This window comes from Stenella coeruleoalba, assembly GCF_951394435.1.
Source record: "Stenella coeruleoalba genome assembly, chromosome: 11".
Lineage (NCBI taxonomy): Eukaryota > Metazoa > Chordata > Mammalia > Artiodactyla > Delphinidae > Stenella > Stenella coeruleoalba.
Window position 1 is genome coordinate 95,519,715 of NC_137157.1, and position 117,456 is coordinate 95,637,170.

Sequence of the window (117,456 nt, forward strand, 5' to 3'; positions counted from 1 at the left end):
AGTAGTGATATCAAGTTAGTGGATCCTGATGAGCAATTTTTTTAATGAATTAAAATAGAAAATATAAGAGAACACATCACATACACACGCTGCACACATGCGTGTACATATTAGTTGCGTAGTGTATGAGCATGTGTGTATACTGGATAGCAATGTGTTTCCTACAATAGACCCCAGTTAATTAAAACAAACAAACAAACAAAAAATCCGTTTGGAGTTACAGCCCTAGAGAAACTTTCACCGTTGCTTAAAGGAGAATGTCCACAGCAGCCATGTTTGTAATAAAAGAAATACATGAATAGTAAGTGATCCAAGTATTCCTCAACATAATCATGAAAAATAATTGTGGTATAATCAAACAGTGCAATGTTACTTCACAGTTAAAACGACTGTATTACAGCTACATGTAGAAACATGAATGTCTCAATAAAGATGTTAAGCATAAAAACAAGTTGCAAAATGATACATTCACTGTAACCATAAATATAAACTTTAAAAGCATGCAAAACTATATTATAATTGTTTCTGGATATATACAGAGTGTAAAGTATAAAAATAGGCATGGGGTTGATAAGTACCAAAGTCAGAAAGGAGGTGACCTCTGAGAAGGAAAGGAGGGAAATGCCCTGTGGAAGGGATACACCAGTCTCTTCAGCTGTACATGTGATGTTTGTTTCTTAATCTGGGGGATGTTATATTATTCTTGACTTCTCTGATTTTTTTTTAAATTTTGTCCCCCAAAAAAGAGGAGGGAGGTGAAATTTAAGGTTTCAATTCTGTCGCTGCCCCTTACTAGGGAAGGAACTTAGCGAGTTCCTTAATTTCTCCAAGCCTCTGTGTCTGTAAGAGGACATCGTAATAATAAATATCCTGTTTCATAATCAATTAAGCGAAATAATATGGGTATCAGAGCTGCATAAAGCGCGAAGTGCTATAGAAGTATTAGCTGTAATTGTACAAGAATGCTCCACGAATTCCAGTGGTTACTGGAAACTCTTAGTGTTCCTTTGTTAAGTATTCTCACGGAACCTTGTTCCTTTCTCTTGCAATTACACACTTTATATGACCGTGCGCCATCCCCACTCCACAGCTCTGGGCTCAGAGCCCAGCACAGGCCCTGGTACATTTTCGTTAGCCTAATCTGAACAGTGGAAGTAAGAATGGGAAGCAAGGTGGGAAGAAAGGACTTTTATTTTGTCTTCAGTCTCTATCCTCTTTGCACTTTGATCTTGAACCTGTATTACCTGAATAGTGACAAACTAGTTTAATTTTTAATTAAAATCATAAGGACTAAATCAGCATATCTTAACTGCATCGCCTCTCGGGGGTAGGTAGTTTTAATACAGGAAGTTACATGAAATCAAAGGAGCAGGCAAAGAGTGCTGGGGGCGCCGGGCTCTCCCCACCCTCGGGGAGGGAAGGCGGCGTGCCTAACGGTTCAAAAACGGCCGAGGCGCCGTTAGAGGGCGCTCGCGAGCCCGCGGCAGGAATTCCCGCCCTCCCGTTACATGCCCCAGTAACCCCGGCGCGCCGGCGACCGAGAGTAACCTCGCGATCGGGTGACGGCCCCCCCGCCCTGACTCTCGCCTGCTCCGTCTCAGCCAATGGGGAGGCAGCGCTCGAGCCGGCCGGACTCTCGCCCGCCCCGACTCCTCCCCCGAGCTGTTAGAACTGAGTTGTACAGTCGCCGCGCCGTCGGCTTCTGACTTTTCCAATCAAGGGTCTAGTTCCCGATTCCGAGCCCCGCCCCCTGCCGGCCCCGCGTTCATTCTCGGCCCGAGTCACCTTTGCCTTACAAACGTTCGTCCCCGCCCCCTGCCTACCTTGCGGCGTGAGGCCCCGCCCCCTGCCCGGGCCGACCAATGATCGGCTGATCCCGGAGCCGCTGGGCGGTCCTGCAGCCAATGCGCACGCCGTGGGCGGGCTCCGGGCCGGAATTGGGGGTGAAGCTCCAGCGTTGTGCCCACATTTGGGGCGCGCGGAGCTGAGGGGTCCCCGGGGGGCGCCCGGAGCTAAGATGGCGTCCGCAGCCGAGGGGGACGTGGGAGCGGCGGCGGAGCTGGCGACGGTGCTGCGGGGCGGTTTCCAGAACCTGAGCCTTAACAAGTTGGCGACGTCCCTGGGCGCGTCAGAACAGGCGCTGCGGCTCATCATCTCCATCTTCCTAGGTAAGGACCCCTCGCGGAGTCCCCAAGGAACGGGGAAGTGACCGCCCCCTCTTCCCGGAGCCACCTGGAGGGCTTTGTGGGGTGCAGATGTGAATTCTAGAACACACCAACCAGCTGTGGAGAGGAAGACGAGTCTAGTCCCGAGTCTGGGGGCGCCGTGCCCTCTGAACCTCTTCACCTTTCCCTTCGACCCCTGCTGTACCCTTCTGGCCCCTCATTAGGCGCCACCACCCTCTCATCCTGCCATGCTCTACCCTGTGTCCCGGCGACCCGTCCTTATTTGTCTCTCTCTGGAGTTCTCTCTGTCCATGTGTACTGCTGTTATTAATATCAACCGTCACACACGTGCGCTTCTTATTGGCAGTTATAGGCCCCCTAACTTAGATATTTTAGTCCCATGGGCCCCCTCAGCCCCATACTCCATACTTGCATATTCTGAGTGTCTCTTGTGCATTTCCAGCTTGTATTACACCTTCATCTTTTTGTCCCGCTTCTAATATTTTCCTCTTATACCATATTGCTTTTTCTTTTCCTCAGCCATACACCTGTCATTTACCCTGGAATATCGCTTTAATACTGGGCTTGGGAAACAAGAGTGGCAACTTCTTAAAAACTACCCATGCTACCCCAAGCGTTTATTGCACACGTGGTTCAAAGGATGTTTTGTATCTGCATTTTTGTCACAACAGACTGTATTATAACTGGTTTATAGGCTTTTTTACTGCATCCTTTCTCCGTGGTTTTTTAATACACGGAAGCAGCATGGCACAATGAGAGAAAAAAAAAAGTGTGTGGACTTGGAAAACAAATCAGACCCAGCCCTGCTGCTGCTTACAAACTGTGGGACCCTGGGCAAACCACTTAACCTCTCTGAGCCTCAGTTTTCTTATTTATGAAATGAGGACGATAATGCCTATCTGATAGGACTGCTGTAAAGTCTTGTAGGAATTCAAAGGTGAAGAGCTGATACATAAATATTTGAGTAGCTGGAAGGTTTTAGGAAGGTTATGGGACATTAGCTAGGAGAGTAGGGGTGGGGAAGAACTAAGCACACAAGACTGGGGGCAAGAGTGGGTCTGAACCACAAGAAATTTGAGATAACTTGGGCAGATGTGGAAAGCCTTAAATGCCGGGAAAGAAATTTGGAAGTTATCCAGTAGTCAGTAGAGACACTCACATATATCACCTAACCCGATCTAGATAATGGGAGAGGCATTAATTCATATTTAAACAACCTTGGGTAATGTCATTGTCACTTGCCTATTACACACCAAACCAATATAATCTTCCTTTCTTCCAGATGAAGGTCACCTTTTCCTCCCTTGTAGAACTGTAAAATTTTAGAGGCGGACAGAACGTTTGGTTGTGTGACTTGCTTCATGTCACGTCACCCAGATCTAACCCAAATTTATCAGTACCTCAATCTAAGTTTCTCTGCACCATACCAACTTTGAACTTCCTACTTCTTCATCCTTGTCTCTGGCCCAGTTATTTGTTGGTATTCTAATTGGCAATTAAGAGTGTTTACATTTCATTCCTTAGGAAGCTCACTGTTGATGTCTCAACTATAAATTGAGAATGTAACACAAGAAGCAACAAATTATAAGGGGCAACCTGTTAAATGGAGCTGGGGCTGGAATTAGGACTTGGAATCTGTCCTTTTAGTGCTGACATAATCAAATACAGCCCGTACACTCCTGGTGGACTACTATATACTATCATGGTGCATACAGCTGTCTAGAAAATTGTTTTCTCCGTATCCCACCCCTCTAACCTCATCCTCTCATTACCACCAAGCATCAAAGTAATAAACACTTGGCATAATACATCTACCACACTCCTGAGCCCCCTTGTCCATTGTACCATTTCCCACATCCCCCCTTCCTATCCCACATGCGCTATTGCCTTCAGTACCTCACAGTATATCTCACATTTAGATCAACTTGGGGTTCACGTTACCTCAGATCAGGCATAGGTCTTGCACGTGGATGTATAGGACTGTATTTTCTAGGTTTATGTTAAATAAATACATAGAAACATAAATTGATAAGCTTTTTGACAAGTGTGTGGAAGAAAGGGTGCATTCTGGTTGTAAATATGTTTCTCTTACAAAGGTATTATCACTTCTGTGTATTGTAACCTAGAAACCAGTAGCTTTTCAGCAATGGAGTTCCTGAACCAGCTCTCTTGGGGAGCTGGGATACTGGAGGAAATCCTTGCTTGAGGTACCAAGAAGGCCTGTAGTCCGAAATGATTTCTGACTCACTTTCTTCACTTTCTACTAATGAGATTAATGTGGGTTAAAAGCACCTAAATGCAGGTACCCAGAGGGAAGGGTTAGGTATTATATATTGATATCAGACATTTACATTTTAAAGGGATAGTCTCATTACTTTTTTTTAAATTGTACTCGACATTTTTTAAGGGAGCTTTATTTTTTTAATTTTTATTTATTTTTGGCTGTGTTGAGTCTTCATTGCTGCGCCCAGTCTTTCTCTAGTTGCGGCGAGCAGGGGGCTACTCTTTGTTGCAGTATTCAGGCTTCTTGCGGTGGCTTCTCTTGATGCGGAGCACGGGCTCTAGGCGCTCAGGCTTCAGTAGTTGCAGCACACGGGCCCAGTCGTTGTGGCTTGCGGGCTCTGGAGCGCAGGCTGAGTAGTTGTGGTGCACAGGCTTAGTTGCTCCGCGGCATGTGGGATCTTCCCGGACCAGGGCTCGAACCCACGTCCCCTGCGTTGGCAGGCGGATCCTTAACCACTGTGCCACCAGGGAAGTCCCAATACCTAAACTTTTTGAAACATCATTGTATCCTATGAATTTTGGAATAAACAAAATGCTCTCAGTTTCTTTATGGCTTAGTTTTCCCCATTTGCTAACATCTCTTGTTATTCTCCAAATATTATTATCGTTACTGAATCATATGATTACCCCCTCATTACTATTTTAATTAGATAGTCTCATTACTTTTTCCTTAACATCTTACTCTCCCTACTTGAGTTCTGTGTGCCAATCTTGAGGTGGGCCACCCAGCCTTTAAACCTTTTTAACTGAGACCCATGATAAGAAATATGTCTTACGTCATGACCCATTATACACATAGGTGAATGCTTGCATTGGAAGCAAAAGTTTCAGGAAACATTACTCATCCTGTGTATAGGCAGTGTGTTTGGCTATTTTCTATTTTATTTTTTAGTATTGTTGATGACCTGCTAAATTGATTTCATGACCCATTAATGGGTTACAACAAGCAGTTTGAAATATCCTGAGTTAGAGGCTGTGATTTTTAATATTCCGTACTTCGCGGAAAGGGTAAGCTTACGAGCACTGCTGCACTGGAGTATTTTGAGCAGGCAGAGGACTGTTGTGGGAGGCATGGTTTGTGTTGCATATGATTTGCCAGGAGTTTTGGTGGAAGATAAATTCTGCTGTGAGCTCTGGTGCTGCCAGATGCTACTGGAAAACATCTCGGCCTCAAAAACTTGGGTCTCAGCGTCCCTTAGCATAATTAATAACATGAATTGTCCCAAGCGAATTCAGTAAAATGTACCTACTGTGGGTGAAGCCCTGTACTTGACCCTGGTGAGGGCAAGGGCGGTGGTGCAGAATGAGTAATAGGGCCGGGCACCCGAAGGTATGACATACGGTCTGTTGGGGGCAGGGAATGGGCACAAGATAAGTACTGTCATAACCACAGTAACAGGCAGGAGTCTAAGTGCCATCAGAGAGTTACAGAGCTTTGTGAGATTTAAACACTGGCCCTTTAATGAACCTTGAAAGTCGTTGAATAAGGTTTCAGCAGACAGAGATGGTGAGACGGAGGAATAGGGTGAGCCGGGGGCACCGAGGCAGGGATGTGTGGTTACACATTCAGGGAACAGGAAGTGGTCCAGCTGGACCGAAGCAGAACCTAAGGAGAGAAGTGGTGGGAAATAAGACTGGAAACGTGGGTCGTGGAGCCTTGAAAGCCAAGGCAAGGAGTGTGTGCTTAAGCAGGTGATAGGGAGCCTTCCCAGATACCTGAAAGGGGAGCGATGTGGCTGGCACTGTACTGGGAGCTGATACAGCGGTAGAGGCTCTTTTGGAAGGTAGGTTCCGTGGCCACTTTCATCTACACAGCTGCTCGAGCCAGAAGCCTAAGAAGGGGCCTTGCCACCTCCCTTTCTCCCTCTCCCCTCACCCCCATCACCAAGTCCTATCAACACCACCTCCAAATTGTGTGCCAGATACACCACTTTCCTCCATCACCACGGCCACTGACCATCTGTCACCAGAACCACCTGAGCAGCCCCCAGATGGGTCTCTGATTTCTTCCTGCCCACCCAGTCCGTTCTCTGAGAGCAGCCAGGGTGGTCCGGCCCTGCGCCTCTCCTACTCAGACCCCTTCAGGGGCTCCCATACACCCCTGGGAATCTCCTGCTCCCGCCTTGACTCAAGCAGGTTCACAGCCTTGTAGCCACGTGGCCTTCCCCCAGTTCCTCAGAAAATGCATCAGGTCCTTTCCAACCTCGAGCCTTTGTACCTGCTGATCCCATTGCCAGCAACGCGCTGCACTCATTACCTACCTGACAGAGCCTTTCCGTCTTTCAGGCCTCAGTTCAAATGTTCACTTCCTCCAAGAGTTCTTTCCTGCCTCTCATTTTAAATTAAGTCCCCTGCTGTACTTTCTCCTACTGACTAAAATCTCTAAGTATATATGCCAATGTGTAATTATATATTTGCAGATGAGGGCAGAAATCATGTAAGTTGTGTTCGTCACTGTGTACCCAGAGTTTAATACAGTACCTAGCTTATGGAAAAGGCCCAATAAATAATTGTTGAATAAGTGAACGTGTGAATGAATGACTGGGCAACTGATTCCATGGAGGATAAAGAAGTAGTTGAAAAAAAAAACGAACTGAGTCTTTCTGCCAGCGTAGCTAGAAAGGTGACAGTGTCTTTCACAAATGAGAGGTCAAGAGGAGATGGTGCTCAGTGCCAGGGAATGATCTAGTTTTGGACTTGCTTTAGCTTCCAAGGGCACCTCCAGGTTGTATTGTGAAGCCTAGTGTTCAGTTCAGGAAGAAAGTTGGACTAAAGTTGTAGTTTTAGGGACTTCCCTGTGGCGCAGTGGTTAAGAATCCGCCTGCCAGTGCAGGGGACACGGGTTCGAGCCCTGGTCCGGGAAGATCCCACATGCCGTGGAGCAGCTAAGCCTGTGTGCCACAACTACTGAGTCTGTGCTCTAGAGCCCTCAAGCCACAACTACTGAAGCCCACGTGCCACAACTACTGAAGCCCACACGCCTGGAGCTCGTGCTCCGCAACAAGAGAAGCCACCGCAATGAGAAGCAACGAAGAGTAGCCCCCTTCTCGCCGCAACTAGAGAAAGCCTGCATGCAGCAACAAAGACCCAATACAGCCAAAAATAAATAAATAAATAAAGATATAGTTTTAGGAGTCAATAGTGATATCATAATTGAGTCAGGGAGGGACTGAAGCTTACACAGAAGAGAATCTAGAGTGTGTTGATGTTGCTGCCCTTTGCTGATAATGACAGTGGCTGACATTTATAAAGTGCTCAGCAATACCCCACCTAAGCTTGCCAATTACCCCTAAGATATTTACAGTACTCTTATCATCTCCTTTGTGTAGATAGGGAACTGGGACCTCCAAAGGTTGAATAGCTTTCCTAAGGTCACACCTGTTTCTGCCCACCTCTAAAATCCCTGCTCCACCACCTCGGGATTGGGGGGAGCATGCAGAGGTGGGAAAGGCAAAGGCCCTTGGCGTCCTTCACTGTTTTCATTCTACACGATTGAGCCAAGATGTCAGCAGCATGTGAGATACCTCTCTGAGGCCAAAGCTGGCGCCGGCCAAATGAAGCGGATGGCCACCCCGCCCAGCGCAAGCTTCCTCCCCAAGCTTGGCCGCAGCTGTGGCTTGGCTGGTGGACTCACCAATGGCACTTGGGGGTAAGGGCTCATTCCTCGGAGGTTCCAAATTAGCACCACTACGGTTAGCAACCTTTAAAATCAAAGGAGGTCCCGCAGTTAAGCTCCCTTTGGACCAAAGTCAGGTCTGGCCCTTCAGAACTAAATCATCATTCAGGGCAAAAAGCTTTCTTCGGGTAGCAATATGAAGAAAACCAAAGGTAAGCAAGATGAAAATTGCACTGCATTAACTAAACAAATGGGACTTCAGACCATAGTACAAAGCAGTTTCCAAAAATTCTATGATTGTGAAATAAGGGAGTTGTCCTAAATGACTTTCAAAGCCTCTTCTGATATCCTAAAAGGCTAGGTACGTTCTACATTTTAGACTTTATTCTAATTCATAGCCACAAATTTCATCATAACCTAAAGCTTCCTGTTGGAGATTTCTTTTAAATATATTTTTCCAACTACTTTTTTTTTTTTTTGAAAATAAATGCTCCAACAAACCAGTTTGACACATTCATGACTTTAAAGCAATTAATTAGAATTTTACTCATTTTCTTTTTTTTTTAACATCTTTATTGGAGTATAATTGCTTTACAATGGTGTGTTAGTTTCTGCTTTATAACAAAGTGAATCAGTTATACATATACATATGTCCCCATAGCCCTTCCCTCTTTCCAACTACTTTTTATCTACACTCCAATATCTTACATTGCACGAAACTTCATGTTTGAATGCCAGTATAACTTTAATGTCAAACAGAACCATTTCTTTGCAGAGGCGTGTGTAAATCAGGGCCCATGAGATTATACACACAGAGGAATTTAACAAAAGCAATTACATGCCCACTGACATTAAATCTGTCCAGGCAGCCATGGGAACTCACTGAAGGAGTTCCGTCCAGCAGCCTTTTAAAAATGGGGTTTGGTCTTCAAAAAGGAAATGGCATTTCAGCTGGATCTTAAGAGGTGTGGAAGATTCTAGTCAGGTGGAAATAAAAAGGGAGCTTTCCAGCGGCAAAGAATAATGAGCATGTATGTGGAGAGCAGGAAAAGTGAGAAAATTCTGAGGAACAGCAAGTAATCCAGTTTGGCCAGAACAACAGAGGCTCCATAAAGGAGGAGCAGAGAAGAGCCTGGTGGAGTGTTCAGGTGTGTGGGAGGTGCAGGTGGCCGAGTCGGTTGAGTAAGCTGGCAGGACGCGCATCATCTTCAGAGACCTGCGGGCCTACGTGCGCGTCTCTAAAACTAATTAAGATTAAATATGTACTGGGACTTCCCTGGCAGTCCAGTGCTTAAGACTCCGTGCCTGCCCTGCAGGGGGCACGGGTTTGATTCCTGGTCAGGGAACTAGGATCCCGCATGCTGCGCGGCACAGCCAAAAAAAAAAAAAAAAAGATTAAACATGTACTACTAGCTGTTTCACCATCGACCAATTACTAAACTTCAGCCATCCTCTTCCTCATGTTCCCAAAGGCCAACTTTACTAAAGAAATTGAGGTTAAGCAGTGTATCTGATAAATAATTCTTTAATTATGTTTAATTCATAACAAGCAGCAATATTTTGAAACAGAATACAAAATGTACCTGTACTTTAAAAGATAATATAGTCATCAAAGAGCTGTTTTATTTCTGGAGAACTGCCTAAGCGGATCCTTCGCATGTGTGCGTTCACTCTCGTTCTGCTCTGCAAAGCGTGAGAAGCATTGCTCCTTGGGAAGCTCTGAGGACTAAACGAGCTGAACTCTATAAACACCTGAGCAAGCCTGACCCAGGGTAGTTCTAAGTAACCGTTCTCTCCCTTCCCTCAATAGATCTTCATCTCCTTCCTTTCCCAGGAGACTCCAAGTGTGGTCTTGGGGCCAGCAGCATCAGTCTCCTAGGAACTTGTTAGACACGCAGATTCTCAGGTCCACCCCCAACCGACTGAATGAGGAACTGAGGACGGGGCCCAGTGGTCTGTGGTTTAACAAGCCCTCCAGGTTTTACCGGTTCCCCTGACGTTGGAGGATCAAGGGTTTAGCGTGTGGCTTCAAGTATCTGTTTTGTAATACTTGATGTCCTGATAGTACCTTAAACTTTTGGAAATGTCATTGTATCCTATGATCTTTGAAATAAACAAAATGCTCTCAGGTTCTTTATGGCTTAGTTTTCCCCGTTTGCTAACATCTCTTGTTATTCTCCAAATCTTATGATCATTCTTGAATCATATGATTAATGTCATTATAACAATGACGTTATTATATCATTATCATCTTTATTATCAGAACTATCATCATTACCCACACCGTCTGTTGTGACTTGGAGCTTTAACAAAAATTAGGTGCCCTCATTGCAGCTGCCGGGGAGAGATGTTCTAAGTGAACTGTCCTTCTCAAGCAGAGAGTTGTGGGTTTTTTTGTTTTTTTTTTTTTGCGGTACGCGGGCCTCTCACTGTTGTGGCCTCTCCCGTTGCGGAGCACAGGCTCCGGACGCGCAGGCTCAGCGGCCATGGCTCACGGGCCCAGCCACTCCGCAGCGTGTGGGATCCTCCCGGACCGGGGCATGAACCCGTGTCCCCCGCATCAGCAGGCAGACTCTCAACCACTGCGCCACCAGGGAAGCCCAAGCAGAGAGTTTTTAAGGTAGGGGTGTGTGTGTTGACATTTTCCCAGCAGTTGCTGAAGTCAAGGGTAAGGAGATTTAGGGCCCACTTGGAGTTCTCTTGATGAAGCAATAATAGCTTCCTAGAGACCTTAAAGCCTAAGATTTGTGTAGCCCAAGAGATGTTGCATGCATCTTTATTTACCTCTATTTTCAAGACAAGAAGGGGAAGCGGGGGGCGAGTAAGACACTAAAAATAAGGATAAGTAATTTCTGGATAAGAATTTCCTTTGGGTTTAAAATGGACTGCTTTTGAAATCTAAGTTCCTCCCTATTCAAGCAGTGGCTTTGAAGATAAGTGAGATTCATGAAACTCTGGACACCCTGAATGAAGGATTCTGTCTGAAAACCATGTGTACTATAATTGTTAGTAATAGAGGCGTCTGATGGAAGTGTCATTGCGTTCGAATTATAGAGACAGTTGGCCAGAAAGCGGGTAGAAGGTCAGGCCAGAAATGATCAGATTCAGGTTTTGTTCTTGATTCACGTGAAGTCAAGTAGATGGTTTAAATGCCTCACGCTAACCATAGGCTAAGTTTAAATTAAAAAGCTTTGTCAATTAAAGATACTTTTCAGTATCAAGTAGCTATCATGTTGCTACGGCATTTTGATAAGAAAAGTATACATAGTCAGACATGAATAAAGACACAGATGCAGAGAATGGACTTGAGGACACGGGGAGAGGGAAGGGTAAGCTGGGACGAAGTGAGAGAGTAACACTGACATGTATACACTACCAAATATAAAATAGATAGCTAGTGGGAAGCAGCCGCATAGCACAGGGAGATCAGCTCGGTGCTTTGTGACCACCTAGAGGGGTGGGATAGGGAGGGTGGGAGGGAGACGCAAGAGGGAGGGGATATGGGGATATATGTATACGTATAGCTGATTCACCTTGTTATACAGCAGAAACTAACACAACATTGTAAAGCAATTATACTCCAATAAAGATGTTAAAAAAAAAAGTATACATAGTCATACCTGCTACATGAAATTATAAGTGGTGAGATAGTAATTTTGCAGGCAATTAAGAATTCACTATAAACAAAAAATAGAGGACTCGTGTGCATATGTTGTATGCACATCTGAGGAGGATATGAGAGCCCAGGAGGCTAAGTTCTGGTCACTGTATATTTGTATGTGCTCTGATGAGAAGTGGCTTCCATGTAGACGTGCTGAATGGCTTATAGCTCTTGAGGTTTCCAGTTTCTGCTGTGATAGCAATTCTAAACTCAGATGGACACCACTCTGGATTACTGTCCATAAATATAAAACCTCTGTTTGCAAGCCAGCAAGCAGAGGCCAACTGGAACGGTACCCTTTAAGGCTCCTATGGCTTATACCTCAGACAAAAGTAGAACAGACTGATTACAGTTGGAGGACAGCATACAGGGCCCTGGTTAAAAATATTGACCCATAAGAGCTACTAGAAATCCTCTTTTTTTTTTTTTTTTTTTTTTGCGGTACAGGCGCCTCTCACTGTTGTGGCCTCTCCCTTTGTGGAGCACAGGCTCCGGACGCGCAGGCTCAGCGGCCACGGCTCACGGGCCCAGCCGCTCCGCGGCATGTGGGATCTTCCCGGACCGGGGCACGAACCTGTGTCCCCTGCATCGGCAGGTGGACTCTCAACCACTGCGCCACCAGGGAAGCCCCGTAAATATCTTTTAAGTGGCCTCAAGGAAGTACATGTATAATGCTTTTACAGATATTTTCTCTTTTAATCTACACACCAGCCTGCAAGATGGCTAATATTTTCCCTGTCAGCTGAAAGAAAAACGCACAACCTAAAAGTTGCAAGTTAAGTTTCATTCGGGGACCTTACTGAGGACTATAGTCCTGGAAACAGCCTCTCAGATAGCTCTGAGGAACTGCCCCGAAGAGGCAAGGGAGGAGCCAGGATATATAGGAATTTTTTGCTGGGAAAAAACATGTAGTTGAGCATCAAAAGATTACTGCTAATCACAAAGAGCAGACATCTCAAATTAATGATTGTAGTGCTTTTCTCTGTATGGGAAGATGCAAGAATCTGGGCTGATTGAAACTATTCTTTAGATATACATCTTAACTATCCAGGGCCCGTATCCGAAGCCCAGAATCCTTCCAGTTTTTCTCCATCCTGAATTCCCCTCTGGGTGCATTGTCGGTGGGTGACTGCAGTGCCTGATGGCTTGGTCCCTGTAGAACTGGAATGGGGGGGCAACATTCTTTTCTTTACATCCCTATTTCAGAGATGAAGCAATTAAGGTACAAAGAATCTAAGTGATTCGCCCAAGTGGCAGAGCTGAATTTCTAAACCAGTTTACTCTGATTCCTGAGTCCGGGGATATTCTAGCTAGAATCAGATAATCTGGCTAGAAGTTGCCACCATGTGGTTCGCTAACTTGCAAAGAATTAAAATGTGATAAAATGCACTGAATATAAGCAACAGGAGTGCCCTTTATCTTTGCTAGAAAAGGCATTTCGGTGTCTTAAAGTGCGTCAAAGTCAGTCAACATCCGTTGTCCCCGTTCCACTAAAGGGAAGAACTGCTAGTCAACAGCCTTAGCATTCTTTTCGGTCTACAAATTTTTGTCATAACAAAATAACTACGTGACCGTTTGAACAATCTGTAGTAGTACAGAAAAGACTGTAATCCAGATGTTCACAGATGAGGACGGTGTTCCGAGCATCCCTTTTGCCATCTGATCAGGCTTGAGATACCCCTGAGGGCTGGCCACTGCCAGGTGACTGACTTTTCCTGGGCTCAGAAGCCAGTGAGCGCCTGTGAGTGTCTGCTCCCCATAGGGTCACACAGAGGGGATTGGCGGCTTCAGGGCTGGTCTGTTGTAGTGTTACAACTTCTCAGCTTTGGCAGCAGGTTCCACCAGCCCGCCGGCATGTGTGTCATTGACACTAAGCTTAAGAAGTCCTTGCTTATTAACTACCAAGAGCACGTGGTTTGAGTGAAGCAGTTAAAGACTGACTTTTGGTGGGACTTCGGGGCACTTCAGGTTTAGGTTGTTTATTTGGGCCAAGTGACTAAAAAAACTAATATTTCTTAATCTTCATAAGAACACTTTTCCTTTCTTTCTCACAAGTAACAGCCGTTTACTAGTTTACCCTTAAAATGTCCCCTCTGTTCTTCATTTTTTCCCAGGACATTTTGATCATTTCTCCCAGTTTCCCTGAATCCTGTACTACAGTTGTCAAAACGTTTGAGATACTCAGCTGGAGGTCACTTTCAGAAATGAACTGCACAGGGAATTCCCTGGTGGTCCAGGGGTTAGGACCTGGCGCCTGCACCACTGTGGGCCTGGGTTCGATCCCTGGTCGGGGAACTAAGATTCTGCAAGCCACGTGGCATGGCCAAAAAATTGGAGGAAAAAAAAAGAAACCAGGGCTTCTCTGGTGGCGCAGTGGTTGGGGGTCCGCTTGCCAATGCAGGGGACACGGGTTCGTGCCCCGATCCGGGAAGATCCCACATGCCACAGAGCAGCTGGGCCCGTGGGCCATGGCCGCTGAGCCTGCGCGTCCAGAGCCTGTGCTCCGCAGTGGGAGGGGCCGCAGCAGTGGGAGGCCCGCATGCCACAAAAAAAAAAAACAAGAAATGAACTGCACAGTACGAGGGTAGGGACAGGGAGTCCCCAAGAATTGATGAAGAAAGAAAGTAGGGAAGAGCACCTAAATTTAGCACTGAAATGAAGTTTCTGAATCGTTTTAGATAGGAAGATAAGCAGACGTAAACATGGGCCTGTATGCGTAGGTGAACAGAGAATCAGAGAATAATACAGCTGTAGCTTTAAACGCACACAGCTGGTTGTTAGAGACGCACTCACAGGCCACTGCCAGGTGTCAAGGCATGCGGCAAAGTTTCAACATGGAAGTCAAGGGATGTGGGTTCTAATTGCAGCTCTGCTCTGTAACCTGAGGCGTGCCAGTTACCCCCTTTGGGCCTTAATTTCTTTTTTTTTTTTTTTTTTTTTTTTTTTTGCGGTACGCGGGCCTCTCACTGTTGTGGCCTCTCCTGTTGTGGAGCACAGGCTCCGGACGCACAGGCCCAGCAGCCATGGCCCATGGGCCCAGCCACTCCGCGGCATGCGGGATCTTCCCAGACCGGGGCACGAACCCACGTCCCCTGCATCGGCAGGCGGACTCTCAACCACTGCGCCACCAGGGAAGCCCCTTTGGGCCTTAATTTCTTATCTAATGAAGGGTTTGGAGTCAGTGATTCCTAAGGTTTCTTGGGTTCGAAGAATCTGGATCTTACGAATCACCATTCAGCATATGATTCAGCCCGAGCCGTACAGACTGTCGGAGTGGGGAAGGTGTGTTGGCACCTAATCTGCAGAAGAGAAACAGGGCCATCGTGAGCAGCTTCCAAAGGCGAGCTTCATCCCCACCTCGGTGTCCATAACCTCCCCGTGTTCTTCCGGCCGGCAGAGTGATCAGGAACTCAGCTCGAAGCGTTCAGTGCCTCGTCAGTTACCTGTCCCCGAGAAGAGACGGTGTCACGCAGGGCCTCACTGTCTTCCCTGTTTCTACTTGTCTTCCTTTTCTCTGTATAGTTCTTCAGCGCAAGGAATTTCCACTTTGGTGAAAGAAAAGAAAAGGAATTTGAGTGGCAGATCTTCACAGTAGAAATAAGAATGATAAAATTATCATGTGAAAATATTTGGTAAAAATAATCCACCAATAAGCCATATTCAGAAGCAGTCCTGTTTCGTATTCTAGTCTGTGATGCTTGGGGAAATTGAACTGAAATTCGATCCTGAAAGTGGCTTTCCAGTTGCCCAAAGCAAAATGCCCATTATCTACGGGAACATTACATAGTCTAGGAAACTGCTAACGTCCAGATGACGCAAGGCTGAAACAGGTTTTTCCAACCACCTCCTTTAACCAGAAACTGCAGAGTCACCATAACCGTGTCAGTAAGCAAGCCCTAAGAGCAGTGATGGGCAGACATAGCCTTCTTTTGAGATCCTCTGTCCCCCATCCCTTTACCTCTGACCATAAGCATGAATTTTGAGTTTGAGATGACTTTTCGTCACTTCACTCCAAGGAGCCCATTGACACTCTGAACCAGATCTTCTCACAGGAGGTGAGGGCAAGTGGCCCTGGGCTGGGGGTATGTTACCACGTTCCCGCAGGCCGAGGAAGAAATGGGTAGACAGGAAACAGAGGCGATGAGCTAGACCACAACTCTAGGAGGTTGACTGCAAAAGGGCAGTAGCTGGAAGGAGCAGCACAGGGCCGAGGAGCCGGGGCTAGAGGGGTGGGGCTGTGCCTTTGGAAGGGGGCGGAGGGAATGTGCGGAGCGACCGAGTCATGTGTGGATCCAGCTTCATCAGTCACGAGCAGTCAGTACAGGTTAGATAACTGCTTTGATGTGTTTGATGTCACTGTATTCGTAAAATGCAGACCATAAATGATTACTTACCTCATACAGTTGTTGTGAGGACTCACTGGGGTAATGTGCCTAGCTTTCGTGTAAAACTCAATACACGCCACATGGTAAGCCCTTGATGGAGGTTAGTTGCCAGTATTGATGGTAATACTTGTTATTATCGGGAAGAAAAGACTGAGGAAGCTGGCAAGAAAGATCACAGACGAAGTTCCCACCTAAGAGTGGTTGGGGTAGATAGAATTCAGAGGATTGGAACCAAAGGGAAGGAGGGGAGGGTGTTTAAAGAGAAGGGAGGGACATCTTCCTCTGAGTCTGGAGAGAAGGAGAAAAGCTTGGATTTCAAGCAGAGCTTCTTCAGTTTTCCCGCGGACAGCTCCCTGAAGGCCAGGGTGGAAAACTAAACAAAGGTATCCTCTCCGGGGCTCAGGGACTCAGCCTAAAGCAGCTGTTGAAAGACAGAAGTGTCATTGAAGGCTCGTGTTGTATCTTTAAAATACAGGACAACTTGGCATTCCATTTTGTATAATGGATTTGTTTTACCAGTTAAATTACTTGAGAATTTTTCCTGCAGAACTTCTAGGAAAGTGGGCATGCCACACCTGTCTCCCAGCTCCTATCAGTTGCTTACGTTTAGACAATGAGACACGGACATTGGCGGCGATGTTCTAAATCAGAACTTGGGAGCTCTCTGCCATGCTCCTACGCAGTCCCAGCTTCTGAAGAAAGAAGCGTGTTCCACAGCTGAGGAATTGCCCACTCCTGTTTTCGATAACCTTTCCAAAGAGAATCAGTCGGGTTGACTGATTCCCTGGGCGTGGGCTGGGGTCCCTGCAGCCCTCTGTCTCATCCAGCTCCTCCTACACGGCCGTTCTTCCCGAGGGACAGCCCTCACCACCCATCTCACTGAGGAGAGAAAGGTTCTTTTCCTGAACTTGCTCACCCGCCTCCCAGGTTTCTCTGCCAGTCTCCTTGCCTCGCCCTCCAGTCTCAGGGGAAGGGCCAGGGCTTCTTCCCTCTTTCTGCGGTAAACGCTTGTTGCTCTCCCACAGATACTGTCCTCGCCCACTATACTGCTTGTCTTCTTCCATAAAATACATATGGGAATGTCCCTGGTGGCACAGTGGTTAAGAATCTGCCTGCCAATGTAGGGGACACGGGTTCGAGCCCTGGTCCGGGAAGATCCCACATGCCGCAGAGCAACTAAGCCCGTGCGCCACAACTACTGAGCCTGCACTCTAGAGCCCGTGAGCCACAATTACTGAGCCCGCGTGCCACAACTACTGCAGCCCGTGCGCCTAGAGCCCGTGCTCCACAGCGAGAGAAGCCACCGCATTGAGAAGCCTGCACACCACACGAAGAGTAGCCCCCGCTCGCCGCAACTAGAGAAAGCCCGCGCACAGCAACGAAGACCCAATGCAGCCAAAAATAAATAAATAAATTTATTTAAAAAAAAAAAAAAAAAAGCAGCATGCCATCTCCCAAGCATATACAAACAGAAAGAATCCAGAGACATCCCTCCCCAACAAAAAAAAAAACATATGGATAGAACATCTCTGTCTTAGAAATGCGTCCCTTCACTCAGTGGCCACGCTCTCTGGCCAGTCTTTTACTGCCTACTGCCTCGCCTCCACGTCCAGCCTGCATTTCCTCTTGGTCCAGCCCCCGCTTCTTAGCTGGCCCCCAGGTGCCAGCCCCCGTGTCCCTCGTGCTGCTCTGTTTCACGGTGACTAACGACCTCGTTGTGAACGTCTTCCTCACGCTCCTTAGACTTCCGGCACATTCGATGTTTTTAAACTCCTTTCCTACCGCAGAAGTCATCTTCCTTTCTCACATGGGTACTGTCCTCATTTACCTCTTGTTCTCTGTTTTATCTCCGTTTCTTTTGCTTGGCTCCCTTCAGTACAGGCATTTTCCAGGACTCAGCCCTGCCTTTGCGGCCTCTCCCTGTGAGAGTTTTATCTGGCTTCAGTTGTTGCCAGCAGAGCCAGCTGTCTCCTCTGATCTGTGTGTCTCTGTCAGTGGCACCACCTTCTGACATGGAAGCTTGAGGCCAGTGGTCTTCCCATTGCGGTCCATGTACCCTAGGGGTACATGAAGACTTTCCAGGGGATACATGGGCACAGATGAGGGAATCCACTTTCAGATTTTAAGCTTCCATATGTATTCTTTTCTAAAATTGACGTGCTTGAGACAGTGTCTGCTCTGAAAGTTCTCTTACAGTCACTCTTCACCAGCCTTTAGAAAGGAGACTTGCCCAGTGGTCCAGTGGTTTAGACTCTGTGCTTCCACTGCAGGGGATGCAGGTTCGATCCCCGGTCGGGGAAGTTCTGCATGCCGCACAGCGTGGCAAAAAAAAAAAAAGGGAGAAAGGCCCGGGGGTAAGGGGTGCCCCAGGGAAACATTTCACAGGAGCCACGAAAGTGAAGCAAAGAGGAGCAGCCCCTTATTTTATCCAGGAGACAAACTCATGCCAACCCTCTGCCTTATCGTTCCATCTTAGAAGTAGAATTCAGAGACAAGGTGGTTGTCATGAGGGAGAAGTATTAACTTGTTTATTTGAATTAAAAAATGAGGTTAGACCTCTTTTGACAGAAAGTGATCAAGCTGATTGGTTTGCCATTTAGATCACAAGGCAGACGTTTTCCATGTGTACTTAAAGCACACCTTCAATATACATGTTTAAAAACACATCATTTGCTGTTGTTTAAACTTACAGACACAGATGCAGAGAACGAACGTACAGATACCAAGGGGGAAGGTTGGGGGTGGGAGGAATTGGGAGATTGGGATTGACACGTATACGCTGTTGAGACCATGTATAAAGTAGACAACTAATGAGAACCTGCAGTACAGCACCGGGAACTCTACTCAGTGCTCTGTGGTGACCTAAATGGGAAGGAAATCCAAATAAGAGGGGGTATGTGTATATGTACTGCTGATTCACTTTGCTGTGCAATAGAAACTAACACAACATTGTAAAGCAACTGTACTCCAATAAAAATTAATTAAAAGCAAAACTTATAAACGTTAGATGGCAACTTACAAATGTGAGAAGGCATCTATATTTTTTCAGAATTCTTTCAGGGGCTATTCCATCAAAAAACTTGGAGCGGCTGGGCCCGTGAGCCGTGGCCGCTGAGCCTGCGCATCTGGGGCCTGTGCCCCGCAACGGGAGAGGCCACAACAGTGAGAGGCCTGCGTACCGCAAAAAAAAAAAAAAAAAGTTTGAAGACCATTGTAGGGGCTTAGCCACCTTTAATTTATCCCTTTCCATCATACCCCCCGTTCCAGTCATTCCTCCTGATTTTTTTTTCCTATTATATCAATTTCAGACTCTGCCTGGTTTTCCAAACCTTCCTGGCCCTTCTTATGGTCAAGCTGGTCTTGTGAAGTGACTGTTCCATGCTGTTTCCTACCACCGTGTCTTTAGTACATAATTCTCCTGCCCATTCCTTATTTCTTCTCTTTTCATCCTAACTGCTGTGTTCATTATTGACCTCTCCTCTAACCTCTACAACATTGGCTATTCCATGCAATTAGCATTTATAGAACATTGTTGCTTGATTTTCTTTTCTCTCTAAAAAGCTTAAGAGTCTAAAAGCATCTCTTACACTCTACCACATTCTCCTTTTGCCTAATGCATTGCTGACCACTTAATGGATGCTCTATAAATATTTTACTGACTGCCTAGAATACAGTATTTGTTCATTCATTCTTTTATTCTTTCCTCCATTCAACAAATGTTTTTGAGACCTTTTTTGTACCAGGAAAAGACCGTTTCTGTACCAGGAAAAGACCTTTTTTGTACAAGGTACTTGTGGTACAGCAGGGGAAAAAAAGAGACAAAAATCCTTGCCTTCAAAGACTGATAAATAAGTAGAATACATTGTATGTGAAAGAGTAATAAGTGTTGAGGGGAAATAGAAAAATGAAGTAAGAAAGAACAGGAAGTGTGTGTTGGTGGCATAGAGGGTGGGGTGAGTATGTGCAGTTTTGGATACTATGAAGGCCTCACTGATAAGGTGACATTTTAGTAAAAATCAGAAGGGCTGGAGGGACTTGAGCTTATCTGTGAAAGAGCATCCCAGGCAAGGAACCTATTAATGTGAAGTCTCTAAGGTTGCACCTGGCAGGCATTCCAGGAAGGGCAGCCGAGAGTAAGAGATGAGTCAGACAAAGGTGGGGGAGTGATGAACAGATCAGTCTGGTAGGTTCTGGTTGGACTTTGGCTTTTGCTGAGTGAGACTGAAGGCCTGTGGGGCGATTAGTCAGGAGGTGACTGTAATAGTACAGGCCAGAGGGACTTCCCTGGTGGCACAGTGGTTAAGAATCCACCTGCCAATGCAGGGTTCGAGCCCTGGTCCAGGAAGATCCCACATGCTGCAGAGCAACGAAGCCGTGCACCACAACTACTGAGCCTGCGCTCTAGAGCCCGTGAGCCACAACTACTGCAGCCCGAGCGCCTAGAGCCCGTGCTCCGCAACAAGAGAAACCACTGCAAGGAGAAGCCCACGCACCACGGTGAAGAGTAGCTCCCCGCTCGCCGCAACTAGAGAAAGCCTGCGTGCAGCAACAAAGACCCAACGCAGCCAAAAATAAATAAAAATTTCAGAAAATACTATAAAAAATTTTTTAAATGGTACAGGCCAGAGATGGCGTTGACCTGGACCAGGGGAAGAAGTGGTCAAATTCCAGGTTCACTTTGAAGGTAGAACAGAGTTTGCTGACAGACTGGTTGCAGGGGGAGGGTGGGGTTCAGGAAGGATGAGAAGGTCGCAGAGCTACAGCCTCGAGTGAGCAGAAAGGTGAGTTGGCGTTTGCTGAAATGAGGAAGCCAGGGGAGGAGCAGGCTTTGTGAGGGAGATGTGTCAGCAGTTCCGTTTGACACGTGTTAAATTTGAGATATCCGTTAGGCGTGCACCCAGTCCACGTTGTACACGAGTGTGAAGAACAAATTTGGGAGCCATCAGCAAACAGATGGTATTTAAAGCCATGTGGCTGGATGAGATCGCCGGGCACTTCTCTGTTAAAGCAGAGGTTGAAGCAGTCTCACAGTTATTGAGTATCTATTATGTACCAGGCTTAATATATGAACCCAAACCTAGATACTCATTTTACTGATGAAACTGAGGACCAAAGAAAATTATCTCATCAACCAGCCTGAGGGAGCAGCTAGTAAGTAGCAGAACCGGGATTCAAACTGAGATCTGTCTCAACTCCAGAGTTCGTGTTCTTCTAACCATACAGTGCCTTAATTTAATAGTACGTTGCATTTTAGAAAAAATGCTCTTGGCAAACCATAATCAGTATCCTTATAAAATAAATATGCTGTGACTCTTCTTTTGAAATGAAGATGGGAAGGAAATCCCTTAGTCATTTGTCACATGGAATGGAGATTAGATTCAGAAGCCCTGATACCCACTTTCACCAGAATTTCTCAGTTAAGGCCTGCTTTACAAACTCCCTGTAACTTTATGTGAATGTGTGTGTGTGTGTGTGTAATTTTTGTGACCACTTACAGTATTTTAGGCTGTGCTAACTACTTTATATGCATTATCTCCTTTAGTCCTTACAACAACTCATTGAGGCAGGTACTGTCCCCATTTTACAGATGAGGAAACTGACGCTCAACATCAAATGGCTATTAAGTGTCAATTACTGTTGGTCAACCAATCAAAAAATGAAGTACACAGGATAGTGTGCTGTGGGAGATCCAAAGGTAGAGGAGGACTTTAGGAAAAGAGATTGTGAACATGTGTTAATTTTAAGATAAAACGAGAATGTAAGGAATGGGAATTTGTTGTATACAATGATTTGCCAAATGAGAGTCTTCGCCCTAAGTGACACTTGAACTGGGTTTCCGAGAATGGGTAGGACTCCACTGGGTAGAGGAGTGGTTGGAGAAGGTGTCCCACCCAAAGGCATTGGCACAAGCGAAGGTCTAGAGATGAAAGACACAAGATATATTTGAGCAAAAACTAGCATATCAGTCACCTGGAGCAGGGAGATAGAGGCTTTAACCGGAAATGTAGTTTAGAAGATAGACCTTGAATCTTCGGCTTGGGAACTGGTACTGTGTTGAGTAGTCAGCTGGAGTCGTTGATGTTTTCTGAGCAGGGGTTACAGGAAGAGCCCTCTGGTGGAGGATTGTTGGAGGATGAGGCTGCAGGCAGAGGTGAGGTCACGGCAAGAGTTGAAGGGGGAGTGCTTGAGGGCCTTCCCTGCAGATGTAGCACAGGAAAGGAGGGGCTGTGACGGTGGCGAGAAACACTGGAAAGGAGGAATCAACAGGATTTGGTGGCTATAGGTATAGGGAACCAAGGAGAGGGAAGAGGCAAAGACAACTTCAAGCCTTTGAATGTAGTTGTGTGGCCTGGAGAACGGTAACACCATTAACAAACAAAAGAAGCCAAGAGAAGACTGATTCGGGGGAAAGTCCATGTTGTAGTCACACAGAGTTTGAGATGGTATGTGATATCAAACGGAAAATGCCCAGCCAGGAAGTAGGAAATGGGGAACTGAAACTTGAGAAGTCAGGATTAAAGATGTGGACCTGTCTTTGGCGTAAAGATCATATTAAGTTACATGAGAGTGGATGGAGTTTCCAGAGGACAGTATAGCAAGAATAGCAGGGCTTCCCTGGTGGCGCAGTGGTTGAGAGTCCGCCTGCCGATGCAGGGGACGCGGGATCGTGCCCCGGTCCGGGGAGATCCCACATGCCGCGGAGCGGCTGGGCCCGTGAGCCACGGCCACAGAACCTGCACGTCCGGAGCCTGTGCTCTGCAACGAGAGAGGCCACGGCAGTGAGAGGCCCACATGCGGCAAAAAAAAAAAAAGAATAGCAGAGGACCAGGGCTGACTCCTGGAGGTCAGCTGTATTCAGAAGCCAGAGAAAAGCCTTGGGTGAAAGAGACAAAGAAAGAGAGGTTGGCGCGATCTACTTGAATTGCGTCACCACGCTTGGCCAAGGCAAAGGTCAAAGCAAGCACAATGAATGAAAAGTAAACATTTAGGAACTTTTGTAGCCACTCCATAGTGCCACATCATCCAAGCCCATGACTTTGTATTTTACAAAAGTATTGGTCCACAACGCATGGGAAATTTTGAAAACTGGTCTATACCACTGACCAAGAAGGGCTAGTCAGAGGATAAAAGAGCCAAGAGGTCCACTCCTAAGTATATACCCGAGAGAACTGAAAACATACACCACACCAAAAGTTGTACAGGAATGTCCATAGCAGCCTTATTCTTAATACCCCAAAAGTGGAAACAACCCAGATGTCCATCAACTGATGACTGGGTAAATGAAGTATGGTCTGTCCAAACAAAAGAATATTATTCAGCCATAAAAAATAACGACATACTAGGGCTTCCCTGGTGGCGCAGTGGTTAAGAATCCGCCTACCAATGCAGGGAATGCGGGTTCAAGCCCTGGTCCGGGAAGATCCCACATGCCACGGAGCAACTAAGCCCGCGAGCCACAACTACTGAGCCCGCACACCACAACCACTGAAGCCCGCATGCCCCAACTACTGAAGCCCACGCACCTAGAGCCCGTGCTCTGCAACAAGAGAAGCCACCGCAATGAGAAGCCCGCGCACCGCAACGAAGAGTAGCCCCCGCTCGCCACAACTAGAGAAAGCCCGCGCACGGCAATGAAGACCCAACACAGCCAAAAATAAATTTAAAAAAAATGAAATTTAAAAAAAAAGAACACCAGCAAATCCTGGCACCAAGAAGATAAATGTTGATACACTGTTGTGTGAAAAAACTAGGATACATGAGTGCACAGGTTGTGATCATAAGTTTAAAAAAAAAGTTATGGGAAGAAAGACTAAAAGGACATAAGCTAATATATAACATGATTATCCATTTACTTATTCACTTAAATAATTGAGCACTTTATGTATGACACTCATCTAAGCCTTGCAGAGTTAACCAAACTCACAACTATATCGCCAGTGATAAACTAACTGCAACTTATGATTGAAAAGTAAGGGGAATTCCCAGGGGGTCCAGTGGTTAGGACTCCAGGCTTTCACTGCCGAGGGCACAGTTTCGATCCCTGGTCAGGGAACTAAGATTCCCGCAAGCCACGTGGCCAAAAAAAGAGAAAAAAAGTAAGAATTGCAGCAGCTGTAAACCATGACCAACTCAGAACACTGATTATGCAATGATAGACTGGGTAAAGTGTCCTTCCAAAAAACAGTAGGGATCCCAACTCCTCGCACACACGCTACTGCAGTAGGAAGGTTGCCAAGCACATCAGCCAGACTTCTTGATGGGACACTGAATGTGGGTCTGTAGTAAAACCAGGGAACATGCTAATTTTGGTTGAGGAATAACGAACGTTGTTGGCCCTTTTTAATTCAGTAAGCAACCCTTGGCCGTGCGTCATCAGTTCATGGCCCATCAGGAGATCCCCTGTAGGTCAGTCAAGCCCCGGGACCATACTCTAAATCACGGCTTGAGAAGACATTTTCCCAGTATACCTAGCTGGATTTATAACTTGGTCGATGCCCATTACGTAAGGAGTACCTACATGTGTCCTGTAACTGCTATGCAACTGTATAGGCCGTCAGCAACCCCAGTTTGTAGCCAGGAATAATTTATATTTATCCTCTTAACAATCTGACTGAGGGACTTCCCCAGTGGTCCAGTGGTTAGGACTCCACGCTTCCACTGCAGGGGGCGTGGGTTCGATCCCTGGTCAGGGAACTAAGATCCCACATGCCGGGCGGCCAAAAAAAAAAAAAAGAAAGAAAGAAAAAATAATCCGACTGATAATACTCTGCTAGTGATGAAATTATTATAGGTCATAAAGGTGTAAAATGGTGTTTCTGGGCACCCTGAATCCCTTGTATCATTTAAGGAAAATGCAAGAGAAAATTCCTAGCAATATTTAATAAGCCAAAAATGAAACCTAGTCTTCAGACCCAGTTTGTATTGCCTCAATATAAAATACCTTCAGTTTTAAATTGGTATTTACAAAGAGACTTCTTTTGATAATTGGGGATACTGTTATTGTCTTTGTAGACATCCACATAATGCCTATGTTTTCCTCTCTGGGCTGAGTTTCATGCCAGATCGACTTCCAAAACAAACCTGGGAGGACGCCAGGCACGAGTAACCCTCTCCTGCTCTTCTCCCCCTCCAGGTTACCCTTTGGCTTTGTTTTACCGGCATTACCTTTTCTACAAGGACAGCTACCTCATCCACCTCTTCCACGCCTTTACAGGCCTCTCGATTGCTTATTATAACTTCGGTGAGTGAACGGAGCACTGCGATTACAGGGAGCCTCGGAAGGAACAGACCTGAACAAAATTTCCTGGAGAGAATTTGATGGAGAGGGACGTTGTGATGCTCTGGTAGCAGAGGGTTTGTATGGGCAGGGACACAAGCTTAACTTCTCCCTTCACACACATTCCCCTCCCCGGTAAAAGCATGTTGAGAATGGGTGCCCTTACCAGACACCGTCAACAGAGAAGCACCAACAACAGAGAAGCACCAGTTTGTCTCTGCTGTGGCTGGAACTGGCCGACAGACCCAAGCAGTCCCCTCAGGAGCGTCCCGTAGGCCCGAAGTTCAGCAATACAGCAACTCCCTGGCGGTCCTTTCTATTTATACAGTTCATTTCCTTCCCTTCCTCCAAAACATGAGGCTATTAAAAAAGAAGAAAAATCCTAATACCAATATGTATACCCTTTGTGTTTAGAAGTCTCAGGAAGGGTGGGAATGCAGAAAAAAAAAACAGGCAAAACTTTGCTCTCTCCTCCGCATCCAGGAATCCAGCTCTACCACTCCCTGCTATGCGTCGTGCTTCAGTTCCTCATCCTCCGGCTGATGGGCCGCACCATCACTGCCGTCCTCACTACCTTTTGCTTCCAGATGGTAAACGTCTTTCCCTGGGCAGCTCAGGTCACAGCTGACAGCAGTTGGGGGCGGGGAGGATGGGGACTGTGGTGTAGAGGAAGCCGTGGACTGGGAGAGCCAGTTTCTAATCCTTTCTCCCCACGACACTTGGCAGTGTGGCTCTGGGTCACTTGCCAGAAGCCCCAGGTGTTTCATCTGCAGGCTGCAGTGACGATGCTTCACCCACCTCAAGGACGGGGTGCCGGCCGTCCTTTGTGCATAGGACTGTGCCACTGGGGTTCTTTGAGTCTGACCAGATTAGCCCAGTTGTCCATGAGGGGAGTCACTTAAAGGCAAGGCAGAAAATCCACGTAGAATGAGCCACAGAGTGTAAGCGTTGAGGATGTCTCTTCCCCTTTACAGGTTCAGTTTCTAGACCAGGAGAAAGGAAAAGTGAAAAGAATACATTGGATTTCAGAGCAGGGAGAAAATAAATCAGAGCAATGGTAGGATAAATATTTGCCGCTCTCCTAGGCCTACCTTCTTGCCGGATACTATTACACAGCCACTGGCAACTACGATATCAAGTGGACAATGCCACATTGTGTCCTGACCTTGAAGCTGATCGGTGAGTGATGGGGCCCTGCCTTCCCCGTTGACACCCAGGCTCCTCTCTTCAGACCTTAGGCTTACCCCGGGCCCTGCCCCGTGTGCTTCTGGCCATGTCCCGTGTCCCCTCCCTCCTCTCCACCCACACCTTCTCTCTCTGCTCAGGTCTCGTCATCGACTACTATGACGGAGGGAAAGATCAAGTAAGTACCCCTCCCTCCACAGAGACGTGAAGGAGTTTAACCAGAGGGAAGGAGGACGGCTGTTGTTATCCCCATGCCCTCATGCCCGCCCGTGTGGTCGCCGTTTCCGGCCGCACTGATCAAGGACCGACAAGTCTAATTGCCCGGGTCCAGCTCTAGCTCAGAGTCCAGAGATCAGGGCCAGCAAGGCATTGGGAAGAGCAGCAGCCGGCCTAGGCCGAGCTGCGCCTGCGCGTGCCCATTACCCCCGAAGCACTGACTCTTCTCCGTGCTGTCATCCCCTCAGAGAGGCTCTATTTGAAGAACCTGGATCACTGGGGACGAGGGTGGGGAGCCCTCAGACTGGCTCTTGGGTCCTGAACCATTCGTTCTCTTCTCGGCATAGAAATCCCTGTCCTCTGAGCAACAGAAATACGCCATACGGGGTGTCCCTTCCCTGCTGGAGGTTGCTGGCTTCTCCTACTTCTATGGGGCCTTCTTGGTGGGGCCCCAGTTCTCAATGAACCACTACATGAAGCTGGTGCAGGGACAGCTGACTGACCTACCAGGCAAGATACCAAACAGGTAACGGCCCCCTTCGGTCAGGGTGTCTGCGTAGGCGTCTCACCCGACAAAAAGCCACTTCTGAAGTGATTTACTGCAGGCCGGCCGGCTGCATTCTCTGGCCTGGGCCTGGCTCACGGCCTGTGACGGGCGCTCCGTGCCTGCTCGCTGCAGGAAGGGGGCCCTTTTCAGCTTGGGTCACTTCCCGCCATCCCTCCCGACCCTGTAGTACAAACAATAAAAATTCACTTTTATGCCATAGATTTTGCCTGAACCAGTCACGTCCCTGCCTTTAACACTCACTTTCCCAGTTTAAAAATACTGTTAAAAAAATAATAATAATACTGTTAAATATATCAAAATCTATATATATAAATATATCTCACAGTAGAAGATTGATAAGTTACCAGGAAAATCCCTTTGTGGAGAACTTGTCCAGCCTGCGTTTGAGCATTGATCCAGCCAGGACAGGAGGGAGCAGATCCAAAACCGGTCCTTCCCCGTCTCTGCATCGGGCTTTCAGTCCCGATGTAGCCCAAGCACATGGGGGAGCCTTCGAGGTCCACGGGACCCCGAGGGCGAGCACCCCAGATTCCCCAGCCCGCCCCCTCGTTGCCCCACCCCCACCCCAGAACTCGCAGGGTCTGCACACTCCATCCTCATGTCCGGCCCTAAGGCTGCGCTCACTCTGGGAAGCTGCTCCCTCGTGAAGGTCAGAGGGCGAAGGGAGGGGCCTCTGCCCGTGGTGACCCTGCTTGTTCCTTTCCAGCACCGTACCTGCTCTCAAGCGCCTGAGTCTGGGCCTTGTCTACCTAGTGGGCTACACCCTGCTCAGCCAGCACATCACAGAAGACTATCTCCTCACTGACGACTACGAAGTGAGTGCTTCCTGAACAGCAGCAGTGCGACTGCGCCAGAGATAGACAGTGGCCAGGCCAGGAGCCCGTAGATAGCCGAGAAGTGGGTAACACCACCTACAAACGCGTGTTGGTTTTGCTCTAGATCTGAGAGTTGGTGTCAATGCCAGCCGGGCCGGGACCCGTTCATCAGCCAGCACTGAACGACCTTCGCGGGCACAGGGCTGTGCCAGGTGCACTTCAGCACCCCTGACCTTCCCCCAGCGGCTCGAGCTCGCCCTCTTACAGCCAGGCGGCTCGAGCCCCGCTCCGGCCCAGGCAGACCAGGGCTCTAGGAGCTCAGGACCCAGGGAGGGGGAGTGCTGGCTCAGGCTCCGTCCCGGCTCTGGGGAGGTTGGTCTCCTTCAGCTGACGTCGAACGTGGATGTGAAAGTCCCCCAGCACTAGTGTCCCAGGTGCCCGGCTCTGTAGGAGAGGAGTTGAGGACAGCACTGTCTGAGGGCGTCTCCGAGGGGGCTCCCTGCTGGGTCCCCTTGGCCTCTTGCAAAGCAGTTAGGCAGATTGTCGGGGGGACACGGGGTAGTAGTCAGCCACACGTGTGAGGACGGGGAGCACGGGGGCCCCTCCTGGCCTGGCGGTGTCCCTAATGCTCGTGCCTTCTCTCCTGTCAAGAACCGCAGCTTCTGGTTCCGCTGCCTGTACATGCTGGTCTGGGGCAAGGTTGTGCTGTACAAATACGTCGCCTGTTGGCTGGTCACGGTAAGGAGAGAGGGCCCAGGGCCGCAGCGAGACGAGCTGCAGGCTGGGTGCGGCGCAGAGCGGCGGGGTCGCTTACGCCGTGGCTCCCTCAGGAAGGCGTGTGCATCCTGACGGGGCTGGGCTTCCACGGCCTTGACGAGCTCGGGAGGGCCAAGTGGGACACCTGCGCCAACATGAAGGTGTGGCTCTTTGAGACAGACCCCCGCTTCACGGGCACCATCGCCTCTTTCAACATCAACACCAACGCCTGGGTGGCCCGGTAAGCGCCCAGCCGGGGAGGTCGCACGTCACTTCCTCCAGCTTTCCCCACTTCAGGGGGCCCCCCCATCAGTCACTCTCACACCCCCAGCCACACCCACTTTTGTCCCCAACCCAACCCCCCCAAACCGTCCCTGTCTTTTTTTTTTTGGCTGCATTGGGTCTTCGTTGCTGCGCGGGCTTTCTCCAGTTGCGGCGAGCGGGGGCTACTCTTCGTTGTGGTGCGCGGGCTTCTCACTGCGGTGGCTTCTCCTGTTGCGGAGCACGGGCACTAGGCGCGCAGGCTTTGGTAGCTGTGACACCTGGGCTCAATAGTTGTGGCTCACGGGCTCTAGAGCTCAGGCTCAGTAGTTGTGGCGCATGGGCCTAGTTGCTCCGCAGCATGTGGGATCTTCCCGGACCAGGGCTGGAACCCGTGTCCCCTGCATTGGCAGGCGGATTCTTAACCACTGTACCACAGGGAAGTCCCATCCCTGTCATTTTTGAAAGACAGAAACAAGGCATACATGGCCTCAAGTGCTGGGTTTTCACCCCACTTCTGCCGCCAGCCTTATGTTCACAAACACTTCCTCAGTCCCACGCGTGGGGGCACTGTCAGCAGTGTGGGTGCAGGGCCTGCCCCGCTCACCGCTGCAGCCTCGGCACCAGGCGCCTGGCAGGCCCTCCGTCACTACCCGTCATACCAGGTGGGCCCCCAGCTGAGCCTTACGTCTATTTTCTGTCTAAACCGTGACTCGTCAGCTTCACTGCCTTTCATTCTAAAGTGATCGGAAGGGCTTCCCTGGTGGCGCAGTGGTTAAGAATCCGCCTGCCAATGCAGGGGACACGGGTTCCAGCCCTGGTCCGGGAAGATCCCACATGCCTCAGAGCAACTAAGCCCATGCACCACAACTACTGAGCCTGCGCTCTAGAGCCCGCGAGCCACAACTACTGAAGCCCGCGCGCCTAGAGCCCATGCTCCGCAAAAAGCCACTGCAGTGAGAAGCCCGCGCACCGCAAGTAAGAGTAGCCCCCGCTCGCCGCAACTAGAGAAAGCCCGTGCGGAGCAACGAAGACCCAGTGCAGCCATAAATAAATAAAGTGATCGGAGGGCACTGCCTCCCCTCCCCCAGGGGGCCCTGTGGGAGCAGCCGCCACCCCTGCACCCGTAAGGGCTCCAAGAACCCAGAGGCAGGATGGATCTGAGTCTCATCCTTTCTCACCCTTCTCTCTAGTTACTTCTTCAAACGACTCAAGTTCCTTGGAAATAAACAACTGTCCCAGGGCCTCTCACTGCTGTTCTTGTCCCTCTGGCACGGCCTCCACTCAGGGTACCTGGTCTGCTTTCAGATGGAATTCCTCATCGTTATTGTGGAAAGACAGGTAAACCTTAAGGGTGGTGGATGAAAGGGGCCTGAGAAGGGGTAAGGCGCTGAGCCCTCTCCCCTTCCTCCACAGGCTGCCAGCCTGATTCAAGACAGCCCAGCCCTGAGCAGCCTGGCCTCCGTCAGGGTCCTGCAGCCCCTCTACTATCTGGTGCAGCAGACCATCCACTGGCTCTTCATGGGTTACTCGATGACTGCCTTCTGCCTCTTCACGTGGGACAAATGGCTGAAGGTACACGAGGGCCTGCCTGCCAGGAGGGGAGGGAGCCACTGAAACCTCAGGCAGTGGGGCTGAATCCAGGCCCTCTGTCTACCGCGGTGGCCTGTATCCCTCCACAGGTGTATAAATCCGTCTATTTCCTTGGCCACGTCTTCTTCTTGAGTCTACTATTCACATTGCCTTATGTGCGCAAAGCACTGGTGCCGAGGAAAGAGAAGTTAAAGAAAATGGAATAATCTATTTCCCTGGTAAGATCCCTCCAGCTGAGCTGAAACTACCGGGTTACAGAAGAGAGCAACAGACTGGGGCAGGGGTAGTACTGGAGATGCGGGGGGAACCTCACGGGGCCTGCCTTCCAGGAAGCACAGCATGGGGCACTGACTGCCCTGAGGCGCGACCGGAGGGAGCTGGAAGGGCTGCAGACCGGGGACTAGGAGGCGAGACCAACCTGCCCGCCCGCCTTCTCCCCTTGCAGGTGGCCCAGAGCAGGACTGGTGCAGAAACGACTCGCCTCCCTTTCCACAGCACTCCTTCGTCCCAGAGCACAGAGAACCAGAAGCCAGGGTGCGGGAAGACGGGGCTCCCCCAGCTGTGCCTCTGCTGCCGGCCACGTCTCCATCTGGGGCCAAAGGGGAGACTCTCGTGGGAGGAGTAGAGGGGCCCGTTGTCTCCCCTCTGGGCTCCCCCATGCACGTTGCCTTATCTCTCCCCCTCTAGCCAGGAATCTGTTGTGGTTTTCTTCTGCCAATTTATTATGATGATTGTATATGTGCCGCTACCTCCGCCCCCCCCATGGGGGGAGGGGAGGGGCACAGCCCCACCTGCTCCACTTTTCTACCTAGGATTGTACCAGATAAAGTCACCTCAGTGTGTTGTTTTTCACTTCTAGCGCTCCTGACTGCCTTCTTTCAGACACAGCCCTCCACATCTGCCATGGCTGAAATCAGGGCTCCCTCCTTTAGGGCACAAAGCCCACCTGCGAAGCCCAGGGCCAAACTGCAGACACTGTAACCTCATATGTCTTCCTGAGTCTGAGGGGTTACGCCAGGTCACACCATCAGAGGCTGCTGAGCTTAGGAATCCCCAAAGCACAACTAGGTTTGCAAGAACAATGTTTATAAGATAAACGAATAGCAGGTGTACAGCCCGGACCCACGCAAACCCCGGTCTCGGTGCAGGAAGGGGGTCTTGCGGCAGTCAGCTGGGCACCGGGGCGGGGAAGCAATGTCCACAGTCTCTGTGTCAGGTTAGGGTGCTTCTGTCAGATGACGCCCCACGCTTCTTCAAAGGCTGTGGTGAGCTTTGCACAGGTGAGGGCAGCAGAGAGCGGGTAGTTGCTGATGGACACCATCTTCTCTGTGTACTCCACGTCCAGCTGGGGAGAGAGCAGTCAGTCAGCCGGCTCTGTCACTCCGTCACAGGCTCAGCCCTTGTCTAGGGCAGGAAAACTACCATTTCCCAGTGCTGTTTAATACCAGTGTGAGCAAAGGACGGAGACGGCCCTGGCTTTGACCATGCCACATATGCCAGCGTTCCTCAAACGATGCGCCCTGGGGGCAGGAAATGGAAGCTTCATCTGTCCCCAACTTATAAGGACAAGGATCATCAAAACACTAAGTGCTCCTGGGATTCTGTCCTGAGCTTCAGCTCCGGGAAGAATCTAAGAGCTGAGCCCAGGCCTTACCCTGCCGTGGGCAAAGGCCCCCACCACAAAGACAACAGGGTCGCCGCTGGGCACCAGCTCCCGCACATCGCCGACGACCGGGGCGGAAAAAGAAGTGCCGATTTTCATGCACCCAACCGGGAAGTGATGTGACACTGGATTCTTAATCACCTAAAGAAAGACAGAAAAATCAGCCCCAGACACACTCCCAGAGCACTACCTCCAACTAGTAGCTGTCAACACCTCACCTTCAAGAGCTTCTGGGGGCCATCAGCTGCTCGAACGCTGAGTTTGTGTAAAAGCTGAACTAGGGCAGAAAAAAGAGTTCAGAGCTAGCCAGAGAGCCTGCCTCTATGCCCAGTAACTTAACCAGGAAGAACCTCAGGTGAGGCGAGCTCCACACGCCCTGCGTGTCTACACGACTGAAACGTCATGGCCAAGCAGCTGTCGAGCACATCACTGGTTGTGTGGTGACAGGCCCCCTCCCTGCTCCTCAGCCAGGAACCCACGCGGGCTGTACCCACTGTGCGTGGGGAGAAAGCGCAGACCCCCTGTTCTGGAATCAGCCACATGTGCCCCTCCCCCACTTAAAAATGCCACACTTAATTTATCCCTTTGCCTCTCGCTTCATCACTACTGCCAAGTTTAAGTCCTAAGGCTTCTATCTCACCCATGAGGCCACAGAAGCGGTCAAAGGTTCTGGGAATTCGAGTCTGGGGGTTCACTTCAATCAGTACATTCTTCTGCGTGTGGATATAAACCTGTAGCAAGCCAGCCCGGTTCAGGGGACTGTCCATCAGCATCAGTAAACTCTGAGGGAGGCGGAGACCAAGGCACGGTTAAGACTGAAGAGAAGTCACACGCAGCTGCCTTACCTTCCATACAGAGGCACGGGGGCCTGAGCCCTGTCCCTGGAGTTACCTGGTGAGCTATGTCTGGTCTCACTTCCCCAGGGTCCCGTCCGTTCTTCAACAACATGGACTTGTGCTTGTCACAGTTGAGCAGCTCATACGTCTTCCCCACCTGACGAACAGGGAACAAGGTCAAGAGCAACATAAGCTTTTACCTGGAACAGCGGTTCTCAGGTGGTCCCCAACCAGCAACATCTGGAAACCTGTTAGACAGTCACATTCTCATGTCCACTCCAGACCTACTAAATCAGACACACGGTGTGCGGCCCTGAAAACCGTCCAGGGGATTACTGTGTGGCCACGTCCTCCCCCCACACCCCATCCCATAACTGGTCTTGGAGGGAAAAGGGAGGAAGAGTGCAGCCTGTGATTCCACAGGATCTAAACTGCATTGAATTTTTTAAAATTTATTTATTTTTGGCTGCGCTGGGTCTTTGTTGCTGCGCACAGGTGTTCTCTAGTTGCAGCGAGCGGGGGCTGCTCTTCATTGCGGTGTGCCGGCTTCTCACTGCGGCGGCTTCTCTTGTTGCGGAGCACAGGCTCTAGGCGCGTGGGCTTCAGTAGTTGTGGCTCGCGGGCTCTGGAGCGCAGGCTCAGTAGTTGTGGTGCACGGGCTTAGTTGCTCCGTGGCACATGGGATCTTCCCGGACCAGGACTCGAACCCGTGTCCCCTGCATTGGCAGGCAGATTCTTAACCACTGTGCCACCAGGGAAGTCCCTAAACTAGATTTAATTTTAAAACCTATGGGTATTAGGCAAAGCCAGTGAGGGATTCTGGAACCAGGCAGAAGTGAGGTTAATGAGCAAGACTGAATGCTTGTTTATCACAAAAGCATTATGTAGACACTGGGCAAAACATACACGGTCACTACCCTCAGGTTGCTTAAAACAAACATGCACAAAGAGCTGCAAGTCTGAGCAGGAAGAAATGTGAAAATTCTAATGAGGCAAGAGGTAGTTTAACCAAGGAACGTTCTCATAAGTAAAACAAAGAGGGGTGGTTCCAATTTTAAGGCATGTGAGCAACCGCTAAAAGAAACAACTGCAAATCAGAGCCCTGAGGAGCATTATAGGGTGGTGAATAAGAAGTTTAAAAACATACCAGTAGGGCTTCCCTGGTGGCGCAGTGGTTGAGAATCCTCCTGCTAATGCAGGCGACACAGGTTCGAGCCCTGGTCTGGGAGGATCCCACATGCCGCGGACCAACTGGGCCCGTGAGCCACAACTACTGAGCCTGCGGGTCTGGAGCCTGTGCTCTGCAACAAGAGGCCGCAACAGTGAGAGGCTCGTGCACCGCGATGAAGAGTGGCCCCCGCTCGCTGCAACTGGAGAAAGCCCTTGCACAGAAACGAAGACACAACACAGCCAAAGATAAATAAATAAATTTATTAAAAAAAAATACGTAGCTTTCCAAGTACTCTATTAAAAGACTTAAAAAAAATAAATTAAAAAAAATAAAAACATACCAGTAAGTACAAACACAGGTTTCGAAAAGGCCAAGTTTTTATGTATCAACACATTTGTATGTCCGGCAACATCTTGAGATATGACTCCAAAAAGTTTGGGGGAAGAGGCATATAGATTTTGAAATTAACTGAGTAACTGAAATAACAAGAATGTCACAGAGAGTAAAACAAAGGACCAAGAACTAAGTCCATGGGACACTCTTAGTTATAGAAGAAAAAGAACCTCTTGAATAGAAGAATCTAGTTTTGACCCATTAGTAAGTTATAACCAGGGTTTTCGTTCTCTTAATGGAACAGAATAGAAAACATCAGAGTACTTCAAGTATAGTCATGGTAAGTAAAGCCTTATGGAACTTTCGGCTTCGTATAATTAAGTGCACATACTGGCTCACGATGTAATTTTTTTTATTGTGGGCTGTGGTTAATAAGCTTGAAAACCACTAACTAGAATAATCAGAGAATGAATACCATGTGTAATTCTGTAATAGGCACTGGAGATACAAGAATTTTTAAAACCTTATTCTCTGTCCTCATTATAGCCTTCTAGTGGAAGAGACAAACTAAACAAGCACATGAGTACTTAATGCGAATTGTGATAAACATTACGAAGGAAAACTAAACGGTTCACTAAAGAATTATGAGGACCTGATTTATACCAGGAAGGGAGTCATTTCTATGGGAAAGTAACATTTAACCTAATAACTGAAAAATGAGTAGCCTAATAGGCTCAATAATTGTTAAATGAATCAACATTAAGTAGGAATTAATAAAGCAAAGAGTCGAGTAAAGGGTGCTTGCAGTTAAACAACATTATCTGCAATGACCTTAAGGTATAAGAGAACGTAGTGCTTTCAAAGAGCTTAAAGAAGGCCAGTGAGGTTGGAGTACAAAGAATAAATGGAGTGACTTCCCTGGTGGTGCAGTGGATAAGACCCTGTGCTCCCAACACAGGGTTCGATCCCTGGTCAGGGAACTAGATCCCACATGCATGCTGCAACTAAGAGTTCGCATGCCACAACTAAGGAGCCCTGGAGCCGCAACTAAGGAGCCCGCCTGCCCCAACTAAGACCCAGCACAACCAAATTAATTAATTTTTTAAAGGGGGGGATATACGTATACATATAGCTGATTCACTTCATTGTACAGCAGAAACTAACACAACATTGTAAAGCAATTACACTCTAATAAAAAATAAACAATTTTTAAAAATTGAAAAAGAATAAATGGAGAGTGCAGGCCCAGATGAGGCTTGCAGAAGCAAGAGGTATCAGCACAAGGAAGACAAAAGCTAACAGTATGGAAGATTTCAACCAGCTGTGGAGTCCATCACCCCTGGAGTACCATTAATGACTACTGGCCTAATTTATTCCGGAGCATGCTCTAGGAACTTTAATTTGCCCACAACCTTTTCAACTTCCTAATAAGTAACCTGAATCAAGAATAATAATAACAACTATTTCCAAGTGACAGAAATTATTCTAAACCCTTTCCACATCTTAACTCCTTTAATCCTTCCAACAGCCCAGTAAAATAGGTACTACTGTCATCCCCACAGATATGAAGAAATGAAGTGGTTAAGTGATGCTCAGAATTAATAGCCTGGGGAGACAGCGGCAATGAAGTGAGAGATGAATATATGAACCTATAATTAGGTTAGAAATATCAATTATAGAAGAAAATGAAAGGAAACCTGATGAGCTGCTCGTTTCAAAAAAGAAAACAGTTTTCTAAACTGCAAGCTTTATAAAGTGCCATAGTGGTTGAGGAAGAAAAGCTGGAACTGAATTGCACTCGGATTACTATGGCAAGGTACTATTAAAGCACTTTCATTACAGTCCCCCTGCAAAGTATTAACCCCCGCTTTACAAACTAAGGACAAACTTGTTTTCTCAAAATCACACACTTGAAATTAGTGTAAGAACCAAGATTAAAATCCGGGTCTGGCTTCTAAACCAGTGCTATTTCTTCTGGCCCTACTCACTGAACAAGTTTAGTTCTAAACAGTATGAGAAACAATATCATAAAGAATGAGAACACTGCACAAATTTTTAAGACGGGGAACTGCCGGATTTTTTCGGGAGAAGAGTCCAATGATAAGTAAAAATAAAGATGTGAAAGTATTAATGATAATCTGGTCCAGGCAGTGTTTTGAAATGTACAGATTATAAATCTATTATAATTATAATAATATAATTATATTTATAATATAAATTTATATAATTTATAATTATGATAATATAATTATATTTATAATATAAATTTATATGATTTATAATTATAATAATATAATTATATTTATAATATAAATTTATATAATATAAATTTATAATATAAATATAATATAAATTATAATTATAATATAAAGGAGAGTGACAGACACCTTTCAACGTATTAAGACATTAAGTCCTTACAAATAAAAGGGTGGGAAGACTGAGCTGCAGTAACTACCTTTCCCCTCTACCTAGTAAGCTTGTCTTGGGATAAAGCGGGACGACGCGATGGACGAAACCCCTTCCCCTTAGACGACTCGGGGGTTGGGGATGGGGTTAGGGTTACCATAGAATCCTAGTAAATCAATCGGAAGCAAGCATGTGACGGCTGCAATGGGATTCAAGGGCAAAGAAAACGAGCACTGCCGACCCGTGTTAAAGGAAGAGACAGTCGATTAGGCCACTCTTTCTCCAAAGCATGTTTCACCTGTCTCCGCTTTCTCCATCCACTTTGAGCCCATCACCCTCACCCAACCTGTTCCCATCCTATCGATCTACTACTAGCTCTTCACCCCCTAGTCCGAAACTACCTTGACTGTCTCCAGACTGGCCCCTTCCAGCACCACAATGAGCCTACGGCCTCCGATCTTGCTTCCCACCCCGAGTCGGGGCCGCTTGGGCGTCACAGCATCCCAGTCCTCTTCCTGCTCCGCGGCGCGCCGCTCACGAGGTTGGAATCCACCACCGGGCGCTGCCATCTTGCAACCGGACCGGAAATTGTGTAACGTCCTTAAACTAGGGCCTCGCTCTCGCCCCAAATGCAAGCTTCCTTCCGTCTGCCATTTTGAAAGTGGGCGCTCGGAAATGGCGACGGCTGGCTGCAGATGCTCCCGAAGCCGCTCTGGGAGGGCAGGGTTCCAGAAAGGGGAGGGAACTTCCAGAGGCGTGCTTCCTGTGCCGCAAGCTCGGGTCCGCCGTAGGCTGGGGGGAGAGTTTAGAAGGGAACGCACTTCCGGTGCCCTTTCTCCCGCGAGCACCTGGAGCCGGACCCTCGTGTGGAGAGTGCGATCCGTAAACTGGAGAGCTGTAGAGGCGGGCCGGCACCCCCTTCGGACCACTGGTGCCGCCGGCCTCAGGACCGAACATGGCCCAGAACTTGAAGGACTTAGCGGGACGGCTGCCCTCCGGGCCCCGGGGCATGGGCACGGCGCTGAAGCTGCTGCTGGGGGCCGGCGCCGTGGCCTACGGCGTCCGCGAGTCGGTGTTCACCGGTGAGCAACCTCAGCCTGCCCTCCGGACTCCGCCCGACCTTCCCGGACCCCTGCCCAGCCCCGCCAGGTCCCCGCGCTCACCCAGCCCCTCACCCCGCCCCACCAGAGGCTGGCACGTACTCTGAGCCCGGCCTGGGCTGACCCCTACTCCTCTCCCTGCAGTGGAAGGAGGGCACAGAGCCATTTTCTTTAATCGGATCGGAGGTGTGCAGCAGGACACCATTCTGGCCGAGGGCCTTCACTTCAGGTAATGGCGGGCAGAGCGGACTGACCCTGACCCTTCACCCTTGAACGCCGACCCACCTATGGCTGTGGGAGGACTTTCAGCGGGATTCCGCGCCGCTCTTTACTCTCCTCACCCCATCTCCCAGAACAGTGCGTGCTGGCCACATCTTCAGGAGCACATACTGTTGTTCTCCGGAGGGAAAAGAGAATTTCTTTTTGACCGTGGTCATTAAGAGGAGGAGCAGGCCAAGAAACACGTGGTGAAGGAAAACCGGACAAAACTAGGGAAACGGTAGTATCCTAATCCCTGTCCCTGTTCCCTCCCCTCCAGGATCCCCTGGTTCCAGTACCCCATCATCTATGACATTCGCGCCAGACCCCGAAAAATTTCCTCCCCCACAGGCTCCAAAGGTAGGTCTGGGCACTGGGGTGCCACTGGCAGTAAACAAGGGAGCCTAGCCAGAGACTAGGCAAGATGGGAGTGTCAGATCTCTTGGGCCTTCATTTCCACCTTTGCAAACAAGCTAAAATAAAGGTACCTGCTTCTGGAGTTCAAGGAGTACGTTCTGGACACGCTGTGTGTTTGTACATTTTTCAACTGTTCCTCCCCCTTAACGTGAACTCGGTGAGAGCATTGTTTGTCCTTTGTCTTAGTCACTGCCTAGAACAAAGCTTTGTTTTAAAACCTTTCTTTTAATTCTTTGACTCATTAATCTACTGGTACGCTCTGTCCTGGGGAAACTTGGCTGCACTTTTCACTGGTGCACCTGTTCCCTCCTAGACCATTCACAGAAGCTGTGCCTTTGAGATTCCCCAGACCAACCCTTACACACACACACACACACACACACACACACACACACACACACACACACACACACACACACACACACACACACACGTTCACAATGAGGCAAGTAGCTCACCTGTAACGTACTGTTCTGCACGACTTTTAGTGCAGGTTGCTTAATATTCCCGAAACCCTAGGCCCTAAGAAATCAAGGATTCACAAAACACCATCTCTGTTCTCAAGTCCTTACAGTCTAGTTCAGGATTATGGTACAGTGTAACAGAGCCTAAAGTAGAGTAGCGAAAAGAAAGGTCAGCTTTACTGGAGGAGGGTTGTGGGTAGAGAAGACTTGACAGTGGACAAGGACGCATTTGGTCTGTGCCGAATCACTCTTCTCCCCGCGGGGCAGTTCCGGACCACAGGGCATTGCCCTGGGTAAAGAGAGAAGCCAGAGGAGAAAATGCTTGGGGAGGGAGGCTTTGCTAGGAAGCCAGGTGAGGCCCCCGTGGCCTTGCCCAGCCACTGCTAACCTCACGCTTAGACCTGCAGATGGTGAACATCTCCCTGCGGGTGCTGTCCAGACCCAACGCCGCGGAGCTTCCCAGCATGTACCAGCGCCTGGGGCTGGATTACGAGGAGCGCGTGTTGCCATCCATCGTCAACGAGGTGCTCAAGAGCGTGGTGGCCAAGTTCAACGCCTCCCAGCTGATCACCCAGCGGGCCCAGGTCTGGCTCTGGCTCCCATCACCATCTGCGTAGCATCAGCATTTCCCTCCTAGGCCCAGCACACTGGGTGTTAGGAAAGGGTAGTGACCCGAGGTCCGTTGCCCCCAAAAAGCTGTGCAGATGGCCACCGTGGGAAACAAGGAGAGCCAAGATTGGAGCTCAATAGCAGTTAGTGTCGGGCTGCATGGGAGAAAAGTGGTCCAGGCGTGTGTGTGGGGTTGGTACAGCGTGGAGGAGTCAGCGTGACCCAAGTCCTTCCCAGCTCAACTGGCCTAACGAGGAACTAAGAAGGGGTTAGCGCACTTTCTGCAGTTCTCCGGAGATCTGGGATTCTGACGATCACAGAAGCACGCCTTCCTTTCAGTTCTCCAGTCCCCTCAACGCCCCTCTCTCCTCCCCCCGGCCACCAGGTGTCCTTGTTGATCCGACGGGAGCTGACAGAGAGGGCCAAGGACTTCAGCCTCATACTGGATGACGTAGCCATCACTGAGCTGAGCTTTAGCCGAGAATACACAGCTGCTGTAGAAGCTAAACAAGTGGGTGAGTCGCAAGGGGAGTCAGGCAGGGGTTTCTGAGGAAGCAGGAGGAGGGACGGGGTTCCTGACACCTTACCTCTGTGACCCCGGTTCTCTCCCGCTACAGCCCAGCAGGAGGCCCAGCGGGCCCAGTTCCTGGTGGAAAAAGCGAAGCAGGAACAGCGGCAGAAGATCGTGCAGGCCGAGGGTGAGGCTGAGGCCGCCAAGATGATATCCTTCTGCTGCAGAGCTCTCAGCCCAGCCCCTGGAACACTCTGCTTCCCACCCGGCCCCGTGGGCTGGCTGATGAGACTAAGGCGAATGCGAACCGTGCTCTCTGACCCCTGGGGGGTTGGGGTGCCGGGTGGGATCTGAAGTCTCAGTGGGGCACCTGAGGCCTGGCTCCTCGCTGTAAGGCAGATCAATAGCACTGCTGGCCTTGCCTCCATCTGTGCTGCTGCCTCCTGTTCCCGGCAGCTGCCTGCGGGGAGGCCTACAGGTAGGGGCAAAGTAGGGCTGGGCACGAGCCACCTGAGCGCAACCTTGGATCTGACAGCCCAGAGGACGGCTGAGTGAGCCGAGTCATAGGGTGCAGCCCCAGCTGAGATCTGGCCTTGTGTGAACCCTTAACCCCACCCTGCTCACCTGGGAGAAGCTCTGGGCAAGAACCCAGGCTACATCAAGCTGCGCAAGATTCGGGCAGCCCAGAACATCTCTAAGACGGTGAGTGTGAGCTCAAGGCCGCCTTGAGGGGGGAAGGTGTTTCTACACATTGAAATGAGGGAATTAGGGTCTTGCGTGTTCGGATTTCTATTCAAACTGGCTTCTCTGACACTCCTCCTCCCATCGAAAATGGTGTCCCCTGGGCGCCCCTGACCTTTTGTTCATGCCTCTTGTGGACCTAATGCACCACAGTTGCTCGCTGCTCTGGATCCTTGTGTGAGCGCAGAACCGTGGCTGTCACATCACCACTTCGCTGTTCGTAACCCACACGTGTTCCACCAGTGGTTACTGAATTGCAAGGGCAGGAATCAAGGTCTTTTTTGCTTGGTACAAACATCCATCTTACTTTCTGCCCTGTAGATCGCCACATCACAGAATCGTGTCTTTCTCACTGCTGACAACCTTGTGCTGAACCTACAGGATGAAAGTTTCACCCGGTGAGAGGCATGGCCTTCAGGTGGGGTGTTGACACAGAACAAGGGCTGGAGTCTGGCCACCTGGGCTCTGGCGCCCGTTACCAGCTTACTCGTGTGACCCTTGAAAACACCATGTCTCTGAACCGCTTAGAAAAGTGGGTGGTTGACAATTCCTAACTTGAATCTCACAGGATTGATTTTATGCGATCCAGTGGGATTATTCACGTAAAAAGCACTTTAATTGTAAAGTTTTTAAGTGAAAAGTGGTAAAAGATGATACTGGCTGTTCTTCCTCGGGAGCTGCTCTGGGGCACGGAAGGATGCTGGGAAAGCAGGGGTGAGAAATGGCAGTGGCCAGGGAGCAAGTCTTCTTCCCAGAGCCTGAGATTCCGGGCTTCCAGCGTACTTGTCTTTTTCCCTTGGGAGCGGAGGAGGGTTTAGAGTTGGGTGGGGCATGAAACTGTCAAGTCACATGTACCTTTCTCTTGTCGTTCTGTGTTTCCTGTTCATCTGGTGACCTGGCGTCCACAGGGGAAGGTAAGTTGATGGTGCATCCTTGTTTCTGTGGGGTCCTGCCTTTTCCCCACCACATCACCTTTCTCACCTCCCCACCCACACATTCAGGGAGGAGGGTAGTTGAGGAGGGAGTGGCCCGAGGTGCTCTGCCTCTCACAGGTACGTCCCCCCCAATAATGTCACCGTCTGTCTCATTTCCACAGTGACAGCCTCATCAAGGGTAAGAAATGAACTGCTGAACAAGAACTCCACCCTCAGGGAGGAAGTGGATCTTTTTCTTCCCCGGTTTTTGAGGAGCCAGCTTGGGGCCCTACCCCGCCCCCACCGTCAAGTGATGGTCCCTCTGCATCTGTCCTCCCAGCCCTTCTCGGGTGAACAAAGACTGACCATTTTCAGGGGAGTGACTTTCCTCCCTGTGTCGGCCAGAGGTGTTGGGACTGTGTGATTTCCTGCAGGGTTGGTTCCTCCCTCGTGGTCAGAAGCAACAACCACCACCCCAGAGATTCTCAATAAATGTTTATTACTTAATCCGAAGTCAAAGCCTCTGGTGTCTGAACTGGGCTGGGGAGGCACGCATGCGCACGCTCACACCGAGCACTCCTGGGTCCTCCTTCGTCTCTTCCAGCAGGGGGCGCGAGGACACCGGCCGGGGCAGGTAGGGAGAGCCGGGGCCTGCCGCTCTCACCCTGGAAGCCCTCAGAGCCGGATCCAGAACAGGACCCAGGGTGGGAACTGCGAGTCCTGGAGTCCGAGGCCAGCTGCACTCCCCACCCCACCCTCCTAAACCGCATCAGCCCTTTGCTTACCAACATCTCCTTTTTTAAAGGCTGGAGCAGCTGTGGCTTTGCTGAGCTAGACCAAAAATCTGATGACCCCAACAGGAGCTGCTTCCTTGGTACCAGGGCTCCATGCAGCTGTGGGGAGACCACTTGTGCTCATCAGGGGGTTTACGTGTTCAGACGGCTGGCAGACCGTGTCGCCTGCTGCAGGCTACCCACACTTCAGTCTCTCAGTCAGGGCTCGACCTCTGGAGGTGGGCTCTTCACTCCCACAGCCCTGGGCCCCCAACGGGACAGGCGCCTCGTCCCTTCCCGGCGCCGCCCTCACTGAGGGTCGTCGGGCGGTAGAGAAACGAGGCCGCTGGCTGTGCCCACGTGCCACCCCAGCCGTGCCGGGGCGAAAGTGTAGGTAGGAATCCTGGAATTCTTAGTGGTGGGGTTAGAGGGCAGAGGGCCTGGGTTCGCCTTCAGCTGCTTCGGCTTTTGAAGAAAGTAGATTAACTGTCCCCTGCTCTGCAGGTTGTCATGAAAGGGACGGGGAGACCAAGCAGATGTGGCCGCCCCAGCCCTGAGGAACTGGAAGCCCAAGGTGAGAGGTGAATGCGCAGAACGAGTCCGCCCAAGTCCCATCCGCATTTTATTTCCTTCGCATTCCCGAGGCAGGAGGAGGATGGAGGTGCCCAGAGAACCAACGTGTTCCCAAGTCCCGCTGCGTCTCCGAGGCAGCCATTTTGTCTCCTCCCATTGTTTACCTTTCCTAGAGACTTAACCCCCCCTCCCCAAGGGTAAAGGTCAGAGGTTGCTGGTCTGGAGGCCTCCGTGGTCTTCAGGGCTCCGTGAAGGTCATTGCCGAGGGCGCCGGCCGGGGGCCATCTTTACCAGACAGTGTTAGGAGCTTCAGCGTTAGACCATCCAACACTGTGCTGGAAGATGGACCCAGAGCCGGCCACAGGCGTCAGGGCTGAAGCCGGCCGTCGCTCCAAGGACCCTGGCCGCAGGCCAGCTGAGGTCTATTGAAAGTCTGCGAGCCAATCCCCAGCGCAGGGTCAAGCTGTGGGTTCTGGGTCCTCCAGATGACAAATCACACTGGGTTGGGGGAGGGGCTGGGGCCATTGTGTCCCTTCCGTGGGCAACCAGCCAACAGCCAACCGAGGGCCACCTCTTTCTCAGCACCCTCTGCTCAAGAGGAAGGGGCCTCCAGGGCTGGGGGAGGCTCGGGAGTGGGCGGCACGGCCAGCTGGGTGCTGGGGGCCCGGGGCGGTGGGCGTCGCTGGCACGGGGCAGGGGCCTCCATCATTACCCGGCAGTATTAGAGACTCTCAACCAGCACCCAAACACTGCTGGGTAAGACGGGGGCCCCCACCCCACCGCCCGGACGGGCCGGCAGTCCTCGCCCAGGCGCCCGGTGGAGCTGCGGAGCCCTGGCTCCCCTCCCCCACCGCCCGTGTCCCCGGGGACACTTCCGGGTGAGCCCGGCAGCCGTCACCAGGCCCATCCCGGGTTGCTGATCCACTGAGGCCGGGTCAAGGCTTCGGAAGCCCCCCGCCCATCTCTTCCCCGCCCTGAGCCCCCTCCCCGCCCCGCCAGCCTCTCCCTGCCCCCCAGGCACCAGCTCACCACCCTCAGCACCCCCCCCCCACCCCAGCAGTCCCTCACTCAGCCCCAGGACCCCTCTCCCGCCCGCCTTTACCTGCCACCAGGCCGCCTGCCCCCCAGGGGGCGAGGGCCGTGGAGAGGAGGAGGAATCGAGGCTCGGGAGTCAAGGCCTAGAAGCCGCCCTGGCCTCCACTCTTCCTCCTTCCTTCTCGCCTGCCGGGCAGCGCAGGCTCCTACCTGGGCCCCGCCCGCCGCCCCTGCGCACAGGTGTGTCCTCCAGCCATAGGCTGCACCCCCCGCTGCCTTAACCCCTTCCCTCCCAGCGCCAGCCGCAGGCGCCTCCTCTGAGGCCTGGTCACCCCGGCAGGCCCCGACCCTCGGGCCCTCAGCCGTGGTCTCTCCTCTCCTACCTGCCTCCTCTGCCCCGGGGCCCAGACCAGGGAGCCTGGTGTCGGAGGGACAGAGGGACGGGTTGTCTTCGCCCCCTTCGCCTTCCTCCTTGGCCTCGCCCCACGGCCACTCCCACCCCCGGCTAGCCCCTTCCCCCAGGCCCCTGCCCGAGAGCCTGAGGGCAGAGAGGGCTCAGCTCAGCAGGGACTGGGTTGTGCCCCTGCCTGGTGCCCACCTGTGTGGAGGGCAGGCGGGTCCCCCAGGGGCACCTCTCTGTCCTCACCTTTAGTATTGGGGTGCCCCCCCTCCTGCCAAGAGTCCCAAGCTGGCCAGGAGCGTCGGCACTGACCCGGCCGATTCAGGTTCTGAGCTGCTCTCCTGCAGCCCTGGCTCTGCTCTCCAGAGGGGCCGGGCACCCCGCCGGGCAGAGCTGCCCCTAGACCCACCTCACAGCCCTGGAGAGTCCAAGTCCCAGCCGCCGGGCAGTCAGCCCGAGGGCGGGTGAGAGGGGATGGGACCCGCCTTTCTTTTGTGTGGCTCAAGCTGGGATAGAAAGGGCGTTGCTGGGAGAGGGGCCCTGAGGCCCACAGGTGATGCTCCACCCACGCACCCCCTGGAGGGCGATAGCTCCTGGGAGCTGAGCTGTGTCGCCCAATCCCAGCTCTGCCTTCTCGCTCCCTAACACCCCCACACCTTTGTTTGCGTCCTTCTCAATTCTTGTCTGTACTTATTCTATGTTTGTGGACTGTTTCTGGGTCTGCCTTCCCACCAGGACAGGAACTGTCGGGTTCACCATCATGCCCCAGCACTGCTCCAGTGCCTGGGACACAGGGACGCTCAATAAACAAAGTGTATGCTGAGTGAATGACCACCCAGCCTCAGCTGGCCCAGCAGCAGGGAGCCGGGCCTTCCCCAGTCAGACTCTCTCAGGCTCAGCTCCCCAGGAGACTAGCATTATAATCAACATGAAGCCTTAACGCAAAGAAGGAATCATCGCTGTTGTCCACTGTGGACCCAGGGGAAGGAAGAGCAGACAAAAATAAAACTGAAACTCTGACCAAGGGCCTAAGGGCTCTTAGTAGCCCCAGAAAGGGAGGAGCGTGGCGCTCCTTTGCACACCAGGTGCCCGGGGGAGGGAGGTTGGCCCTGGGCCTGTGTTAACTGGCCGTTGTTATCCATCTTCTTAGCTTCTGGATGTAGAAGTCCGGGCCAGAGAATGTAGTTATGTCCCCCTCGGGGTGACCCTGGCTGCGTCTCCAGGAATGCAGGCTCTGAGGCCAGAAGGCCTGAGTTAAAATAAAATCTTAGGTTCACTGCTCAATAGTCCTGTGGCCTTGAGCAAGTTATTTAATCTCTCTGTGTCAGTTTCTCCCACTGTAAAATAGGAATGCTACAGGTACCTCGGTTCAATAACCACTTTTAGTCTTTTCAACAGCGCCTGACACACAGCAAGAGTGTAACGAATTTCATCATCCCTGATCTCAGTGATCTTCACGACCACCCTTGCAGGATCGTCCTCCACTTTAAAGGGACGAGACGGCGGAAGCTGACCCACGCTCACACTCGTGTGTCAGACTGTGAAGGCCCAGCCTTCTGTGTCCACATGTTGCACTCCCTGCCCGCCTCCCCCTCCCGCCCAGGCACACAGAGTTAGAGACCCACACACAGTGACCTAGAGGCTTTATTTACAAGAGAAGGGCCCGGCCCTGCCAGGGGCCTTGCTGGGCTATATACAGGGGCTGGGAGAGGGAGGCGGGGACATGGCCATTTAAATTACAATGGAATGGGGGCCAGGCTCCGAGGTTCAGGCTCTGGGTCTTCCACTGGAGGCCTCTGCAGGGACGGGGCTGAGGCTGCAGAGACAGGGAAGGAAGGGATAAGACGGGGTTGGACCTGGAGGGGGGACAAGACACAGGTCTGGTTGGGTTGGGAAGACACGGTGAGGCCGCAGCCGCCCCGTCCGTCCCAGGGAGAGCACCGAGCCTGGGGGCCCCTGAGGGCAGGCCAGGGAGGGGCCGTACCATGGCCGCCCCAGGACGGGCCCAGCTCACTTCCTCTTCAGGGAACCCTTGCTCTTCTCCTTGTCCGCCGACCGCTGCTTCTTCACCTTCTCGTCCTTCTTGTTCTTACTGTGCACGTTCTCATACACGTCCTCCTTGTGTCTGCAGGCCGGGCAGGTGGGTGCGGGCAGTCAGGACACAGGGCAGGGGTCTCCAGCACCAGCAGCCCCTCGGGGCCACCCCCATCTCACAGGTGAGCAGACTGAGGCCAGGAGAGCAAGGAGACCAGTCCTGACAGTGTCCTTACACTAGACTAGAAGCTGCTTTGGGGGCAGAGGCCCCATCTCACACATCAGTGCCTAGCACCGGCCCCACGTGGAGGGCACTCAGGAGACACTTGTGAACACAGCTTGTAAGAACCAAGCTTGAACTTTAACCCGAACCTCCCTGGAAAGGACGGGTCGGGCTGGGGAAGAGAAAGGGGCAGACACTGGGAGGTGGGAGGTGGGGCCACTCACTTGGAGGAGGTGCGGGCGGCCCTGGCATGGGCATTCTTCATGGCTGGGGGGTAGGTAATGTTCCCGTACTCCGACTCCCAGCCCTTCTGGGACTGTGGGAAGAAATGTGGTGGGAGGCCAGTGGTCCCAGCAGCACCGGGCAATGCCCACTGCCCCCCTCGGCCCCTCCAGGCCATGCTCTGCCCGCACCTGCATGACCTCCAGCTTCTTCTTGGTGGTTTCGATGAACTGGGCGATGGCCACGTAGATGAACTTGTACTGCGCCTCCGTCTGCACCATGCCCGAGCGCTGGGCCCGTACCATCTGGATCGTCTTCTGGATGTCGATGTCACAGTCCAGGCCTGGCAGGGAGGGCAGCTGGACGTCAGGCCCTGGGCAGAGGTGGTGGACACGGGGGGCCGCTCCCCCACCTGCCCCGCATCTCCCACAGGTCACCCTCACCCTTGGTGGAGATGCTCTCCATAAGCATGTCGATGACAATGATGGTGCCGGTGCGGCCAATGCCGGCGCTGCGGAGAGGAGGGGCACCATCAGAGGCCCAGCCTGCACTAGCCGGGAAGCGGCGGCAGGGCAGGGGGGGCCGGGGGCGGGGTGTCAGCACAGCACCGGCAGGGGCGGGGCTTAGGGAACCAGGCAGGGTCACTGGGAAGGTAGGCAGGGTGGAAGTCTGCCCAACTCTGCACCCGTGCTCATCACTCCAGCCAAGGGATCTGGGGGCAGAAGCTGGCTCTCAAGTGCTAAGACGCTGCTCCCCAGACACCCATCACTTTCCTTCCCAGCACCACACTCCACCGCCTGCTTCCACTCCTCACTCTGCCCCCCACCCCAGGAGGTCTGGGACCCCATTCCCCGACCACATCCTGCCTGCTCCCCTGGTACTCTGGGCCTCCCCGGCCCTCTCCCACAGCCTTGGCCCCAGCGAGGCTGCCCTCCTCGCCTCGGGAGCATCTTTCGGCAAGGCTCCATTTCCCTTTTTCTTCAGATCCTGATGGCAGGGCAAGGGCAGCGTCCAAGACAGCAGGCCTCGGGAGCCACCGGGCTCAGGCAACTTGGAGTAGCATCGCAGCAGGAAGTCTGCCTTCTCCCCACCCTCTGCTGCAACAGACCCCAGGAGCCTCAGGACCGCACACAGACCCCAGTGCCACCCCCTCGGCTAGGCCAGTCAGGCCAATGCCCTGAGTTGCACTGTCTAATTTCAAACCCAGATTGTCAAAAATAACACCCCCTCACCCACTTCCTTCCTGTAACGTCTAAATTAAGGCCATGGGGATTTCAAGAAGGGGGGGGGAACGGCCTGGAGGCAGAGTCCCTGAGGCAGCACGTGGGGGGCACCTCCAGACGCAGCCCCCCGGCCCTGCCCCAGGACGCACAATTGCTGGTGGGGCAGAAGGAGGAAGCCCCAGCCCTCACGGCCCCGGGGTCACGTGGAGGGAGCTGGAAGGGCAGAGGACAGAGCAGATTCCCATTTCCCCATTCCCTGCCTGACGTGAGTTATTAAAGCATTAACAATTCCCATTCTTGGGCATTTACTGTATTCCAGACACAGTGAGAGGGTCTCACACTCACAACAACCCTGTAAGACCCTGATTTTACGGACAAGAATCCAGGGGTCAGAGAAGGGAAGTCCTTTGCCCAAGATCGCACAGCTGGTGAGTGGAGGAGCTGGAATTTTGAGCAGCAAGTCTGCCCGGGACCCTGTGCCTGCTGCCTCCCATCCCCCTCAGGCCTGACGGGACACCTGCTCCTCCTGCTGACCCCTCAGCTTCCCCCCTTAGTAGGAATGGGGTCTCCTGATCGTGAACATGAGGGTCTCCAGTGCAGCCAGTGGTGCATAAGCCCAAGGGCTGAGTTGGGGGCACTGGCGGGAAGGGAGAGATAGGTCGCAGCAATGAAGAAGCCTCAGCCTGCCGCCAGGGCTGCAGACGGAAAAGAGAAGGGATGGGGAGCTACACCAACCCCAAGGAGAAAAACCAGAAACACCGGCTGGGTAGGCGCGTCTGAGAAAACAGGAGTGACCAGGACCTGGGTCTACCGTGAGCCCTGCTCCAGGCTCCCCCACTGACCAGCGGTGACCTGGCAAGAGGCTGGGCCTGTTTCCTCATCTGTATGTGGCAGGGTTGGACTAGATGCTACATCCAGGGAAGTCTCTGAGGAAGCCCACCCACCAGGCACAGGATCAAACAATGGGCTTGGTTCAAGCTTAAGCTCCACCCATGGGTGTGGAGTCATCAGGGAACCCAGGGACTTCCCTGGTGGTCCAGAGGTTAAGACTCCTCACTCCCAATGCAGGAGGCGCGGGTTCCATCCCTGGTGCGGGAACTGAGATCCCACACGCCACACGGCATGGCCAAAACAAAACAAAAAACAGCATCAGGGAACCCAGAAGAGGTAGAGGCCGGGGGGGGGGGGGCGTTAGATGAGTTAATATGTAAACTGCTTACAAGTGCACGTGGCACTCGGCAGTACTCACTTGCCAGCTACTACTTTGATGATTATTATTAATAATAACATCATCATCATTCTTATTCTCACCTGCAGTGCACGATGATGGGCCCTGCGTGAGGCAGACTTTCCTGCCGCTGGTTGATCTGGTCCAGGAAGCTGAGGACACCCCCAGGCTCGCTGGGGACCCCGTGGTCAGGCCAGCTCAGGTACTGGTAGTGCCAGATCTCCCGAACCAGGTCCCCCTGGGTCAAGGACATAGTCAGTGCCCCCTGCTCCCACGCATGGCCTCATTCGACCCAACCAAAGAGAACAGGTGTGAGGAGGGCCCCGGGCATGGGGCAGGGGCCACTCACATTGTCCAGCGGGGAGACCTGTAAGGTGCGGAGTTTGTACTCAGCTGCGTCGTGTTCCCTGCAGTTGGTTACAGCGTAGAGTCCATAAACGTGCTGAGTGCCCACCTCTGGCCAGTATGGGACACATTTGTTCTGAAAAGGGAGGGTAAAGGTGGGGACTCAGGCCTGTGCCCACCTCGAGCAGGGCCTGAGTCCCTGGCGCTGGCCCCGTCAGCATCCAATGGATGAACAAATTAAATGGCCAAGAGTCAGAGACATAGGGCCTGGCTCGGCCTCTTACAGGTGGTGAGACCTCACCAGCCACTTAACAAGTCATTCAGTGCACGTTGGCTGGCACACGCACTGAACCTGAAGCTGTGCAAACCGGGCTGGAGTTAGACACAAGTAAAACGCAGCCTGTGCCCCTGTGTCTACAGGAGCTCACAGAGAGATAGGTGAGCGGGGGACCAGAGCCGCTGAGGAGCTGGGGGGAGGGAGAGACTAATCCTCCCTCTTGGGAACGGAGGAAATCAGGGACAGCTTCACAGAGGAGGGAGCATTTGAGCTGGGTCTTCACAAAACGAGGAGTCGGGCTCCCCTGGTGGCACAGTGGTTAAGAATCCACCTGCCAATGCAGGGAACACGGGTTCGAGCCCTGGTCCGGGAAGATCCCACATGCCGCGGAGCAACTAAGCCCGTGCGCCACAGCTACTGAGCCTGCGCTCTAGAGCCCGTGAGCCACAACTACTGAGTCCACATGCCACAACTACTGCAGCCCGCGTGCCTAGAGCCCGTGCTCCACAACAAAGAGAAGCCACTGCAATGAGAAGCCTGCACACTGCAACGAACGAAGAGTAGCCCCCGCTCGCTGCAACTGGAGAAAGCCCACACACAGCAACGAAGAACCAATGCAACCGAAAAGAAAGAAAGAAAGGAAAAAAGAAAAAGCGAGGAGTCTGTGAGGCAGAGAGAGTGCAGAGCCAGGAAGTCAGTCCCTAGCGGAAATGAGCTCGTGCAGAGGCATGGAAACCTTAGGGACCCTGGCCGGTCAGAGGCAGCGAGGGCTGGAGGGCAGCCACCAGGCCTGAGCGCCAGGTCCGGCAGTGTGACTGCTCTGAAGGCAGCTGGGAGCCATGGCAGGGTTCTCAGAGGGAGCAGCCTGGTGCAGTGTGTGCTCTGCACAGGTCATGGCCACTCCACTGCAGAGGGTGCCGTGGGAAGGGGGCAGCCTGCAGGCAGGGAGGTAGCTTGCCTGTGGCGTGAGGGTTTGGGGTTGACTCCAGACAGTATTATGAGGCCAAGAGAACAGGAAGGGCTGCTGCCCAGAGCGGAACAGAGGGACACTTTAAGGAAAGAGGCCACTGGAAATCTGGGTCTGGTGGTCAGGGGAGCCCAGGGTGGGAAGCGGGGATCCGGGAGTCAGCGTGTACCCAGGCCTCGTGCCTCAGTTTCCCAACAAGGTAGGACCCTTGCCCTCCGAGGTGCCCCAAGTCTCTTTGGCTTAATGGTGGCGGGCGACCACTGGGGGGCTCATGGCACGTGGCTTGGCTTACCCGGCCCTTCTCCACCTCCCGGGTGGTCATGACGACGACACGGGTGTTCTCCTGCCACACCATCTGCCAGAAGTCGTTGACGGTGGCGTCCAGGCAGCCCTGGCTGGCGATGTAGGTCTTAGCATTCTCATCAGGGCCTAGCAGCTGGTTCTGGACGCGGGTGCAGAGACACGCAGGACTGTGAGCCCCTCGCACCCCTGCCACACTCAGCCACCCAAGGCAACAGCTCTGGCTTCGCCCGTGCATGTTTGGACCCAGCCCCCCCACGAACGGGGGTCCCCAGGGCCCAGCCCCCCCTCCCCCGTGACCGGCGGGCACACCCACCTTGACGTAGTTGGCGTTAATGTAGTCGGACCCAGGGATGTTACTGTTGCGTCCCTGCAGGACAACTCGGCTGTGGTCGACTGGGAGCGAGCAGAGAGGAAGCAAGAAAGGCATGGGTCAGACCCTTCCTGAGTTTCCAGGCCTTTCTTGCCCAGAAGCCATGAGCTCTCAGAGCCCTGCGGGCAGGCAGGGATGGGGGATCTGTATGGGGGGAGGGATCTGTGTGGGGTGGGGCTGGAGGTTTCAGAGGAAGAAGGGGGTGGGGGTGGGGTGCCGGAGGCCCCTCTGGGAGGAGCAGAGGCTTTTTGGAGGAGGGGAGGCTATTGCGGGTGGAGAGGGGTCCCCCCTTGAGCTGGAGGAAGAGGCCCTCTGAGATGGGGCGAGGCCAGCTGGCGGAAGGGGAGTCTCCTGGGTGAATGGATGTGGGAGGGCTGGAGGCTGCCCAGGGATAGGGCACTCACACGGAAGGATGTTCTTGTAACGGTTCTTGCTCTTGTTTTCTGGCCGCTGCCCTTCCAGCCGCTGGTGCAAGTTCTTCACCTCCTGCTTCTGCAGACTCTGTGGGGCAAGAGGGGGAAATGGAGCCCCAGGCCCTGGAGAAGGCCATCCACGGCTGGCGAGGACGTGGGGCAGATCAGTGGAAGGGGTGGGGAGAGAGGGGACGGGGTCTGCCTGGGACCCCAGGCCCTTTGCCCTGCTGGCCCCCTCACACACCTCAAACTCCTCCCAGAAGCCAGCCTTGGCTGTGTTCTCCGACTCCTGCTTCTTGTTCAGTTCCAAGACCCGGTTCTCAATGTCAGCTGCGTTCACCCTCGTGGCGTAGTACGGCTGGGGCGAGGGAGGGCGAGAAGTCAGCCGCTTCTAGAGCTCAGAAGCTCAGGGGAAGGAAGGAGGCAGCCTGGCCCACCCCTCACCTGCCGCAGGTAGACGAAGGCGCCCGAGGCCTCCTCGATCCCCGTCCTCTTGAAATGCTCCACCAGGTCCGTGAGGCTGTCGAAGGTCTCCGAACCGCCCACTGTGTAGCGTCCACCCTGAGGGGGGCCGAGTCAGGCCACCTCTCAGGACCCGAGCCTCCCTCCCTGGACCCCCAGCCTCAGACCGAAGCCCGGGCTGACCCTCCCCACAGGCAACGCTGGCGCACAGATGGACCCCCAGCAGGATGCCGCCCCACTACCCAGATGCCTTACCTCACACATGACCTTGATGTGGGTGACTCTGAGAGGGGAGTCCGGCCCAGCCTTGGGCTGGTCGCTGAGCACGGACAGCACAAAATCTCCAGGCTGGCTGAGACTTTCACGCACGAGAAAAGTCCAGGGCTCACCCTTGGCCTGCAGCAGTGTCTCTGCCTGCCCTCCAGACATGTGGCCATGGTACCACCTAGAGAAGACAGCACCCGGGGAGGTGAGACCGAGGCCAGGGGCAGGTGCTGGGTAGACATTCACGGAGGGGGCAGGGAAACCAGGCACCTGCCACGTGCAGGCACTCTGCTATATGCTTTCAAACCCACCACCATCACAGAAATGCTGAGAGGTAGATACTACCCGTTCTGCAGATGAAGAAACTGAGGCTGGGTGATTGCACACTGGCCCAAGGCCCTTGCTGATAAGAGGCGAGCCTCAGGACTTCTAAGCAGGCCCACCTCTGAAAGTTTAAGACAAAGGCAGACAGGCAGGCCATAAGCAGAATACTTGGAGGGGAGAAATCCAGGAAGGGTCTCCATGAAAGACAGGGCTGGGCTAGGGGAACAAATGCAGAGGCCAAACCCCACAGGGCTGGGGATGGAGAGACGGAAGTCACAAGGGAGGCATAATGGGGAGAAGTCCCCCGGGGGGCCGGGAAGGCAGACGACCCCGCTGGGTAAGAGTGGTTTGGGGGCTCTGGGGTGCCTGGGATGATGTCACTGAACGAGCTGTTAGAGGGGCTCAGAGGGGCTCAGAGGGGCAGAAAGCAGAACTAGGACCTTTCCCCAAAGCACACCCCCTTCCCAGGAGGAAACTGTAGCCCCGCAATGCCCAGCCCCACAGGAAACCACGTGATGGAAAAAACACAAAACTCCTTCTGGGGAGAGAGTGAGAAGTGAGGTTGTGAGGTTTCCTCAGCCCAGGGACCAGGGGAGGGGGGGCATTTTCCAACCGCAGGAACGGGGAGAAGGAGGGAGGGGGCCAGTCTGTCCCGCCCCATCTCACTCCTGCCCCAAGGAGACTGCAGCTCAGAGACTTCCAGAGTCTCCTGCCCTGTCCAGGACCCCCTGGGCCACCCCATCCCATCACTCGGGGATAGGCCAGGTCCCCAGGGCTATGGAGAGGGGGCTAACCCGCTTCCCCCAGGCCCCAGGATGAGGAAGTTTCCATGCAAATGTCAGGCTGACCACAGGGGAGAGCTAGCCAGTGAGGGGACAAATGCAAATTCCCACAGAGGGGGTGGGGCAGCTGCGAGAACACAAGTGGAGGTTTGGAGAAAGAGCCTCCTCCACACACTCCCAGGGTCAAGGGTGAGCCCAGGCCTCCTGGCACGGGTAACCAAAAGGGCCTCTTGGAGTCAGCTGCCCTGGTCTTGATTCCCTCGATCCTCGGTCCTCGACTTCTCCCAGCCCCAGTTGGAACCCAGGCCTCAGGCCCCTCCCAGGGGGTCTGCTCAGCTCCATCCCTCTTCCAGCTCCACCCTCTTCCTGCAGCAGCCAGCAGGGCAGATCCTGGCCAGGACGCGGAGGAAGCCAGGACATGAAGAGCTCAAGAGAGTCTGGGTGGAAAATCCCCATGAATGTTGCAGGTGGGGTGCAGGAAAAGGGCAAGAAAGGGCAGCCCCCAGCAAGGTCATCAATGTGGCTTCCCTCCTAGAAGAGGTAGCTTCACAGGAAGGGGATCAGTGGCTTCATGTTCACGGGAAAGAGGTCTCCGGGGGGGGCCCCAGGGCCTTTATCTCAGCCTCATCCAGGGCTAAGTTTCAATCACTGACTTGAAAAGAATATGAATGCGCGCTGGGAGGCATGCATGTCAGAGAGACTGAAAGCGGACAGAATCCAAGTTCAGAATCATTTCAACCGTCGATACACAAATACAGGACAAGGGCAAGTTGACTTGGCCCTAGGAGTGTGAAAAAAAAAACACCCCAGAGTTGTTCAGCTGCCCTTCCCCTCAATGGGAGCTGTCATGGAGATGAAGCTATAACATGAGCCACCATGTCCTGCTGAGTGTTAGGGTCCCACCACCCTCCACCCGTGCACTGGGGAGATTGCATGGGAAGTAGCCAACCCAGTTTTGGGGACCACATCTTTGGAGCCAAAAAGATGCCTGGAGTATTACCCTGTGCCCAGGTACTAGGCCCCTTACACACCCATCACACAGTTTTCAATGATCTGGGTTCTGGTCAAGGGACTCGTCCAGCTCCACCCAGCCCAAGAGGGCAGACCCGTCCTCACGGGTTGCTGAGATGAGGCACTAAGTGTCCTCATAAACGCTGGCCCCTACGCTGTTCCTCAACATCAGCCTGTCCCTGTATTAACCTCTGCTGGGGAGGGAACAGTTACAGGAGGGCAGATTCTGTTCCAGGTAGGAAGAAGCTCTTTCTAACAACAGAGCCAGACTGCTGGGAACACAGCCACGAGAAGTGGCCTCTCGGGCACTAGTAGAGCCTGCGCTGCTGGCAGACAGGGACCCTGGAGAAGGGCGAGGGGACCTTCTCTTGCTTCCTCAGTGGTTGATGGAAAGGGGCCCCAGGATCACATGGAGGGAAGAGGCCCCACAGAGCCCTGAGAAGGAGCGGGGGCGGGGGCGGGGGGGGAGGGGCACTTGGGGTGGAGGCCAGCCCTCCTCTCCGTGGGCTGGGCCAGGGCGCGAAGCCCCTCACCTCTCACTGGTGGGGTCTGAGCAGTTCAGCGGGTACTTGAGGTGGATGACGGTACCATCGCGGTCCTGCAGGACGCCCTGCTGCTGCGTGTAGTACTCCACCAGCTCTGCCAGCGTCGCGAACTTCTCCCCTCCATACAGGTCGTAGAAATCCCCCGAGTTCTGGATCCGAATGTGGGTCACCTGATCCCCCACCCTGCAGGGCACCGGGCGGAGGTGACGCCAGTGGATGCGAGAGCGGAGGTGGGGACGGCGTGGGGGATGGGCGGGGGTCCTGGGCAGGGAGCGCACACGGGGGCGGGTTGGACACACACAGGGCCCGGGCGTGCTGGGGCCTGGGCAACCAGAGTGAGAGGCCAAGTCCTGGCCCCGGCTAGAGCCTCGGGCCACCCACCTGACGGAGAGGGAGAAGTCGCCCTGGTTCTTGCGACTGGGCCGAGCCAGGAAGCTCCCGTTGACCCCTCGGCCCTTGAGCAGGGTCTCGGCATCCAGCCCACTGAGGTCTCGGTGAAACCACCTGGGAGGCCAGGAGGGCAGTGAGGAGAGGGCCCTGGGGCACCCCACCTCCTGCCTACCCAGGGTCCCCGGCCCTTACCTCACCATCCTGGGGGTGCCCGGGGGGAAGGGGGTGCAGGCAACAGGGTGGAGCTGCTGAGTCCGGGCAGGTGGAGAACGCTGGGGCTAAGCCTCCCGAGGCTCTCAGCGCCCAGGTCACCTCACCACTGCCGTCCTGGTTCTGGGGCTGCCACTCCACTGGCCTGGGGCAGCCGGCAGGGCGGGGACAGGAAGGGGCGCGGCCGACCCCTTGGGGGAACTCACTGTACTTCTCGTTTTAGAGCAGAGTGGGGAGAAGCTGCGCGGGGTGGCAGTGGGCGCGGGGGGGGCCCACTTCCCACACGCCTGTCATCAAAAGCCTCGGGAGCGAGGCCCTCCACACATGGGGGGACACCCGAGTAAGGACACACGTGCGCCTGGCGCACTCCGGGCACAGATCATGCTCGGCACGTGGGAAGCCGCCCAGTCACGCGCCGTCTACTCCTGCTCCGCCAGCCACTTCCACGCAGCCTTCCCTGGTCCATGCCACCGATGATGGTGACGGTGGCAACTGTCACTAATGGAGTCTGTATGCCAGGCACTGTCCTGTATGATATTTACATGCCTTATCTGATGTGTCATCACCATAGCCCCATGAAGCATGTACCTTCGTTATCCCCATTTTCCAGACAAGGAACCTGGGGCTCAGGGCGTGCAGGGAGCTCGCCCAGGGTCACACAGTCAGTAAGTGGCAGTGCCAGGATGCAAACCAGACGGCCTGGTTCCAAAGCCAGTGATTTTAGCTACTGTATGCCAGGACTCAGGGCTTCAAAGAACAGAGGTTGGAACTGTACTCCAATAAAAAAATAAAGAGCTGGGGCTTCCCTGGTGGCGCAGTGGTTAAGAATCCGCCTGCCAATGCAGTGGACACGGGTCCGAGCCCTGGTCTGGGAAGATCCCGCATGCTGCAGAGCAACTAAGCCCGTGCGCCACAACTACTGAGCCTGCTTTCTAGAGCCTGCGAGCCACAACTGCTGAGCCCACGCGCCTAGAGCCCATGCTCTGCAACAAGAGAAGACACCGCAGTGAGAAGCCCGCACACCGCAACAAAGAGTAGCCCCATTCGCCGCAACTAGAGAAAGCCCGCGTGCAGCAACGAAGACCCAATGCAGCCAAAAACAAATAAATAAAATAAAATAATTAAAAATAAATTTTTAAAAAAATGACTCCATCTTGCAATGCAGGGGACGCCAGTTCGATCCCTGGTTGGGGAACTAAGATCTCACATGCCACGCGTGCCACAACTAGAGAGAAGTCCGCACACGCACCGCAACTTAAGCGAAGAGCCCGCATGCCCCAACTAAATCCTGACGCAGCCAAAAAATAAATAAATAAATATTTTAAAAAGTAAAATAAAAATAAAAAGCTAAAAAATAAAGAACAGAGGTTGGGAGACTCTTCCATTAGGGTCGCAGTGGGAGGGGGAGACTCCGTAATTGCCAAGGCCAGGAAGATGCCTACAGAGGGATGCCCTCCCCTCCCTTGACACACATAGCTGAAGAGGTGCCCTGGGGCAAAGGGATAGACAGAATGACCCCTATGCCCTGTCCAACTTGCACCTTCTCTGCTTCTTGTCCTCAGGCTTTGGCCCATCCATCTGGCCCCAACCCTGCAGTCAGGTAAGGAGCAGACCTAGGGAAGCAGGTGTGGGCGGAGCCACCAGCACCCATGGGTGCGTCCACCCTATGCCTGAGCTGTAGGTTCTTGCCAAGGGGGTCTGGTCTGAATCCACTGGAGTTCAGGACTCTGACCAGAGGCCTGTCTCCTGGGACTGGGGCTGGGGGCGCAGGGCCTTCCAGGGCTTATTCTCAGGGCCGGTTAACCTGGAGAGGCCCTAAACACTAAAAGCTTGCCATGCTCCCTATAATTCCAAATACAAACCAAAGCAAGAGGAAAGAAGCCCAACGAAACAGATGCAAGAAACTCCTGTTGGTGGCTTCCCTAGGGAGGGGGACCAGGTGGCTGGAGGAGAGGGCTGGGAGGGACCTTTCCTTCTCCCTTCCACCTTTTTGAAGGTTATATCATGGGCACGTATTACCTTTATAAAAATAAGTAAACTGACTGGGAGATGGCAACTCCTGGGACACTTCCGCGGTACTGGGCATGCTCTACATCGTGATCTGGGTGGTTTATACACGGAATAAATGTGATGTTCAATATTCATGCACGTGACGTATGCTGTGCCTCAAAAAGTAAGGAAAATAAATAACAAAGTGCTCCAGCCCAACCAAAGTCTATTTTCTTATGTTGGCTACTTTATCATTTTTTGAACATCAATTTCCCCCCCACCCCAAGAAGGGCTTCTTTTTTCCACCTCTTTCTGGGGCCCTGGGAGCCTTGCTTGGTCTGTTTATTGCATGGTCTAACACTGACTACCTCCAGTCTTGGACAGCCGCCCTGAAAGACCATGAACTCACCCCCACAGCAGGGGGCAAGAAGGAGGTGGACATCGCCTTCTCCACCACAGGGGGTCCGCTGCCAGTCTGGCTCACCTCCAAGGGGTCAAAACTTAGCACCATGCCTCGCACAGAGTCTGTGTCCAATAACCAAGCTCATCCGGACCCAGGCACATACTTGGTCCCAAGCCCAGGTCCGGTCCTACACACGCACACCCTACTCGTCATATACAGACGAGTATACACACACGCGCACACACACAGCACACAAGCATCCACTTATGCACACACAGCCCCACTACGTACACCTCACCATATCCACGTCCATCTACGCACGTACCTGGTTGGGTGCAAACACCCACACGTGGACACCACATCCTGACCACACACGAAGCTGCAGGTCCATGCTCGACACTGAACACTCCCTGCGCCCTGGCCACAGGCCACTCTCCTTCTGAAGCTTTTACACCACTTGGTGGAGAGAAACTAACTAAGAACCCAGAAACTCCTGACCACGGAAGCAGCAGGCATTTCTCTGAAGGGGGTCAAGCCAGAAGACAGGCAGACACCAGGATGAGATGTACTGTCTCTGCTGTCCTCTGGCACGAAAATAAATAAGAAGCACCTCCCTTCCGTTGACATAAGTGCTCTGGAGTTCACAGAGCACTTGCACACACACACACACACAATCCCATCTGGGCCTCAGACATCCCTGTGATGTAGGAGTTATTTTTCTGAATTTTTTTTTAAGGGAGGAAAACAGGCTCGAGGAAGCTGAGAGTTACAAAAGAGAGGGTCTACTAATTCCGAAGAGAAAATTATTCACTTGGAAAGCAAGGAAATAAAGGTAGAGATGAAGATCAAGGGGGATGCAGAAAGACAGGCAGTCTGGAAGAGCAAAGAAGGTGAAATAATATCTAGAAAGTTCTTGAAGTTCCCTGAGCCTCAGTATCCCTACCTGATAAATGAGCTTAACAATATTTCCCAAATACGGATACAAAAGACCAACATGAAGTAAGTTTTTGGCACGAACACCTTCTATGTGGCATTATTAATCCACAGGCCAACATTATTAGTAGGTCTCATTAGCCCAATTTTAGAAACAAAAACTAAGCCTCAGAGAAGTAACTTGCCCGAGGTCACAAGCTAGTAAGGGGAAGGCAACAAACCAACCAAGGCTGTCTGATGTGAGGCCACTGCCCTTCCCACCACACCAGCCACTGCTGGAGGAGGCAGGGCACTGGCACAGCCCATGAGGAGGCCACAGGGGCCGGCGCTCCTGCAGAGGCAGGATCTGCAAAGGCACCCGGGTGGCAGGCACAGGACCCACTGTGGCAGCGCTGGGTGTGAGCAGGGCACTGTGGCTGAGCTGAGCTGCTCTCAGAGGCTGGGACCCACGGCAGAGGGTCTCACAGGGGCAGGCTGGGGACCCAAGGAAGGACTCTGTCCCAGGAGAGGCCTGGCCAACCACGTGGTAGGAAAACGACCGAGGCGGGAGTGCGGAAGGGATCAGGGACCAGGCAACTCAATCAAAACCTTGACATCAGGGCTGAAGGAGACAAGGTGTGCACTGGGGGAGGCAGGGCCCACCCCAGGGCAGATGTCAGTGTGAGAAGCAAGAACCTGCAGGACTCGGGGGTGACCAACCCATCAACTCACCAACACGCCAAGCAGGTCCTCACTGGAGCATCCAAACTCCAGCAAGGCCTGGTCTGTCCCGGCCCTCCCCACTGGCCTGCTCTGCTGCAGGCACTGTCCTTTAGTTTGTTCTCACAGCAGGGCCTTTGCACTGGCCGTTCCCTCCGCCCAGGGGCACTGGAGCCTGGCTCCCCGTCCTGTGTCACCTCCTCAGGAAAGCCCTCCCTGCCCCCTCCAGCCAGTGACGCCACGGGCACCGCAGTCACTTACTAGCACGTGAAGCTGTTTCATTTTCTGGGTAACACTTCTGAGAACCTGCAATTATCCTACTTAGTGGGTTCCTTGGGCAGTCTGTCACCTTCCACTGGAGTGAGTGAAGCTCTGTGAGAGCAGGGACCATGTCTCTCTTGTTTGCTACCGTATTGGCAGCACCTTAAAAAGCACCTGGCGTATAACAGATGCTCAACAGGTATCTGTTGAATGAATTGAGGCAGAGGAGTGCAGGGAAACTGAAGGAAATCTGAATGAAGGATACTGGGAAGTTTAGTGGGAACAGGGGAGCCTTCTCAGATTTGCCTTTCAGACGTGTAATGTTTCATTCAGGTGACGTGGGCTCCCCAGGGGGACAGATCCTAAGCAGATGGCAGAAGCAGGGGACCAGAGGGTGAAGGGAGAAGTGCAATGGTGAGAAGAAATATTCATCTGTCAGGGAGAAAGTGCTAGAGAAGGGGGCTGGTGGTGCGGAGGGCTACGAATGAGCCCGGAGTTCCTGACATCTTTCGGGGAAGCAGACCCAGGGCAGGGGGCAGAGGCAGGTCGCACTCGTGGTCACACACCTGTCAGGAGTGAGCAGGAATACTGCCCCTCCCTCCCAAATGAACAGAGGACCATGATATGCAAGCAGAGCAGGGGACTTACCCATGGGACAGCATTTCCCGAGAGGGGTAGCGAGTCACAGGCAGATGGCCACAGGGGGCGGGGCTGAGCCCGAGCCGCGGCCGTGCAGTGGCCCAAGGTGAGGAAGAACACTCAGAACTCAGTCACTTTCCTCTCGATGCTGCCCGCCAGGCCAAGATGCCACAGGGACAAGCCCCTGGACTTAATAAACCCGGAAAAGGGACAGGTGGGGAGGGGCTGGCCTTAGACCGCCCACAGCAGCTGGCTTCTCTCTCCAGCCCCACGCCGCGGTCCAGCGCCGCCTGCCTGTGCCCCGCCTCCTTCCCTGGGGAAGGGAGGAGCCACCTGGAGCTCCACCTGGCGCTCCGGCCGACGGAGCTGAGGGAGGATGGGTGCTGCGGGCAGAGACCAGGAAGTAACCCTGGCCAAGGGAGCACCAACCAATGGGGGAGCCTCCCAGCACACAGAAGCCAAGGGGCCTCAAGAAAAGCCCAGGAAGCCCCACTCCTCAGAGGCGGGGCTGCCTGTGCAGGGCCCCCCAACCCAGGGCGTTGAGGGGCCGGCCCCTCCCACTCTGCCCCGGAGCTGGTTGGGCCCAGCAGGAGCACAGGGAGGACCTGGACAGGAAGATGGAGCAGCCCGAAAGGCAGAGCGCATCAGGCCAGGACGCAGAGGTTGTCAGGGTCACAAAAGACAGACGGCAAGGCTAAGTCACAGGCACATTTATATCCTCCGGAACACCAAGGTCTTCCCTTCCCCAGCAGTGCCACGGGAGGGCCAACCCTCAGGAGGCGGCCACACTGCCACCCGAAGCAGGCCCGTGGGGCGGCAGGGTCATAGGCGGCAGGAACAGCGCCTTCAGCTTGCCCGACAGGCTGGCAATCTCGGGATCCTGGGCTTCGTAAGACTTGACCAAGCGGGCAAACTTAAGGACACCTGCAAAGGGAAACAGGAGCATCAGTCCACACCCCCAGCGGACGGATGTGCCCAAGATGGCAGGAGGGGGCAGCCTGAGCCGGAGTCGCTGGCTACTCTGGCTCTGGCCCCAGGTAGCTGTCTGCAAAACAAGACATATGCAGGCCTCTGCCCTGTGTGGTTTGGATCAACTACTTCCTGGTCTACACTGGGGCACAACTGGCTGTGATGCAGTGAATGAAAATATCCCGAAGCAGGGTGCTGCCCACCATCAGGTGAACCATTTTAGCACTTTAGTCAAAGGACCCCAAAGGATACACACCCACAAGATCACCAGTCCAGAACCAGGAACAGGAGGGCCATGGGCCAGTTGGGCCGAATCAGTAAACACCCTTGGGGAAGACCCTGATCTCCCCAAAGAAATTGAACTGCCAACCCTCAAACAGAAAAGAGTTGAAACACCTTGGAGGGGCTGCAGAACTGTACTGTCATGCAGACACCTCACTACAAGCCGTCAGAACGGGTTTCAGGTCCAACTCGGCTGTGACCTCTGGCACTTTCTAGAGTCTGTTTCCTCATCTTAAAATGGTGTAACAGTATAATTAATGGTAACTAGAAAGCTCACTTCAGACTTCGCTTGGCTCAAGTTCATGAACAGACCCTGGTCTCAGAGTACCAATACTATTAGAGTGTGGCTGCCGCCGTGTGGCGAGAAAAGGGATTACGGCTCGGAGACCCAAGGGATCCATCGCTCTCTCCTCCATCCCCGTCCGACCCACCTTCCCCGTCGCAGCTGAAGCCATAAGCTTTGATAACCTCCTGCTGAATCTGCGTGGCCACGGGCAGCACGAATTGCAGCATCTTGCCCATGTCGTTACACGCGTTGTCCCGAGCCTCGTCCATGCGCACGGCGTTCTCCGGCGCCGAGAACGCCTGGATCACCTCGGCCAGGACCACTGTGCAACAGACGCATCCCGGAAGAAGTCCCGGGTACGCATCGGCGCACGGCCGGCGGGCCCAGCCGAAAACACAAGAAAGAGGGCAGGGAATTATTTAACGGACTGAAGCCATAGTAACCCAAGGAACTCGGCCTCCGAATCTCTCGCTCCAGGAGCAAGGACCCTTGTTAACTGACAGAGTATGGTACCGAGTACCCGCATTTCCCAGCGAACGCAGCCATTTCTCTCGCCCCAGCTCTTTTTCCCGCACTCTACTTTAGCAAGAATCCCACCCGACAACTAAAAGGTTTCTCACCCTTGGCCTGCTCGGCGCTCAACGCTGCAGCTTGAGCAGAGGCGGTCGCCATAGAACAAAAGATACACGTGCAACCGCGCTCGAGAAACAGCCAGGAGAAACAAGCAATATCCTAGAGCGGCTCTCCCAGCGGGTGGGGCGATAGGGAAATTGCATCAGCTTATGCCGGAAACCTCACGGTACCGCTTCCATTTCTCCATTTTTAACAACCAATAACGAGCTCGTCGTGAGAACAGTGAGCTAACCTACAATCTGAAATTCTTACAGCTTACTTAAAATTATTCTATTGTTAAAGACAAACTGTATGGTGGGGGGTTTTCCGGCAAAAACCAGAAAACCTACTAGACAAATTCTAAAAGAGCTGTAACACTACCGGAACACGCCCTGGAGAGAAGGTGGCATGTCCACCAACTCCACTATTGGTGAGGGTGAGCTCCCATGGCATTTCCTAATCTTTACTGCTATACAAGCAACAGGGCACACTGCAGCTTTCAGAAGGGAAAACAGTATTGAAAAGAACGCTCTTAAATCATCTGTTTCTAGAGTTTGTGAACGTTTGGTACAGGCCTATGCAAATAACTCTATGCCGATTGGCTCAGGAAGAAGCCAGTCACACCCCTTTAGTTTTTAAGAACGTAGACAAGGATTCGCAGCAGTAAAAGCTTGGCGTTAAAGCAGCTCCCGCGCTTTCCGAAAATGGCCTTGTGTCGGGGTGGGGTGGGGGGGAAGCTAACGCCCTCTAATTTCCTTTCCCTTCCGGGCGTTTGAAATTGTCACCCACTCCCTCCTCGAACTATAGGGTGGTTAAAACTCCTGCGTTCTGAACGCTTAAACTTATAGCAGGCACGCCCCCTGCACCTCCGCTTCAACACCATTTCCAACTGTCCTACGGAAAAGATGCAAGTCTCCGGTGGCCCCTAACTGTGGGGCCAGTGGCAGAAGTGCCTCCCAAGTCTGCGTAGTTGCCTAGAGCTGTCCCAGGCCGCCAGCGTCCTGACTCGCCGGCCTTGGGAGGAAGGCCAAGACTCTGCGCCATAACGGACCCCGTTAGGGCAGAGCCAGAGCTCCAGGACCCCGGGCTCTTCAAGGTCCCCTCTCCAACTCTCCAGGGGCCCCACCCACCTCCGGGCTAGTCTCCGGTGATCCCACAGCTTTCTCTCGAGGCGTCGCTGCGCAGAGACCCACGCCCCCAACCCACGCCCAGTAGCCCACAAAGAAACAGCCACAGACATCTTCCTGGGGAGTCGTGAGGGTGTTTTTGTTTGGTTGGTTTTGTTTGGGATGTTTTTTAAAGAGCGTCATATAGATATTTATATATATAAATTATTAATGTGGGGGAAGGGCAAGGGGCATACATCGCAGTGGGGGGCGCGCACACGGGGGCTGGGGAGGGGCAGGGGCAGCACACGATGCTACGCAAAACAGCCACATCTAACAGATGAAATAATCACACCAAGGGGTGGGGGAGAGGCGGTGGCCACGGGGGTGGGGCGTGGGGGAGGGAGAAAGGCGGGGGCCAAGGGAGAGGGACCTGGTCCAAGATGCTGTGCGCTTTCCGCCCTCACCCCCGCCCCCTCCCCACCTCCGCACACCACAGGAGCCTTGGCCTTCCATCTGTCCCTTCCTCCTTCCTTCTGCCCAGAGGCCCAGGCCCTGGGACTGAGCGGCACCCCCCTCCGCTCTGAGTGGCAGGCGGGGAGGGAGGCCTCCTGGGTCCAGATGCAGGGGCCACGGGTGCTCTCTTGATCGCAGGTTCTACAGCGGCTTGTCGCTTTCCTTCTTCAGGTGACTGGGGGAAGAGGGGGGCAGAGCAGGGACTGAGAGACTGAGGTCCATCCTGACCTGGCCTCTCTCACAGAGGATGGTGGGGAAGGGGTTCCCCTCCCACGGGAGCCACAGCCCATCCCAGGCGGGCTGAGCTGCGTCCCCTCGGGCTGGCCTAGGGCGCCCTGCGGTACCTGTAGTAGTCCTCCTGGGCAGGGAGCGGCACACTGTGCAGCGGGTGATGGGCGTGCAGCCACTGCTGCTGCTCCAGCGCCAAGCGCTGCAGCTCCGCGGACTGCGCGTGCATGGCCTGCAGCTGGTGAGCTGCTGACATCGGGGCAGAGAGGGAGGCTGGCAGGTCCCGGTAAGGAGCAGCTGTGGGCAGGAAGGGCAGGGGCCACGTGACTGATGGCGTACTGAGGTAGCCAGCCGCTTTACATACAGAGGAGCTGCCACTAATCAACTTAGGTGACAGCCAGCCCAGCAAGTTGCCAGGGGTGGTTAGGATTCAGGCCTCTTAGCCTGGCCCTAAACCCTGTGCCTCTCTTGGGCAGGGCCTCAGCCCTCCTACTCCCGTTCCCAGCTCCTCTGGGCACCTCCTCATCTCTCCCCAAGCCCAACCAGGCCAATCCCACCACCTAACTTCCTCCTTTCTGCCCTTCCCTCGTGAGACCTTCCCCAACCCCGAGACCTCCATCCTTACCAAAGAGCTGGTGACGAAGAACTTCGTTCTCGTGCAGAGGGTGAGGAAGAAGGGGGTTGGGGAGGGTCCCAGCTGGGTAGGGGATCCGGGTAAGGTGAGACCCTGAGGCCAGGGGGTCAATGAGAGGGTGCACCGAGGCAGAGGCTGGAGGGTAGAGAAGAGGAAGGTGTCACCAGAGGGAGGTTTGGGGAAAGCCATGCATTTGGGTGAAGGCATCCATGCCTGGGACGAGAGGTGGGCAATCACACACTGGGAGATCCAGTGGATCAAGGAGGCACAGTGGAGGAACTAGGGGCCTGGGAGATGGACAGGGCAAGACCCTACTGCAGTAGGGATGTACAGATGGCAGAGGACAGGAGATTACAGTTGGCAGAGGGACCTGAGGAATAGGGAGGGAGGAGTGGACTGTTGAGAGGAGACGGAAGAGGATTGGAAGTTTAGGAAATGAGACGGGGAGGAGCTTCAAAGAGAGAAAGCACAAGGAGCCTGCAATGAACGTGACTGCGAGGCTACACGGGGCAGTGTTCTGACAGTAAGAAATGCGGTGAAAAGACAGTGAGTAAAGCTCGTTGTCAATTGTGATCCCACAACCAGAGCCACAAGGCTCTCTTTCCAGAAGGTCACAGATCCAGAGGCAGAGAGGAACATGAAACACCTCCGCCAGGGAGGGGAGAAGATGGCAAGAAACAAGAGTTGAATCCAGAGGAAGAAGAAAATAGTTACGTGAAGGCTCAGAGGCAGGGGCTGTGAGGGGAGGAAGACCGTGCTCCTTCAAAGGTTCCCACCTTGGGCCTCTGTCGTGGGTGGGCACCAGACCTGAAGAGGGCTGGGGTGTGGGGAAGGGTCTCCGTGGCAAGGCTGGGGCAGGAGGAGACGGGCTGCGAAGGCAAAGGCCAGGGCAGCAATCTCAGGAGAGAGGCTCAGGCCAGACGTGGGGAGGGAAGTCCTGGCCCGAGGGACAGAAGCACCGATCACTTGCCAGGGCGGCAAGGTGGCCTCAAAGGGCCTGGGCAAGGAAGCAGGAGTCTCACCTGCATGGATGGCATCCTGCTGGTGGAGGTGCAGGTGAGAGTGGATGTGGGAGTGCTGGTGGTGATGGGGGGTCACGTTGAGCATCTGCAGCCGGGCCAGCGGGTCGTTGCCCAGGGCAGCCACCCTTTCTGCATGCTGCCTCTCAGCTGCCAGACGCTCCGCGTAGGACATGTCAGGCCGCAGGGCTGGCCCAGCTGCCAGCGCTAGACGTTCTCTCTCCAGGGGCCCCAGGCTCGGATGAAAGGGGAAAGGGTGCAAGCCAGGCGGGCCAGGCTGCAGAGCCAGGCCCCCGTGTCGGGGGAAGGGATCCAGGCCTGGCCCAGGGACCCCGTGCAGGGGTTCCAGCTCACTAGGCTTCACCTCGAAGCCAGGCTTGAGGCGGTCACGCAGGTCTCGTTCACGGGCTTCCCGCTCCCTCTCCCGGGCTGCTGGGTCACTGCTGTACAGGGCCGGGACATTGTAACCCAGGAGCCCCGGGTCCACTGCCCCCAGGGGCACGTAGAATGGATGGTTGCGATTTCCAGGAGACATGACGTGGGGCCGGGCGTATTCACTGAGGGTGCGCAGGGCTGGAGTGTCGGGACCCAGGTAGGGGGGCACTGTAGCCACAGCACTGCCCGGCTCAAATGGAGGGCGATGAGGCACTGGGCCGAGCGGTGGGCACTCCACTGGAGCACGGCCCTCCTGAGCCAACTTCTGTGGGATACACGGAGAAGCGGGGTCAAAAAGGCAGGTTGGAAAGAGGTGGCTGGCCCTGGTCCTCAGCTGCTCATGTCTCAGCATTGAACACCTAAAGCCTCAACTCATTGGAACTCAGCCCGCCAGGGACTTCCCTGCCCCTTCTCTTCCTATGTAGGTTAGTGGCTCTTCCTGGGATCCACAGGTACTCTGACCTGAGCTTGCCTCCCTCCAGCCCAGAGATGCAATTCCTCCCGCTGGAATCCTTTGGTCTCCATTTCCTGGGCTGCAGTGGCTCCTCCCCTCCGACAGGTGGCGCATGACCCCCCCCCCCACCATCCCCACCCCTCGAGCCTCCCCGAGTCGCGTAGAGGGCGGGCCAGAGGCGGGAGGCGGCGCGCGGTGAACTCACCACGCTGCGTTCCAGCTCGCGCTCCTTTTCGCGCTCGCGCTCCTTCTCGCGTTCCCGCTCGCGTTCGCGCTCCTTTTCTTCGCGCGCGCGCTGCTCGGCCTCGCGCCGCACCTTCTCCACCAGGTCGGCTCGCTTCTTGGCCAGCTTGGAGCCCTCCAGCGGCACGAAGTACAGATCGCTGCGCGCGCACGAGTTAAAGCCGCGGTCCAGGTGTTTGTTGAACCTGCCGGGCGGGAGGCAGCGCGCGCTCAGCCTCTGCGAGCGGCCCCGCACCAGCGGCCGAGACCAGGGCCTGGAGTACTTTGAAAAGCACCACACGAACGAATGCAAGGCCCGTCCCGCGCCCGCCACCCCACCCCCACCCCCACCCCGCCTCTCACCTGGCCGACTGGCTGGCGTGGCTGGGCACGTCTACCACCTTGGGAGGGGGCGAGGGGCTGCGGGCCGGGGGCGCCGGGCTCTCGGGGGTCTCATATTCCTCAGCCGGCTCCTGTTTGATCTGCGTGGCGCTCAGGGGCGGCCCTGAGGCGGGGGCCGCAGGCGGTGGTGGCAGGGATGACAGGCCCGAGGGCCCTGCAGGCGGCAGCGGCCCGGTCCCCACCGTGGGCGAGCCCGGCTTGAAGGTCCCTGGGCCTGCGGGTGGCGAGGCGCCTCGGTAGCCCGGTGGGGTCCCCGTTCGGAAGGAGGGCGGGGACCCCGGCTTGTATCCGGGCGGGGTGGCTGTCTTGTAGGCCCCTGGGGACGGGGCTCGCTTGCCATACGGTGGGGGCCCAGGTGGGGAGGCTGTCTTGTAGCCTGCTGGCGAGGAAGCCACCGTGGCAATGACCGTGGAAAGCGTAGACGAGGAGGTGGTGACCGGAGGCACCGGTGGGAAGGGGTAGGGCGCCCCTTGGGGGCCCTGGGAAGGAGAGGGGTGTGAACACGGGTAGGACCCTTGAGAGGAGGAAGAGGCATTGGAAGAGGAAGAGGCTGGGGGGCCGCTGGGACCTGCTTGGCTGTAGGCCACCTGGCTGTGAGGTGGAGGCAGGTGTGCGGGCCCTGGTGGGTAGGGCCTCAGAGACCCCAGTGAGGGAGACATGGCATAGGGGTGTGCGTGGTGGGAGCTACCGCTCTCCAGGGAGTGAGGATATGCCCCGGGTGGAGGGGGCCCAGAGCCCCCATGGTGCTGCTGCTGCTGCTGCTGCTGCTGTTGCTGGTGGTGGTGGTGATGTGTCGGGACTGGCGGGTGGGCAGCGGATTGGCCTCCAGCCGAAGGAGGGAGGGGGCCTGGGTGGGCATTGCTGTTGGCCAAGAGGCGGCCATAGGGAGGAGGGGGGGGGGGACCCTGGCTCCACACAGCTTGGGATGGGAGAGAAGGCTGAGTATACTTGGGTGGCTGATTGGAGACAGAGAGGCTGGTGGGGGGAGGGAAGGAGTGGGGATAACTGGGCAGTGCCTGGGAAGCTGGGTACTGGGAGGCCGAGGCCGAGGCAGAAGAACTGGAAGAGGAGGCTGCTGCAGAGCTGCTGCTAGAGGACGAATAAGGATACCTCATTGGCGGGGCGGGAGCAGAAGAGGTGGACGCAGCGGGCAAAGGGTGGGGTGACGGAGCAAGAGTGGGGCCCTTCTCTGGGCCGGGAGGAAGTCCACCCATACCCTGCCCCATGGCATGGGGGGAGGGCAGATGCCCAGCTAGCGGCTGGGCCCCCAGGCCAGGAGGAGAGGCGGAGGCATTGTTAAGGGGTCTCAGGGCAGGCGGGGGAGGCAGGTTTGGTGTCACATGGGGGAAGGTGGCTGGCGGTGGAGCAGACGGTAGGTTTCCACCACCAGCTGGAGTGTTGGGTGGCTTTGTTGGGGGAGCACCACCAGCCCCAGAGCCTGATATTGAAATGGGGGTGGGGGGCTGGGGGTGCTGCTTACCCCCACTAGGGGCCCCCACTGAAGCGGCAGCCCCTCCTCCCTTGGGGCCCACTGGGGGTCCAGACAGAACTCCTCCACCAGCGCCCCCAGGATAGAGCTGTGGATGAGGGGGAGGGGCCCCTGGAGGAGCCTGGAACATTCGAGATGTGGGAGGCTCCATGGGAGCATGATAGCCAGTGGGTGTCCCAGAAGGATGGGATTCAAAGCCAGGCTCTGGCTGTCGGGGGGTGCTCTCTGGAGGGGGAGGGGAGGGAGGAAAGAGTGGAGGTGGATGGTAGGGGCGGGCTGGGCCCTGGGACAGGCCAGAAGACGAGTCGGAGTCATTCTCCACGCTTCCAGGGCTGTAGATGCTGGGGGACGTGCTTCGGTTATCCTGGTCGATATCCCTAGGGTCGCTGCTGCCATCATCATTGAGGCTCCGCCCATCCAAGCTATCCAGATCCGAGGGAGACTGTGGCCGAGGGAGCTCCTGCGGTAGAAGAGGGACAGCCATTTCTCCCTTGCCTTTTCCTTCCTTGCTTCTGGACTGGGGGCCTCCCTCGCACAAAATAACCTCCCGCTCACAGCACACCACTGTGCCACGATGCACTGAGTACTCCTGCTGGAGCCCACCTCCCTGCCATCCGGGGGTTCCCCCACTCTCCCCGCGGTCTCTGCTGCTCCCCAGCAGCCGCCTGAGTTCCCTCCTCGAGTGTCCATCTCTAGCACCTTCTCCCAGTCCACAGCTGAACCCAAATCCCTGTCTTCCACCCACCAGCCCATCTGCCATCCTCTCGTCTCATCCACCCCTTTAACTACACATCCCAGAAACCACTGGTTCTTAAAAAGACCACTTCTGCATGCTCCTTATGATTTATTTGTTCCTTCCACTGAGACTCCTCAGCCTGGATCTCCTCCCCAGCCCCTGCATGAAAGCCAGCACCTAGAAAAGGAGAGGCTAGAATCCCCACACTCTTCCCGTCCCCTTCCGGCCCTGCCTGATCATCTGACAGTCTGGCCAAGGCTCTGAAGATCTGACTGACACACAGACAGGCTACTTTAATAAGCGCTAGGATAAGACTCTTCTCGCACGTTCCAGGCAAAACTAAAATAAGAACTGTGAGCAAAAGGAAGTTTGGGTGAAAGAATGGTCAGAACATGGGTCAGGATGGCTGCAAGGGTCTCCCACCTCAGTTTTGGTCTTTTTTGGCGCGTTGGTCTCCTCACTTTCACTCTCCGAGATCTCCTCACTCCGGCCCTGCTTGCTCACCTTTGGGGTGGAGGCTTCCTCTACTCGGGCCTTCTGTTAGAGAGAAAGAAAATGCCTGTCCTATACCTCGCGAGCTCCACCAGGACCCTCAGCCAGACAGGAAGTTCCCCCCAACACACATACACACCATCAGCCCTGGTGCCTGGGCAGCCTGTTGCAGGACATGGGGACAGAATACCTTGGCCGTCTGCCTAGACTTCTCGGCTTTGCCATCGCTGCTGGATGTGCTGACCCCTCCAGGGGAGGCCCGGCCCCTCGATCTCAGTTCTTCCCGGGGCCCAGGGGCCTCTTTCTTCCGTCCACTCCTCATTGACATCTGAGGGAGAAGGAGGCAAGCAGGTCATGTCGTTTTCTACCTTGTGCCTCACTTCATCATGTGCCTTATTTCTACTCTCCCCCGCCAGCGGGTGTCCCAGAAGGATGGGGTTCAAAGCCAGGCTCATCTGCTGGGGGGTGGAGGTGCTGCCTGGCGGTGGAAGAGAGGAAAGAGTGGAGCTGGGTGGCAGGGGCGGGCTGGGCCCTGGGACAGGCCGGAAGCTTCCCTGCCCTTGATCTTTCGTGTTTCTCATTTTAGCTCCTACTCACTGAGTCTTTATTCTGTCGTGTCTTCATTCTTCAGGCTGTGGAGACCCCATTCTCCTCCGCCTGGGCAGCTGAATATAGAAACTTATCTGCTTCACCCTAAGCTCCCCACAGCTGTGGCCTGGGAAGCAGGATCTCCAAGTTTCCAGTACAGGCACCTGGAACTCACACGGTCTGTTTTCAGTGAAGCCTGTTGGAAAAAGACCATCAGAGTCTCCAAACTGGGGAACACTAGTCTGAAGGGGACACTACCGTGCCTGTCAAGGGGCTGAGTAAGCAGCCCAGCCATGAGACACTGCTGGCGTGCCCATGGGTCGTCCCAGCCGCCTGTGAGGGCAACTCTGCCGGCAACAGCATCCCTTTCATCTCGTGGGAAGGCAGAAAACGCCGAGGTGCCTGTGCACCCCAGTTCAGGAGATCACACCGTGTCACCCTTCATGATCCCTAGGAAATAGATGCACACACACGAATTCCACAGAGCCTTTAAAAGGAGCATAAGGAAACGTAGCTGAAGTATTAGCTGATTTACGGAGTAGCGTCTTTCCGTCAAGCCCTTACGTGTACAATTTCATCTAATATTTACAACCAACCCTGAAAAGGAGGTGTTCTTATTATCCCCATTATACAGGTGAAGAAACCGAGGCTCAAAGATTGTGACTGTGACTTGCCCAACTTCGTGTGATAAATACACAGTGAGGAACCAGTGACAGCACCAGAACCAAGCCCCATCTCCCTGACTTCAAAGCCCATGCTCGCTCTTCAGTACTTAGCTGTACTCTCATCAGAAGTTGGTGGGAGAATTCTCAGAAGGCCTAGATCAGTCCCAGAGATATGAAAAGAATCTTTTTTTCACATCAGAGTAGGTGGGAGAACAATGTCCCATTCTACAGTGCAAAGGCACACAGCCCGACCAAGGCCAAGACCAAACCTAGGTATCCCCAAAGTGCAGAACTTCAATTCTGAGAGTCTCGTAAGACCCCTGCTCTAGTGCTTGCGTTCCCTACAGCTAGAGGAAAAGTCCAGGCTCTCACTCTACCAACCAAATCAGTGAATAACAGTGGGTAAACGAGACAAATGTACACATTTGTAAGCCTGTCTTCCCACCTGGCTTAGACAGGGACTCATCCCTCCTCACGGCCTAGCTACATAGCCAGTAATTTTCATTTGCACGTGTTTGTACTTCTTGCGAAGTGTCACATCTCTCCATATTACTAACCGTAAGATCTTTTGAGAACAAAAATGATATCTTCTTACAGTTTTCTTCCTTTCTCTATTCCCCACAGATGTCATGTATATATGGATGTTCTGGTCTGTTCTTGCTACTGACCTGTAAACCCACTAACTTCAGTAGGTCTTCTCGAATGAAGTGCTGCTGGCCTCAGTGCAAATGGAGTAGGCTTAGCCACCTATTCTGAGTTAGTTAGGAGGCCTGGCTAGGGAAATAGCCTTTCTACATTCTGTAGCACTATTTTTCCCAAGGAATACAGAGTAAATACCTCTCACTCACCTCCACTGAACCCTACTGAGGCATGCAGTGAGGGGTGAGCCTAACCTTTCCAGGAAACTTAATAACAATTTACTTACTTAGAGTTCCGAAATAGCTGGGACGGAGCCCCCTGTCTTCTGAACTTACAGCTGGTGCTCTGCCCAGTACACCAGCCATTTCTCTTCCATTACAACTATTACTACACTTTGGAGTTGTTGTGTGAATTGGTTTTCAAATACTGTCAACGCCCCCCCCCCCCACCCACAAAGAACAAAACCCAACATAACAAAAGGGGAAAACAATCCTAACAAAAGCACGAGAGATGACTGTGACTGGGGTGTCTTTGCCAGCCCCTTAAAGGAGGGCGCTCATCTCTCCTTCCTATCACAGAACCTGTTCATGGTTGGTGAGAGTCAGGGGATCCAATAGGTCAGAGAAAGGCAGGGATGTACCTGAAGAACCGAGCAAGCCTCGCGTGGCCCTCCCCAACCTCAACTTCTTTAATCAGTTAAAATCTGATAAAATTAGCAATGAGTAGCTCTGAAGGAGAAAAGCAGTCATAAAAGGGTAGGTGACCCTGGGGAGAAGGAGTGGCAGGAGAGAGAAGGAGGTAGGGCTGGGTTATATATACATTCCTGAACCTGGGGCCCGTTTTAGCACCAACAAGCTGAGCTACCCTCCTTCCTGTCCTAGTAGCCGGTCACTGTAACTCCGATCCATCTACAAGCACCTACTATGTGTCTGCAAGACACTAAGCACATTCAACTTCGGCACCTTACCGCAAAAGCAAAAGGATAAAGGCCGGATTGCGGAGGTGAAAACGTGAAAAATAGGGAAAGAGTCTCTAAGTAAGAACAAGAAAAGAAATTAAGGGAGAAATCTGAGGAGGCTGTCTGAAGGAATACACTCGAGGCACAAGGCTTTCTAGGATGGGCTTGCAGGGTGAATTCCAGGATCTTTGGCCCAGCCTCCACCATCATTCCAGACCTGCCAGACTCACAAACCAGTCCTAGATAACAGTGCAGCCCAGACCAGCAGATAACAAGGCACTGGCCTAAGCCTGAGAATCTACAGTTGTCAGAGGGGCCTCAGATATCATCTTATCTATAATCCCTTCATCTGATAATGAAGCTGAGGCTCAAAGAAATAAGAAGTGACTTGACCAAGGTCACAGTTAGTTAGAGGTACAGCCAGGACTAGACCCAGGTCTCCCGACTCCTGTTCTGGAGTATTTCCACTACACCAGGCTGTTCCACGGCCCTCTCCCCCGGGCCACCCTCACCTGGGATGGGCATGGAGAGCCCAGCCATTCCTACAAGGTCAGAGAAACAGAAGGTCCAAGGTTAGCTGAGGGAAGGGGTCGCTGTGGGGGATAGTCTGGGAAAGACGAAAAGGGATACTTGGGAAGGAAGACTCAAGTTTAAGAAAATGGAAGAATACCTGTGCAAAGAAGCAAAAAGACTATACAAAAAGTCCCTAATAATGAACTGCCAAAGGATGGTATAACTTGGAACAGGAGCACTTCTATCCCCCCACCATGCCTAAAGGGAGGGTCTTAGAGAAACAACTATGACCTGCAAGTAATATGTCTACCTTTTTCCCAAAGACAGCTGGATGGAAGGGGGTGGACCCCTTGGGGAACCTCCTCTCCATGAGCAGCTCCAGAAACATCCTCCAGAACCCAGCCAAGAGTTCCAAGGGCATAGCCAAAGGCCCCATCAAGATTCTGAACCCCCGTCTATTAGACATCCCGCTGGATCATTGCCATGGCAACAAAATGGCAGAACCTGCCCCTCTACAGTCCATCCCGGGGGTCCAGCTGCCAGCAACTCCCCCTGCAGTTGCCAAAGCAGCTCCTGTCCTCCTATAGCACCCTCAGGGAAGGGAGCTTAAGAGTACCTACCCCAGTAGAAATAAGTCCACGCACAAAGGGAAATCTCTGAGCACAAAACAGTAATGAAGGTCCACCCCCTCTTAAGGAAACCGCAGCTAGAGGGGCAGTGGGTCTCTGCGGATTTGAGGATGGGGGTCACAACTTGTCTGGAGTGCCTATAAGACTGCCCAATTCTCTCTTGTGTTTCCACCCTCCCAGAAACCCTTGCTCCCTAACTCTCCCTTCAGGGTTCCAGTCTTCCTCATCAGTTGCAGGAGGACCCACACTACTGGGCCCCAGTGTGCCCCTCTCCAAGAAGTACCTGTGTCTGAGATTGGAAAAACAAGGTCAGAGGTGACCCGGGGTAGGGGAAAGAAAACTGAGTCACAAAGGCATCACTTTCCCACTTCCACCCGGGAACACGCCGGGTTCTTCTTCTCAAAGGTGGCCCTCTCAGAGCCCCCGTTTCCCCAGGTTCCATTCTCCTCCCTCATCAGCTACAATCCCTCTCTTCCCACCTACCACACCCCTTCCCCATTTCCCAACTCCCTTCTACACCTAGCACCCCGAACCCCGGGCTCTGAAACCCGGGTTCTGGGCCTTTGGGGCTTTTCCTGGAGTCCTCATGCCCCACCTCGCTGCCATCTCTCCATTCCTTTTTGCCTTCGCCCCGAAGCCCCCTCACGGGCATCCCATTTTTCCTCCGCCGACCCTCCACCTCGGGGTTCCTCTTTGGGTCCCAGGGTCCTGGCTACCCTCCTGCCCCATCAGCCCTCCTCCTGAGATCCTCCCACCTCCCCCCACCTTCCCGATCCTCCGGGTGCCCCGGCCCCCATCCCTCCTCGGGGGCTGGCCCCACCCCCTGAGCCCCCAACCTCAGGCCAGGCAGTGCCCGCAGTGGGGGACCGGATCGGGAAAATAACAAATGGAGGCGGCGGCGGCGGGAGGGGGAACTACGAGGGGTGGGGGTGGGGAGCCGCGGGCCAGAACCCGGGCGGGCCCGAGGCCCGGGCCGCGGCAGATCTTACCTGGTTGTAGCTCGGGACGGCTGGCTGGCTCCGAGCGGGATTCGGGGCTCCGGCGCCTCCGGGGGGCGGCGGCGGCCGCTCCCCCGCCCCCCTCTCCTCTTCCCGGCTTCAGTCGCCGCCGCGACGGCGGCGGCGGCGGCCCCGACCCCCCCGGAGGGCGGCCCCCATCCCCCCTTCTACCCCACCTGGCCCCGATCGCCCGCCCGCCTCCGGAGCAAATCCCGATCCCCGCTCTCGCTCGGCCCCTCCCCAGGCCTGCCGCCTCCCCAGGCCACCCGGAACGCCCGGGCCGCGCAGCCCGCCCCCGCCGCGCCGCCGCCCGCCCCCGCGGCCCGGCTGGCGCTCCGCTCGGCTCCGACCCGCCGCCCGCCGCCCGCGCCCGCCCCGCGCAGCCTGCAGTCGCGCGATCCCCGGCCCCCTAGGCGGCCTCCGCCCGCGGCCCCCGCCCCTTCCCGGGCGGTCGTCTCCCTCGCCCCCTCCTGGCCCCTCCCAGAGGCCGGCGGTCCCCCCGAAACGGGTCCCGGCCCCAGACCCCGGCCCGACGCGGGGCTGCGGGCGGGCGGGCTGGGCTGCGCGTCCGGCGACTCGCACAGGAAAGCGGACGGCGAAGGGAGGGCGCTTGGGAGAGGGGGATGGGAGAAGGGAGGAAGAGGGAGAAGGAGGGAGCGCGGAGGAACGGAGGAGAGAGGGGCCGGGAGGGAGCCGCTAGGGAGGGAGGGAGCGCGAGGCGAGCGGCGAGGCGAGGGGGGGAGGGGGATCCGGAGAAGGGGAGGCGCCGGGCGAGTTGTCAGAGACAGAGGCCGAGGGGGCCTGGGCGCGGGGAGGGGTTCGCTCAGGCGGAATGCGGGGAGCCCGCGGGCCTGGCGCGGGAGAGGGCTAGGTAGGAGGGGCCGTGGGTTGTGTGGGCAGTTATGAGGGGGGCTGGAGAAGTTTGGGGGCCAAGGGGTGTGCGGTAGAGGTGAGGGGGAGGCCTGTGGGTTTGTGGCAGAGATGGGGTAATGGAGTTAGGTTGGAGAGATGGAGTTTCTTGGGGGCCACGGGGGCAGTGAGGTGTGTGACAAGGGGAGGGGAAAGAAGCTTGGGGTGACAGCGTCTTTGGCAAACGTGTAGCAGAAGAGCTTTGGGAGGGCATTTGTGAGAGAGAATGGGATGGAAGTTTGGGGTCATAAGGAGGGGAAGAAATTGAAAAGATGGAGACATACACAGGAGGATGGGGTTTCTGGACGAGAGTGAAGAGTTTGGGGGTGATTGGTGTTGGGAAAAGAACTGCAAATATAAGAATTGGGAGTAATGACAAGTCTAGAGATGTCATGTGGAGAGAGAAGGGAAAGCAAGAGGAACCTTAAGAAAGGATGGAGACGGTAGGACCAGATGCAGATTCTAGGGGACTGGGTTCTGGGTGGGAGAGGAAAGTGGGAGATGGGGCGGGGGTGGGGGGGATGGCTGGATTTCAGGGGGAGCGGGGGAGTGGTTTCCAAAAGAGCTGAGGAGGGTTTCGTTTGGCAAGACAAGGTAGATAGAATGGGGTGCGGGTGGAAGGGAGTGGTAATGAAGATGAGAAAGAAATGTAAGATAGACAAGGCCTTTGGTGGCCATGCGGAGGAGGAGGGAAATTCAGTGATAGGGAGGACAAGCCAGGGGAGATGGAAAGGGAAAGCAGTAGAAGGAAATGGTAGGAAAGGGGGCGCATGAGCGTTCATTTATGGGAGTGGGACACCATCCTCAGGCCCTCTGGCTGGTAGCAGCTCCATTTTCCTTCTCAAATCTGTACAGAGTCATCACTCACAGTACTTTGAGCTACAGGGAAGGGGTCGGGTGGGGATTAGGCTCCACGTGGAGACAACCCCTGGTGCCCAGGTTCCCCCATCGAGATCATTCTAATGTGGAGACAGCTCCACCGCAGACCCCTCTCCAGGCAGCCTCTGCCCCTGACAGTCCCCAGCCACTCCCAGTCTTCAGCCAGGAGGCCAGCACCCCCAGTCCCCACCCCCCAGAGTCTCCTGGGCTCTCTCCCTGCCCCACACCGAGCAGCAACATCTCTCAGGACAAAGGACACCAAGACGCTGGGTGATTTTTGGCAGCTGAGATCGGGAAGGCCAGAGAATGGGAGGGAGGCAGGCTGGGAAACGGGAAGAGCTGGAGCCGGAGTCTGGACTGGGAGCCCTCAGTAGCGCTCCAGGTCGGGGCTGGGGGTGGTGTTTGTGTGTGAGCCCGCCAGCTAGAGGCCCAGGGTGGGCCCTGAGGGTAGGATCCCACCAGCCTTCTGAGAGGGAAGGAGCTTGGCTCTGCAGCAACTGGTAGATTTTGCCTCCTATTTCCCTGGGCCGGGCTCAGCCTAGTTCTAGGAGTACCAGAAGCTCTGAATGGATCCTGTGGCACTGGGGAACCCGAGCAGGAAGGCTTCCCTGGCCTAGGAATGAATCACCACTCTTCAGACTCTTGAACTGGTTGGCACTCACTTTATTACCCCAGTCCCACCTTCCTTATCCCTCAGGGCTTTCCAGACAGCTCCACCCCACCCACCCACCCCCGCTGCCCACTCCCTTCATCTGTGTCCTAGGAGAACCCCAGCTCCTTCTCCCCACCCCCCAACTTTGTTCCAAGGCTCCTCCTCTCCCCATGGTTCCCCCTCCATTGCATTTCCTCCCTGTCTGCACTGTTCAGTTCAGTCCCCCACTGGGCCCTGGCCCAGGCTCTTCCCAGCTCCTTTCCAGGCCGAGCTCTTCTCCCTCCTTTTTTAACCACTAAGGGATGGGCTAGGATGGTGACATAGCGGAGCCTAAAAGAAAAACGTAGGCAGTGGTGGAAACGGGATAAGGAGAGTGAGAAGAGAAGCCAGGGCCTACCCCCTCCAATTCCTCCCCTACCTGAGGGCCGGGCTCACAACTCAGCTTCAGGGAGCATCACACACACCCCACCACCATCCCTCACCCCAGCTCCCTCTCTGGCCCCAGTCCCCCACGACCCACCCGTCTCCAGGCAACGGCACAAAAGGAAAGTGGAGAGAGGGGCCTGGGAGGCCCAGGCAGAGCTAGCTGTAACCCAATCCAAGCCAGTACCTGAGGGGTTGGGGTGGGGGGGGCATGAGAAGGCGACCTAGCAAGGAGGAAAGGGCAGAGGTTAGGAAATGTGGCTCCGACCAGGAGTTACTGAAGAAAGATGGATATAATGGACCCTAGAGAAAAGTACGGTGTGCCCCCAAGGGAAACAGAAAAGGACACCAGGAGACAGCAGAGAAGGGAAAGCTGAGATGCCCGCGCTGTAATGAAGAGCACAGAGGATGGGGCGAGAAACTCTTCGACTGAAAAGGGCTGAGTTGTCAGCCACACAGGAGGAGAAAAGCAGAGAAGCGGGTCCTGCCCATACAGAACGGGAATCCTCTTCCAGTCCTGGAGCTGGGCAGGATGGCAGAGGGGGTCCAGGACCAGAACTCAGAGAAGAAACAGAGTGGGAGGCCCACAGAGGGAGCAGCCTTGCAATTCCCCCCACCCTCGCCCCGTAGCCAGTGCAGTCAACAGCCTACAGAAGCTTGATACGCTCCAGTGGCCACAGCTCCACCCGGGTATCCGAGCCCTGGAGGGGGCTCCCCCGCCCCCCTCCTCCGGCCCCTCCCCCCCGCCCCCCTCCTCCCCCCTCCTCCCCGGTGGTTCCTGGGTTCCCATCTCAATGCTGGGGCTCCGCTGGAGCTGAAGGGTGATAGTGCGTCTCCCCAGCCACACACTGGCGCCCTTCTCGCAGGCTGACCCAGGGAGGGGCCCGTTGAGCACCCCAGGTCCTGAATCCCCAGTTTACTGGAAGGCTGTTTCCTCCGGCTTCTGTACCCCCAGTACCATTCTTCCCAAGCACCATCCTTTCCTCCCCGGGTCCCCACCTTGCAGGGGGTGCTGCCCAGGCAGTGCTGGTCGATCCCAGAAGCAGCCAGGACTTGGTCTGGGAGAGGCCCAGTACCGGAGCTGCTCCAGTCCACAGCTTTATCCCTCCTCTGGTCAAGGCCCTTGGTGAATCTGCAAACCCTTTGGATCCCTTTCTCCAAAAATGCATACACACACACAATTTTTGATACTTTTAGGAATTCTGGGGCCCCAGGTTAAGGACCCCCAATTCCCCTGGGTCCTGGGGCCAGGCTTGCTGCTGACACGGCACGGCAATGTGCTCCCTGCCTGGCCAGGGTGAGGTGGGCAATGCCATCCTCCTGGCCTATTTGTTGGGCTTCTTCCTCTTTCTGTGCCCTCCCCAGCTCTGCTATCCAGTTTCACCGACTTGCAGGAGCTCCATCTTCTCTCCCCTCGTGTGCACGAGAGTAAGACTCCTCAGACACAGTAATGCACGGTGACTCACACTTTAATGGTGGTGCTCATTTCAACGCCACAGAGGTGCTGGCAGCTGTGGAACACGGCACGGGGGAGTGAGACGGTGCTCAGGTGCAGCTGCAGGAAGAACGAACGAGGGGGAGACGGGCTGGGGAGAGAGGGACAGGGGAGGAGCCCCGGGCACACAGCCCCACCTCTGGACCGAGCCAGGCTGAGGTTAAGGCTTGGCACGCACACAGGAACCCTCATCGAGGCCCCTTTCTGTGACCCTTCCCGTTCCAGCAAGACCCCCACCCCAGGTCATCTCAGAATCTACAGTCACATGAAATACAGACACATGGTCCCGTCCAGTCAGGCCAGTTTCTGGCCCTGGAGTTATGAGGAAGTGAATCATTAACAGGATGAATGAAAAATAAATAAATGAATAAATAATACATCAGTGCCTTAGGCCAGGCCTGAGCACGCAGCCAGCACTCCCCTCCACTCAGCACTGTGCAGTTCCTGTCTCATATGCAACCTGGAAACGAACAGACCCAGCGCAAAGCACACATGACACACGGCCCCTCTACACACCGCAACAACCAGCCCTGACGCTCCGGCACGGACCCTGATCGGTCTTCCATGGATGCCCTTACATCCTCAGTCCATGGCCAGTTTTTGAGGAGGGAGAAGAGAAAGGAAGGAGTGGAGAGTGTGGAACCCAGAGTGGGCGAGAGCGGAGACAGCAGGGGCTGGACCAGTCAAGGAGCAGCGCAGCAGGTCAGCCGGGGTGTTGTCTGGGGTGAAATTTCGAGCAGGACTGGAAAGAAGAGGTTCCGGGAGGACGGGCGAGGGGTTCCAAGTCTCCAGGCAGGTAGAGGGATCACAGCACGCTGGGATTGCGGAAATTATGTCCGGCGAAGCGAGCTTCGTCCCCCAGCTCTTCTTCGATTCTGAGAGAGGTGAGTCAGAAAGGAAAGAGTCAGGGAAGCAGGAGGACCGCCCCCGCTTCCCATGGGGCCGCCATCCTCCAAGCCCCTCACACCACCTGCTCCCGGGTCCTGGCCTGAGCAAGGTCATTCCCTGGCTTTCCGTGGGCTGTCAATCAGGCCATCTGTAAACCCATCCATCAAAAACAAGTATTCTCTGGATGCCTACTGTTTGTTCTCCAGGCCCCGGGCACTGGAGATGAAATGGTGGAGAAACACAGCTTATAACCCCCTGGGCCCTGGGCTTCCATTCCCCGGGTCCCCTCACCTCATGAGCTGGTTGTACTTAGCCAGACGCTCAGAACGGCATGGGGCACCAGTCTTGATCTGAAACACCACAAAAGAGAAGCAGTTCCGTGGCCGCCCTTTGCCCCGTGAAAGAAAACTTATACTCCCTTGAAATTCCCCCAACACCTGCAAACACCTGGAAGGAGAGAGCCACCCGAGCCTAGAACCCACCAATTGCACAAAGGGCTCCCTGGCGCTCACCTGGCCTGTGCACAGCCCTACCACCAGGTCCGCAATGAACGTGTCCTCAGTCTCTCCCGAGCGGTGACTCACCATGACCCCCCAGCCATTCTCCTGGGCCAGCTTGCACCTGCATCCGTACAGCAGCACTGAGCCCCAACGCCTCACGCCCGCACCCTCTTCTCATCCCCTATGTTGGTCAAGAAACGTCTGGGCAGAGGGAGCAGAACCAGGAGAGCCGTGAAAGTGACTCCAGGTTCCCTGCCCCCTTCAGCACTTGTGGGCAAGACTGGGCTGGGAGAAACGGGCTGAGTCAGGGACGGCAGGCACTCACGCTTGGATGGCTTCGGTGACCGAACCGATCTGGTTGACCTTCAGCAGCAGACAGTTGCAGGCCTTCTCCTCCACGGCCCGCTCGATTCGCTTTGGGTTGGTCACTGTCAGGTCGTCACCCACAATCTGGATCCCCACGTTGGCTGTGAACTTGGACCAGGCAGCCCAGTCGTCCTGGTCAAAGGGGTCCTCAATAGAGACCACTGATGGGAGAGCGATGCGGAGGCTCTGAGTCAGGCAGGAACACCCCGCTGAGATTCCCTGAATGGACGGGTCAGACCCCCTGGCCAATTCAGCTTCCTCACCCCTGCTTCCCCCGAAACAAGCCTGCCCTAACTGCTTCTTGATTCTTCCATAAAACCTTTCAAAAAACAAGAGTTTAGAAACTTTCTCACAACCTATCTTGGTATTTTCCCATCTTCTACCAGGAAGCCCTTCCTCGTTGCTATTCTAAAAACTTCATTCTGCAAAATCTAAGTCTATTTTCTCTCGCTCTGTCTCAGGAACTGGAAGCCAAGTACCTCCATCCCGGGGTAAAAACCACTGGGGGACCTAGAGAGGGCGATTCAGCACCTCCGCACCCACATGACGTCCAGCTCCACTCAGTATCCAGCATCCAGCCACCACACTGCTGGCTTATGGGATCTTAGTTCCCTGACCAGGGATTGAACCCGTGCCCTCGGCAGTGAAAGTGCAGAGTCCTAAGCACTGGACCGCCAGGAATTCCCCAGCATCCAGTTTTCTCAACCAAAGATCCTGAACTGTGCTAGTTCCAGTCACCCTCTCACCAGGCCTGGTTCCTCCCAAACCCGCCCCCTGATCCCAGCAGCTTCAGAGATCATGACTTTAATCAGGATCCAAAGCAGATGGAACAGATTCACCACAGGTACCTGCACAATTACACGACATCCAAAGCCCAACCTCTGCAGGAGGCTCCTTCACCCCATCCCTGGTTCTCAGGTTCCTCTCAGGACATCTCTCCCTGACACCCGGGTCAGCACCCCCGTAAGGTCCAGAGTTGTCCCCAGCACATCCCTGCCTGCCCCCTGCCCTCCCCCTGCCACAGCCCTTGCTCTCACCAGGATAGTTCCTGACAAAGTCCTGGTAGAGGGCCCCCAGCTGGTCCCCAGTGATGTATCGGGAAGGATTAGCGGGAGACTTGAAGTCCAAGTCGTATTTGCCATCACGATGAAACTCCGAGGCGGCGACATCCATGCCAATGACGATCTTTTCTGTGTAGCCAGCCTTGTCAATGGCTTCCTTCACCAGCTCCAAGGCTGGGGATGGAATACGATGGGCGAGGAGGAATGAGGGAAAGAAATTCAGAACAGAAGTGGAGGGCTGTTGCTAGGGAGAGGTCTGGTTAAGGTTGTTTTGGGGTTATTCTCAGGTCTGCGACGAGCAGGCCACCTTTTAGGAAGGCAGAGGAATGGAATTGTGTTAATAATAGTCTTTTTGTTTTTGTTTTGGCCCTGCCACGCGGTGTGTGGGATCTTGGTTCCCTGACCAGGGATCGAACCGCAGCCCCTGCATTGGAAGCATGGACTCTTAACCACTGGACCACCAGGGAAGTTCCATAGTTTTGTCTTGTTTTGTTTTGTTGCGGTACGCGGGCCTCTCACTGCTGTGGCCTCTCCCGTTGCGGAGCACAGGCTCCGGACGCGCAGGCCCAGCGGCCATGGCTCACGGGCCCAGCCGCTCCGCGACATGTGGGATCTTCCCGGACCGGGGCACGAACCCGTGTCCCCTGCATCGGCAGGCGACTCTCAACCACGGCGCCATCAGGGAAGCCCAGTTTTGTTTGTTTGTTTGTTTGTTTTGTTTTAAATAGCTATAATTTATTGAGGGCTTAACTATGTCACCTAAGCACTTACACATACGATCTCATTTAATCCTCACAATATGCTAAGAGGTAGAGACTGTTGTTCCCACTTTACAGATGAGAAAGACAAGCACAGAGAAGTTAAGTGAGCAAGATCCCCAGCCAGAAACTCTTCAAGGCAAGGTTCAAATCCAGGCAATTTGGCCCCAGAAAGTTAACTCTTAGCCACTACCTGCTTGTATAGTTTCTCTTCACTATAAGGCTTCTCCCAGGGCAGAGAAAGGCTAGAAATCCTAGAAGTCTAAGAGGTTGGGGTGGGAATGGGATAGATTTGGAGTGGATTCCCTGCAGTATGGTGTATCTCATCAAACTGAGGATCCATCGGAGTTAAAGGTGGGGACGGATCCCACAGGTCACCTAGACCATCTCCCAGCATCCCCAGGGGCTCCAGTGGGAACTTGCAGATGCTTACAGATCTGGTTGGGTGGATAAAGAATGTCCTCTCAGGCCTGCATGTGAATTTGTTAGGCCCTCTGGCACCCACTCCGAGGAATGGAACCTCTTGGAATTAGCTCAGGGACCCTCACGCAGCCTCCTCGGGACTTGGTGAAATGTGTGGCCCTTCCTGATGTCCCGGGATGGAGTGAGACTTAGAGCTAGGAGTGGGGTTCCTGGCCTCACCTTCACTGTTCTCCAGGATATTGGGGGCAAAGCCACCTTCATCTCCCACGTTGGTGGCATCCTTGCCATACTTGTCCTTGATGACGCCCTTGAGTGTGTGATAGACCTCCGCCCCGAGTCGCATGGCATCCCGAAAGCTCTCAGCGCCCACTGGGAGGATCATAAACTCCTGCATGGCCAGCTTGTTCCCAGCATGGGAGCCCCCATTGATCACATTGAAGGCCTGGGAGCCACAGGAGGACAGAAAAGTCACAGAGCACTTCCCTCTCCGCCCCTGGGAGTGTCAACCCCAAATCCCAAACTTCCTCCAGCTTCCTGGACTCAGAGTCCCCTGTCCCCATCCTTTCTCTTTAGCTGCGCCCCATCAGTCCTCACAAGGCTTCATACTCCCTCCCCACCCACCCCTGGGAGGGGCAGGTCATAGTCTCACCGGCACAGGCAGGATGAGGTCTGAGTTCCCGGCCAGCTGAGCAATGTGGCGGTAGAGGGGCAATTCCTGCTCGGCCGCCCCTGCCTTACACACGGCCAGGGACACACCCAGGATGGCATTGGCCCCAAACTTGGCTGGGAGATTACAGAGGAAGGCACTGAGCAAACACGTCCCCTTCCCCTTCCAGGCCTCGCCTCCACCTACACTCCCCAAAAGGAGCCAGTAAAGGAGACCCCCCTCCTCCCTCTCCACTCCTGCAACACCTCATCCATCCTCTCCTGAAAATAGTGGGGGGCGGCGAGGGGAGGTGAGTGGAAAGGGCAGAGAGCGGCACTATTGCTAAACACCCCTGAGACCACAGACTATCTGCCACCAACTCCCCCCTCCTTATGCTGCAAAGTCCTCCCTTCTGTCTAATGTCATTCCCCTCCCACTGGCGTTAAACTCATGCTTTCTTGAAGGGCTAGTCCTCCTCGGGTCATCCTTCTCTCTTTTTTTTTTCTTTTTTGGCCACACCTCACAGCCTGCAGGATCCGACCAGGGATCGTACCCGTGCCCCCCTGCAGCGGAAGCTCATGCGTGGAGTCCTAACCACTGGACCTCCAGGGAAGTCCCAGGTCATCCTTCCTAAGAAGCCCCCCACAGCACTGGCCCCTCAGTTCTCCATCTGCTCCGTGAGTTCCCTCCCCACCCCGACTCTCTCCCAGCCCCTGCTTACACTTGTTCTCAGTCCCATCCAAGTCCAACATGAGGTTGTCCAGCTTCTCTTGTTCCACCACAGAGAGACCCTGTGAGCAGAACCTCCATCACCCAAAGCCAGGATGAAGGCTGGACCCTAAGCCAGAGGGCCCCCTACATCCACACACAGGCTCACATCTAGCCAGGGTCCAACCAGCTTCCTGCAACAGCGGCTTGTCTGGATTAGGGGACCTGAAGCTCCATGGGAGCAGGGGGCATCCTTCCCCGGTAACCATGATTCCCAAGAGGTGGGCCTTTCTCCCTCTCCTTCATCGTCCCCTAATCCAGGGTTCCTTCCAGTACCCTGGTCCCCACCCCCAGCAAAGAGCGGGCCTCACTGAGCTGATGAGGGCCGGGGCGATGGCGGTGTTGATGTGGTCCACTGCCTTCAAGACACCTAGGGAGAGGTGGAGAGGTCAGGCCGGCTCAGGCCAGGCGGGGCCCGAAGAGGAAAGGTTGGGGGAAGGCATGCAGGAAGAGGGCTGGGGACTGGTGTGAGGTCCCCAGTAGAGGGACGGGAGAGCCGGGAAAAGACAAAGGGCCTCACCTTTGCCTAAGTAACGCTGTTTGTCCCCATCCCTTAGCTCCAGGGCCTCATAGATACCAGTGGAGGCTCCACTGGGCACGGCAGCCCGGAAAAGCCCTGGGAGGGGAACGTGGAATGAGGATGGAGGGAGAGGACACCACAGGGACCAGAGATTCTTCAGCCTTCCAGCTCTACGCCCCCGCAGCCGCATCCAGCCTTCTTCCACCAGTGCTCCTTAACGACCCCCCCGCCCCGCCCCACCCGGACACACGCACGGAGGCGGATGCACAAGCACTGGCCTCCTCATCCACCCAACTAAGGTCCCACGTGCGCAAGTGGGAACCCACAGAAATGAAGCTACGCAGGCAGTACACACGGTGCACGCACACACGGTACACACACGCACACACGGTGAACACAGAGGGCAGAGGCAGGCTGAGTATCACACACTAAACTAGCACACAGAGACCGGCCTATCCTGGCTCCCCTGGAAAAGGAGGATCCACCCCGCCCCGCTGCAGGCTCGTGAGCCTGGCCCAGCGCCCCATCCCCACTGGGAATCCCCGGGGAGCCTCCCATGCCAGGCGAGGGCAAAGCCAGCATGGCGGCTGTGGGAAGGCCCTGCCCATTACCTTTGGCAGTGTAGAGATCCACCTCCACCGTGGGATTCCCACGGGAGTCCAGGATCTCCCGGGCCCAGATCTTCTCAATGGACATGATGGCTGGGATCTCCTTGGGTGGAAGGGAAGGAAGGAGAAAGGTAAGAGGCTTAGAGGGGTGGAGCCTGAGACCAGTGGGAGGGGCCAAAGGCTGGGAGGCTGGGAGGGATGGGAAAGAGGTTACTGCACTGGGCGGGGTGTGGGGGGGGGTGACGAGGAGCTGGCTGCAGTCGTCGGCTGTAGAAGGCATCCCCCCGCCCGTGGGGAGAGGAGAAGGTCAATGCAGTGAGGAAGGGGAGGTCACTGCAGTGGGGGGCGGGATAGGATCAAAAACGAGATGAGACTTATTCACTTTGTTATAAAGCAGAAACTAACACACCATTGTAAAGCAATTATACCCCAATAAAGATGTTAAAAAAAAAAAAAAAACGAGATGGGAGGACTCCGCAGTGAGGAGGGGAGGGGAACGGCAGTGGTTCCCTCGCCCCCTCAGCAGCCGGCTGGTGGGGTTCCCCCAGATCTCCTCAGGGCGGTCCGGCTGCTAGGTTTGCATTTCTCCTTGGAGCCCAGAAGAGCATGGGTCGTATGGGCAGCGGGAGGCCTCTCCTCCTGAGCCCCCATCCCCCACAATCTAATGCTCCAACCCCCACTCCAAGGTCCCAATCTCCCTCCAAATGTATGTCCCTCCTCTTCCCGAGGGATGTACAGTAGAGAAGTCTGCGAGAGGGTCCTCAGTCTCTGAGGGTTGCCGTGGGGAGGGAGGAGGACGAAGAGAGACCCGTGGGGAGAGGCACGGCTGGGCCAGTCCTCCCCCGGCCCCTAGACAAATTGTCCCTTCTTCCCATCCCTCCCCGGTGCAGTGGAAACACTGTAACCGGAGTGGGCGATGCGGGAGAGGAGTGGGAGAGGGGCGTCTAGAGGAAGTCTGCGGACGCCGAGGAAGGGTGAGAAAGACATTTCCCCGATGCAGAGCCAAAGGACGTGCCAGGGTAAAAATGCACAGCCCGGGGAGACCGCGAAACCTTATCATCGACAGAACCGGAGGCGAAAAGGGGCATGGGGAGGGGGCAGACAAGGGTGGAGAAAGGCGCAGTTAGACACAGGTGCGCAGAGGCCTGGCGCACGAATGAGGAGGGGGCGACAGCCTGAAACCGAGACGAGCGGTCCGGGAAGGCTGGGGAAGGAGGTGCCTGCGGGGCGCTGGTGGCGAAGCAGGTGCGCAGCGCCGCGGGGCGAGGGATGCGCGAGGCCCGGGGAGAGGGGCGGGGGCGCGGCGGCGAGGGGAGGGGGCCGGAGGGGCGCGGGGCTCGTCTGGGGCTTCACCTCGGGGCTGCAGACCCAGCCTGTGGCGGTGGCGCTGTCGGTGGCGCTGGCAGTGGTGGTGGTGGCGGCGCAGAGAGAGCGGGAGTGGCGGTGGCGGCGGCTGCGGCGCCCGGGCGGCGGGCGGGGGAGGCGCGGATAGGGCCGGGCGGGCGCATGTGACCCGGAGCCCCCGATGATTCAGGAGCCGCCAGCGGAGGCGCACGTAGGAGCGCGGAGGAGGGGGGGTACCGATGGGATGGGGCTGGGAGGGCAGGAGGAGAGCGATGTGGGAGGGGCTGGGGGCCACCCACGACCTATACCCCCGCCGCCCACGCGCGCTCATACCCACGCCCCGACCCCGTGGAAAGTAACAATCTCAGCCTGATGCCAGTGAAGCAAGCCCGTGACAGCCTCAGTGTCTCACAAACCCGGTCAGACACGAGAGTATCAAAATGCCTCTTTATTGGAAAAACGAACAACTGTTCCTAACACTCCAGGCCGCCGCCTCCGCAGCCAGTTCCTCAAGCCTCCCCTGGCCCATCCAGGCCTGGTTCCCACCAGGCCTACCCGAGGGGCTGCTCCCGCGCAGTCACCGCTGCCCAGGTGCCCGTCACAGAGTCTGGGAGGCGGGCTGTGATGAATTCCTAGGCCTGGGGCAAGAGAAGGCGTCGTCTGTCTCCGGAAGAGGGGGTGTGGGCCCCCCCAACTGGGAGTCTCCTCGGTCTTGGAGCCAGCATCTTTGGTCTCCTGGAGGAAGAGGACAGAAGCCAATCCTCTGGGCCCCCTGCACTCCCACTGCTGCCTCTGCCCCACCTGAAGTGCCAGCTGCCACGCTTCCCTGGTCTCATAGCCTCAGTCTCTTCCTGCCTCCTTCTGCCCTCCTTTCTTCCTTCTGTCCTGTTATTCTTAGCTTTGCTCTTTAGTGCAGGATCTTCCTCTCCTGCCTTCTGTAGGCCCAGCTGCCATCCTCATACACCACGGCCCCCAACCCCGCCCCCCCCATGCCCCAGACCCAGCATTTCCCATCAGGTGTGGCTGCCCAGCCCACAGCCACCTCTCTGCCTGCCACCCCATTCATACTGCTTACTCCTCAGGCCTCCTGATGTATCTCCTAAGCCTCTCTCGCTCCTCCCAGGCTCTTCTGGTTCTTTCTCCTCACCTGTGACTCCTAACCCAGGTCTCCCCAGGGGTTCTCCTTGCCTCTGCCTCCCTCACCCACCTCCTCCTACAGCAACTTCCCTTCCCGTCCGCCAGGCCCTTGGCCTCCTCTTCTGGCCTCCCTGCCCCCTTCCTTACTGTCCTTGGAGGCTAGGGGAACTGCGAGATCGATGACTGGTCCAGTTCCAATTCGGGCTCGGGCTCGGGCTCGGCCTCCTCCTTCACCCTCTGCCGGATCTCGTCAGCCTCAGCCCTCTCCTCCTCCTCGTAGAAGTCCTTGTCCAGGCGCTCGAGATGCGCCACCTGCACCAGGGCCTCCCGGCGGTAGTCGTTCTCGTCCGTACACGGGTTGTCCAGCAGCACCAAGGCTCGCAGCTTGGGCAGGTTCCGCAGCTTGGCGAGCTCCCCCAGGTCAGCCACCATGTTGCCCCTGCCGGTGTGGGGGGAGGTGTTCACGAGAGAACGATGGGCTTCGGAGGCCAGCTACCAGGTATGGGCCCTCGGGGGAGTCTCCCACTGGGCTCTGGTTTCTCTAGAAACATGGCCTCTGTGGACTGGCCTGCCACGCACTGCCAGATTTGCTGCAGAGACGCTGGGTAACCCTACTCCTGTCCTGTTCCGCCTTTCAGGGAATCCCTAGGCGCCACTGTCTATTCTGTAATGTGTCATATTTATCTTTTTGGAGCAGCAGAGCTAGGTATCAGCCCTGTCTTGTAGTTGGGGAGTAGGGGGGAATCTCCTTTGTAGGGACAGATTTCTGTGTCATCACACTTAACCAAAGGTTAGAAGGCAGGACCGAGCCAGTGGAGAAGGAAATGGGCTCTAGGGTCATGGAGATGGTGCTGTCTCGGTGCTCCCACAGGAAGGAGCCTGGCGCTGGGGATGGGTCGGGGCCTCCGAGCCTGAAGGATAAGCTTCCTCCCCTCAAGTACCTCATTGTAGGATACTGTGTATTGTTTTCATGCTCTTGCCTCACGCCTCAGAGGCTGGACTGTCCTTGCTTGCAGGTCTTTGGCCCCAGGGGCACCTCCCAGTCACTGAGACAACCCCTCTGCCCAACACTTACTTCTAAACATCCCTGGTAAATAGCCACTGAGGAAGGTCCATTATCCCTGTCTAGACCATTAACAGGAAAACCATACCCCCTGCACCCTACCAGACCAAGGGGGCAGAGCTAATTAGCAAGAGATCGCTCCAGCAGTCAAAGCAGGACTTTGGGCTTCAAGGTACAACCACCACTCCCTACATGGAGACTCTTTTTCCACTGCCAGAATCGAGGATTTGTCTTTGCTGACGAAAGAGGCAATTTCCTTACGTCTTTGCTTAAAGATACACACATAAAATCCTCCATCCGACAAGAGTTGCTGCAAGAGAATCGCCCCTGATCCTCAGTGCCTTTCCATCTAGAGATTTTCTTTTAAATACTCTTCTCACCTCAGATCTGAGCACGGGGACTTACCTGGTGGCGCAGTGGTTAAGAATCCGTCTGCCAATTCAGGGGACACGGGTTCGAGCCCTGGTCCGGGAAGATCCCACATGCCGCGGAGCAACTAAGCCCGTGCGCCACAACTACTGAGCCTGCGTCCTAGAGCCCGCGAGCCACAACTACTGAAGCCAGCATGCCTAGAGCCTGTGCTCCGCAACAAGAGAAGCCACCGCAATGAGAAACCCGTGCACCGCAATGAAGAGTAGCCCCTGCTCGCCGCAACTAGAGAAAGCCTGTGCAGCAACGAAGACCCAACGCAGCCAAAAATAAATAAATCAATAAATTTATGGAAAACAAAACAAATCTGAGCATGTCTTGTGTTTTATAGCAGTATGGGGCCCATTACAGGTGGGGCTCAGGAGAAGAGAGGCAGGAAACTGGAAGGGGAATTGGGGCTCAGGAGATGGAGAAGGGCAGTGGAAACTTATATGGGATGGAGCCAGACTGTGAGTCCCTGAGAACAGGGACCATCTCTGATTCCTTCAGATGGTTCCCGGAACACAGCACAAGGCCTGGCACGTAGTACGTTCTCAATATGTGGGTTGAATGAATAGGGTTCAGGGGTCTCAGGCTACAAAGGTCTCAGTGCTGTAATTAGGACTGATGCAGAAGAAAGTAAGGACAGGACGGGGGAGGATCAGGACGGAGGATGAGGTGAGAATCTGGGGGTGGTCTAGAACTGGGGGATTGGGACCAGGGAGAAACATAGGGGCAAAGGTGGCTCCTGGTCAAGGGTAGAGGCACGGGGGGCCTGGAGGGGGCTCCTACCTTAGGTTGAGGTACTGCAGGGATTCCATTTCCTTGGAGAAGCCACTCAGAGTTTCAATCTGGTTGTCTCGAAGATGCAAGGTAGTGAGATTGCTTAGGCTTTCCAAGCCTTCCACCTTCTTCAACAGGTTCTGGGCCTAGACCCCAGGATACAGTAGATCGATTGGGAGAGGGGAGCAAGGAGAGGGAAGGAAATCAGAAAGGGATGCAGCAAAAGGGCAAATCTAAGAGGTAGAGAGGGTATACAGGAGGGGAGTGGAGGTGGGTAGAGACCCGCGTAGAGAGTAAAGAATCCAGAAGAAGCTGCCAACCCAGAGACAGCTCAGCAGTGACTCCTACTGCCCATCCCAGCACGGCCACCTCTGATTAAGGAGGAGATGCTTCAGCCCACCGCCCGCGCCAAGAGCCTCACTGCTCCACTGAGGAGAAATGGCTTCAGCTCCATCCTGGAATGAGGCGACTCAAGAGTCTAAAAGCCTAGACACATAAGTGGCCTCCTTAGCCTGATCTGACCTCAGTTATGCACAAGGTGCTGCTACCTGTATCAAACTGTCTCTGTATTATCCACACATCGTGTATTATCAGCCCTGCGAGGTGCTGAGCACCTTGTCTGTTTTGACTCTGAATCCACACAGCATCTGGCACCGAGTAAGCACTCAGGAAATGATACCAATTATGATGATGATGAAGTTAGTAGGCGAGTCTACTAGAACCGGGCATCCTGGCCCCCAGGACAGCGCCCCCTTCCCGGCACCAACCACCCTCTGACCCAGTGAGCTACCAGGAAGAGGTTCTTCAGCTTAGGAAGGTTGATTCCCACGGTGCTGTTCAGCTGGTTCCCCCGAAGCTCCAGTGTGTGCAGGCTCATCAGCTTCTGGGGGTCCAGACCTGTCACCATGTGGATGTGGTTCCCTGAGAAGGAGGGTGTCAAGAGTTCAAAGGGCCACTTCAAATGTTCAGCAGTAGAGCCTGAATTTGGGGAGCCTCTGCATCATCTTCTCTAATGCCAGGTGATACGAGGAGGGACAGCTCCAGACTTAAGGGCTGCGGAGCCCTGGACAGTGGTCTGGCAAGTCCAAGGGCCCGACGGATGTGCCCACCTAAGTCTTTGAGGAGTGAATGAAGGGTGCCCAGCAATCTATATGGCTAACTCCCTCTCCTCCTTCAAGTCTTTGCTCCAATGTCAACTTCCCAATGACATTTGTCCTAACCAACCTGTTTGAAATCGCCACCCCTGCTCCCCCCTTTTCCTTTACCCTGATTTTTTCCATAGCACTTATCTCCTTTTAACATGCTTTATAAATTTACTTATTTTTTTAAATTTTTATTTATTTATTTTTGGCCGTGTTGGGTCTTTTGTTACTGCGCACAGGCTTTCTCTAGTTGCAGTGAGCGGGCTTCTCACTGCGGTGGCTTCTCTTGTTGCGGATCACAGGCTCTAGGTGCGCGGGCATCAGTAGTTGCGGCGCACGGGCTCAGGAGTTGTGGCTCGCGGGCTTAGTTGCTCCGCAGCATGTGGGATCTTCCTGGACCAGGGCTCGAACCTGTGTCCCCTGCATTGGCAGGCGGATTCTTAACCACTGCGCGGGTCTTGGCCCCCAGGGAAGTCCCTAAATTTACTTATTTATTGTGATCATTGGGACTTCCCTGGTGGTCCAGTGGCTAAGACGCCATCCTTCCACTGCAGGGGATACGGGTTTGATCCCTGCTTGGGGAACTAAGATCCCACATGCCACGCAGTGCAGCCAAAACTTAAAAATAAAATACTGATCACTGATAATTGCCTGCCTCCCTTGACTACAATGTAAGCTACAGGAGAAGAGGGATTTTCTTTGTTTTGTTCACTGCTACATCTCCAGCACACAGAACTGTCATCGTGAACCATCGTGAATGAGTGAATGAATGAATGCAGATTGCTGTGTGGCACAGCCAAGGACCACACTGCCCACTTATGTCGGCCCCAGGCGAGGAAGGAATCTTGTGAGGCCCATCCCAAGGCCCCACCTTTGAGATCCAGGCTGGCCAGACGAGGATGAGAGATGCCCTCAGTGTCGGTGATCTGGTTATAGGCAAAGCTGGCGATCTGCAGGTAGGGTAGTTCGCTCAACCGGGCACTCCGCAGCCTGTTGCCGTCAGCCTTGAGCCAGAGCAGGTGGGTGAGGCAATTGAGTGGGGACAAGTCTGTCAAGTGGTTTCTGGAAACATCCACAAAGCGCAGATGGATGTAGGAACGCAGCAAGTGGATGTCTGTCAGATCCCTAGGAGATGGTAGAGGCCAGGGTCAGGGTTAAGAATCCAGCAAGGACTATCAGAGGTACTAAAGCAGAGGGCAGTGTGAAGATGGCTTAGAGTGGAGAGGAGATGGGCTGACAGAAGGGAGGGCTGGGGAGGGGGAAGAGAAGGTAGGTGGGTTCTCAACGGTGGGCAGGGACCTTGTGTCTGTGAAGGGCCGAGAAGCGACACTCTGAAAGACTAGTGAGGTAGTCCAACAGGAATCTCCACCCCCATCCCATACCCTCACAGCCTCCAATTGCCCAGGCCAGCTCTGACACAGGGAGTCACAGCGTCCTGAAAAGTAGACTCTATCCTTCCCTCCTCGCTGGTCCAGGATGCCAGATATCCAACCTCAGCCGAAACACCCAGGATGGAGGCTGAGAAAGGACACTGGGTCCCACATCCTCAGACCTCTCCTGGTCCCCCATGAACACACCTGTCTTTAACCACCAGCTTGACGTAAGCATGGGCCAGTCCATTACCCGTCTTGCAGAGCGCAGAAAGCCCTTCCTTCACCATGTCCTCTGTGAGGGGCGTGGACATCCACTGCAGGAGGAAGCGGACTCAGGCATCCCTTTCTCCCCAGCCCTTAATCCCGGCCCCTCTGTTTCCAAGCTCTCACTTCCTCAGAGTCTTCTCCCTCTTTCCTGTGGTCCTCCCACTCCTCTGTCTCCTTCTCGTCGTCTTCCCTTTCCAGACCATCCAGGTTTGACTCAAAGTCTTCCAGATCATCTTCATCTGACATTTTTCTTCCCTGCTGAAGGCTCTGGAGTCAAATCCAGCTAGGTCCCGGCCCTGAGAAAGAAGGTCTCCTCAGCGTCTGCCAACGCTCCCTCCCTCACCTCCACGAATGGGTACCCCTCTCATCACCCTATCACCCCAGACCTCCTGCCAGCGATGCTTCTTTCCTCATCCCTGTGAACATCTCATTTTGACTCCCAACCTCCACTTCATACTTCCCACCAAGGACCCCTCTCACTTGGATGCCTTCCCAGACCCCCAAGACATTTCCTGCCCTTCTCAGGGGCTCCAACTCCTCCAGCAGCTCGGTGTCCAGCTTCCTAGACTTCCCTCTCTTTAGTTCTCCCCACTTCTGCCTTAAGCCACGTTCTCCTCCAAACCTCCCTACTGCCCCTTCCCATCCCCTTCCATCTCTATAACCCCTGCTCTACTCCTCTCTTCTAACTCTCCCACGCCGCATAGACCCATTTCCCTGTCCCCTCTGGGACACCAGCCTGACACGCAGCCTCCAACCCTCCCACTCAATCAATCCTCCTTTGCAAAGGGGCGCAGACCCTGGTTCTGCTCAACTAGAAGCTCTACTGGAGAGGTCTTGGCCCCAGAGGGAAGGACTGTTTGGTAGAGGGCAAGGGAGAAGGAGTTGTGTACTGCTGTTATGGCAACGGGGGGGGCCGGGCACTCGCCTTCCGCAGCTGGCAGTCGTTGAGAGAAGAGCTGCGAATAACCGAACTGAAAATCCGCCGCGAAGCAAGTAGACCGGTAGTTGCCTGGTTACGAGCCCAATTTCCCAGTCCTAGGAACCCGAATGAAGGGCGGTAATTGGCCCGCTGAAAAAGCCAGTGGGCGTGGCTTAGTAGAGCTGAGGGGCGGGACAGGGGCGGGCTAGCCATTGCATCATGCGAGACCTTAAAGGAACCGGACAACCTCAATGCAGAAGTACTGTGAATTCAAAAGAAACTCATTCCCTGAAGCAAAAGGTGGGGAAGAAGGGCAAGAAATATCAAGTGATGGGTGGCGCAGTGGTTAAGAATCCACCTGACAATGCATGGGGCACGGGTTCGAGCCCTGGTCCAGGGAAATCCTACGTTCCGTGCACCACAGCTACTGAGCCTGCCCTCTAGACCCCGCGAGCCATAACTACTGAAACCTAAGTACCACAACTACTGAAGCCTGCGCGCCTAGAGTCGGTGCTCCCAACAAAAGAAGCCACCGCAATGAGAAGCCCGCACACCCAACAAGAGTAGCCCCCTCTCACCACCACTAGAGAAAGCCCATGCGCAGCAACGAAGACCCACTGCAGCCAAAATAAGTAAATAAATAAACTTATAAAAAAAAAAAAAAAGAGGGGGCTTCCCTGGTGGCGCAGTGGTGGGGAATCTGCCTGCTAATGCAGGGGACACGGGTTCGAGCCCTGGTCTGGGAAGATCCCACATGCCGCGGAGCAACTGGGCCCGTGAGCCACAACTACTGAGCCTACACATCTGGAGCTCCGCAACAAGAGAGGCCGCGATAGTGAGAGGCCCGCACACCGTGATGAAGAGTGGCCCCCACTTGCCACAACTAGACAAAGTCCTGGCACAGAAACAAAGACCCAACACAGCAAAAGTAAATAAAATAAATTAAGACCTCATGATGGGACAAGGAGAGGCTCAGGGACTATAAAGAGAAAAAAAAAAAAGAAAGGAAAGAAATACCTACCAAGTGGTATTTGGTCTGGTTCCCCCACCAATAATTATTGGTCCCACCCAATAATTATTTTCAGGTAGACCTCTGGCAGGTGGCTTCCTGGAGTGGAAGGAGCCCAGGCCCGATGTATCTTAAGACCTGGATTGTTGGGAATTCCCTGGCCGTCCAGTGGTTAGGACTCAGCACTTTCACTGCTGTGGCCTGGGTTCGAACCCTGGTCAGGGAACTAAGATCCCACAAGTTACGCAGCGAAGCCAAAAAAAAAAAAAAAGCCTGTTTTGGAGTCTTGACAGATCTGTAATTCGCTAGCAAGTTACCTAAGACCCCACTTTCTCATCTATAAAATAAGTTTAACTATACCAGCTGACAGGGATGGAGTAAGAGTGTGATGTATGCTGAAGCACTGCATCGATTGCTAAACCCAGCTTGGGACCATTTCCATCCTCATCTTTTGATGCAAACCTTCTGTGGGATATAAAGGGAGAAAATCCAGCAGGAGCCCACTAAAATAATCCTCATCCGGCGCTGTCATATAAATAATCAACAAGAATTGGTACAGCCACACCCAGGCACTCAAGCCTGTGTGACTTGTTGAAGGAGATGGAAAAGAGAGGTTGAGATGCAACAAATATTTCTGGAGGGACATTGTGCCAGATATTTCTGCCAGACATTGTGTGAGATGCCTTTGCGAGTGCTATTGAATCTCCACATCAGTCCTGTGGGATAGATATTTGGGAGAAGAGGAAATTAAGGCTTAGCGAAGCTAATATTCCTGCATGGGGGAAGGGGGATATTACCAATCCTGTAGAATCTAATGTAAATAAAACAATTAGGTCACAAGGTAACATGTCATGTGATTAATTGTTAACGTTTGCGTTACAGACTATACAACAGGAAAAGTGGTCTGATGACAGATGTGTTGAGTTGAAAATCGGGAAATACTACCTCCTGCCTTGTCTGGCTTGGCTAATATCGTTCACAGACAAATCTGTTCACTTGGTATCATGGAACTAGCTGGGGTTTTAAAGTCAGAGAGAGCAGGTTCCAAACGCACTCCACCACTTAATAGCTGCGTGTTCCTCAGCAGGTTATATCATTTTACTGAGGTTTCATTCTCACATTTTTGAAATGGGGATAAACATGTCCACCTCAAAAGACTGCTGGACACTTAAAAGAGTGTGAGTTACCGCCTTCACTTAGTTAACCCTCGTAAACATCTCCCACCCACCCCTTGCCTGTTTCCTCGGTCCTGGGGTTGTTGTGAGGAATAAAAAAGAGTAAATAGGGGACTTCCCTGGTGGCGCAGTGGTTAAGAATACGCCTGCCAATGCAGGGACACGGGTTCGAGCCCTGGTTCAGGAAGATCCCACATGCCATGGAGCAACTAAGCCCATGCACCACAACTACTGAGCCTGCGAGCTACAACTACTGAATTCCACGTGCCTAGAGCCCATACTCTGCAACAAGAGAAGTCACTGCAATGAGAAACCCGCTTACCGCAACAAAGAGTAGCCCCCGCTCACAGCAACTAGAGAAAGCCTGTGCGCAGCAACGAAGACCCAATGTAGCCAAAAATAAATAAATTAATTAATTAATGGGGAAAAAAAAGAGTAGATAGGAAAGCTTTCTGAAGGGCTAGAAGTGCTTTGCAAAGGAGTTATCACATTGCTGGAGTGTGGAGAAGGGGAACATCCAGGTGGTTTGAGGTAGTCAGAGAGAAAGGATGTGATTTTCTTCCTTGGCGCAGAGGAAAGGGAGGGATCATTTAGCATGCTTTTGTTAAGCACTTACTCTCTGCCCAGCTGGACTGGCTGGGCACTCAAGGACAGTAAAACACAGGCCTTGTCTTCAGGGGCCTTACAGTCCAGGGATAGGGTTAGTGGACAAGTAATTCAATATAATGAGAAATATGTTATAATAATGAAACCCAGCACTTACAGGGCTTTTACGAAGTGCCAGGGGATAATCTTGTTGAAATTTTTTTTTTTTTTTCTTTTTGGTACGTGGGAGCCAGGGGATAATCTTATAATACACATGTGCACATAATATCACATGTTCAGGGCAGAGACTCTAGACAGAAGAGGCGCCGGTGTTAAGTCTTGGAGGAGAAAGAGCTCAGTGTCAGTGGAAGGAAGGCAGGGGTTCTGCTGGAGGGAGCGGAGGTGCACTCAGGGGCATGAGGGAGGAGCAACAGACGGTTGGACTTTATCCCAAAAGCTGTAAGGAGCCGCTGGAGATTTTATTTTGTTTTGTTGACAAGGACTGAATCGATGCCGTGTAATGAGAGCTAGAAACTCCACGTCCTTCTCAGTGACATCCTTCCCCCAGTGCCTGGTCTAGAGAACATCTCCTTCGATTACAAAAGTACTATTTAATTAAAATAAAAATGCAAATAGGGCTTCCTTGGTGGCGCAGTGGTTGAGAGTCCGCCTGCCGATGCAGGGGACACGGGTTCGTGCGCCGGTCCGGGAAGATCCCACATGCTGCGGAGCAGCTGGGCCCGTGAGCCATGGCCACTGAGCCTGCGTGTCCGGAGCCTGTGCTCCGCAACGGGAGAGGCCACAACAGTGAGAGGCCCGCGTACCGCAAAAAAAAAAAAAAAAAAAAAAAACGCAATAGTAGAGATGTGTGTATAGAGGAACATAAAAGTCCATGATCCCCCTCAGCACCACTCTCATTAATATATAGATTTTTAAAAGACAAAAATGGTATCCATCATACATACATCTGGATTATTTTCATTTAACAATATGTCTTAGACATCTTTCATATTACTAAACATTTATCTACCTCTTTGTTTATAGTTTTCTAAGTCTTCCATTATATAGCTATATGGTAATTTTTTAACTGTTTTCTGTTGAGGAGTATTAACCTTTTTTTTTTTTTTAATTTTATTTATTTGTGGCTGTGTTGGGTCTTTGTTTCTGTGCGTGGGCTTTCTCTAGTTGCGGCGAGCGGGGGCCACTCTTCATCGTGGTGTGCGGGCCTCTCACTGTCGCGGCCTCTCTTGTTGTGGAGCACAAGCTCCAGACGCGCAGGCTCATTACTTGTGGCTCACGGGCCTAGTTGCTCCGCGGCACGTGGGATCTTCCCAGACCAGGGCTCGAAACTGTGTCCCCTGAATTGGCAGGCAGATTCTCAACCACTGCGCCAGCAGGGAAGCCCGAGGTGTATTAACTTTAAAGAAAATTATCAACATTATAAACAATCCTGCAATAGAAATCCTCATAGATATATCTTTGCTCTTCGGTGTGAGTACTCTGTAGCAGTACTTCTCAAATTTTACTGTGCATAGGAATTGCCTGAGGAGCTCATTAAAATGTAGATTTCGACCCCTTAAAGTGATACCAATTCTGCTGGTCCGTGGACCGCATTTTGAGTAACATGGCTCTGTGGAATACATTCTTAGGAGGTGCAGTTTCTGGTTCAAAGTGTATGTACTTATCTTTACCAGTCTTAATAGACTGAAAAATAGATATGTCGATATTATTTTTTTCAGGGAGGTTAGTTTATTATGGCATTTTTAAAGTTATAATTAACATGCAATATTATATTCGTTTCAGGTTTGCAACATAGTGATTTGATGTTTTTATGCATTATGGAATGACCACCCCAATAAGACGAGTTACCATCTGTCAGCATACAAAGTTGTACAATATTGACTATATTCCCTATGTGTACATTATATCCTCATGATTTATTTTATAGCTGGAAGTTTGTACCTCTCAATCCCCTTCATCTGTTTTACCCATCCCTCCATCCCCTGCCCCTCTGGCAACTACCAGTTTTTTCTCTGTATCTATGAGTCAGCTTCTGTTTTGGTTCTTCATTTGTTTTGGTTTTTAGATTCCACATAAAATTGAAATCATGTGGTATTGTTTTTCTCTGTCTGACTTATTTTACTTAGCGTAATATCCTCTAAGTCCATCCATGTTGCCACAAATGGAAGATTTCATTCTTTTTTATGGCCAAGTAATATTCCACTACACACAGACACACACACACACACACACACACACAGACACACACACACATCTTCTTTATCCATTCATCTACGGATGGACACTTACGTTACTTCCATATCTACCTATTGTAAATAGTGCTGCAATGAACACAGGGGTGCACATATCATTTGAATTGGTACTTTTGTTTTCTTCAGATAAATACCTAGAAGTGGAATTGCTGAATCATATGGTAGTTCTATTTTTAATTTTTTTGAGGAATCTCCATACTGTTCTCCATAGTGGCTGCACCAATTTACATTCCCACCAACAGTGTGTGAGGATTCCCTTTTCTCCACATCCTCACCAACATTTGTTTTTCTTGTCTTTTTAATAATAGCTATTATCAAATAACCAGAAAATTATTTTAATTTGCATTTTTGATTGTTGGTGAGGGTTTTTTTTATATGTCTATGTATTTGTATTTATTTTACAAAATGCCTTTTCATGTCCTTCTTCATGTTCCTGCTAAGTCATTAATTTTTAAAATTGATTCATAGGAGCTTTATATGATCTGAATATTAACTGTGGTGGAAACAGCCAGTTTCTTACCTGATATTCATTCTTCCCGTCTTTCTCACCAACAGAACTGTTTTTAAACAGTTTATATAAATGAAGTTATACAACATGTGGTCCTTTGCGTCTGGCTTCTTTCACTTAGCATTATGTTTTCAAAGTTCATCTGTGTTGTAGCATGTATCAGTACTTCATCCCTCTTAATTGCTGAACAGTATTCCATTGTATGGTTTATACCACATTTTTTTTATTTCTTCATTCGTCAGTTGAGAGACATTTGGTTCTTTCCATTTTTTGGCTATTACGAATAATGCTACTATGAACGTTCATGTACAAATTTTTGTGTGGCCGAATATTTCCATTTCCATTTCCAAATAGTATCAATAAAAATATAATACTTTTAGTATCAAGATATTGAATTCTATACAGTAATGAATGGATTCCAAAGGAGGACATGATTCTTTGCCGTGTGGAGATTTCATTCTAAAATACTCACAGTTTCAACATATTCATTTATTCAACTATGAATATTGAGTGCTTACTAGGTACCAGGCACTTTGCTAGGAGCCTGAAATAAAATGTTACAAATAGAACCAGACCTCATATATTTCAACTAGTTTATTGGCAATTTTTTCCTTACAAGTGGAATTGTAAGTGGATCATATGGTAACTCTATATTTATCCTTTGAGAAACTGCCAGACTGTCTTCCAAAGGGCTGCCCCACATTACATTTCCACCAGCAGTGTTTGAGGATTCTAATTTCTCCGTATCCTGCCCAACATTTGATATTACCTGTTTTTGATTATAGCTGTCCTCGTGGATATGAAGTGGTATTTCATTGTGGTTTTGATTTGCATTTCCCTGATGGCTAAAGATGGTAAGCATCTTTTTTTGTTTTCATTGGCCATTTGTATATCTTCTTTGAGGAACTGTCTGTTTAAACTCTTAGCTTATTTTTTAATTGAATGTTTTTGTCTTCTCATTCTTGAGCTAACAGAACTTTTATATTATTGGGGCAACACTGTGCCCAGCTTTAAAATATATATATATTTCTCAACCTCCATTCACTGCTGATATGTCAGTTAGTGAAACTTCTAGAATGTCCCTTTTTCCTCCTCCCCTTTGTCTTACTTCCTCTGTAAAGTAGAAATGTGATGGCAGGAGTTCCAGCAACCACATGGGGCTGTGAGATGACCCAGAGAATATGAGCCACATGCTAAGATGCCAGAACGTAAGTAGAAAGCAGCCTATGATACAGAAAATATCATGAAGCTATCATATCACCACTGAACTGCCTGTCTCCAGACTTATTTTATATAAAGGGAAAAACTGGTTAAGCCTCTGGGTTTGGGGGATCTATGTTGTAGCCAAATGCAATTCTTAGTTGATTATAACAAATTATCTCAAAACTTAGTAGCTTAAAACATTTATTATCTCAGTTTCTGTGAATCAGGAATCTAAAAGTATCTTAGCTTGGGCTACAGTTATCTGATGGATTGACTGGGCCTGGAGATGGTTCAGTGACATGGCTGTTAGCAGGACTGTTCCCTGCCATATGGGCTTCTCCACAGGACTGCTTGAGTGTGCTCACAATTAGGCAGCTGGCTTCCCCCAGGAGAGAAGGAGACCATGGTGGAAGCCACTGTGCCTTTTAGTCACACAGATCACTTCCACTTTATTCTATTTTTAGCAGCTAGTCACTAAGTGCAGCCCACACTTAAGTAGAGGGAAAATAGGCTCCACCTCTTGAAGAGAAGAGTATCAAAGAATTCGTGGGTGTGGGTTTTTTCGTTGTTTGTTTTGTTTTGTTTGTTTTTTTGGCCGCACCAAGCGCAGCCTGCGGAAACTTCGTTGCCCGACCAGGGATCAAACCCAGGCCCCTGGCAGTGGAAACATGGAGTACTAACCACTGGACTGCCAGGGAATTCCTCATGGGCATGTATTAAAACGACCACACATATACATTAACTTTTTTGTTTGTATTTTAAAATGTTTATTTTTTATTTTTTTACATTGAACACTTCAGGAAATAAAATAATTACAATGATTCAAATGCATGAATGATTCAAATTCAAAATGCAATCCCTGGATTCAATAATTATCCTTTATAATTATGCCCAGTAAATATTAGAAATGTATGTAGGCACTAAGTCAGCTAACAAAATAATTATATAAAGTATATATCTCAGGACTGGGGAACATGCATGATCAGTTAAGTCACTTGGCCACTGTAGATGGTTTTTTAAAAAACATGATTCACATCTGCTTCAATCACATACACATTCATTGCAAGTGTTTTTTGTTTTTTGTTTTTTTTCCTGGCCGCACTGTATGGTATGTGGGATCTTAGTTCCCTGACCAGGGATCGAACCCACACCCCCTGCATGGGAGCACAGAGTCTTAACCACAGGACCACCGGGGAAGTCCTGCAAGTGTTAAACTAGACCACTGATGCTAACAACTTAAAACTATGATCTTAAAAGAAAATTCAGTTTAATACAAAGAAACTCAAGAAGAAAATTTCAGGGCCCTTGATCAGAAGCTTTTGATGCCTGTCATACTACTCTAGTGTACACAAAGGTTCAAGTAAGGCTGGTAAAGAAGAGTTGTTTCCTTTTCCCTTTGAAGACATGATCCAAGAAATAGGGGAACTGCACATTCTATAGCAACTAGCCATCCGTCCATACACTGCTAATAAAGGACTCCTTACGTTAGTAACTAACCACATTTTAAAAGCCTTGGTCAATGTTACAAAAACAAAACATTTAGAGTAATATTTACGAATACAAGCATAATTGTGTTTTTTGCCTTCTATAAATAATAATCTCTGAAATGCTAAAAGTGAGTTCCAGCTGTGGTTCTCTTCTGGTGTGGGAAGCTGCAGGTGCACATGGGATGGTCTACTGATTTACCTTCTCAAAATATTCTTTGGAAGCAGTCGGATGGGGCTTGATTGTAGGAGAATCTGGTGTCCAGTTGGCTGGGCAGACTTCTCCATAGGTTTCTACAAACTGGAATGCCTTCACCAAGCAGAGGGTCTCTTCCACGCTTCGGCCCACTGGGAGATCATTGACGCTCAAATGCTTGATGACTCCATTGGGGTCAATTATGAAGAGACCTCGTAGTGCAAGGCCGGGACCTTCTAACAGCACACCATAGTCTCGGGAAATCTGTTTAGTCAAATCTGACAAGAGTGTGATGTGCATGTGGCCTAAACCGCCATTCTTCCTTGGTGTGTTTGTCCAGGCCAGGTGGGTGAAGTGGGAATCCACTGACACTGCAACGACTTCACAGTTCACATCGTGAAATTCATTGGCTTTGTCACTGAAAGCAATAATTTCTTTAGGACACACAAAGGTGAAATCCAAAGGATAGAAAAAGAGCACTAAATATTTCCCCTTAAAGTCATCAAGGCTTATTTCTTTGAACTCTCCATTGACAACAGCTGTACCCTTAAAATAGGGCACATGCTGGGTGACGGCAGGGGCATGGCATGAGGAACTGGTGCTAAAGGCGAATTTTGCTTGAGCAGAACCAGACCACCGTGCATTTGTCAAGCACGTTCTTCGAGAAGCAGCAGGCCTAAGGGCTGCGGAGGCAGAAACGCCCCAAGGAATGGCACTCACTTGTCGCACAAGCGAAGTCCAGAACAACCTTCCCGCCACGGCCGCCATCTTCAGGGTCTACATTAACTTTTTGTCTTTTATAAATACTGAAAATGTTTTCCTAGTTTGTCTTTTCACTTTGTTTATACAGTGTCGCCTTAAAGAAATGATTAATCCCATCCTTACCTACTGATTTGAAATGCCATTTTACATATATATATATATATATATATATATATATATATATATATAAAAAACCCTGGACTATTATTTTCCATTGACCTATATATAATATATATAGCTCTTTCTGCTCTAGTACCACACTGTCATAACTATTGATTTTTCTATGTATATAATTTATCCTGCTATCTTATTCTATTCTAGTAATAGAATAGTCTGTCTATTGGATAGAGAAGTAGAGGAATTCAATACATTTTAAGATGCTAAATTCTTAAAATAGACAGAAAATTCAGAGTAACTACATATATATGAATATATATATATATATATATATATATATATATATATATGGATGTATAATGATTCATTGAAGGTGGAAGAATCTGGGGTAAGGAGGGGGGGTGGAGAGGAAAGTTCAACAGGACTCAGCAACTGGATGGACACAGCGTATGGAGAAGAGGAATATGCCCAAGGTTTGCCTGAATCTAGTGTTCCTGGGGAAATAATACTGGCAAGGAAAGGAACAGAAAGGTTTGGTCTTGAAGCTTTGGCAGATGATCAATTTCTTTGGGACTTACTGAGGTTGAAATGGTAGTGGGACATCCACTACCATGGACATGGAGATGTCCGTTAGACCACTGGAAACAGGGAGCTAGAACTGAGCTTCAAGGTTGGCTGGTCCTTCCGCTCCGCCATGTCCTCCAGGACTGCAGTCCGCCGTACTGTACTGCCTTCCCCTATGGCTGAGTCTTCCCGTTGTCATGTGATGCACGCAGAGAGCAATCTGAGACCTAGGTGAAACCATGCACATTCAGCCAGAGAGAGTTTCTTCCTGCTGCTTTCTCATAATGATCTCGGAGGTCAGTGAGATCCGAGGTCATAATAATCTCGCTGACAATGGGCAGTGATCCTGAAGAGAGATCTTAGTTCCCAGCCCAGGAATGGAACCTGAGTAGCCTGGATGAAAACCAGGAATCCTAACCACTAGACCACTAGGGGCTAGAGGCTAGAAGCAAAGTGGCCCCTGCTCTTTCCCCCGTTGAAAGCACGAATGTTTCAAGGAGACAAAAACTGTAAAAACAGGTACAAAGTTTATTATTAGAGACATAGCACAATGTACGGGAGGAGTTTGTTTATTTAAGTCAGAAGCTAGGCAGAAATACACACCCAGAGAGGAGTGTGGGAGTCCTGAATGAGCAGCACCGTAAAGAAGTGATTTAAATCACTTATATAGGACAGTCCTTCCGGGTCTTTGTTTACATTGGGCCAATTATCTCGTTTCTTTTTTCACACCTGACTGGTCCCAGGACCCTCCCCAACATACATGCGCCCCCAACATGCGTGTGCAACTTTTTGCTAAGATGGATGCCACGGCAGAGGCCTGTGGGTGCATGTCCACACTTATTATGGGGTGGGGGCCCCCTCCCTTTTTGACCCCCAAGGAGCCTTCCTGCGCATGTGCAGACAGGGAAGTCTTCCTTGACCTCAGGAGTGAGCACCTTTATCTCTTTACTTTAGCAGAGCTGAGCTTCTGCCACTAGCTTTGTCCTTGGAGTGTCTGGGTGAGAACAAAGCTTCAGTTTTACTCCACTTGACAAACCCCAGCTGTCCAGCCCAGGGGCCCATCTATCTCCTATCTCAGGCAGAGCAAGGAACCTTCTTTTCCAGCATACTCCACTACGCTTGGATTCAGTTTAATGTGAGATGATAAATGAGATGATCCTTAGGAGATGTCCTTTAATACCATTTGGTCAGAGTTTCTGTGACTCAGTGGAAAGCATCTCGATATACCCGTCCTTGCAAAATCAGTGATAGATACTCAGAAGACTTTTTTTTTTTTTTTTTTGGCTCTCGCCGTGCAGCTTGTGGGATCTTAGTTCCCAGACCAGGGATCGAACCTGGGCCCTTGGCAGTAAAACCACTGAGTCCTAACCACTGGATCGCCAGGGAATTCCCTAGGAAGCCTTTCTTTGTATCTCTATCAGCCATAATTTGCAGCAAGTCAACAAAAGGAGTGTGTGTGCGTGTGTGTGTGCGTGCGTGCATTTGTCACATTCAAATTATACTCTAAAAACTAAATAACATCGATAGCAGTGATATGCAGGTAAATGTTTAACAGCAGGCTCTCCAGAGAGAACAAAAGGCCCTCCTTTTTAGCGTACACTGATTTTTCTGGTGTAAATTCCCACCACGGCTGATTGCAAGCTGGCAACTCACAATGTCATGTTTCCACCATACAGATACAATAGAGATAAATATTGGGTTGGCCAGAAAAACCCGAATGAATTTTTGGCCAACCCAATAATTTCAGTTTTGTTAAGGGCTGAATTGTGTACCCCCCAAGTTCACAAGTTGAAGCCCTAACCCCCAGTACCTCAGAATGTACCTGTATTGGGGATAGGGCCTTAAAAGAAATAATTAAGTTAAAATGAGGCCACTAGTGTGGGCCCAAATCCAAGCTGACTGGTGTCAGTATAAGAAGAGGAAATTTAGGAATGCCCTGGAGGTCCAGTGGTTGGAACTCCATGCTTTCACTGCTAAGGACCCGGGTTCAGTCCCTGGTTGAGGAGCTAAGATCCTGTGGGCTGAGAGGCGTGGTCTAAAAAAAAAAAAAGAGGAAATTCGGACACAGAGGTGCAGGCACACAGATAAAAATATGGTGTGAGGGCACAGAAGAAGGCAGCCACCTTCAAGCGAAAGACAGAGCCGCTGTCAAAACCAAACCTGTTGACACCTTGCTCTTGGATTGCCTCCAGAACAGAATAAATTTCTGTTGCTTAAACTATTTTAGCATTTTTGTTATGGCAGTCCTAGCAAACTAATACAAAAAGGTAGTAAAATAATTAGAAAGTGATGAGTTTTGAGTACTTTTTAACTTTTGTTTTTAATATAATTTATTTAAATTATATTTGTACAATTTTATTTTTTTAATTTTTTTATTATTTTTTTAAAAATGTATTTATTTATTTTTGGCTGTGTTGGGTCTTCTTTGCTGTGTACGGGCTTTCTCTAGTTGCAGCGAGCCGGGGCTACTCTTCGTTGCGGTGCGCAGGCTTCTCATTGCGGTGGCTTCTCTTGTTGCGGAGCACAGGATCTAGGCGCAGGGGCTTCAGTAATTGTGGCACGAGGGCTCAGTCATTGTGAGGCATGGGCTTAGATGCTCCGCGGCATGTGGGATCTTCCCAGACAAGGGATGGAACCTGTGTCCCCTGCATTAGCAGGCGGATTCTTAACCACTGTGCTACCAGGGAAGTCCCCGATTTTATTTTTTTTTAATGGCTGCATTTAATAACTTGCTCACAGAATTCATGAAAAATTAACAAACAGCTCTCACAAGCCTGTTCAAGCCAGCTCCAGTTCATTGCATATTTCAACGAGTCTCAAATTTCTATTTCTAACCAAGAACACTTTTCTCAGTCCAAGGCTTATATAGTTCACCTCCTCCTTCTCAATTTATATAACTGAGATCTCAAAATTAAAATATACAAATTCCATACCTTTTCCTCTAACTCTGCTTTTCTTCACTGCTCCCCATATCACCATTCAGATGTTCAAACCAGAAACCTCGCATCATCTAGCCGTTTTTTTCTCCCTCAATGACATTTTCCCCCAATTGCTCCCATGGAATCTATCACCAACGTGATCCATCCCACTCCAAATATATCTTGGCGACTAAGAAACATATTCACAACCTAAAAGTTGAGAGTTATGTTTTATTCAGGGGACATGCTAAGGACTTCAATTCCGGGAGGCAGCATCTCAAGTAACCCTGAGAAAACTGGTCTGAGGAGGCAGGGTGGGAACTAGGACCTACTGGAGTTTTGCAACAAAGGGCAAGTAGTAGTGACAGGGATAGAATAGGACAGTTATACAGGTAGCTGTAGAAGTCCCAGTAGGGGACTATAGATAGGGAAACCTAGGAAACTTTGCAAGACCACTGTAAGTTAATGATCCCTCAAGAAAGCTATTGGAACATCGTGGAAGGAAACAGCCTTGCTTAACTATAAAGCCATAAACAAAAGCACGAGATATGCCCCAGGCCATTAGGTGGAAGAAAAAGTTCCCCACCCTTCTAGTGATTTGATAAACGCTATGATAATTCTAGTTTGACCTCATAGGGTCAGACACTCTCTTGCCTGATACGAAGGAGGAACTAGTGATGTAAGCCTCCTGTCTACTCGAAGAAGGTGGTATTTTCCCCTCCCTCTTTCCTTTGACTATAAAACTGTACCCCACTTAATCCTCAGGGCAGAGCTCCCTCGCCTGCCTGCTTGCATCTCTTACAAGCGTCCTATATTAATAAACCTACTTCTTGCCTATTCTTTGTCTCTCGCTGAATTCCTTCTGCGCTGAGACACAAAGAACCTGAGCCTCAGTAAGTCCAGACACCAGGTGAATGATTCTAATTAAAAGACCGGGGGTTCAAGTCCCAATCAGGGTTCTGGCTGGTTTTGAGCCCCGGCCACGTGGGTTCAAGTCCCAGTCTGGGTTTAGACTGGGTTCGAGACCCGGTATGGGGGTTCAAGTCCAAATCTGAGGTGCACCGTTTCAGCAGGAAAAAAAAACATTACTGTTAATAAAAGAAAACTATATATCTCAAGTTAAGGAATTTAGCGCTTTTCTGTGTCTGGGAAGATGCGAGAGTCTGAGCTCACTGAGATCATTCCTTTGGTATGCACCTCAGCTATCTGGGGCGAGTATCCTGCGTTTTCTCATCCTGAGTTTCCTCAGGTTCACCGTGGGGAGTGGCTGCAGTCTGAGGGCTGCTAGATGGCAGGCATGCTTTGTTTCCTTCCTGAGTTCCCTCAGGGCTCGCCAGCTCACTGTTGGAGGGCTGCAATTGCTGATGACTGTGACATCCTTTGTTTACTGATATGTCAGGCCATGTTTTATTTCTCAGTCTTGATTCCATCTACTTCTTTGCATCTTCTGTGACACCTCTCTGGCCCAAACTATTATCATCACTCTCTGCAACTAGTACAGTAGCCTCGTAAATCGTCTTCCTGATTCCACACGCTCTCATCCAGCCATCTTTCAAGAGCAGTCAGAGTAAACCTTTTCAAATGTAAAGAGAAGCCTCTGGCTTTTCCTATTGCCCTTAGGATAAAATGGTTACTCATCACCCTAGCCTAGAAGCAAAGCCTGAAACCGAGCAGGACCCTGTGGGGCCCTCCCTGGTACAAATCCTTTCTGTGTCCCCAGTTTCTTATTTGCAGAAAACAGGCTTCATTCACAAACTTCCCTAAGTTCCAAAAGGCAGGTTTAAACAGTTGCTAATCAGGGAAGGGAGGGAATGCAGAAAAAAGGGAGAGCAGTGAAGAAACAATAGTGCAACCTTGGAGCAGGGTCCTTGTTCCTCCCCAAGGAATATACATAATAATACCTTCGAGGCTTCCCTGATGGCGCAGTGGTTAAGAATCCGCCTGCCGATGCAGGGGACACGGACACGGGTTCGATCCCTGGTCCGGGAAGATCCCACGTGCCATGGAGCAGCTAAGCCCGTGCGCCACAACTACTGAGCCTGTGCTCTAGAGCCCACAAGCCACAACTACTGAAGCCCGCAGTCCTAGAGCCCGTGCTCCGCAAAAAGAGAAGCCACCGCAATGAGAAGCCTGCGCACCGCAACGAAGAGTAGCCCCCGCTCGCTACAACTAGAGAAAGCCCGTGCACGGAAACGAAGACCCAAATGCAGCAAAAAATTAATTAATTAATTAATTTAAAAAATAATAATACCCTTGAGCTCTTCTGCAGGAACTAAGGCCCCCACCCAGGTGGAGGATGGCACCGCCCTGTTACCTCACCACCAACCAATCAGAAGAAAGTCACACCCTGTAGCCTCACCCCAAATTTTGCCTATAAAAATTTCTCCCCCAAACCATCAGGAAGTTCTGGCCACCTGTTCTCCTTGCTTGGCCCTGCAATAAACCTTTCTTTGCTCCAAACTCCAACATTTTGGTGTGTTTGGCCTCACCATGCATTGGGTACGTGAACTTGTGTTCTGTAGCAAGCCCAGCAAGGTCTGTCATGACCTTTGCTATTGAGCTCCAGCCACACTTAGGTCACAGGGCCAGCTCTGAAACCGTGCAACCCAGATTGGGACTTGAACCCACGGGTTTTTGAGATCACACACCTGGTCTCAGGACTTAATGAAGCTCAGGTTCTTGATGTCTCATGGCAGAAAGAATTCAGTGAGAGACAAAGTAATAGGTAAGAAGTGGACTTATCTAGAGAGAAACACACTCCAGAGACAGAGTGTGGAAGGCGAGAGGCCCTGAAATATGGGGGTGGTTAGTTTTTATGGACTGGGTAATTTCATAGGCTAATGAGTGGGAGGATTATTCCAACTATTTCGGGGAAGGGGTGGGGATTTCCAGGAATTGGGCCACTGCCCACTTTTTGGCCTTTTATGGTTAGCCTCAGAACTGTCATGGCGCTGTTGGGTGTGTCATTTAGCATATGCTAATATATTACGATGAGTGTATAATGGAGCTCAAGGTCCACTGGAAGTCGAAACTTCTGCCATCTTGGACCTGGTTGGTTCTAACCAGTTTTTGTCATGTCCTATGGCTACATCATTCTTTTAAAGGTTGTGCCCTGCCCCCTTCCCTCCTGTTTCAGTTCCTTCTCCCACCTAACTCCCTCCTTCTTGTGGCTTTCACTTATATTCTTTGCTTTTGTGTGGAACTCGTAACTAACACCTTGATACTGAACCAAACTTGGATCTGCTTGCCCATGCACAGTAAAGCCAATCTAATGACACCGGGTTGTGGTGAAGGAAAATGCAGTGTTTATCGCAGGGCTGCAAGAGAGTAGCCCAGGGCAGCTGGTGCTTAAAACACTCAAACTTCCCATTGGTTTCAGCAAAGCAATTTTAAAGGCCAGGTGAGGGAGGGGGAGTCCCAGTGTATATGATCAGCTCGTGCACAATTTTCTGAATGGTGAGGTAACAGGCCCGTGTCACAGGGGTTAACATTATCAGTCCTTAGGCACCCGTAGGCTATGTGCTCATGGCCATCAAGCGGTTAATTTCTTCCACTTGGTGGTGGTTCTAGCATCTATGAAACAACTCAGGAAATGCGCATCAGATACTATCATCTAGGTACTTTGGAGAGGAGCTATAAAACAGAGGCTATGTGGGCGGGGTCTGTCCCAGGAAGGCCCATAGGGTCCTGCTCGGTTACATCCTGAGGTCTTCTAGGCCTTCTCAGAAAGGCCATTCTTCTTTTCTTTTTCTTTAATTAACTTACTTATTTTATTTATTTACTTTTGGCTGCGTTGGGTCTTCGTTGCTGTGTGCGGGCTTTCTCTAGTTGCGGCGAGAGGGCGCTACTCTTTGTTGCGGTGCACGGGCTTCTCATTGCGATGGCTTCTCTTGTTGCAGAACACGGGCTCTAGGCGCGCAGGCTCCAGTAGTTGTGGCTCGCGGACTCAACAGTTGTGGCTCGACGGCTCTAGAGTGCAGGCTCAGTAGTTGTGGTGCACAGGCTTAGCTGCTCCACGGCATGTGGGATCTTCCTGGACCAGGGCTCGAACCTGTGTCCCCTGCATTGGCAGGTGGATTCTTAACCACTGCGCCACCAGAGAAGTCCAGAAATGCCATTCTTAAGCATAATCTAAATTAGGATTCCCTCTTACCGGGCCCTGTTTTTCCTTGATGGCAGCAAACACAATTTGTCTTTATACCTGAATTTGTGGATCGAGTTTGTTCCTTTCCAAATGTCATCAAGTACTTCTATGTCAGATTCTTCTAACTCCAACAGACTTTCAGTTTTGCTCTGCATCCCTACCGCCCAGGCCCAGTGCATGCCACATAGTAAGTGCTCAATAAATACTTGCAGAATCAGTATTAAATGTGATTTTTAAAAGTAATTAAGAACTTCCTGCCCTCAATTTGGATTTGCTGTACAGATGAAATGCCTTTAGCTCCTCCCTCCACTTTGTGAATCACTAATGAGTGAACAAAGGACAAGCCAGGGAGCTAGCCCCACTTAGGATTCACTAGAAGGAAATGAAGGCCCTGAAGGATATAAAGGTGGAGAAAAACTAGAAAAAGTTAAGTCAGTCTTTTAAAAACTGGCAATGCTAAACAAAGGGGCATTCGATTTGGCAAGTAAGACTTTTGATGACTGATGGATCTAGGCTGGCAGAGTTTAAGAGGGAGTGGGTTTTGTAGGCCTGCTCCTTTCCCCTGAAGTTTCTAGAATAACCTGGGTGTCTCCTACTTCCGGCCTCGCTCTCCTCCCAGGTGAACACAAATACTGTCTCCTGTGGAGGGTCCCTAGACAGAACTACACTGACCGTGGGAAAAGGAGAGAGATGGGGAAGTAAGGACGGTTTTTTGAGTGATGGAGGAAGGAAGCCCTTTAAACGTAGATAAACTCCATCAGCCTCTATTAGCAGATCTGCTGAAGCACTAGTTCCTTCTACTCTCCCGTGGAACCCGGAGCTACAGCCAACCCTCAGCAGCCCTCACTTCCGCCCTGGGGCCTTTGTTCCGGCGCAGAATGTTCTAGACGCAAACGCCAGCGCCGGAAGGAGGTGGGCGGGGGCGGGAGCTTGCAGGCCCCAGGCGGCCCTCTGCGGCGGGCGGGGCTGGCGGGGCGGGGCGGAGATCGCGTCACCGCTGCGGCCGCTGGGAGGCGCGCGAGCCACTCGGGCGGCCCGCCTGCCGCGCATGCGCGCGTAACCGCGCACGTGACCGCCCCCGTGGGGAGTCAGCATGTCCCGCCTCCCGCTGCGCCGCGGTTACGTAGCCGGCGCCCGGGCGGTAACGCCGGTGTCACGTCTGCTTTAGGGCGCGTTTCCTGCAGTCGCCATTTCGTCCCCGCGTGGGGATTTGGCGCAGTGGCTTCTCAATTTTTGAGCCCCGTTGCTGCCGTTTGCCAGCTCTAGTCACAGGGAAGTCGTTTAACCCTTCGGAGCCTCGCTTTGTGAATCTGTAAACATTGGGCCGTCTTCGTTGTGGGGATTAAATGAGATGTGGTGGGGTTTCATCATAGGCACCCTTAACGTGAGCCCAACGATTCTCAGATTAAATAGGGCGGAAGGTCTTCAGCCACCATTCCACGCGAGCGGGAGGAGGCGGGAGATTGGACTCTGTGCTCTCAGCCGGTTCTCAGCCTCTCATTGTGTGTTTCTTGGGAGGCTGACTGGGTTCTAGTGTTTTGCTTTTTAAGCTAGATTCCAGTGTTTTAAGATGCCTCTTTTCCGCATAACACGACCCACCTGAAGGCAGTCTAACCATTTCATCTGGCGCCCAGCCAAAGAAACAGATATCCCTTCCCATGCTGGAAGAAAAATGAGCTTACTTAAGGAGGGGCAGTGGGTCCATCTCCAACGTGGCACATGAGTATGATCTCAAGAAATTACATGTGGGTCTTCCCTGGTGGCTCACTGGTTAAGAATCCACCTGCCAATGTTGGGGACACGGTTTCAAGCCCTGGTCCAGGTAGATCCCACATCTTCCTGGGCGGAGAAACTAAGCCTGTGCGCCACAACTACTGAGCCTGCCCTTTAGAGCCGGCGAGCCACAACTACTGAAGCCTGCGTACCTAGAGCCCGTGCTACGCCACAAGAGAAGCCACCGCAGTCAGATAACCGCGCACCACAGCGAAGAGTAGCCCCCTCGCCGCTTCCAGAGAAAGCCGGCGTGCAGCAGCCATAAATAAATAAATTTTATTTTTAAAAAAATCACATGTGCAGTCAAGATTCAACAGATTTCGTGAAGCCAGGTCATCAAGTTCTGTAACTGTTAAAGTGACAGCAAAGTACACGTGATAAATCTTTAAAAGCACTAAACTTATTCCTGGAAGAAATGAAGCAGAAGTATGTGCCTCACAATGGCCATACATGGCAGAAAAAGAAAAAGAAAAGCTCTTGGTCTCAAGTCACAGTTCACACCTCCTGCCAGAGAAGACAGCCTTGGGATGGAAGGATTTCAAAAGCAGCCAAGGATGGCGTAACAGTTTTAAAAACCAAAAACGTTCAAACTGTTGAGGCTGTATCAGTGGAGGAACAGGAAGCAAAAGCCACCCAGAGCTACTAAACAGAAGTATTAGGCAAAGGGCTAGCTTCCAGAATATAATGAGGCTGGTATCTTCTGATGGGGAAATGCCCAATTGCCATTAAAGTTCCAAACTAGAAACACAAGGCCCTGGTTTGATAGCAACTAATGACCTTGTGACCACCTCTCTCTTCTCTCCTGGTGGCAGTGTAGCACTCTGTTTAATAAAGCCAGAGAGTTCTACAGAGGTACAAATCCCAGTGCCCCCACCGCCCCCATTTGTTTTTTTGTTTCTTTGTTTTTTGCTGTACTCTAGCAATCAAATGCAAAGTCCTGGGTGGCTGCAGCACTTTGCCTGATTCTGTTTTGCAGTTTACATTCTAGAAGCCAAGTAGGATCTCAGAGAGAAAAGCCTTGGCTTTATTGCTGCTCACGGGCGGCAGTACCACTCTGAGGTACCACACACTTTATGAGTGTGCTCATAAAAGGCTTTGAAGTCGTCTTCTTTCTAACGTCACCCCTATCCTTCATTCTGCTGATTAAGCATGAGTTGCTGTTTCAAAGGCACATGCATGAGGCTGAGATTCCTCCTTGACTCCCAGAGCCAATCGAATGCTAACCCTGATCTTAACGTGGTCATGAGTTGGAAGAGTTGAAAGTGCTCCAGTATTGCCAGTTGCATCTTTATGTTAAGCAGGCATGGAAACAACCAAGCCTCAAACAGCCCTTGCTTGTTGGGAAGAATGTGTTTAGTATTTTAAGGGTTTTCTTTAATTTTTTAAAATACATTTATTTATTTATTTTTGGCTGCATTGGGTCTTCGTTGCTGCGTGCAGGCTTTCTCTAGTTGCGGTGAGAGGGGGCTACTGTTTGTTGTGGTGCACGGGCTTCTCATTGCTGTGCCTTCTCGTTGCGGAGTACGGGCTCTCGGCGCGCGGGCTTCAGTAGTTGGCGCACGGGCTTAGTTGCTCCGCGGCATGTGGAGTCTTCCCGGTCCAGGGCTCGAACCCGTGTTCCCTGCATTAGCAGGCGGATTCCTAACCACTGCGCCACAAGGGAAGTCCTGTAAGGGTTTTCTATTGAAGAAGTGAAACTCACTGTTTGGCCTAACAAGTGGATCATTATGGCTTTGTGGAAGAAATGAAAGAACTTGAGAGCCACAGAGAAACACTAATAAAAAGCTGAGGAACTGATAAAATCATCCCCAGAAGATAAAGATAGGAAGAACAGGAAGAGAAGAACAGTTCAAATCTTCATAAACTTGTTGAAGTGTTCCATGCTGTAAATACCTGAATGATTTAATTTCTGAATAAAATCCCTCCATGGAGAGAAACCTGAAAATTACATTTGGTTAAATCTATGCATTGTAATTCCTTGTAACCCGGCAATTCTGCACAGTAAGTACGCACCCAACAAAAATGAGTGCCTAGGTGCGGCGAGCCGCCTCCGACCAGCAGAATGACGAGTCGCCACACGCAAGATTCTTCTCGTATCACACTTTATTGGAGCACAGCTTGGTTAAAGAAAAGATGGAAGGAAGACACCGCAATCCTATAGCAGTCTGCTTATATAGGGATTAAGAACATGTGTCGCTCTGTGATTGGCTTTCGCCGATGGTGCGACTTGTGAGCCAGCATCGGATAGGTCGCTACTTTAAAACCTCATTAGTATACTTAGCGCAAGCGCAGTGGCCACAGGAAGGATGATTCAGCTTACTTCAGCTTCCTGCTGCGTGGCAGTTAGCTGACCGCGCCCTACATCTCCCCCTTTTTTATTTACTAGAATCACCAAGCAGAATGTAGCCCGTACAAGTGTTCACCTCATGATGTGCTCACTGTTCGAGGGCAGCCTTCCGTTGGCATGTCTGAGACACCTTCCTGCGTGCAATGCCAACAAGGGCTGCAGGGTGCAAAGGCTGACTCAGAATAAGTTTTGATTCCCTATAGAGGTGCAATGGCAACAGGGCCTCTCCGTGCAAGGGCAATCCATTCGAATTGTTTAGGACGGAGATCCAGGCTGCGGGAGAATCACCTTCACTAACAGCCAAAAGTGCTTGAGTGAGTAGGACCTTATCTCGATGTGCCCTGACGCGCATGCGACAGACCAACCAGAGACATATTATAATCCCAAATATACAGCAGAGCCCAAAGATCCCCACCCCTACCCACTCTTTAAAGAAGGAAAAGGCAGAAGAGAGCCAAGAGGTAAAATCTCCAAAGGTAACGGGTTCCAGCTTGGTAGCATTCAGTTGCATAATCTGAATCTTTTGCTTAAATATCATCCGTTCAGCTTCTTGAGACCAGTTTCCCTTTAGGAATTCTCCAATCTCTGCACTCCTATTCAGGGCATCTGTGAAGTGGCCAAAGCAGAAATATCCATGCCTACTCCTGCCTCATTAACTAATAACCAAGAAT

General features: G+C 52.5%; 9 protein-coding genes across 13 annotated transcripts; 2 read left to right on the top strand and 7 right to left on the bottom strand.

Moving 5' to 3' along the window:
• The first annotated feature begins 1,646 nt into the window (after positions 1-1,646).
• On the top strand, positions 1,647-31,786 carry LPCAT3 (lysophosphatidylcholine acyltransferase 3). The gene is made up of 13 exons (XM_079936485.1): positions 1,647-2,168; positions 25,265-25,372; positions 25,892-25,998; positions 26,494-26,587; positions 26,734-26,771; positions 27,157-27,335; positions 28,084-28,192; positions 28,844-28,930; positions 29,023-29,189; positions 30,403-30,550; positions 30,626-30,784; positions 30,892-31,020; positions 31,248-31,786. The coding sequence occupies exons 1-12, from the start codon at positions 2,018-2,020 to the stop codon at positions 31,006-31,008; spliced, it is 1,464 nt and encodes a 487-aa protein (XP_079792611.1). The 5' UTR covers positions 1,647-2,017; the 3' UTR covers positions 31,009-31,020; positions 31,248-31,786.
• A 56-nt stretch (positions 31,787-31,842) lies between these two features.
• On the bottom strand, positions 31,843-37,837 carry EMG1 (EMG1 N1-specific pseudouridine methyltransferase). 2 transcript variants are annotated; one of them, XM_079936505.1, is made up of 6 exons: positions 37,613-37,836; positions 33,357-33,458; positions 33,106-33,247; positions 32,684-32,742; positions 32,457-32,606; positions 31,851-32,147 (listed from the first exon to the last, which is right to left on the bottom strand). In XM_079936505.1, the coding sequence occupies exons 1-6, from the start codon at positions 37,778-37,780 to the stop codon at positions 32,034-32,036; spliced, it is 735 nt and encodes a 244-aa protein (XP_079792631.1). In that variant the 5' UTR covers positions 37,781-37,836; the 3' UTR covers positions 31,851-32,033. The 2 variants fall into 2 exon arrangements, with proteins under 2 accessions (XP_079792632.1, XP_079792631.1); XM_079936506.1 differs by lacking the exon at positions 32,457-32,606 and having other exon boundaries at positions 31,843-32,147; positions 37,613-37,837.
• Positions 37,838-38,015: 178 nt separating this feature from the next.
• PHB2 (prohibitin 2) lies at positions 38,016-42,134 on the top strand. Its single transcript, XM_079936492.1, has 8 exons — positions 38,016-38,293; positions 38,456-38,540; positions 38,850-38,929; positions 39,850-40,034; positions 40,445-40,574; positions 40,677-40,780; positions 41,195-41,272; positions 41,633-42,134. The coding sequence occupies exons 1-8, from the start codon at positions 38,167-38,169 to the stop codon at positions 41,711-41,713; spliced, it is 870 nt and encodes a 289-aa protein (XP_079792618.1). The 5' UTR covers positions 38,016-38,166; the 3' UTR covers positions 41,714-42,134.
• Positions 42,135-46,559: 4,425 nt separating this feature from the next.
• Positions 46,560-61,898, bottom strand: PTPN6 (protein tyrosine phosphatase non-receptor type 6). 3 transcript variants are annotated; one of them, XM_079936480.1, is made up of 16 exons: positions 61,533-61,898; positions 56,381-56,503; positions 55,988-56,182; positions 53,329-53,518; positions 53,056-53,172; positions 52,856-52,969; positions 52,603-52,699; positions 52,142-52,221; positions 51,818-51,967; positions 50,286-50,417; positions 50,020-50,174; positions 47,929-47,996; positions 47,677-47,828; positions 47,488-47,579; positions 46,991-47,131; positions 46,560-46,822 (listed from the first exon to the last, which is right to left on the bottom strand). In XM_079936480.1, the coding sequence occupies exons 1-15, from the start codon at positions 61,544-61,546 to the stop codon at positions 47,017-47,019; spliced, it is 1,794 nt and encodes a 597-aa protein (XP_079792606.1). In that variant the 5' UTR covers positions 61,547-61,898; the 3' UTR covers positions 46,560-46,822; positions 46,991-47,016. The 3 variants fall into 3 exon arrangements, with proteins under 3 accessions (XP_079792606.1, XP_079792607.1, XP_079792608.1); XM_079936481.1 differs by having other exon boundaries at positions 46,560-46,862; XM_079936482.1 differs by lacking the exon at positions 61,533-61,898 and adding an exon at positions 56,582-56,812.
• Positions 61,899-62,222: 324 nt separating this feature from the next.
• LOC307193873 (protein C10) lies at positions 62,223-64,116 on the bottom strand. Its single transcript, XM_079936507.1, has 3 exons — positions 63,681-64,116; positions 63,206-63,382; positions 62,223-62,447 (listed from the first exon to the last, which is right to left on the bottom strand). Exons 1-3 carry the CDS (start codon positions 63,730-63,732, stop codon positions 62,296-62,298), a joined length of 381 nt encoding a protein of 126 aa, XP_079792633.1. The 5' UTR covers positions 63,733-64,116; the 3' UTR covers positions 62,223-62,295.
• Positions 64,117-64,922: 806 nt separating this feature from the next.
• ATN1 (atrophin 1) lies at positions 64,923-76,526 on the bottom strand. Its single transcript, XM_079936444.1, has 10 exons — positions 76,387-76,526; positions 72,003-72,189; positions 71,596-71,733; positions 71,337-71,450; positions 68,650-70,637; positions 68,270-68,492; positions 67,179-67,875; positions 66,148-66,291; positions 65,639-65,819; positions 64,923-65,469 (listed from the first exon to the last, which is right to left on the bottom strand). The coding sequence occupies exons 2-10, from the start codon at positions 72,027-72,029 to the stop codon at positions 65,436-65,438; spliced, it is 3,546 nt and encodes a 1,181-aa protein (XP_079792570.1). The 5' UTR covers positions 72,030-72,189; positions 76,387-76,526; the 3' UTR covers positions 64,923-65,435.
• A 3,724-nt stretch (positions 76,527-80,250) lies between these two features.
• On the bottom strand, positions 80,251-88,881 carry ENO2 (enolase 2). 2 transcript variants are annotated; one of them, XM_079936487.1, is made up of 12 exons: positions 88,645-88,881; positions 87,295-87,391; positions 86,684-86,779; positions 86,475-86,533; positions 86,117-86,186; positions 85,399-85,532; positions 84,969-85,191; positions 83,545-83,742; positions 82,467-82,668; positions 82,154-82,262; positions 81,933-81,991; positions 80,251-81,628 (listed from the first exon to the last, which is right to left on the bottom strand). In XM_079936487.1, the coding sequence occupies exons 2-12, from the start codon at positions 87,377-87,379 to the stop codon at positions 81,559-81,561; spliced, it is 1,305 nt and encodes a 434-aa protein (XP_079792613.1). In that variant the 5' UTR covers positions 87,380-87,391; positions 88,645-88,881; the 3' UTR covers positions 80,251-81,558. The 2 variants fall into 2 exon arrangements, with proteins under 2 accessions (XP_079792613.1, XP_079792612.1); XM_079936486.1 differs by having other exon boundaries at positions 80,252-81,628; positions 87,295-87,394.
• Positions 88,882-89,012: 131 nt separating this feature from the next.
• Positions 89,013-95,691, bottom strand: LRRC23 (leucine rich repeat containing 23). The gene is made up of 8 exons (XM_079936490.1): positions 95,605-95,691; positions 94,932-95,104; positions 94,746-94,855; positions 94,040-94,293; positions 92,817-92,947; positions 92,036-92,172; positions 89,920-90,211; positions 89,013-89,370 (listed from the first exon to the last, which is right to left on the bottom strand). Exons 2-7 carry the CDS (start codon positions 95,052-95,054, stop codon positions 89,932-89,934), a joined length of 1,035 nt encoding a protein of 344 aa, XP_079792616.1. The 5' UTR covers positions 95,055-95,104; positions 95,605-95,691; the 3' UTR covers positions 89,013-89,370; positions 89,920-89,931.
• Positions 95,692-104,066: 8,375 nt separating this feature from the next.
• On the bottom strand, positions 104,067-104,928 carry LOC307193867 (thioredoxin-dependent peroxide reductase, mitochondrial-like; the record flags this gene model as incomplete). Its single annotated transcript, XM_079936499.1, has 1 exon — positions 104,067-104,928. The coding sequence occupies one exon, from the start codon at positions 104,926-104,928 to the stop codon at positions 104,155-104,157; it is 774 nt and encodes a 257-aa protein (XP_079792625.1). The 3' UTR covers positions 104,067-104,154.
• Positions 104,929-117,456: the final 12,528 nt, after the last annotated feature.

What these genes read in the sequence shown, in the direction of transcription:
- LPCAT3 (XM_079936485.1), top strand. Translation starts at nt 2,018, where the DNA reads ATGGCGTCCGCAGCCGAGGGGGACGTGGGAGCGGCGGCGGAGCTGGCG. An exon ending in CTACCTTTTGCTTCCAGATG is followed by an intron (nt 25,999 to 26,493) that starts GTAAACGTCTTT and finishes CCGCTCTCCTAG; the next exon opens with GCCTACCTTCTTGCCGGATA. An exon ending in ATGACGGAGGGAAAGATCAA is followed by an intron (nt 26,772 to 27,156) that starts GTAAGTACCCCT and finishes TTCTCGGCATAG; the next exon opens with AAATCCCTGTCCTCTGAGCA.
- EMG1 (XM_079936505.1), bottom strand. Translation starts at nt 37,780, where the DNA reads ATGGCAGCGCCCGGTGGTGGATTCCAACCTCGTGAGCGGCGCGCCGCG. An exon ending in GACCAGACATAGCTCACCAG is followed by an intron (nt 33,248 to 33,356) that starts GTAACTCCAGGG and finishes CGCCTCCCTCAG; the next exon opens with AGTTTACTGATGCTGATGGA. An exon ending in GCCCCCAGAAGCTCTTGAAG is followed by an intron (nt 32,607 to 32,683) that starts GTGAGGTGTTGA and finishes GTCTTTCTTTAG; the next exon opens with GTGATTAAGAATCCAGTGTC.
- PHB2 (XM_079936492.1), top strand. Translation starts at nt 38,167, where the DNA reads ATGGCCCAGAACTTGAAGGACTTAGCGGGACGGCTGCCCTCCGGGCCC. An exon ending in AGGCTGAGGCCGCCAAGATG is followed by an intron (nt 40,781 to 41,194) that starts ATATCCTTCTGC and finishes CACCCTGCTCAC; the next exon opens with CTGGGAGAAGCTCTGGGCAA. An exon ending in CCCAGAACATCTCTAAGACG is followed by an intron (nt 41,273 to 41,632) that starts GTGAGTGTGAGC and finishes TCTGCCCTGTAG; the next exon opens with ATCGCCACATCACAGAATCG.
- PTPN6 (XM_079936480.1), bottom strand. An exon ending in GCTTCTGGGAGGAGTTTGAG is followed by an intron (nt 52,700 to 52,855) that starts GTGTGTGAGGGG and finishes CTTGCCCCACAG; the next exon opens with AGTCTGCAGAAGCAGGAGGT. An exon ending in GGGAGGTGGAGAAGGGCCGG is followed by an intron (nt 50,418 to 51,817) that starts GTAAGCCAAGCC and finishes CTCCCTTTTCAG; the next exon opens with AACAAATGTGTCCCATACTG.
- LOC307193873 (XM_079936507.1), bottom strand. Translation starts at nt 63,732, where the DNA reads ATGGCGACCGCCTCTGCTCAAGCTGCAGCGTTGAGCGCCGAGCAGGCC. An exon ending in GAGCGCCGAGCAGGCCAAGG is followed by an intron (nt 63,383 to 63,680) that starts GTGAGAAACCTT and finishes TCTGTTGCACAG; the next exon opens with TGGTCCTGGCCGAGGTGATC. An exon ending in CTTCAGCTGCGACGGGGAAG is followed by an intron (nt 62,448 to 63,205) that starts GTGGGTCGGACG and finishes TTCCCTTTGCAG; the next exon opens with GTGTCCTTAAGTTTGCCCGC.
- ATN1 (XM_079936444.1), bottom strand. Translation starts at nt 72,029, where the DNA reads ATGAAGACACGACAGAATAAAGACTCA. An exon ending in CACGCCAGCCAGTCGGCCAG is followed by an intron (nt 68,493 to 68,649) that starts GTGAGAGGCGGG and finishes CCCGCCCGGCAG; the next exon opens with GTTCAACAAACACCTGGACC. An exon ending in GCGAGCTGGAACGCAGCGTG is followed by an intron (nt 67,876 to 68,269) that starts GTGAGTTCACCG and finishes TGTATCCCACAG; the next exon opens with AAGTTGGCTCAGGAGGGCCG.
- ENO2 (XM_079936487.1), bottom strand. Translation starts at nt 87,379, where the DNA reads ATGTCCATTGAGAAGATCTGGGCCCGGGAGATCCTGGACTCCCGTGGG. An exon ending in ACAGCGTTACTTAGGCAAAG is followed by an intron (nt 86,534 to 86,683) that starts GTGAGGCCCTTT and finishes ACCTCTCCCTAG; the next exon opens with GTGTCTTGAAGGCAGTGGAC. An exon ending in AAGTACAACCAGCTCATGAG is followed by an intron (nt 81,629 to 81,932) that starts GTGAGGGGACCC and finishes CACCTCTCTCAG; the next exon opens with AATCGAAGAAGAGCTGGGGG.
- LRRC23 (XM_079936490.1), bottom strand. Translation starts at nt 95,054, where the DNA reads ATGTCAGATGAAGATGATCTGGAAGACTTTGAGTCAAACCTGGATGGT. An exon ending in AGCTGAAGAACCTCTTCCTG is followed by an intron (nt 92,173 to 92,816) that starts GTAGCTCACTGG and finishes CCTGGGGTCTAG; the next exon opens with GCCCAGAACCTGTTGAAGAA. An exon ending in CTGCAGTACCTCAACCTAAG is followed by an intron (nt 90,212 to 92,035) that starts GTAGGAGCCCCC and finishes CCACACCGGCAG; the next exon opens with GGGCAACATGGTGGCTGACC.